Source organism: Spermophilus citellus, assembly GCF_964194105.1.
Source record: "Spermophilus citellus genome assembly, chromosome: 1".
NCBI classification, from domain to species: Eukaryota; Metazoa; Chordata; class Mammalia; order Rodentia; family Sciuridae; genus Spermophilus; species Spermophilus citellus.
This window is the reverse complement of record NC_138182.1, coordinates 122110630-122249865: the sequence shown is the minus strand read 5'-3', so window position 1 is coordinate 122249865 and position 139236 is coordinate 122110630. Positions and strand designations below refer to the sequence as shown.

The following is a 139236-nucleotide window of genomic DNA, read 5'->3' as shown; positions in this document are numbered from 1 at the left end:
GCCAGGGCCAAGGTGCTGTCGCGCTTGGCGCCGTCCAGGGCGACGCTGCGTTCGTCCAGCAGAACCACGGCGTGGTAGGAGCCAGCCAGCAAGCGGCCGCGAAGCTCGGCGTTGGGCACGATGTGTTCCAGGCCCATGGCGCCCTTGGCACGGCGCCGCACGATGGTGCTAAAGCGCACGTTGACGGAGCCGGCGATGTGGCCGGCATTGAACGCGAAGAAGGAGCGGCAGTCCAGCAGCAGGCACTGCGCCGCGCGCTCCCGCAGCAGCGCCCGCAGGCCTCCGGCGTCCAGCGTGCCCACCTCCATGACCATGGCCGGCCCCAGCGCCCCCAGCGTGCCCGGTCCTCGCTGCTCTTTGTCTTCGGAAGTCAAGGGCAGGGCGGCGGCTTTCGAAGAAAAGCCCGACCCTGAGTCTCTGCGCCGAAACAGAACCTGCTCTCGGACCTAGCAAGGGGTGCTAGCGGGACTCCGGGCCTCGCTCGCTCGCTGCTATCCCGTCTGCCCTGCGATCGGTCCGCGGCGCCGGTCTGTCGTCTCTTCCTTCGCACTGCGCTCGGCCGGGGGCGGCGCGTTTATAAGCGGCCTGTGGCGGGGCGGAGCGGGCGGGCCGGCGGGGGGGAGGGTTTGTTTGTTTGAATGGTGATCACGTGGTGATCGGTGACGTCACCCGCCCGCTCGGGCCGGGCGCCGCGCAGCCAGAGGCAAAGACGTCATCGGCCTCTAAACCGGTCCGCTGCGGCGCGCTGGCTCGCGCCCCGGCCCCCGCCCTGCTGTCCGGCTGCGCCCTCCCAGCCGCCCGCGTCCCCCAGGCCCGGCCAGCCGCGCTCTCCCGAGCCCGCGGGAGAAGGCGGCGTGCTGCCAGGCTAGGGCTGAACGGGTCGCCAGCGGCTAGGAGGGCGCGCCCCGTGCCACCTGCGGGCGCCCGCTGCCCTCCCTGGCCTCGGAGACCTCCTTCTCGACCCCCGCGATTTTGCATACAGACGGGCCCCTTGCTCTCATTGCCTTCCCGCCAAGGGGTGGGGAAACTGGGGTTCCCAAGGAGAAGTGACCAACTTGCCCAGCATCACGCTTCCGGGTGGGTGGGGTGGGGGTGGGGGCAGCAGAAAGGACCCCGAGATGAGGGTTAGAGAAAACTGATGACTTTGTCCCCACTTACATGTGTACTTAGGACGGCCAGGGTGAGTCGGGCCGGAGAGGTTCGGGAAACGTCTTTGTCGCGAGCAGCTCCCGAGGCTGGAGGGGCCTTGGTTTCGGAGGTCAACCGCAGGCGGATCCCCGGCCGTGTCCTACCCGAACCAGAATCCCGGCGACACGAACACACCGACTCTCGGAGATGTCTTTCAATGCCTCGTTTATTCAGGATCCTCACACAGCAGGCGGCGGAGCAGAGACTGGACGGACCATCAGGCGGATGGTAGCATCGATGGCCTGAATGGTACTGCCTGTCCTCCGTGCCCAATATTTATATCTAATTTACAGCATTACCTTACTTGTTTATAATCTTTTACTTGTTTACACCTACTGGGGTTTTCCCCTTACATCATTTGTTATTCGCTACCTTATCCATACCTAACACACTTCGCACTTGTCACTACCTTATCTATACCTAACACACTTCACACTTGTCACATCAACATGTTTACTTAGCACAGCAGCAAAATATGTTTACTTAAAGTTCTAACATCAAAATATGTTTACCTAAAGCATGTTTGTTATAGCACCTTAATACCTAATATTTATTAACTAATATTCACTCCATACAGTCTTCCTGTTTCCCAGTTTATACTGTAGCTTTAATTTCTTTCTTTATTTTTTTAAACTACGGGCGAGGAAAATGCCCCCACTGAAAAACTGTCCTGCCTGCTCAGGTGGTCCCCAGAAGAGGTGAGCCAAGGACAAATCGGGGGCCGGGAATCGGGCGGCCCTCGAGGCTGACTGCGGATTCCGGGGGTTCAACATGTGGGGGAACCCGGGCGACCCACTGCGCAGCCCGACAGCGCCCCCGAGGGGCCGCCAGACACGCTTTGTCTCCTTGGCTCAAGACCGCGCTTCCCTATGCCTTTCCTCACTCCACAAATATGCGCTGATAGAGCGCCTACTGTGCGCCGGGTTCGGCCGGCCCGCCTGCCACTCCCTGACCCCTGCTATCTGCACAGGCCGAACTCGGAACCCCATCCCGCGGCGCTCTGGGCGGGTCGCCAGGACCTGCACCCAAACGCCAGGCAAGACCCCCTGCGGGACCTGCCCCCCAACCCCAGGCCCCTGGGCAGCCGAGCCCGCGGCGGTGACATGGACGTAGTAGATACACAAACATAAACATTGCGCCACCCGCGCTGGGGTGCCGAGTCAGGAACATTCTGCGGTTTCCTCCCCTGCCCTGGGGGAGGGGCTTTGCTGGCCACTCTGTGTCGTTGCTCCGGGGATCAGAACAACTTCTGCATTTGCCTCCCTTAACTTAAGTGCCCTCGCAGGCGCAAACTTTCCGCCTGGGTTCTTCTAGAAGTTCAGGACACTGAACTTTTTGTTAAAGGGCATTTTCTACCTTCCTTTGACCATAGGTCGAGGAAAACACCAAAGCAGTCTTCAGATAAGAGCTGCGCCCTCCCGTATCTCAAAAGAGAGAAAGAAGGCGAAGACATTCTTTATTTGTTTATCCTACTTATTCAGCTGAGGACCTCAACATACTTTTTGCATTGACTCATTCAGTGTCAGCTGCTGGTCTTTTCACAGCATACCGACTTGATTTGTCCCCATTTTTTTTTTAACCAACAACATTCATTATGCCTTCCCCTGCCCAAATTTTTTCAGAAAGACAGCTTTTTATACAAATATCATGGTGGTAGCATGGCCCTGCCCTGGAGCCTGGTGTCTGTGCCCTCTGGGCTTGCCTTTTACCCCTTGTGGGAAAGGGCAGAGAGGGGAGGCTGGAGCCCCTGCTGCTGGTTCACTGCTCCTTTCTGAGCCTCCAGGGCCACGTCCATAGGCTGGGCCTACAGCAGCCAAACTTGTGGCTGGCGAGAGGCCCCGGAGGTGGGTATAGGCAAGCAGGGTCCAGCTGCCTTCTCCTTATGATTCCCCAGCACTGGCATCCGAAGGTCACTGCCAGGCCCAGCTCACGGGAGACTCTCAGAGATTGTGGGTGGGACAGCTCAGCTCAGGGAAGTTTCGTCCTTGACCCCTACAACACAGGTCATTGGGCCACCTGCACAGAGACATGGTAAAAGTGTAGCTGCCTAGGTCCCATATGACTCAGGAGCAGGGGACAGAGCCAGAGAGAGGCTGGCACAGTCAGGTGAACAGAGACCATAGTCCACAAGGGCAGGGCAGAAAGACAGCTGTGGGCCTGGCTGTCGTGGGAAGAAGCAGGACGTAGACCCAGGCGAGAGCTGGGCCTTTCTCACCTGGTTCCCTGTTCTTAGTGGGCTTGGGGATAAGCCTGGTGGCTGCAGGGGTGAGGAGGAGGAGCCTGGACTCCCCACCTTCAGTGTGTGGCCTTGAAGCCACACCTGGTGAGCCCCCTCCCGTAAAGGAGGGAGGGAGCAGCGTGCTCCTGGCCCTACTTGGAGCAGCTTTGGATCTGTCTTGGGATCACAGGAAAGGGGGAGGCACTCCCACGAATGGCGATTAGAAAATGGACCTGGCCACCGTCTGCCTGGTGCCTGTGGGCAGGCAGCTCATCAGTTCTGAGCCTCAGCTTCCCCCTCTGTAAACTGGGAATGATGCCCACATAGGACAAAGACAAACTGGGAGGACAGGGCCAGGGTGGACCACACCTGGGTCTGCTCACAGGAGAGGGGACAGCGCCCCAGCTACGCGTGCTCTCTCAGAGTCCGCAGCCCCTTCACCGTGTGGTGGTCATCAAGCTCAGGGACCTCTTGGGGCTCCCTGTGTCCCACCCCATCCACAGCCCCACAGGGTCCTCCCTTGGCTGGCTGTCCCCCTCAGCTCCCACTCCTGGCTGACGCTGGTGGGTTGGTTTCCTCGAATGTTCTCCTTTTTTCCCACCAGGGCCCTTGCTCACTCTGCCCTCCTTGTCCAGCCAGAATGCCATCAGGTCTTCCATCACACAAGGCCAGAATTGCTGTCAGGGAGACTCCCCTGTCTCTTCCACATCTTCCTCTCGGGCCTGGAGGACCTCCTCCTGATGTCTTGATTGGATTCAAGGGTGAAAGTCACTCACTTGACAGCGGGACTGTCTTCTCCCCTCCAAGTCCCCCACCTGTTGCCTTTGGTGGCACACAGTTGTTCCATAATATGTGAAAAGGTAGAATTTTTCGAGAAAAAGGCAAAGGAAGGTTTATTACTTTGCTAGCAAAAGAGAAACACAGGGGACTCCTGTCCCAGAGGCTATGATTCTGCCCATCAGCAGCAACAGGGGGCTTTTAAAGAGGTGATTTAAAGGCTGCATTTCCCTTGTTCTCTGTTTGGAGTTGAATTCACTTGTTAATTGGGGAGATGGTCATTTCTGAGGCCCTCCGGTACCATCCCCCAGTCTGGACTCCTTCCTTCCTATGGTGGGTGTGTCCTCAGGACAGATAACTCTGCCTGGGATGGGGAGAGAGGTAATCCTATTTCCCCTGAGATTAGGAAGGGAAGAAACATGTCCATTTTAAAAATCAATTGCAGTGGCCGAGCAGCAAGGGCTACATCTCAAGCATAAAGTGGACACTGCTGCATTGCCCCACGGTCCAGTCTACCTTCCACGTCTGTGGAAAAACGGGCGACGACATCTCCAAGCTGCTTCCTGCCGAAAGGGAGCAAAGTTGGGGGAAGTGACCCAAAGTTCTTGTGGGGCAGGGACAGGGAAGAGCATTCAGCATCAGAGCAGTCCAGGGGTCCAGTATAAAATGGCGGGTAACTGGACAAGGCGTGCACAGGGCAGGCACCATGCACATGGCCAAGGGTGGCGCGACTTTACTGGGTTGAGCTTCCTTTATCTTGATGGACCACAATGGAGCAACCCGCTCTGTTCAGGGAGAGGGTCGGATTTTTTAAATGTTGAAAAATAGCAGAAAAAAAAAAGGGCTAGAACTCACGCCTATTGAGCCTTTCCTCATGCCGGGGGCCCTAGAAGGTGGCCTTTCCTGAGCTTGTGGGAGACCCTGGGGGGTGCTGATGGACCTCAAAGTTTAGAAAGGAAATAGGCCCGAGGGGTGACCTGCCCAAGGTCACACAGCTGGTAACCATTAGACACAGATCCAAACTCTGTCTGGCTCAAGAGATGGGCCCAGGCATCCAGCCAGGTCACCCTGCTGTGTTGAGGCCTCAGTCCTTCCAGCTGAGGCCAGGCAGCCACTAGCCAGAGCCTTAGCCTCCCAGCTGGCTCTGCACTCTCCTCCCTGAGTAGGGAGGGCAGTGCCTGGAACCAGCCTGGGGCCTCCTAGGACCCCAGCTGGAGCCTTAGGGTCCCTGCACCTTTCCACAGCCATTCAGTGTGTAGCCCCAGGCAGGCAGACTGAGCGCCACCCAGGCCTACACTGAGTGGCTGGCAAGGGCTGACCTCACCCTCCACACCCAAGCATTAGGACAGAGCCAACTGCTATTGCGCAATCCTTGCAAACCATCCCCACAGTCAGGGCTGGGAGCCTGCCGAGCTGACACAGCTCATCCAGCTCCCTTATTTGAAAGACAAGGACTCAGAGAGGTTAGGCAACTCTTCCCAAGTCACACAGTGTTCAGAACATTGGAACTAGTCAGTGTGGGTGCGTCTGTGTTTTCAAAATCTTCAACACTGTTTATCTCTGGAGGGTGGAGTTACTTTCCTTTTCTTCCTTGTAAATCTCAAACGTGTAATTTTGGTAAGCAAGAGGAAAAGGAAAAAAATGTTAAAAGGCAAATATATTTAGGGCAGCAGCATTCTTCAAACCGAGCTTGTTGGACTGCGGGGTTGGAACACAGCTCTCCCACTTCCCAGCTGTGTGTGGCTGGGCATGTGGCTTCTATGACACTGCCTGGTTGATAAAATGAGAATAAGGAACGTGTGTCTCTTGCTGGGCCCGATATGAAGAGCCCGGAGACAGGATCAGCAGCCCCCAGCCCATGTGCCAAGACAGCCCCCCGCCTCTGCACAGCTCACAAGGGTAGTTTTCATAGTTTAAATGACGGCGGCAAAAACAATTGAAAGAAGCCTTGTATTTTGTGACAGGTGAAAGTCACAGGAAATTCAACTGTGGGTGCTTATAAATAAAGTTTTATCGGCACATAGGCCCATGCATTGGGACGGAGACTGTGGTTTACAAAGCATTAGGTACTCAACTCTGTCGCTTTAAGGCAGAGTTTGCTGCCCCCTGATCTGTGCTGAGACCCACAGCTGGCTGGAAAGGGGTTTGGTGGCATCAGGAAGGGCCAGCCTTGTGCCTGTAGCCACTCGGGTCTTGTGAGGCCCTGTTTAAGGCAGTCACTGCTTCTGCTGTGTTTCTTTGTATGGAAGGCACGCTGTTCCCAGGCGGGAATGTGACTTAGGAGTGGGGACACGTCACCCCTCAGTGACACGGCAGGCCATGGCACTTTTCTTTCTTGGTGGTGTGTGGGCTGGTGAAGAGCCCTAGAGCCCACGACACCCCGGGTCCCACAAACCCAGCAAATGACAGTCCCGCGGGGATCAGGCCCCTTTGCTCACAGCACCCAGGTAGAACGTGGGGGGCCAGAGAAGGGCCTGGGACAGGCTGACGCAGAACAGGGGCTCTGGGCAGCTGGCCTCTGTCACCTCCCACCTCCCTCCTGTGTCCTGGGGCCTCGGTCCCCCTCCTTCCCCTAAACTGGGAGCAGCGACAGCCCTGAAGTCCCTGCTGAGGGTCCATGTCTGTGGAAATAGCCACCCTAGGGTTCCCCGCGGGGACCAGGCCCCGTGATGACTGTGTCCCTCCCGCTGGCAGGGAGCGGGGACATGTGTTCTGCCTCTTGGTCCCCAGCACAGAACTCAGAGCAAGGTTGGCTGGACACACACAGGGGGACAGCACAGGAGCCGGAGGCCCGACCGGCAGCAGGGCCTGGTGACTCAGGCTGCTGCCCTGGACAGAGGACGCGCCTGCCCACCATGGCCGGCCACACCCCTGCTGCTGGCTGGGGGCCGACGCCTGGCCCAGAAGTGACAGCCCTCTGAGGGCTCTTTCTTTTCCTTTTTTTTTTTTTTTTAACAGAGTATGAATTGAGATATAATTTCCTTTTCATAATTAGAAAGCGCTCAGTAATTAACGCTGGCGGGGGCAGATGAGGTCATACTTCATTCCCCCTCTTCCCTGGGGAAGCAGGAGGCGGTGCTCTGGGCAGTGTGCTCGGGATCATGGGTGAGGACTCCAAACTGGGAAGGCCAACCTTGCCTTTTTGGGTAAGTTATTTGGGGGACATTCCTGGGAATAGTGGTGACTGCTGCTATGAACCTGGCTCTTGACCAAATGCTCCTCCTGTGATGGTGACACACACTCTGTGAGGTAGGGGCCTTCCCCACCCCCTGGAGAAGACATGGGGGCACCGAGGCCCAGAGAGGTTCAGTAGCTTGTCCAAAGGCACACAGTGAGTGCTCTGTCCCTGTCCCCTAAGTCCTTGTCCTTATCTCGCCATGGCACAGGCAGGCGTGGCACGAGGGAGGGGCGTCTGCCATCTCACTATTTCTTGTGGTGATAACTTGTAGGAGACTGTTTCTAGGTTCTAAAGGAAAGGGGGAAGGAAATATCCCCCGAACTCGGGCCTTCTGCCTGGCCCCCCTGACCCACTGAGCCACAGTGAACAAGTGACTCATGCGCTGGCCTTGGCCTCAGTGGGTTTGGCCACCCATGGAGAGTGAGGTCACACCCCCAGTGCCCTGATGTGTTCACAGACTCCTTCTTCCAACTGCAAGGCAGGAGAGCAACAGGCCTGGTGACCTGAGGTCAGGGACAGGAGAGCACAGTGTGCTGGGGTGTCCTTGAGCTGAGGCGAGGCTCACTTCTGGCCTAAGAGGCCTCCAGGGGCCTGCGTTAGTCGGCCAGGGCTGCCGTAGCAGAGCACCGCGTTCAGGGTGGTCCAGCTCCGGAGACTCGGGGACCTGGGGGCTGAAGCCTGAGATCAGGAGGACGGCGGGCTTGGCTCCTTCCTCGGGATCCAGGGACAATCTGATGCCTGCTTGTCACAAGGCTTCTGGTGGCTTGCTAGCCGTCTCTGTCCTTCCTTGGCAGCTTGCAGGCATGCCACCCCACCTCTGCCTTCATCTTTTTTTATTTTGTGGGGGGATACCAGGGATTGAACCCAGAGATGTTTACCCACTGAGCCATCTCTCCAGCCCTATTCTGTATTTTGTTCAGAGACAGGGTCTCACTGAGTTGCTTAATGCCTCGGTTTTGCTGAGGCTAGATTTGAACTCGCAATCCTCCTGCCTCAGCCTCCCAAGCTCTGGGATTTATTTTGAGACAGGGTCTTGTTTAGTTGCTGAGGACAGCCTTGAATTTTCAATCCTCCTGCTTCAGCCTCCTGACTCACTGGGATGACAGGCATGCACCACCACACCCAGCTTCAGCCTTCATCTTCACGCATGTCTGTCTGTCTGAACTACCTCTCCCCCAAAGGACACCAGTTACTGGGATTAGGACCACCCTAATGCGCTCGTTGTGACTTGATTACCTCTGTAAAGACCATATTTCCAAATGAGGTCAGGTTCTGAGGTAGGACTGAGGTATAACTTGGGTTAGGACTTGAGTGTATCTTTTGGGGGACCCAATCCAACCCATTGTAGGACCCATTCCTCAGAGACCCCGTATATACACACAGTGGAGCTGTGTGCCTCCCCTGTCCTGGAAGACTCCGTGCCCTGAGGCCTGCCCTCAGATGTCCCTTTAGCCCAGGTTAGTAGACTGTCTGGCACAGTCCTTGAGAAAAGAATGAAGGTGGGCTGTTTTGTTTGGTTTTGTTTTTTCCCCTGGAATTTAACAAGTTGATCATGAAGTTGATATTAAATAACAGACAATCAAAAATAGCCAGGAATGTTAAAGAAGGGCTGTCACGGCCTCCTGTCGGCCACCAGGCAGGAATGCACACCTCGAGCCTGTTGGGAAAGTGGACGTGGAAGGCAGAACAGGGGGCCCAGGGGAGGTCCAGAGGAGCACCCAAGGACACAGGGGGAATGTCCACGTCTGGAGTGGCCGGAGCAGGGTCATCGCTAAGCCACGAGGGGACCAGTGGATGGATGACCATCTGGGAAAGCAGTAAAAGTGCATCCAGACCTCCCGCCAAAACCCAGAGAGACCCCAAGCGCACCAGAGATCAGGTTTTCAAATGGAATCTTACAACTTCTACAAGAAAATGTGAGGGGATTCCTCTATAAACCAGGAGCAAGAGAGTTTTGAGTCTATCTAGGACTCCAAGTCCAGAAACGATCCAGTAAAAGCTTTATAAGTTCAGCTGCATAATAATAAAGCCCATTTTTTAAGCCAGTTTTTCATGCCTACAAGCTCCGTAAGACAAATGGGAGAAGACGTTTGTAACTTGTGATTTGTACAAAAATATTCACAGTTTGTAACTAACTCCTTAATCTCATCAGGAATTAAGGCGTTCTTAAAAGCAGAGGTGAAGAAACCAAAAATATGATTTCAAAATGGATCAAAGCCATGAGCAGATACTCATGGAAAAATGAGCACAATCCCTTGACCATGTAAAAAGCTGTTCCATCTCAGTGGTAATAAGAGGGACTTATACAACCACATCAGAGACACCTTGCCCTCATTGGATTGGCAAAACATCCAAAGCCAGACAGTGTCCTCTGTGGGACCAGACAGCCTGAGTAGGGACAGGTGGTCTTTCAGCATCACCGGCCCTGGTGGCTGCTGGGGACAGTACCTTGTTCTCAAGAGCTGCACGCTGGGGTGTCCAGCAATGAGGGCATGTTGATGGCTATTTGCTGTTGAATGGTTTTGGGGGGAAAATATAGCCATCAGGAAATAAATGAAATACAGCAAGATATCACGTGTGGCCATATGGGTGAAGTTGGAGGATGGAGCCATGTGAAGTAAGCCAGGCACAGAAAGGAAATCACACACTTGTGTGTGGAATCTTGTAGGATCAGGAAGTGGAATGGGGTGGTCAGGGCCAGGAGAGGGGAGAACAGGGAGACCTGGGTCAAAGGGCACCAAGTTCCTGGTGTGCAGGATGAGGGGGTCTAATGACATCATGGTGACCACACACACTTCAAGTTTCCTAAGAAAGTCGGTCTTCAGTGTTCTCATCACACACACACACACACACACACACACACACACACACACAAAAGATGACTGTGTGAGGCCATGGATCTGCCAGCTCGACTATGGAGACCACTCCTCCTGGGTCAGAACACCCCCTTGCACAATGTGGATAGGTACCATTTCTATTCAGTATATCTCAGTAAAGCTGCAGGGAAGCAGGGTGTGCATGGACAGGATTCTTTCAGTCTTTCCTGTGACTGAAATTTTTCATAGTGAAATGGGGAGTCCAGCTGCATGGCCTCACGGGGTCCCAGGGTGACGTGGAAGCTGTTGGGGAGACAGTGGTCATGGTTAACGTGACCCAGTGCTTACTGGAGGTGCCGGCTCTCTTTCCACTGCCAAGTCTTTAGTCTTCAGATGGCCCCCACGATTGACTGACCCATGGTCCCCATTTACAGATGAGGAAACCGAGGTCCCAGCAGTCCAGTAACTAACTGTACCAAGCCCAATGCTCTGGAGAGCCGTCCTGCTCTCCTGGGCTGTTTTAATCTGAAGTGTGAAAACAGCCCTGGGCGTCACTAAGAGAGTCTAGACCTGGGAATCTGCTGTCCTATCTTTTGGTTAAGAAAGTAATGGAGCAAGCAGAGCAGGCGTGCCCAGTGGTGAAGCAGACCCACTGAGCAATGCAAGGCCCAGCGTTCAATCCCCAACACCTCCTCCGACCCCGAGAAAGTAATGAACTGCACTAAGTTTTCTTGATAAACCACCCAGAGGGGTGATGGAGGTCTTCCTGCTGCGTCTTGTTAGCACCAGCCATTACGAGCCTGAATGCTTGGTTCCTCTGACGTGGACTCCGTGACTTCAGATGCTACTTGAGGACAGAGACTGAGAAGGAGACTGTGTAAAGCAAGCATGTCCTGGAGGGAAGCTGTCCTGCAGCCGCAGCACCAGCCCACACCCAAAGGCAAGGCAGGCCCCAGGCGTGCAGAGAAAGCGGAGCTCAGCCTCTGCTGTGTCTCTGCCCCACCCTTGTGGCACAGAAGGCTTGGATGCCACATGGGGGGCAGGCTCCCCACACACCAAGCAAGCAGTTCTGCAGTGGATGCCTGCCTGGAGGCGGTGTCAGGTCCCCAGCCTGCCCCCACCAGCCCCATCCACACACTTCAGACACCAGTTGTAAACCTAGGTGTGCTTTTTGACTGACCTGTACACATCCGGCTTCTTCTCTAGGCTCCCAGAACCCTGGGAACCCCATATAGCTGCCAGTTGATTGTAAAGGATGTTGCAAAGGATTCAGGAGAAGGGACGCACAGGGCTGGGCGTGGGAGGGTCACAGGGCCTCCGCGCCCTCTCCAGGAGCTCCACCCTCCAGAAATCTCCAGCTCTCAAATGCTATTGTGCGTTGGCACAATTGACCCATGGCCAAGTCCAAATGTGACTGCAGAAAAAGGCTTGATCCAGTGCCAGTCATCGGCTGGGGGCACAGCAGGGATGTCTGTGCAGTGTTCCTGACCTCCCTGGGCAGCATTCCTTCCCCCTGGGCATGGGGCAGGACCCCTTCCAAAATGGGGGTCTTAGCGATGCCACCAAACAAGATCATGCCTTGAATAGCCAGCTCCAAGACAGCAAGGTGTGGAAAGATGAGTTTCCATGGCCCACCTTGGCCACCTTGGGAAGAGAAGCCGGAGTTTCTGTGGGCTGCCTGGAGGAGGAAGATGAGAGCCAGGAACTGTGGACAAAACCTAAAACACAAATATCATCATAATATCACCTGCGGCTTTCTGTAAGTTGAGGCATTTTAATAAAAGAGAACAGGACATAACAACTGAAGGTGAAATTTTTTTTTAATATTTATTTCTTAGTTCTCGGCGGACACAACATCTTTGTTGGTATGTGGAGCTGAGGATCGAACCCGGGTCGCACGCACGCCAGGCGAGCGCGCTACCGCTTGAGCCACATCCCCAGCCCCTGAAGGTGAAATTCAACCACTCCCAAGGCAAATTTAACAGTGTAGAGTGTTACTTAAGTTAAATTAAAAAGTTAAAATGCAAAATGGTTCACAGCTTAAAGGAAACTAGTGTGGCCCTGCCCTTGAGCCCAGTTCAAATCCCAGCTCCACCAGTGACCTTGAAGGAAGACCTCAGGAGCCTCACAGAGCTTCTCATCTCCACAGGGAGACGGAATGCACTGTCCTTCCACAGCTCTCTGGAAGGCAAAGCAATTGACTTGCTTGAGCTCACAGAACCGTCCGGGCGCCAGGACTCACTCCACCAGAGCCTGGGCAACAGCGCTGTGTGTGACAGCCAGGAACTGGTAAGGACCTAACTGTCCGTCAACCATGCCAGGCAAAGGGTGGCCCATCAGATACCAGAACACCATCCAGCAGGGAAAGTGAGCGAGCCCCCTCGCACTCGCCACCATGCAGAGGAACCTCAGAGGCCTCATGAGAGACAGAGCCAGACCCGAGGGCTCTCCCTGCCGGAGAGGCCCAGAAAAGGCCGACTTGGACGGTAAGAGACCGGTGGTCGCCCTGAACTGGGGTGGGAAAGCCTGATTATATACTGGTTACTGTGAATCTGACAGCATCAGAAGTGGACCTCAATGAAGCCAGTTTTGAAAAAAAGATTCAAGATTCCATTTTTTATGGCACAGAGTCTCTATCCTGTCCATGAATGACGAATATCTGAGAACATTCATGGTATTAATGGCACTCAATCTAGGAGGCTGATTTTTTTTATATCTCAATCATGGCTATTCATTTTTAAAGAGAGTCAAATAATCATGGTCAAAATTATTTAGGATCTCCTCCTGCTGGAGTGGCCTCTTCTGGGCCTCCCTTCGTTGTTGGTCTTGGCATAGTTTCCTGTGATGGTGTTTGTGGAGCTGAATGGACAGGTGCTTCTGTCAATTCTAGACGGGGGCCCAGGACTCAGGCCAAGCACCCATCTAATGTTTTTGAGGCTGACAGGTTCATCCTAAGGAGGTAGCCGGATTCAGGGACGAGGATCCATAGCTGGGAGGTGACGTGGGTGGAAGAGCAAACCAGAGATCAGTCAAGAACAAAGCCACCAGGCTCTTTCTGGCAAAGGCTCCTGAGACTGTCCTTCCCTTTCCCCAGGGGGTCGTAGGGTGGGGCACAATTCAAGGTTCTGTTTGGGATTCAGGTGACACCTGAGCCAGGAGGCTGTGACCAGAGTTGGGGGCCCTTGACGCCATGGCACACCATGCAGGCCAGCTGGGTGACTAGGGGCTCCCCGCTGTCTCGCGTCACCTTCAGAATCCCAGAGTAAAGTCCAGCCCGGGAGGCTTGGCCAAGGCTGGCCCAGCTAAGGAAAGCCAGGGGCCCCCAGGACGCAGGGCACTGCATCCTCTCGCCTCTGTGGGTCCTAAGATCACACGAGAGTAAGCCAGAAATATCACCGCCACAGCACAGGACGTTTAATATAATGAGGTAGCATCCTGTGCATAGAGTGGGGGACCAAAGGAATGAAGGGAGCTGATGAGCTCCTCCTGAAAAAGCCCCGCAGGGTGGGAACTAGGAGGCCAGGATGTAGGAACCAGAACCTTTACTGGAGAATCTGATGACAAAAACATGCTCTGGGGGAAAGGGGAAGGGGGAGGGGGAGGGGAGGGGCGTGGGGAGGAAGGAGGAGGGAGGAAGAGGAAGAGGGAAGGAATGAGGAGGGAGGAGGGAGGAGGGAGGAGGAGAGAGGAGGGAGGAGGAAGGAGGAGGGAGGAGGGAGGAGGAAGGAGGAGGGAGGAGGGAGGAGGAAGGAGGAGGGAGGAGGGAGGAGGAAGGAGGAGGGAGGAGGAGGGAGGAGGAGAGAGGAGGAGAGAGGAGGGAGGAGGGGGGAGGAGGAGGAGCCAGTATGGCCAGGCAGAGGGCAGAGCAGCCAAGGGAGGACTCAGGTAGGACTGGGCTTCCCTGAGGGCAGCAGGGCAGCCTGGGAGGCCTGGCCAGGGCAGTGGCCTGTGCTGACTTCATCTGGGTGTGAGAAGATGACCTCCCGGAGCACAGTCCTCTGCAGTGACACACAGTCAGCCCTGAGCCCACTGATCAGTGTCATGGTTGCTCTTTGATCCCTGAGCACCTGCAAGTCCACAGGGGAACAGCCAGCCCAAAGTCACAGCCCGTGGGGAGCCAGGCCAGCAAGCCCAGGCCCTGGGTGGGCTCCCGCATGCAGGTGGGCTGAGGACAGGGGGCAGATGGTGCAGGTGAGGGCCCCATCCTGGGCTCTGAGTCCTTCCTCCTGGAGGATGGACTCACCCAGTCACGCAGGGACAGGACCTGCAGAGGCGGCCTCCCCAACAGATCCTTTGCTGGGCAGGTACTTGTTGACACAGGCCATGTCATCCTGATAAAAGGGACACGAGGAGAAAAAGACAGTGCTCCTCAGACCCCCCACAGAGACACACAGGGACACACATCAACACAGACCAGACACAGGGACACGCAGGGACACACACACCAACACAGGCCAGACCCAGAGACACACGGGGACACACGCACCAACACAGGCCAGACATGGGGACACATGGGGACACATGCACCAACACAGACCAGCACAGGGACACACAGGGACACATGCACCAACCAACACGGGCCAGACACACCAGCACTCACACAGACACAAAGACACACACAAACGCACATGCGGGCAGCATTACTCGTAGCCACTCCGCTGTCCCTAGGACCCAGATCTGGTGCAAGCTCACGGAGCTCCTTGGGTGGAAATGGACACCAGAGCTGCCCCTGGTGGCTTGCTCAAGGAAGCCCCAGGTGGCTCTTCACAGGCAGGACACTGCAGGGTCCCTGGTGTACACCTCCCTGATTAACAGGTGTCTTTGACTAACAGGGAGACCTCAAGCCCTCTCCTAGCTGGCATAGTACCCACCCCAGGAGGAAGAGCCAGGCTGTGACATGATGATTCAACTGTCCCTGACCTGTCCCTGACTTTCCCTCACCTCCACCGGGTGAGGTGGACCCTGCAACAGGCCGCATGGAGGGCCCCACTCCTGTTCCCAGTGCCAGGAGAAGCCAAAGCGGGGCTCAGCCGCGGCTGCGCCCTGGGACACGTGCACCCCTGCACCTGCGTCCCCCCCCCCCAGAGCTTCTGCTGCAACTCGCCCTGTTGAGGCCTGGGCTGGGGGACAACCCAGTCCTCCCTGCACAGTGAGGGATGGAGTCCTGATCCGAGTGTCAGCCTGCGCTTGAGGGACGGCAGCCAGTCCGGGCATCTGCAGAGGGCTGGGCACATAGTGGGCTTTCAGTGCATGCTCACTGAGCGGGTGGGACGTGTGTGGACCTGGCAAGGGCCCAGCAACCTCACTCGGGCTTCCAGAGGTGCCTGGGGAGGAGCTGGCGCTCACCCAGGAGCAGATCATTTCAAGTCAGAAATAACGGAAACGGTCTCCAGCTGTTCAAGACCCCTGCACCGACACCGACCCTCCCTTCTCTACCTGTGCAGGAAACAGTGGCCTCAACAATGAAAAGCCAAGGTGGGGCCCTGGGAGCTGAAACCCCTTCAGGCGTCCCTGGACCCCAGAGTGACCACAGTGACCGAGAAGCTGGGAGTTACTGTAGAGGCCCTGGAATGGGTTGGGGCCAGCAGATGGGGGTGGCTGGCTGGTGCTCTGGGTCACAGGACATCCTTACAGGTCATCCTGGTGACCTCACTGAGGCCTGGCCACCAGGCCCCCCTCTGGGTATTTCAGACCCCTCCCAAGGAATGCTACTTCGTGAGGACAGACGCCACGCGGGGCCACGGGTGCTCATGAGCGTTATGTGGGGATCTCACACTGCCAGTGGCAACACGGAGGCCAGGCTCAGAGGCCCGGGTTCTGGTCCCAGGTGCAGAGGCCCCTGAATTTCAGGAGCCCACAGCGTGCAGGGGCTCCACCCACCAAGGTTGACGCAGCAAGGCCAGGCAACGCCTGTGGTCTGAAGGTGACTCTGGGAAGTAAAGGTGACGCCAAGGAAGGCTCCCAGTGACCCCATGCCATCCCCAGCAGCATCAAGCAGGCCCTGCCATGCTCCCCACGAAGGATGGAGCTGGGTGGCGGGTTCCTGCACCAGGCCAGGCGCAAAGGAAGGTAAACCTCAGCAGACGGTGTTCCCTGGTTCACAGGTAAGAATACCAGGGCTCAAGACCATTAGGTCAAATGACCAGGGTCCCCAAGAAAGGGGCAGCACCACATCCCCTGACCCTGACATGGAGGCCGACGGTATCCTCAGAGCACAGGACAGTCCCCCAGGAAGCCCAGGGCCTTCCTCCCAGCACAGCTGCCCCACCGTAGGCCTCAGCTCGGGCATCGCCTGGGTGGACCAAGAGAGACAGGCCAGAGAAGGATCTGGAAGGAGAGCCACGTAGCCCTCAAAGGCTTCATACGTGATCTGAGCCAGCTGGGCTGGGAGCCAGGCTGACCTCCGGCCCCCAGTCCCTGAAGCCAGGACAAATATGTCCCTTCCTGCCTCCCCTTTCTTAGAAGGCCCCTCAGTACTTCCTGAGGCTTCTGCCAGGGTGCCAGCACCTGTTAACCCCGCGTGTCCCACTCCTCAGGACCCAGAGGGGCAGGGTCACAGAAGTGCAGGGCCCTGGGGTCCCAGGGTCCAACGGCTGGGTCTGGTCTCCATTTCTGCTTTGCCTCTTCCCTATCCCTGAGACAAGCCACTGGCCCCTGGAAGGCTCCAGTCACAGCCGTCAAGTGGAAGTCACATGGCAGTTGTTTGGAGGCTACTGACCCCCCCCCCCGCCTTCTGGTGAGGAAAACTGAGGCCCAGTAAGGGACAGTGCTGGCCAAGGTGCCCTGGGGGCACAGAGGGACCAGGATCCCTGACTTTAACCCAACCACGTCCCTCACCTGGCCACCCTGCCCACCTCCAGGACTTGAAAGATTGAAGGCAGGGTAACTCCTGCCTGGACTAGGCCATCTCCCTCTGCAGTGTCCAGTGGGCTCAGGCCCTGACAGAGAGGACTTGAGAATGAGGTGAGAAAACGATGTCCTACTAAGTGCTGGCCCCAGGACATGGACCCCTTGAGCCTCACGGGGCTGTGCACCAGACCAGGAGGTCCCGGAAGTAAGACCATGTGATTCAGCAGGAGGTGACACGGCAGGAGGAAAAGGGACAGCAGGCCGCTGTGCATGGTCACAGGCTCCGGGCCACCTGGTCCGGGTTCAAGTCCCAGCCCCACCAGGGATTTTGCTGTGGGGCCTGGTGAAGGTTCCTCAGCCCCTCTGTGCCTCCGTGTGCTGCGGTCGCAGGGCAGCGGCCACGCAGGGCTGCGGAGGGCTGCGGAGCGCGGGGAGGCGGCCCCAGCAGGACACCATGGGGAGGCTTCCTGGGGCAGACCTGTCACCTCAACTCACAGCGGAGCTTTCTGGAAGGCACTGGCATTTCCCTGATGCTGTGAACTCCCTCCGGACCTTCTCAGATGACTTGAAACAGTCTGAAGCCCCTCCTGTTTTGTGACATGTGAGCATCCTCGCTCTAAAGGGACCCATCTGCAGGAGGGCAGGTGCCAAGCTCTGTGGCTGGAGAAACAGAGGCTTCAGTCTTGGCCCTGCCTGCCCCTGGCCGTGGCCTCCCCGAGGCTGGGCCTCTCTGCCTTTGGGCCCCCACCCCCCCTTGGTAATATAAGGAAATGACCTAAAAGAAGCCTCTGATCTCCACTGTCCCTTTGGTGGCTAGCGCTCTGTGGGTCTATTTTTGCATTAATGGTGTCAGGGTCCCCACACAGCCAGCTCGCGCTTATTGAACATCTGCTGCATGCCAGAGACCAACCTCAGGGAACTCTGTCACAGTTCCTATGGGTCCTTGAATGCCACCATGCCCCAGCCGAGAGCCGGTGTGATCTCCTCAGCCACCTTCTGGGTCGGACTGCGATTGCCTTGCCAGAGGATGACCAGGTGCCACTGTGAGGCGACCACATTCTGCTGGACAGCAGCTGATGGGGAGGGACCCAGAGCCAGGCCCCTAACCGATAAGCTTTGCCCAGGCCCTATAGGCCCAGAAGGCAGGAATTATAGTCTCTGTCTTACTGATAAACAGAGGGGAAGTGACTCAGCCTCAGTCACCCAGTAGGAGATGAGAACCCTGGGGACATCCTGCTTCTGCTCTCTACCTGTGTCTCTGCCAGGCCTCAGGGACATGAGCTCAGGGTTGTGACACTCAGCCACTACTCAGAATTCCTGTGTGGTCAGTCTGGACTTCTGAATTCTGAGGCCTGACTTCCAAATAAACAGAGGCTCCTACAGGAACAAAGTCCCAGAGGTCCCTGTGCCATCTGATGTGGGTCCCTCATGGAGACAGTGGGGACCGTGTAGGGACTTGTCCCAATAGCAGTCCACTCCCTGGCCTCGCCCTCCGCAGCTGCAGAGATAATTTCTCCAGCTCCTGAGAAGATTTTCATTTTGCGGATAAAGAAACGAGGTCGTGTGGGGAGCGTGGTGTGGGTCACAGGCAAGTTACATCACCAAGGAGACTTTGTAAAATTCTGCCGATTGTGGAATTGTGGGCTGTTTTTCCACTTTGAGGTAAGGAATTTGGACTGCAGGCTGCAGGCCCTGCCCCCAGCCAGGCCGAAAAAGAGCTGGTGAGGAGGCCTGGGGCTGCCTGGCGGGCCCTCTCCTCCCGGTGGCCACCTGGGGATGCCACCTCGTCCTGACCCTCCCTCTGACGCTCACCTGTTCCTCCAGGAGCAGAGGAAAGGGAGCTGCTGGGGCTTGGCCAGGCCCGGGCAGAGCGAGAGTCGGCTTCTGGAAGGCATTGACTCACACCCGACCCAGGGACGGGGCCGTGCGCAGAGGGTGCCGCAGGGAGACCTGGGCCTCACTCCTCTGGGGATGGATGTGAATCACCCATCTCATTTAGTCACACTGGCCAGCCCCCAACTTTCCCGGGTAGAGCCACAAGCCCCAAGTGAGGTGGGGACCCGTCATAGGAGGAGAGGCAGAGGGGCCGAGCTGCCCTTGCTCTGCAGGCTCCGCGTGGCCCTGGGAAGGGGCCAGAAAGGACCCTGTCCCCTTGGAGGGCAGTGGAGGCTGGAGATGGACCCCACCCTTGCAGGTCAGAGCTGCTGGGGACACCATAACGCACGCCCACTGGTTCCTTCGTGGATCAGCAAGCATCCACCCGACCCCCCCCTCCCGGGAGCCGGCACTGGCCACACTCTCCCTTCTTGGGCCCTGCCGGGGTGACCAGGTCCTCACTCCAAGATGAGGAAACTGCCAGTGCCTGGGCCGCCCAGCCGTCTGCGCTGGCGCCTGGTGTCCCTTGCTGCTTTATCTCCAGAGGCCTGGTGGGTGGACTCCCACCAGGCGGTCCCGGATAGCCAAGCGCCAGGCAGGCCTGCGTTGGAGGAGCCGCCTGCTACAAGGAGCTGCCGTCCTCTGGGGCATTCCAGAGGCCAGATGTGTGAGCCGCAGCAGGTCCAGGCTGTGCTCTGCTGGTGGACTGTCCTCCTGGCCTTCTCCTCCTCCCTTTCCTCGGCATGAAAGAAACTCTGGAGCTGGTGGCTGCTCCTCGGCATCTGGCGGAACATTCTGCCCCTCTGGCTCCCTGGGGACGGCTGCTGACTCATATTTCCATTTTCAACGCAGGGTCAGGCACTAGATCTTTCCATGACCAACAGGACCAGCCATATGGCATCAGGATCAAGGGCACAAGCTGGGATGGCAGGCCCGGGTTCAAATCCTCCCTCTGCTGCTTGTTGGCTGTGAGATTTCAGGCAACCAACTCGCCCTTTCTGAGCTCCGTTTGTAAATGGAGGCCACAGACTCTGACGTCTCTCTTGGAAAAGCCCCTTCTGGCCTGCAGCTCTGGAAACTGCACGCTCCCTCCCGGGGGTTTCTCTCTGTGTATCCCCCCCTTCGTAATCCAAGGAAAGAGGAAGTTGACATCAGGCTTTCTGAGATCGATACAGACTGTGCCCGACTCACCAGGGTTCTACTCACCACGGGCGCAGAAGGTGCCCAGGCCGCTGTTGGGTTGCTCACCAGGAGTGTGGTGTGTGGAGTTCCGTCACTCCCATGAGACGTGCAGCGTCTACTGGGCAGCAGGCTTTGTGTTAAAATGATCGGCAGGCCATGTGGATGAGCCCGTGCAGGACAGGCTGGACCACTCTGTGATACCTGGAGGGGCAGTGTCCCTAGAGCATTGCAGCTTAATGGTGTCTTCAACTCATGATGGCTTTATTGAAACATGAACCCTTTGTAAGTCAAGGAGCATCCATACGCCATTTCTCATGTGCTGGGGATTAATAATTATTTGCTATTAACAGAATTATTTGATAGGTGAGGAAACTGAGGTCCAGAGAGGTAAAGTAACTTGCCAAGGCCACACAGCCCGCAAGAGAGGCTCACCTTGGTGGTCTGACTTTGGGTCCATGCTCTTAATCATTAAGCTGAGAAGGGAGGAGGACAAAGAGGGTGAGGGGGAGGGCCTGGTTCTGGGCCTAGAGGACTCTGCTGCCATTGGTCCAGCACCACCATGACCGAGTCTCATCCTCGCCCGTGACAAGAGGCAGGACAGGGCTCCCTGCCCTCTGGACCAATCCAGCAGTCAAGAAGCTCCCAAGCCCCAGACCTGCGGGTCTCTGCGGTTCAACGTACCCTGTGGCCGCGAGCACCTGACTCAGTATCCTGGGCCTCCGTTTCCCCACCTGCCAAGTGGGGGTGCTCTTGCTCATGTTCAGGGAAGGCACCAGATGGGCAGTGCTGGGTGTGGACTGGGCCCGTAAATGCCAGTTGACCCGGGTCTACCGTGCAGCCCAGGCAGCCTGGTCTGGGGGCCGGACCTGACCACTGAACTCACTGCCTCCCTGGCCAGGGGTCTTTCTGAACACTTGCATTGCGGCACCAAACCCCCAAACCAATCAGATGCTGGTGACAAAGGACCCTCTGAGACTATGCCTCCCCAACTCAGGATTATCAGGAAAAAGGAAACAAAGCAGGGTTGGCCTTTCCAGAAGTGAGGGAAGACACTCCAGAGAGAGCGGCGGGGACGTCACTGTCACCTGCACCAACTCTACTGTGTGCTCATCCTCCCAGGCCTTTCCCACCTCAGCTGCTCTTCTGGTCACTCAAGGTCCACAGGCCCATCTGCTGCTGTTCCTGAGGGACGAGCCAGCCCTGTCCTGGCCTCCCCTCGGCTCCCATGCCCTTGTCCGAGAGCTGACACTGACACGTGGATGTCTTCCCTCCTGGTCACCCGTCTCTGGCCTGCTTCCCCAGTCTCCAGCCTTGCCCGCCCTTGGGGCACCAGGGAGCTCGCCCCCAACAGGCCTGGGAGGGAGAGTGGACCCCAGAGGACTGTGCTGGCGGAGCCCTGGCCCCTGAAGCGGGCCTGGCCTGCGGCACAGGTCTTTAAATATGTGCCCAGTGATTCATGCAGCCCTTCCCTTGAGGATTTGGTCAGTTCAACCCCGAGAAAAGCAACGAGGAGGCCATGTCTGCGGGAGTTCATCCTGAGATCCAGAAAAAACCTTCGGAAGAGAAGCTTCAGCGAGAGAGTGAGCACCTGGGCTCTTCAGGCTGCGCCTTGCCCTGCGTCATTCCTTGAGCATGGGTCACTACCAAGCGCTGGACGCTGCAGAGACACCAAACTGTGTGAAGGTCCCCACCGCAGAAGGAACCGGGAGTCCTCAGCCATCGCTCAGTGTCCTCCCACAGGACACCCGCTTTGTCTCCAGATAAGCACACGGCAAACAGGGAACTGGACGTTCCCTGGGGCCGCAGGTCCCTGGGAGCCACAGATATCTAACCTCAGTCCCTGGGAGGGCTAAGGGCACTTCAGGGACCCCACACTCCCCTCAGGGAGTGGCCCTGGAGGCTGGCCAGCGGGCTCAGCACCTTGGCCACCTCGCCCACCTCCTGTACCCCGAGGACGGACTGAACTCTCCTGGGCTCCGATCCCCGGTCTGGGAAATGGGAATGACAATTAGTTCCCTGGAGGTCCAGTGGGGATGGCAGGAAGCGGCGTGACATCACCATGATGACCCTGTGGGCGATGACATGGTAGACTCTCAATGGGCGGCAGGGAGAGTGGGAGGGGGTCACTTCTCCCCTGAGCAAGGTGGCAACCGTGAGAAGGTGGTGGCTGGAGCTGGAGCTGCCCCCCCCCCCCAGAGGAGGGCTGGATCCCACACCAGGAGGTGGCAGTTCAGAGTAGAAAAACGAATGATTCAGGTGGTTAAAACAAATACAGGATCTAAACCAAATGACTGGGCTCCTTAAAAGTAAGAGGTCGCCTTAAATATAGGACGTCGCCTTGCCGCGCAGGAGCCTTAGTCAGGCGGCAGAGGCGGCTACTGGGAGAGCTCCCTGCTTCAGAGGCACTGGGAAGCTGGGGTTCCTGGAGCCACCCCTGGCTGGTGTGAAACCCTGAGGCTCAGTCATTCAAACCCTGGGCCCGGAGTGAAAGGCAAGTGTTGGGGGCAGGACCCACGTTAGAAAGAGCAAAGCTCCCAAGGAAGCCGAGCAAGCCAGGGGCACGTGGTCAAGCGGGCTGGCGGCTCCGGGGGCAGATTCACAGGCCAGCAGACATGGGTCCCAGGAACCCCAGCCACAGGATGCCTGGAAGGCGAACACCATGCTCCCAGGCCCTCGTCCCCTCCTCCTGCCTGGTGTCCTGCAGTCACACTCCTCTGCCTCTTGCCACATGCTTGCTGTGTGGTCTGGGGCAAGTCACTCCACCTCTCTGAGCCTTTACATTTCATCTATAAAAGGGATCACAGTGCCCACTTCATTTATGTGAGGAACACATGAGCCATGCCTCGCCCACAGAGGGGCTCAGAACACGTTGGTTCCTGCGCCTTCTCTGCCTTCTGGCCTCGTCCTCTCATGCACTGATGATTTCTTGCTGGGGTGCCCATGATTCTACAGGCCATCGGTCACTGGTGACGTCCCTTGAAGAACGTGACATGCAATCAATTCATCTAGTGCAGCCTGGGCTCTTGAGCGAGGCCCGGGTGGTCATTAGGCAACTCTGTGGCCCGTTACTGTTAGATTGTCCATGAACTTGGCGCCAGCTGTTCACTGATCTTCTAGCCTCCCGGCAGAGCCCTGCGACCTCCCAGGACGAGGGTAGCTGCGAGGTCAGAGGAAGGAGAGATGTGAGCTTCAAACAAGAGGCTGCGTGGGGGACAGGCCAGGGCCCACTTCCTGTTTCACAGGGGCTGAGCCGTGTCCCTTTTCCCTGGGCAGCACGTTCTGTTCCCTTCCCCAAAGGAGCCTCGGGGTCCAGCCGGCCTGCTGACCAGGGCTCTGCTAACGGGAAAGTCAACCACGCAGCACCCCAGGTCATCAGCTCTCCCTGATGAGCCAGCCCCGTGGATTCCGCCAGCCAGGGACTGTTTGAGAAGCAGGAACCCAGCGTCAGTCACAGGCTGTGTGGTCACCTCCTGCCAGGGCTGCGCAGGGTGCATGGGGAAAGGGCAGATTGCGGCAACAATCAGGGAACCGGGCACTCAGGCTTCAGTGCCGTCTTCCCAGGACTGTTACAGAAGCTGATTATGTAACTGGTTCACTCAGGACTTCAGCAAGCAAGCAAGCATTGAGTGCCGACTGTGTACCAGCTACTGTCTACTGGCTCTGGGGATCCAGGGGGCACAGATCCATCCCTCCTTCCTCTAGGAGCAGACACTCTGGTGCAGGTGAGGACACCCAGAGTGTCCTCATGCATGGATGAGTGCTTACTGTATGCCGAGTCCCATGCCAGACACAGAGCTGGCCTTCACCCCAGTTTGTCCTCCTGATCCCTGGTCACTGTGAGGCACACATTTTATGCCATCCCATGAAGACCTCCTGTGAAGACAACACTGCCCTCTTTAGGAACCGGAGGCTTGACCCCCACTCACCTTCAGGTCAGGGCCTCTCAGGGGGCAGTGAGTCAAGGGGGCTGCAGGGTGGCACCTGGCCTGGCATGGTGACCTCAGGTGTCAGATAACAGCGCCTGCCCACCAAGCACTGTCTCAGCCCCGCCTGTGCCAGGCTGCAGACCCTGGGGCCCTGTCCCTCCTGCCCTTCCCTCATCATTATTACCTGGCCTCCTTATTACCTGGCCTCATTACTCACGGTCTCTCCTGTCACAGACGGAGAGTTTCTCTCCTTCTTTCTGGGCAAGAACAGCCTTTGAAGGAACAGGACTGTAGGTGAGGGTCCCTTCCCTTGGCCTCTCCACAGGAACTGTTATCCTGATGCTGGGGCTCTGCCTTGGGAGCCCCTGGGAGGCAGAGGAAGAGGCAGCTAGACACCGGGCAGGGGCAGAGGGGAAGGTGGGGAGCCCAGGGCCCGGTGACCTCTGGTGGGCAGTGGGGGGGGGAAGCTGCCCCAGGAGTCAGCGCCTTAGGCCGAGCCCCGGTGGCCACAGGAAGTCACTGGGTCAGGGCTGCCCAGGCAGAGACCTGAGGGGGTATGGCCTTCGAAGACCTGGACCTCAGCTGGAACACACCACCAGTTTGAGACAGAGAGGGGACCAGGCAGCAAGAAGGCCAGGAGAGAGATGAGGGTCCTGAAAGGGCAACTGGGAAAGGTCCCCACAGCTGGACTAAAGTGTGATCCACCCAAGAAGTCATTGCTGGCCACTCTTCCATCCTCCGATGTTCTTGGGTGGGCAAGGGCCTGTCCTGGAGGGCGTCCACCTGTGGGCGGGAGCAGAGAACCTGAGCCTGAGGGCTGTGGAGGCTGGTCTTCCCTGGGGTGGGTGGGCTGGACTGCGGGAGGGATGTAGGGAGGTCCTCAGGAGCCGGGAGGACGGAGCCTGAGAGGCCTGGAGAGGGAGGAGCCAGGCTGGGGGAGGGGCAGCGTCTGCTAGACTCCCGGAGGGCAGGAGGTGCCAGGCCTTTAAGACTGTCAGGGCAGGAGGATGCGGGCATGTTAGCAGGCCCTGATCCCAGGTGACTGGCTCCCTGACAAGAAGAGGGGGTCATGCACCAATTAATTAATAACAAATAGTAAATAAATTAAAGGAAAGATCAGGACACACAAGGAGACCCATGAGGCACAAGCCCAAAGCAGCCCACAGGGACACCATGGAGGGATGCATGTTGAGGGTAGAGGCCCCAGGAGACCAGAAAGCTGTGCCTCCACCCTGGACCTGCAGCCTCTAGAACCACGTTTCCGTTGTCCAGGTCTCCGTGTCTGTGGTGTCCACTGCTAGGGCCTCCGCAGACCGAGGTGTGAGGCCCTAAGACCGTGCAGCGGAGGGGAGGGGCCGGAGGAGGGGCGCGCCAGGGAGGGGCAGGCGCAGCCCCCCGGCCGGGCGCCGAGACAGCAGGACCCTGATGGCACCTGTGTGGGTTCTGAGTGGCGAGGCTGCGGCAGGGACGGAAGCAGGGATCGAGGATGTGCCGCTCCGCAGTCAGCGTGGTTTTTAGCGAGCTGTTTGGGACTCTGGTGGCGTGGTGGACATTCCACTGACAATGTCACCAAATGCAAGGGAAGCCTGGGGAGTGGTGCTGGGGGAGAGAGGTTCCACTCAGACAAGAGAAGCCCAAGGTGGAGAGCTCAGGGTCCAACTGCCCTCGACAGACACCCAGACACTGCAGAGATGCGCTGTCCAGGTGCAGCTCGGGGCAGGTACTTAGTGAGCCACCCCCAAGTGCAGCTGGATCCGGCTTCTGGGGGGGGGGGGGAACAGAGGTTTAATAGCCGCAGGCAAAAATCCCTGGAATGTCCTGGATCCTGTAGCCCTGGAGGGAGGGAGGGAGGGGGGAGGGAAGGAGGAGGGAAGGGGAGGGAATGGAGGGAGTGAAGGAGGAGGAAGGGAGGAGACAAGGGGGTGGGGAAGGAGGAAAGGAAGGAGTGAAAAGAGGAAGGGGAGGAGGAAAGGGAAGAAAGGAGGGAGGGGGAAGGGAGGGAGGGAAGGAGGAGGGAGGGATGGGAGAAGGGGAGAGGGAGGGGGGAAGGAGGGAAGAGAGGAGGGAGGGAAGGAGGGAGGGAGGGGAAGGAGGAAGGGAGGAAGGGAGAGAGAGGAAAAGAAGGGCAGAGAAAGGAGGAGGGAGGTGGCGGTCACTGTACCCAACAGGTACTCTCTGCCTCCTCCTGAACCGGGGTCAGTCTTAGCCTAGCCTGACTATCTCCCCCAAACCACAAATCCAACACTAAAATCTTGCCAGATATGTGGATCTTAATTTTAAGTGTCTTTATTATGCAATATAAAGAGTATGCATGTAGCCAGGCATGGTGGTGCACGCCTGTCATCCCAGCTACACTGGAGGCTGAGGCAGGAGGATCACAGGTTCAAGGCCAGCCTGAGCAACTTAGTGAGACCATTTAGAAATAAAAAATAAAAAGGTCTGGGGTTTAGCTCAGTGGGAGAGTGTGCCTGGACTCAATCTTCAGTCCTGGGGAAGAAAAAAAAATATGATTAGACAAAGGGGAATGAAGGGAAGGAAGGGGGCGACAGTGGGACGCATTGGACATCACTTTCCTGTTCACATATGAATACACAACCAGTGAAAGCACATCACGCACAACCACAAGAACGGGAGCTCCTGTGTGTGTGTGTGTGTGTGTGTGTGTGTGTGTGTGTGTAAACCCATTCTACTGTCCTGTGTACCTAAAGGACAGAATTTTTTTTTTAAATATTTTTTTTTAGTTGTAGTTGACACAATACCTTTATTTTATTCATTTGTTTTTATGTGGTACTGAGGATTGAACTCAGGGACTCGCATGTGCTAGGCAAGTGCTCTACCACTGAGCCACATCCCCAGCCCTAAAAGGACAGAATTTTTAAAAGGTAAAAGAACAAAGAGGCTGCAGGATCCGCCCAGAGTCCCTGACAGATTCCACAGGAGCCTCTGGTGGAGTGGAGGAGGCTGGTGGCTGCAGTAAGCAGCTCACACACCCTGATACTGTAAGAAGTGGGGCCTGGTGGGAGGTCTCCCAGTCACTGGGACCTGAGCCCTGAGGGGACACTGGGACCCCAGCCCCTACCTCTTTTCTGCTTCCTCGCCACCACAAAGCGAGCACTTTTGCTTTTCCACGTGCTGCAGTCAGGACACGCTGCCCCACCACTGGCCCCAAAGGGACAGGCCCAACCAGTAATGGTCTGGAACCTCCCTAACTAGGAGCCTAAATAAACCCTTTCCCTCTGTAAGCTGATTCTCTGAGTGCCTGTTGGAGTCATGGAGAACTGGTAGCAGAAGCGGCCCCCCAGGGAAGGCCAGGGAGACTCAGCTAACCGTTTCTCCTCCCTTTTGAGCGGTTTCTTCCTTGGATCTTTGTACATTAATTTTAAAAATATAGAATTATCCCCTGGCACAGTCCTGTCCCTGACATTGCAGGGTCCAGAGAAAGACAGCAAAGGGGGCTCCTGACTACTGTGGCCCTGACCCAGCTTCTGGGCGGCTGAGCGGGGATCCTGCGCTAGTGTGCTCTGCCTGCTACCTCCCGCCCAGCCCTGGCGGCCCCAGGTCCTCCCGCCCCAGGTCTGTCTTGTAAGGTCACACAGGGAGACGCTGATGAGGGCCTGGAGGAGGATGGGCATTCAGGTCTGAGGAAGCAGCGTATGGGTGGCCAGCACTGTGGTCAATACTGGGTCCACCCATGGTAGGTCACCAGTGCTTTCTGTTTCATGGCCTCCCATTTTATTGATATTTTTATTGATATTTTATATCAAGCAGAACATTCATTATGTTTATGGGGCCCCCCCGAATCATCCTCTGGAGGGCCCATGGTGGCTGCTGAGGGGCCCCTGGGCGAGGAGCAGGAGGGAGAGGAGGCTGGGCATGGGCCGCCCAGAGCAAGGTTTTTTTTTGGGTGGTTCCATTTTGAGGGCCAGGGGCTCTGGAGCAAATCCCTGTGGCTCTCCGAGCCTCAGCCTCCACTCTGCAAAATAGCGGGAGGGAGACCCACGGTTCAGGTTTTTGGAATCATCGAGTGGCCGGGCGAATGAGTGACAGGAAGTGGAACAGGAAACCGAAATCTTCATTCCAATTTTTCAATGTGATTTTTCAATGTGATTGTCACTATTTTTTAACCTGCGCTGATGCCAGGAAGGTTCTGACGGTCCTCCGAGGTGGTTTCAGCTTGCTTACTTCCTGGTCACAATCACTTCCTCCACCCGGGAGGCTGCGTCATCCCTCCCCCTCCTCTTACCTCAGCACTGTCCCCACCCTGCCCCTCCCATCAGCGTGTCACCATCCCCCTCTCGGTCCGCCCAGCTCAGCCCCAGCTCAGCCTGGGGTTGGAAGCTCCAGCCAGCCCCACTTTCTCTTTCTTCCCTGCTGCTCTCTTGACCTTTACCCGTCTGTATGGAGTGAGTATTAGTTAATAAATATTAGGTATTAAGGTGCTATAACAAACATGCTTTAGGTAAACATATTTTGATGTTAGAACTTTAAGTAAACATATTTTGCTGCTGTGCTAAACATGTTGATGTGACAAGTGTGAAGTGTGTTAGGTATAGATAAGGTAGTGACGAGTGCGAAGTGTGTTAGGTATGGATAAGGTAGCGAATAACAAATGATGTAAGGGGAAAACCCCAGTAGGTGTAAACAAGTAAAAGATTATAAACAAGTGAGGTAATGCTGTAAATTAGATATAAATATTGGGCACGGAGGACAGGCAGTACCATTCAGGCCATCGATGCTACCATCCGCCTGATGGTCCGTCCAGTCTCTGCTCCGCCGCCTGCTGTGTGAGGATCCTGAATAAACGAGGCATTGAAAGACATCTCCGAGAGTCGGTGTGTTCGTGTCGCCGGGATTCTGGTTCGGGTAGGACACGGCCGGGGATCCGCCTGCGGTTGACCTCCGAAACCAAGGCCCCTCCAGCCTCGGGAGCTGCTCGCGACACCGTCCCCTGCCCTTTCAGACCCTCCTGCTCACCTCTGCAGCAGTGTGAGAGCTAGATCAGCATGGGAACCTTCCCCGGGGTTCACCAGTGTGTCAAAACTGGATCAAACTGAGGTTTTTTAATCCCTAGATCAGAGGCCAGGTGGAGGACCAACACAAACCGACCTGGGAGGGGACACTTGGGTCTGTGTTTCTGAACTTGGAGAGGGGGGGGGGCTCTGATGAGTGACTTCACCTCTCTGAGCCTCAGGGTTCTCCTCTGTCAAGTGGAAGATGATTCTTGCTAAGCAACCTTGTAATGCGAATCACCTAGAGCACTCTAACACAGAGCAGCAGTTGGGTCAGTGTGGCAATTAGATGGAAGGACTTAGAAAAGCATATTATGAGCTTAGACCCCATCCAAGGGAACTAGGGAGCCAGGGAAGGCTTCAAGCAGGGGCAGCACTATCCAATGGTGGGACCCAGGTGGAGGGAGTCTTGCTCAAGTGGCAAAGTGAAGAGAGGCAGGGCACAGGGAGCTGCCATGAGATCTGAGCTCAGGAAGGACTGGGGAGGAGGAGGCAGCCTGGAGGTAGCATCCTCAGGAATGGAAGAGAGAAAGTGGAACAGGAAACAGAAATCTTCATTCCAATTTTTCAAACACTGATTTCAGTTAGAACAACAAATATGTAGCAAAATAGAAGGACAGGGCTCCACACTAGGCATTTCAGTCCATTATCTCTGTGATCACGATCACCTCCTGGGAGAGTTAGAGATATCTACACAGGCACAGAGAGGTTAAGGATGTGGTCCATGGTGATGAGAGCAAGGATGGCCATTCAAGGTTGTCAGAACTCAAAACTCAAGTTCTTAGGGGAAAAGTAAACAACCAGTGGGATTAGAGCAAAATCTAGACTGTTTGGTAACATGAGGACGTTCCCTCCGGCCTACAAACCTCCAAGGATCCTTAGTAAAAGCCCGTGTGGTATGATCCAAGAAGGAGAAGCACATTATGTACATTGTGACTACACATACATTTTTAGCAGACGTATACACATAGACATAAGACACTATTCATGAAAGGAGCCACAACATAAGGAACCTGAGATAACGTGTCACAGCCTTTTCTAAGAAAATTAGAAAATTGAAAAAAAAAAAAAAAGAAAATTAGAAAATTGTATTCTGTGCTGCTGTTAAAGAAAACCTGAATACCTGCAGATGCATACCACGTCCATGGACAAGAAGACACCTCTCCTCCAAGTGCCCTCACACTATGTCAGCCAAAAGTCCAACACAGCTTTCCCATAATTCAATTCACTGAATCTTCAATTCACATGGAAGAACAAAGAACCAAGAAAGAAGAATTCTGGGCAGAAAACTGATTTATCAAATATCAATATTTATGACAAATAATCATGACTGAGATAGTATGAAGCTGGTATAGGAATTGACAAATAGGTGAATGGGACGAAAAAAAGGGTCTCAAAGTGGAGGCACACATATAAGAAAATCTGGCTTCTAATAAAGGAGACCTCAAGTAAGGAGAGAACTGATGACCCCATAAATAAAGTTAAGGTGACCAGCTGTCCCCACAGGAGAACCAACACCCCTTAGCACACATGCCATCAGTTCCAGGTGGATCAAGCCCTTAAATACGAAAGAAAAACCTTAGAAGTCTTAGAAGAAAATCTAGACTCTACTTATGGGGATCGTTATGACACATCTTAATCAGAATACAGAAAGTACAACCAACAGAAAAAGACTGATGCGTTTAACTAAATAAAAGTAATTTCTATTCATAAAAGACATCATAAGAGTTGAAATGACAAGTCACAAGTTTGAAGATATCTGTAGAATATAATTAATAAAGAATCTGAGAGTCTAGAATAGATGAGAAACATCTTACAGATTCATAAGACTAAGACAATCAACCCAACAGATAAAAAGGGACAAAGGGCAGAGGTTTTACATAAGAGGAAGCAATGTGACCAAAGTGTGTGTAACAAGAAGCTCAGTTTCATTCTTACTCATGTGAATGCAAAATAAGATCATGATGAGGTGTCACTTCGTACCCAACAGTTAGCACTGGGACAAGGAGCAGCTAGAAAGACTGTCTCCTCCTGGTGACAGCATTCGGTGCACTGCCACACTGGACAACGACACACAGCTCTTAGCTCCCAGAAATCTCATTCCCAATCTTCTAGAAACATCTTCCACACATGCATCAGGATATCTGTACAAGAACGGCTGTAGCTGCTGATTAAAAATCCAGAACCACCTCACATATACCAGGAAGTAACAAGTGCTGGCGAGCCCAGGGAGAAGTCGGCTCCTTCGCACTGCTGGTGGGAACAGGAGGTGCGCAGCTGCTTTGGAAAACAGTGTGTAGGTTTCTCAAAAAATTAAAAATGGAATTACAGCGTGTCCCGAAATTCACTTCTGGGGTGTATCTAGAAGAATTAAAAGCAGAGGCAGAGATTTGAATAGATGTTTGCTCACCTGCATTCCTAGCAGCATTATCCACAGGAGGCCAAAGGTAGAAGTGGCCTAAGCACCCACCACAGGTGAGTGAATACACAGAGTGTGCCCAGTGCAGGTGTCCCTCACGTGCCCTGGCTGGACCTAGCACTTTTCAACCTTCTGATGGCACAGAAGCAATGCACAGTTAGAACCTGCACTTTGAATTTTGAATATTGACCTTTTCCTAGGCTAGCTATCTGCCAGATGATGTTCTCTCCTGATGCTGGGAACCCTACAAGGCACACAGGGTCCTCCAGTGTGCTGTGACTGACCTGGGCGTTTTCTAGCTCAGGCGGATTCAGCACATTTGACTTGTGATATTTCCAAGTTATGAGGGGTTTATCAGGCTGCAACTCCAGTGTAGTATCTTTATATCTAATGGAATATATGTTATAAATATGTAAGTAAATATTCTTAAATATTTTGGAAAAGAAGTAAAAAGATCTTCATTCATGTTATTTCTACATCAAAAATCCTGAGTGCCAACACAAATCTACCAGAATAAATGAATTCAGCAGAGTTTCAAGACATAAGTCTAACATAAGAATGTCCTTTCTCTCTAACTTAGCAATGAAGACTTTGAAGTACTTGAAAGTAAATTTGACAAAACACATACAATGGAATGGCACTCAGTCTCAAAAGGAAGGAAATTTTTACACCTTCCACATCATAGATGAACCTTGAGAAATGGCACTAAATGTAATAAGCCAGTCCCAAAACAACAAACAGCGGATTTTTCCATTTACATAAGGTCCCAAGAGTGGCCAAATCCATAGAGAGAGAAAGTAGAATGGTGGTGTGGAGCTGGGGTGGAGTCATGGTTTAACTGGTACAGAGCCTTAATTTGGGAGTATGGAAAATGTTCTGGAGGCAGATGGTGGTACCAGTTACACAGCAATGTGAATGCACCTAATGTCACCAAACTGTACACCCCGGAATGATGAAAAAGGAAAAAACTATGTTACACTTCTTTTCACACTAAGAAATATGCTAGAATATTTGGAAGAGGAAAAAAATCCTGGAAACCACCCATGTGTATGTCATCAGGAGCATGAATCAGGTAGACTTTGGTACATTCATATGTAGGGTACTACTATACAGTGGAGAAGAGGAAGAATCACACCTGCTCACCTCAGCATGAGTAGGTTTCACAGAGTGAAAGGCCAGGTGGTGAACCATACCTTCCAATTTGATCAAGGGCAAAAACCTGATAGCATTTTGGGGTATTTTATCCCCCTCCAAAAAAAAGAAAAGCAAAGGAATGAATGAGTAGTTCCCACAAAATTCAAGATGGCAGCTACCTCTAGGTGGGTTGGGAGAGATGTGGGACCAGAGAGGGCCTCGGGGGCTTTCTGAGCTGTTGATGATGGTTTGTTCCTTAACCCGGGTGATGTATTCATGGGTATCCATTCCATATTTGGTCTTTAAATGGTCCATGTGTGTCGTCTACGCCTTTTGGTCCATACACAGTATTATGTAATTTTTAAAAAATCCTCTGTGTGGAAAACAGATGGAAAGTGCTCTGAATACGAAGGTGGGTCTTGAAAATCTCTTGTACTTTTATAGGAAAAGACCATTAAATTATGTTAAGAAAAAAAGAAATGAAGAGAGCTTTTCCCTCAAGTTTGTTTGGAGAAAAGGGAAGTGAGAGGGGTGAGGTGAAAGCCTTGGGATTCCCCCAATTCTACCAGTAACAAGGCAATGGGGATCTGGGAACAGAGTGCTTCTCAGAGATAATGGGCCTTAGCCGTTATCTGGAGGGGGCCACTGTTCCTCCAAAGGGCGAGCCTGGCGGTCCCTCTTCTCAAAAGTCCCTGCTGGCGTCTGGAGTGGGCAGAGGGTTTGGAGACTGTCTTGAAACCAGAGGGTGTGATAAGGAGATGAAGCCACTGGGCTCAGCCAGCTCTTGCCAGGACTGATTTTAGGTTAAAAAAAAAAAAAAAAAAAAACCCGCACAAATCCCCTTTTCACTGCTGAAGATGAAACAGAGGAATGTGACAGACCTGAGTGAGGAAATGATTCAGGAAAACACAGGAACCTGTAGTCATGGCACAGCTGGGAACAAGACTGCCTTGGAGCTGGGCGTGGTGACCTATGCCTGTCATCCCAGAGGCTCGGGAGGCTGAAGCAGGAGGATCGTGAGTTCAAAGCCAGCCTCAGCAATGGCGAGGCACTAAGCAACTCAGTGAGACCCTGTCTCTCAATAAAATATGAACTGGGGCTGGGGATGAGGCTCAGTGGTGGAGTGCCCCTGAGTTAAAAAAAAAAAAAAAAGAAGAAGAAGACCTCCTTTGGGTAAGTCTATTCCTGAGGTTTGGGTTTTTCTTCCCACCCTCTATCTGTGTACCTGGTCTCTCCCAGCAGCTCCAAGGCCCCCATTCCCTCACTACACAGACACACCCACCAGCTGGGCCTGGAGACTAAGAGGAGGGTCGCAGCCACACTCCCTTCCACGAGGGAGGCAGCAGGAGTGGCCCTTAGAGTAGAAATGCTGTGATAAGGATAGGTCCCCTGTGGCTGGGGTGGACCTCGCAGGCCCAAGGCCCCGGTCCATCCCCAGCACCCACAGAACCATAGCAACACAACAGGACATGCACAGGACACCGTAGACCAGTGGAGGGCCACAGAACCAGCCTGGGCAGCAGGGAGGCGATCCCCAGGAGAGGGCCCTGTCACTGTGACAGGTGAGCTATGGTGAGCTAGGTAGAGGCGGGGAGGCAAAGATGGGGAGCAGGAAACACATGGTGTGAAGGGCCACAAGTCGTTTGGGGGTTTTATTGTTGTTGTTTGATTTTTGTTTTTTCCCTGAAACTATGATGTGAGGTAGACCTGGCCAGGGGAGGTGGAGAAATGACCAGGAACCATACTTTGAAGGTCCTTTCTCACCAGATAGAAGACCTTAGACTATATCCCCAGGGCACTGGAAGCTGTGCAGGTATTTTACAGGGAAGGGAGGTGCAAATAAGTCTTTTCCATCATGATCAATCTGCCATTTAAATAGCCCATATGATGATATCATAGGCCAGAGGAAACCTAGGGTAACCCCCTCAGCAGATTAGGTTAACAGCATTGTGTTAGTCAGTTTTCTGTCCCTGTGACAAAATACCTGAGGTCAAACAACTTGCAAAGAGGAAAGGTTTATTTTGGCTCTTGGTTGCAGACCACGGTGGCTTGGCTCCATTGTCTTGGGACTGTGGTGACATGGTACATCATGGCAGAAGCACATGGCAGACAGGCCTGTTCACCTCTCGGTGGCCAGGAGCAAAAAAAAAAAAAAAAAAAAAAAAAAAAAGGCAGGACAGGCTGGGGTCCCAATACTAAGGGCTCCCCAGTGACCTAACTCTGTCCCATGAGACTCCATCTCCTGAGAGCGCACACTGCGAGCCTTTGGGGGAACATTCCAGAACCAGACCACAGAAGACACACACGCTCCCAACTCAGGCACAAGTCCTGCCTGGCGCCGCTTCACCCTCATCTGAGTGGGGTCTGCAGATGAAGCCTCTGAACGTCCTCTGACATTCCCCGTGGGAGACCTGGGTGGAGGTTGGCGGGTGCCTGCGCCACCTGAGAGAACTTCAGGTCTACAGAATAGGACACGAGACATTATCAGCTTTAAAGGACAAGCAAACACACACACACACACACACACACACACACACACACACACGTAAACTACAGAGGGAAGGAGTTGGAAGTGCTCACTCCAAAATGAAAACAGAGTCACAACTGAAGCGGAGGAAGGAGGCTTGGAGTTGGAGGGCCAAAGGGGAACCCAGCCTCCTGGGCACTCTTCTAAGGAAAGTGGCTCTTTCTGCAACCTGTGGACCAAATACAGTGAACCTAGGGGGCCCGGAGCCCTGGGCAGCAGGCAGGCCCTCACTGTTACCTCTCTCTGGCTCCATGACTCAGGAGACAGGTCTCTTCAGTTCTATTTCCTAACTCGCCCTAATTCCAACCCCAGGCTGAGGCCGCAGTTATTTCTGGCCCGTTATAACCCCTCCATGAATATCTGTAGAACTTCTCTGCCCAGACCCCTGGCTCTCTTGGAAGCAGGTCAGAGGTCTCTCACGCAGACCTCTGTGCCCAGGTGTTGGCACTCTGAGACTCCTGGGGAGTCAGCAGGGGCCCTGAGGAGCTGCCTCCCTCCACCCTTCAACTCCTCAGAACACTCCCCTGGCTCTAGACTCAGAGCTCCCTGCCGGAGAGCAGAGCCTTCCTCCTTGGCCTTCCCCTTAGAGGCCCAGGCCTCCCAGCACACCAGGGGCCCAGGCTGGTGCCGGGACCCAGCAGCAGCAATCGCCTGGGCCAAGGCAGGGCTGGTGGCGGACGGAATGAGCTCTCCACTACAGCCCCACATCCCTGCTTCATGTCTTTCTACATGTGTGACTTCTGAAATTAAACGATTACTATTCCTTTAATTAAATAATTAGTTGGTACAAACAAAAAATAGATTTCACGAGAGCAAACACTCTCTTCACAACTCAGAGGCCAGAGGAGAGTCCCTGGGGCCATGTGCGCTGGGGACAGAGTGGACGGAGCAGGCAGGTGCTGGGGATTCTGGCTGAACAAGGGGGTTCCTCCCCGGAGGGCAGGGTGCAGTCCTCCTCCACCTAACACTTAAAACGCCCCTGGGACTCGCGTGAGGATTGTTTTGAATTCAATCTGCGTGTCCAGGCCGAGCTGAGAAGGGCAGCCATTTGGAGAGAGAATGGGAGGAAGCTGTGGCCAGCATTCTGACTCCAGAGAGGCCCCGGCACCCAGAGGGGACAGACTCAGGATCCGCTCAGGCCCAGATCCCAAGCAGTGTGTGTGGGAGGTGTCTGGTGACCACAGGTCCACACCCCAGGCCTCCCAGGGCCGTTGGACATGGGCACCAGTTCGATTTTGCAGAAGACGACACTGAGTGGGGAGAGGGACACCTGTGACTGGCCCAGACAGGATCCAGATGCTCTGGAGCCAGGCTTCCACCAGCTGCTTCTTCCTCTGGCTGGAGCTGCTGCAGGCACCCGGACGTCACTGCCGCTTCTGCTGTGAGGACCCTCCTGCGTCACTCCAGGTGTACAGAGAACGGGGCCATGGATCACGGAAGGCACCCCCAGAATTTTGAGCAAGGCAAAGCTTTTCTCTCTATGAGCCCAAGATCTCAGGTGTCTGTCACAGTGACAGATGCTGATGACAATCTCCAATGCCTATTCAGAATCCCATGCTTCTAGGGTTCTGTGTTGTGACTCTGTTCCCACTGTCCCCAACCTCCAGCAGCAATGGACCGCCTGCGTGATGATGGCCCCACAGGACCTCTGCTGCCTGCAGAGGATGCAGCTGTCCTCACACGGTCTCGACACATCACCCACCGCGCAATGCTGACAGTTACGCCCAGTGCATGACACTTGATGATGACAGTGAGCCCCTGGTTCTGGCTTATGTGCTATTCACTGTGGTTTCACCCTTACTTTAGAGTGCACTTCTTCTTACTTAAAACGAATTCATAGAAGCTGTCATGCTGGTGGCGGCTGCCTGGGTCTTGTGTCCCCTGCAGCTCTTGGCCGCATCTTTTACTCCTGTGCTCCATTTAGTCTGTGTGAGTGTCATCGTGGTCCTGGGCTAATCAGGCTCAGAGAACTGAGCAGCATGAGGTGTCAGAAGAGCTCAGATCTGGATTATTCTGAAGACCTGAGAGATGCATCTGAAGAGTCCAGGGTCTGAACGTTTGGTTACCCTGGTAAATCTCCCTGTACCTTGGGCTGTGTCCCTGAAGCGCTGTACCCAGGAGCGGGAGAGGAATCGTAGCAGAGCAGTTCCTGGAGATACTGCAGCTTCAAGTCATCTGTGGCCCTCGTAAATCTCAAGTTCTGAGTGTGAATAAGGTGGTTCTGGAATGCGTGTTTGCCCTGGGTACCCAGCCAAAGCCACGCAAAATCACCTCAGCTCTAAGATTATTTTTATACCTATTTTATTTTTCAAACACAATTTTCAGCACATTGTCAAAGGTAACTGGATCCATGAGAAGACAGGACACCATGAGGGAAGCCAAGCAGGAATGGCGCTCAGGGACGCCAGATATGGAATCATCAGACAGCAACAATGATGCAATTGTGCTTGCCACGTTCAGGAGCCATGACTGAGAACTCTGTAGGAAACTGGAATCCATAAAAAGTAACTGTTGCCGGAAGCAGAGGTGTTGCGGGGGTGGGGCGCAGTGCGAACACCTACAATAGCATTGGCTCAGGAGGCTGAGACAGGAGGATCATGAGTTCCCCTCACCTCAGCAAAGCTGAGGCGCTAATAAACTCAGTGAGACCCTATCTCTAAATAAAATACAAAATAGGGCTGGGGAGGTGACTCACCCCTGAGTTCAATCCCCAGTACTCCCCTCCAAAGTAATTGTTGCTGAGTGTGATGGCACATGCCTATAATCCCAGAGGCTGGAGAAGCTAAGGCAAGAAGATTACAAGTTCAAAGCCAGCCTCCGCAACTTAGCGGGGCCCTAAGCAACGTAGTGAGACCCTGTCTCTAAACAAAATCGAAAAAGGGCTGGGGGTTGGGTTCAGTGGTGGAGTGTTCAATCCCCAGTACCAAGAGGAGGAGGAGGAGGAGGAGGAGGAGGAGGAGGAGGAGGAGGAGGAGGAGGAGGAGGAGGAGGAGAGGAGGAGGGGCGGGGGAGGGGGAGGAGAAAAGATAAGAAAAAGAAGTTGTTAGTGTTCTGACCTCCTGGCCTGAAATTGATGGTGCACTGTAGTGGTTAGAGGAGAACTTACAAAAGGTGCTTTCAATAGATCTGGGACCCTGGAGCTAGTAGCAGAGGCACACTGGAGGCCTGAAAGGGTCAGAAAGGGAATGGTGGCTGGAACTTGGAAGGGTGGAGCCAGGTGGAGAAGGCCACCTGATAGGAACTGGGTGTCTACTGAAGGACAGAGAACAAGTAGAGTCACCAATTGCAGTAAAGTTGAGGGACACATATCAAAACTTGACTATTTTTCTCCTTCCAATCTACTACAGGCTCTCTCCACAGGCTGAAATCAACCAGAGAATAAGAAGCCACGAGTGTTGGTCAATCTCAGCACACAGAGAAGGCAGGAGAAAAGAGTTACTCTGGAGGCCTGCACAGAAGGCATCTGAGACAATGACACAGAATATCTGAAAAAGAAGCAAATTCAAATTTCAGAGTTGAAAAGTACAATAATTAAAATAAATAATTCATGAATAAGTTTAACAATAGACTAAACATAGCCAAAGAGAGACTTAGTGAACTGGAAAATAGGTTCGAAGAAAATATGCAAAAATAAACAGAGTTCAAAAGCAACAAAATAAGAGAAATAGAGCAGAGGTAATGTTTAAAAATATAGTTGGTGATAATTTTCCAGAGCATTGAAAAAAATCAATTCACAAATTCTAGTTAAGAAACCCACAGGTTGGAGCTTGAGGAACCTCAGCTCACACCTAAACGCAATTCCATGACCCTGCAGATACAGAGAGGAGTCATGGGTGATGGAAGAATATGGGCAGTTGGAAGTTGATGGAGTTGCCAACAATTGAGTTGGGAGAGTGAGACACATTTGAGAAAGTGGAGGAATTACCTGCCAGGCCCCTTTAACTTTGAACCTCCTGACTCCTGGAATTCTTCTTGGTAGCTGGACAAGAGGCCACTTCACTGCCTCCAGACCCTCTCCCAGCCCACAGATTTGAGTCCACTCCCCTTCTCTTGCTTGGAGATGGCAGTTGCCTTCTGCCTGGCCTCCCACTGCCCAGCCTTCACATTGGCCACCAATCAGCCTTCTAAAAATTGCAAATTATCCCACGAGGCTGTGCTTCCCCACTCCTCTGGTTTTTATGAAGAAGGATTTCCCCTTAATACTCCAGTGGCCCCCTGACCTCCCCCAGGTGGAGGGTGAATTCTGACTCTGAGTTAGGGACTAGGGGCTGGCCCCTCTTTGCTACTTCCTTCTGGGCAGAGGCAGGGAGCTGTGTGCTGCTCTGCCCTCCCACGCCATGCCCCAGGGGACCTGGCTTCTTCTGCCCCTCCTATGCCTGTTTGAGTCCATCTGCCGAATTCTGTGGTTCACCATTAGGAAACCCCCCTCCCCCAAAGAAGTTGCTGTGTTCAGAACACAGCAGGAAAAAGAATGCTACATAGGGCTCCCTCCCTCCAACTCCAAGAGTGACAGGCTCCCATGCTGCATGACTTCAGATGTGTCAGGGTCCTAACCATCTACAGAAGAAAGTTCAAACAAAGTCTGGACAAGCCAGCACCCCCACTGACCTCACCAGCTGGATGGACATCAGCCCAGGCTACAGCCACCCTGCCCTCCTGCCTCTGGCCTGCACCTGCATCCTCACCCAGCACGCGGACAGCCCCTTGGAGACTGTTTTAGGAGTCTCTCTCCCCCTCTTCACACAAGAGGAGATCCTTGTCACAGCAGCGTCTTGGAGAAGTCCACGAGGGGAGAAATGAAGCCTCCAGCCAGCAGCCCCAGGAGGCAGCCTGGATCCTCCATCGCTGGGTGCCTTCAGAATGCAGCTCTCATTAGCCAGAAGCACTGGCTGAGTTGCTCCCAGATTCCCGACTCTCACACACCATGTCGCTTTTTAAGTGATAAGTGCTGGGTAATTGGTCACACGCTGGAGGGCTAAGGCACCCAGCCTGTGCCCTTCCCTTCCTGCTTGGTCTTGGCTCTGATTCTCCCTCCTCCTGGAAGCCTGCCCTGGACCCCTGTCCAGAACACCTAAGCTCAGCCTCTCAGTATCCTCTTCACCTTTTCCGGCAACAGTGCCCGCAGTCCGCTCTAGGAACCGCTCCTCATCTGTGTGCGTAAGAAGGGGCTGGCTCCTCCCCAGGCTGTGGGGGCTGATGGTCAGCCTAGGCATGGCCAGTCAGTATGCCCATTCCCCTGAGGCCACCATATAGGGCTGTGTGACCTCGGCCAGACCCTTGACAGTCAGAGTAGGAGCCTTTGCAGGAAGAATTGGGAAAAATAAAATCTGTCTGTGGAGGTTTCTGGGTAGAAAAACACGTCAGCCTGGAGCTACATTCTGCCAGCATGGGTAAAAGCCCACCTCCAGATGTAGCTGGAAGAAAAAAGATGAGCCCGGGAGAGAGAGATTCCTGAGTGATGGTTGAAGGACCTGGATTCAGCTATGCCTGAAACCCACATCTACTCCTCTCCTCTGCTTTCCCTGTTATGGAAAGTGTGTATTGATTCAAGGTGATATCTGTTACCTTCAGCTGAGAAAGTTCAAACCAATTCATCCCCATTGCTGGAATCAGGGACCTAATTCTAGGGACCCCAGATTTCTATGCTTCCCATGAGACTGAACTCCCACATGAAACTGCAATAGACATTGGTAACCCTGCTGCTTGTTTTTGCTTCAGAGTTTGCTCACCTCCTCCCCTAGCTCTTGAACTCAGAGCAAGGCCAGTTTCCTTCCACAGCACCTGCCCCCGAGATGTGCTCAGTGAATAATTGTAGTCATTGTGGTGACTGCTTGATCGGAGACTTTAACAGAGTGAGAAGTCACACATTCAGAGACCTGATTGCTACAGACCTAAGTCACCCTCGCGTCCTCTCTGAGACAACAAAGGATTATTATTTTTGATCTCTCTTCATCAGGACCATGGCTGAGCCAGCCCCACCCATGAACCACAAAGCAGTCTCCCACCACAGAAAAACCAATCTGGCCCAGGTATTCCCCTGCCGAAGACAACTTTCAGTGACATTTGGGTGGAAAGGAGTGAGCCTGTGGATTCAGGAAACTCTGCATCATAGGACATTCATTTATTTTTTGATTGGTTCATTCAGCAAGCGTTTAATTGGCACCTACTCTGCGCCAGGCACGACGCATGCACCACATCCTCCTGACCAGCATTCCGGGCACCGTACTGGCTATGTCTGGCTGCACTGCCAACCACTCCAAGCTTAGGGGCTTAAAACAGCAAACAGGAACCCAGGCCCGGCTGAGCTGGACGCCTCCTCTGGGTCAGAACGTCTCAGAGGCTGCAGTCATGCATGCTGTCCACCGGCCACCCCGGGGCCCACTGGGGTTCAGGGATCGTCTCTAGACTCATTTGAAGGTAGCTGTCGGGGCTTGGAAGATCCACTGTGGGCTCACTCGGGTGGCTTCCCCAAGACAGCTGTCTGCTCTTGGGTCACTGATCCTGGAGACAGTGAGGGACAGTGTCCTGGACAGAGGTCACAGCCTTGCAACCTCCTTCTGGAAACAGCCTGCCCATGCCCCTGCCATATTCTGCTCATTAGAAGCCAGTCAGTAAGTCCAGCCTCCAATCCCAGGGAGGAGTCCTGCTAGGGTACAAATGCCAGGAGGTGGAGTCACTGGGCGCCTCAGAGGCCACCTGCTGCAGAGAGCATTATCCTCTTCATTTCTCGCCCAGATGCCCCGTGGTTGGCAACCTATCTGCTCACCAGCTCGAGAGTTTCCTGACTCTAAGTCCCCAAGCCAGTTGGGGGTGAGATAAAGGAAGGTAGGAAGAAAATGCCAGTAGAAAGAAATGTGACCAGTGACCCATGACCTAGTGGCTTGACATGAGCATTTCTCTTGTCATTCCATGGGTCTGGAGCCCAGAGCAGCTGGCTGGGTGGTTCTGACTCAGGGTTCCCCAGAGGCTGTGGCTAAGCTGTGGGCCCTATCACCCACGAGGCCCCTGGCAGGGTCCAGGAGCCTCGCCACGTAGACCCCTGTGACAGCCAAGCTCAGGCATGCTCAGGACAGGGCGTTGGGCTGCCCCAGAACGAAGAAGCCAAAGAGCTCCACAGGAGGCTCAGTGTCTTTTGAGACCTAGAAGTCATACCCTGTCACCTCTGCAGCATCCTGCAGGTTGGTTCACAGGTCAGCCCTCTTCATTGTAGGAAGCGATGACACAAGGGCTTGGGAGTGCCAGGATGAGGACACTGGATGCTCTGAGGACCTCTGGCCACCACAGGGCCCCACGGGATTGATAGTCCTGCAGCTCAGCTCTTATGAAGTTCACCCCCACCAAAAAAGATCCACGTTCCTGCCTGCTTCCGTGCACACACCACACACCGTACCCTCCCAGCTCCACCTCCCGCCATCTCCGGGGAGCGTGGACCATCTGGGATTGACAGCTTGGTCTGCTTCTGGACCTCAAGGGTCCCTGCAGAGACCCTTGTGGGTGGACCCCCTGGTGGCCCCTGTTCTGGGGGAAGACCCGCCCCTTCAACATGCATTGCTGTGTCCCCTCCACAACAGGCTCCGGTTGGACGCTGGGCTACGATGGCCAGCAAACAGACTCTGCCTCCCTCTGCAGCGTCCACTCAAGATGGGGAGGTAGGTACTAACCAGTTAGTGACAATCTAATCACACATTGTGACAAGTTCTCCCAAGGAAACCCTTGGCACACCATGGTTGTGTAACAGGGGACTGGCCTGTTTCACACATAGTAATTGAGCAGTCAGGTAATTAACTGGGCTGGAAGGCTGTGAGCACTGGGTTCAGGCATGAGGGTCCAAACCCCGAAAGCAACAGGAGCTTAAACAGGGAGATTCTCACTTCTCTCTTGTGTAAAAGCCTGGGTAGGTATCTGAGGACAGGGAAGGCACCCAGCTTCTGTTGCCCTGTGACACCCACATACCTCGTCTATGATCCACATTTGGAAAAGGGAGGGCACAAGGTCAAATGTCACCTGCACAGAATGTCCCTCTACACAGGGCCAGCTGTCCTCTGCACCGAGCCACTGCTTAGGCACTTGTCCCATAGGCTGAGCTGCAAAGGCCCTCTCATCCCTCTGAGGACGGATTGAAGACAGTGACCCATCCGCTCCCACTGGTCACCTTAGGAGATAACTGATTAGAATGGTGCCCAGTTTCCTCCACGCTTACTTCAGAAAACCTAAGTACAACACTGTGCACTTTGGTTATTCTGGAGATTTAACCTCTGGCAGGAGTCCTGGGTAGTGAGTCCTGGGTGGTGGGCTCGTGGTAAACAGGGACATGGCAACTCACCTCCCTGTCTCCCTTCTGCAGCACTTTTCTTGTACCCTGCCTCCACCGCCTTGGTGTCCCTGACTGCCACTTAACAGCCCAGCTCTTGGGGCACCAGCCCCCACCTCCCACCTGGATTTTTCTCATGGTACCAACATCTGGAGGAAGGGACAGCGCCAGAACCCCGGGAGAGGTCAGAGGTCAGAAAGAGCTTCCATGGCCGGCCTGTGTCTGTCCCTCTGCCATCCCCTCAGCCCCACAATCACTCTGCCCTTCTGTGACAATGTCTATTGCCACCTTAGGCCAAGCCACAGAGCTGACCGTCTGCCTCTGGCAGCCCTGCAAGTCCTGGATAGCCTGGTACTCTGCAAATACCCGGTGGGGCAATGAGAAGCGGAAGACGACCTGCTAGCTTGGGGAGGAGCCCCGCACCAGGTGCAGGCACCCTGCTGAGCCAGCCTCCCAAATGTTCTCACTCGATCCCCAAGAAACCCCATCTCCCAGTGAACAGGTGTCATCAGCTGCTTTGTGCAGATGTGGAAGGGGAGATCAGAGACAGTGATTTTCCCAGAGAGGCACAGCAGGGTAGGCAGTGGGCCCACTTTACCCATCTCAGACCTCCTGCCTTCCCCTAATACCAGGCCCTCACTTGGAGCTGGGCACTTGCACGGACCAAACGGGGACCTTCCCATTTAATTCACAGCTCAAAGAAGTTGTTTTGCAAATGCAAAGATCAGGGCCCCCCACGGACAAAGCCATTTGCCTCAGGCCACCCGGAGGAACGAGGAGGAAGACCTAGCGGAGGCTCAAAGGGACGGGTACAGGATTCCCGGGGCTCCCCTCCGCTGGGGGCCTCGATTCCCGCCCCGCCTGCAGCCACGGCCACGCTCACCGAGCGGAAGGGGCGGCGGCGGCGGCGGCGGCCAATGGGCTGCGCGGAGCGTCACTTCCCGCGGCGGCAGCGGCGGCGGGGGCGGGGCGCCGGCGGGGGCGGGGCGGCCAGGAGGCGGCGGCACGGGCTGGACCCACGCGGCGCGCGGCCCGCCCGGCCTGCAGCGCTCCCTCCCCGGCGGCGGCGGCACGATGCCCTTTGACTTCAGGAGGTGAGTGGGGCGGCCCGGCCCCTGGGACCCCCTCGGGACCCTCCGCGGCGCTCGGCAGCCGCGCACGTTCCCGCCCTGCGCGCCGAAGCAGCCCCCGCGCGGTGCACGCCTTGGCAGGCCCTGGGACCCCCGCCCTGCAGCGAGCCGGCCGGAGGCGCGGAGGCCCCGCGGGCAGCCTGCCAGCCCACCCTCCCGCCGACCGCAGAGCCCCTTCCCCAGCGCCCGCACCCCTTGCATTCCCTCCCCCAACCCCCAGATGGGAACCCGCGAGCATCCCCTCCTCCCTCTCCCGGCCTCCTTTAGTGGACCCCACCCTAGGTGACAGGTGGGGCCAGGGCACCTCGCGTGGGCCCCTGGGATCCGCAGCGGCTTGCAGCCTCAACCATCCCCGCAGCAGCGGGAGAGGGCTGGATTTCCAGAGCCCGAGGCACCCCCAGGCAAGGCAGATCAGGAGGCCTGTCCAGATGAAGGCCTGTCCCCACCCCCACCCCGTCCCCAGACCAGTCCCTGTGCTCCGGGGCTGGGGGCACTACGGGAAGGGAAGGAGGCCTGGCAGGCTTGGAAAGGGCTCTGCAGAGGGGCCAGCAGGGTCTGGCCTTGGCTTTCTGCAGTCACAACAATGGGCCCTTTGTGGGGTCCAGCTGCCTCGCTGGCCTCTGTCGTGCTGGACCAGGCATTCTGGAAGTCTGCCCGTAACCGGGTCTCCACCACACGTTCCCTTGAGGTGTGGAGCTCCAGGGGATGCCCTTGGCCAAGGCCGGGAAAATAGCAGGGCTTTTTAGGAGGAGCTGTATTAGCATCCTGGCCTGCTGCCCACACTGAGCAGCAAGGGTGTATTCCAAAAATCAGGGGCAAGGGCTCTAGGTTGGGACCTCCCCTCACTGCTCAGCCACCTGACCCCAGCAAGTGTCTGAACCCTCTCAGCTTCTGGTTTCACCACTTGCAAATTGGGTCTAAAAATAAGGTCCCCACCTGTGAGGCCCGGGTTCAGGAGAGGGCTGAACAGCTGCGCGGCTCACTGCTTTGAAGTAGGGCATTAGTGCAGGAGGGGCTTCTCTGTGCCAGCCTGTGCTGCCCACATCAGGAAGAGTCAAGCACAGGGGAAGTAGTACAGTGACAGTCCCCCGGAAGGGAAGGTCCTAGCCTGCTGTCAACCATGGCATGGGAGCATGCTGGGGTATAGATTTGGAGAGGACATCATCTTTGAACCTCTTGACCAGCTGACATGGTTTTCCTGCTCAACATGGGCACCGAGGCCACCTGGCAAACATTTGCCAGCTTCCTGCTCCTTCGGGGCAGCCCTGAGGCTGGTACTGAGGTCCCCGATACAAATGCATGCAGACTCAGGGCACTTTGAACAAAGAACGCCCCACTGATGGAATTCAGGGCAGTCCTCATGCTGACAGATGGGGCCACTAGAGCCGTTTGCACACCCACTCCTAGTTCTAGTCACCTCCCTTGCTTGGACTGACGAGATTCCTGCCCCCTCGTTTGTCAAATGATTTTGAGCTTGTTGGAGAAATCGCTTCCTCTGGTCAGTTAATCCTTTCACTCTGCACACCCATAGTACAGAGGAGGAAGTAGAGGCTGAGGGGCTTACCCTAGGCTTCTGGGTGCTGCAGGGAAGGGTGGGCCTGGATCCTGGTTGGAAGTTTGGGGGGCAGGAAGGGTGAAATAAGGAAACCAAGTGAGCCAGTGCTAGCCTTTGGCCTTGGAGGCGCTTGCTGTCACCAGAATTGGTGTTTAAGGGGGACTGGTGCAGCCCTCTGGCAGCTGCCCAGAGCTCCATGGGCATGCCTCTGGCCCTGAGCGCCCTGGGGCCCACCGCAGCATGGTTGAGGGTGGATTCCACACTTAGTGGCTGCACGTTGGAGGACGAGCCCTGTGCACCCAGGTGACCTGCGCTTTTTAAGAACTCTTAACCAAAGGGTCCAGGATTTGGGTGCTGAGGAAGGTCCCCTGTCCCCACGCACCTTCCTCCTATTCAGTGTTTGCTTATCAAATATTCACTGAGTGCCTGCACCGTGCTCAGCCCTCTGCCACGTGCCCCACTGTGGGGAGGCCAGTGGCAGGTGGCCCAGCCTGCCCAGTGGCCCCAGAGGAGGAGGGAGGAGGGCTAATGGGGCCTGAGGACTGGAGGTGCCAGCCAGCAAGCAAGGACCATCCAGCATTGCACAGGCAGACTTGAGGCCCATCCCCGTGCCACCTGGGAGAGGGGGCTAATCTTCACTTTAGATAAAGGACGGGGAGGCTCCTTGGGTGGGAGGTCTTTGTCCTGGGCAGCGGGAGAGGCAGTGGCTGGGCCTTGACATGGGCTTCAGAGCCTTAGCTTGGGAGAAGAGGAGACCTGGAGGCTCCCACCGCCCAGTTGGAGGAGGGGCAGAGGGGCGTGCTCTGCCATGACTCCCCAGCCCCAGTTCAAGGCCAGGGGCAAACTGGCTTCCTGGTGCTCTTCCTGTAGCAGGAGAAGAAACAGAAACCTCGAGCTTGCCACGCTCCTCTCTCCTGCCCTTAGGACCTTGTGCACCTTACGGAGCTCCAGGAAAAGGACAGGGTCCAGGCCAGGCCCCTGGGAAGTCCGGCACAGGGTGCCGCAGGGTGCGGCGGGAGGTTCCAGCTGCCACCATTGTTCTTCGTGTAGTTTCATTTAAACACCTTTCACCCAGCACCCCGTCATTTGCTTAATTATGAGGCTTATTCTTCTCCTTCCCGTTACTCCGTGGGCACCCGAGGGCAAGGATTTGTATCTGCTTTATGCAGGCCATGTCTAGCACCCAGGACGGTGCTTGGGCCAAGCCACTGTGATTGCCCCGGCTTCTTGCTGGGTACTGGGCCGTTGGCAGCTAGCAATGGGCAGGTCTGTGTCCTTCTTCCTTCCTAGGGATGGAACCCAGTGCCTGCCCCCCCCACCCCAGCCCCTCCCCTTTCAGCATTGTTTTTGGGTGAGGGAGGGGGTGGGCCCAGAGGAGGGACCCTGGACCTGAGGTGGTGCCTTGTGTTTGCTTTGCCTCTGCCCACAGGTCCACTGATAGCTGGGCACGTACTTGTGGAACTGGCCTTGTGACCTAGATCCGTGGGTGTTGTCCCTAGTTCCGGCTGGCCCGGGACCAGAGGCACCTGCCAGCTCTGCTGCTGAGCCTGGGAGGTGGGGGGAGAGAACAGCACGTGGCGTCCCCATGCCCCAAGCCAGTGGAGCCTGAACCCTCTCTCAGGAAGGAGGCGCAGGTGGCTGACGCCCCCACAAAGCCCAAGTTCAAACCCCAAGACCTGGGGGCTGCTGCTTCCCTACCTGACCCGTGCCCTGCCCTGGGACAATGGACTTACCTCTTGGAGCTTCATTTCTCTCCTTCAAGGAGATGAGAGTTGTAGGGACAAGTGGGACACCCCTGCACTGTAGGGACAGCCACATAATTTGTGGGGCCCAGTGCTGCCCCTCTGGAAAAGTATTAGGAATTTCAAGATGGTGGCCGCGGAGCATTGAGCCAAGTGTGCAGCAAGCGTGGGACCCTGTGTGACAACAGGGGCCACAGCCTGTGGTGCTGGCCCTGTGCGGTCCCTTGGGTCACTTCTCACTCTGGCCTTCCAAGTGGTCTCTGCCCTCTGGGAGACCCCAGACCTCTTCAGGACCCAGTGGGAGCTCTCCAAGGTGGAGCAATACTTTCCCATCCTGGTGCTGGCCCTCGGGTCTGGACCCCGTGCACCCCGCAGCCTGTGTGCTAGGCCCTGCAGACCGTGGCTGCCCCTGCGCCTGCGCCCGGCTGAGCCTCAGCCCCTGCGGGGACTGTGAGCACAGTTAATCCTGAGCAGAGTGACAGCAGGGAGACCTGCATGTCCAGTAAGCCTCGTCCCAGCGGAGCTCCCGGGAGCGACCACAGCACAAGCTTCACAGCCATCTGCGTTAATGGAGGCCTGCCTAAAACCCAGAGCCGAGGGAACGCGGGAGCCCGTGTGTTGTGTTTATTGAGCACTTACTAGCTCAGGACGGCTGGAAGAAGCTGGCAGGGGTCCACTCACTTTGACCCCGGCAGCTCTCCAAGGCAGCACTGCACTGTTCCTCGACACACAGGGCCTGCTGAGGTGGCAGAGGGCAGGAGCAGGGCCCATCAGCCAGCAGTGGCCCATTGCCGCCTTATAGGCTTCTTTTCCATTCACTAAATTGAGAGCGATCCGGAGCCCCTTCTAACTGGATTCCTTGGCTTCCTCTTGGCTGACCCCGTCCAGCAGGGCTCCTCACAAAGCTTAGAGCTTTCAGTCTTTTTCTTGTTTTTCTTTCTATTTTTAAAACTGGTTTCATGCAGTCTGACCCCTGATTCTGGAATCAGTGTTTTCAAAAGCCCTCACACCAGCTGATGGTGTCACTCTTGAAGGCCAGGTCTGCGTGCTGTCCACGGGGCTATGTCCACCTGCCCCTCTGGGCTTGGCGTGTAGGGGAGTCGCTCCCCCAGGCCTTTGGATCCCTGGCTCTGATCTCCTGGTGGCTGTGACCGGGCTTTAGCAGGCAGTGGCCTTGCATTCCCCGTCTGAGTTCCTTTCTGACCCCCCCGCAGTTGCTGGGTGGTTTCTATAGACCCAGGAGAGCCAGGCAGGGCATAGGAGGGCCCTGGGGTGAGGCTGAGCTGGTACCTCTAAATGGTGCGCTTGAACCCCACTTCCATCGGGATCGTTTGAGAAGATGTAAAAATCCCCAAACTCAAGCTGTACCCCAGGCCCAGTGGTCCGGACCCTAGGGTGGGGCCTGGGTACTTTTGAAAGCCCCTTTGTGATTCCAGTGCTCTGTGTTGGGAGAACCCATAGCCAGCAGGGCAGAGGCCACCAGTAAAGTGATGGGCAGGGGGTCTTTTCTGTTAACATCCTCTATCTTCCAAGAGGTCCCAGGACAACAGCTCCAGCATCGCCCGGGAGCTCTTGAACCTGCATAATCTCAGCGCCCACCTGCATCAGAAGTGCGTGTTAGCACAAGTCCTGCCTCTGGGAGACGGTGACACGCGGAGTCCTGCCTGTGCACACCACTGTCAGGCTGCCTCACTCAGGGCTCCCAGGCATCCTGCACAGAGGACCCACGGTCTCTTGGTTCAGCCCAGTTTTGCCTGATGAGTCCTCAGAGGCGCCCTGCTGTTGCTAGAATGCCTAGAACCCGGTTTGGGAAACACAGCCCTAATTGTCCTTTAGGAGTGGTAATTAGCCTAATTGTCTGTTGCAGCTTTAATATTTAGGCCTATTAACCTAATTACCTTGGCTGTGCCAGGGCAGAAACCTCCCACGCTCCACATAAAAAATCCTGGCCCAAGGGAGAGGCAGGAGGGACTCCTCCTGCACCCCGTAGGAGCTCCGTAGGATGCTCCTCCGTGCCCTCTGAGCAGGCACGCTGAGTCCTGTTCACACCCAGGGAAATCGGCCCTCAGAAACTCTGGGTGTCAGCTATGTGCTCGCCTGACCCCGGCACCCAGGAGGCTGCGGTAGGAGGATCACCCAAGCCAGGAGGTCGAGACCAGCCCAGGTGACATAGTGAGACCCCAGCTCAGAAAGTAAAAGGAAAAAGAAATGCCGGGTCTCCTGGCTGGTGCAGCAAGGGGCCCCCTGGGGACCTGGCACACCTGACAGTGCCATCTCTGGTCCTTGTCACCAGCCCCCTCCTGGAGCCTGCCCTGCAGTGCAGCTGCTCAGGAAGTGAGATGCATTTGAACTGGACTGAGTCTGCTGTGTTCCAGTGGTGGGCCCCCTGGACGAAGGGCGGCTGCAGTTAGGGTCGCAGCTCATCCATGTGCCCAGACACGTGGCTGCTGGCTTCCCAGCTGCCCCTGCAACACGAGATCCCTTCCTCGTGCTCTGGTCTGGGTGGCAGGGTCCCTGGAGGAGGGGGCAGTGCTACCTTGTTGCTCCTGCCTGTGGTTCTTGAGCTTACGAGCCCTGTGCTGAGCACCTCGCTGGATTGAAGTCACGCTGGCCTTATGCGTGACGTGAGACTGTTAGGACTTTATTTTAATTTTGCTTAATTTTTTAAGTTAGCATATAATAAACTTGGCTCTTTTTTTGGTGCACACTTTGAAATGTTAGACATGTTTATCATGTAATCACCAGATGCAGCCGGTACAAACCAGACCCAGGCCCCCAGACCCCTCAGGCCTCCTCTCCAGTCACACTGTGTTAATTCAGTTTTTGGAAGTGCAGCCAGAACACTTGAGATCTGCCGCCTTAACAGATTCCAGTGCACGATGCAGTGGGGTCGATCACAGGTAGTGCCACCCCTCAGATCTCTAGGGACATGCTTATTCCACAGGCCTGAAACCTCGTATCCGTGGAACATCTCCCACCGTCCCTCTCCCCCATCCCTGTGACCTCATTCCTTTAGTCTGCCTGTTTTGAAAGCCTCACGTCTCAGAATCAGATAGTATTTGGCCTTCTGTGCCTGACACATTTCACTTAGTATGCTCCTGGTTCATCTGTCTCACTGCAAACGACAGGATTCCCTTCTTTTTTCCAGGCTGAGTAGTACTCCAGCACGTGTGTATACCTGCATTCACTTGTTGAGGTTGATTCCTCGTCTTTCTCCATCAGTGGGCTGCAGTGAGCATGGGTTGTGACGTCTCTTTGAGATCCTGATTTCAGTCCTTTGGAGAGGGCCCTGTCATGGGGTTGCTGAATCCTGTGGTAGTCCACTTGTGGGTTTTCCGCGGTGGATGCTCTGTGTTCCCCTCCCACCAGCAGAGCGTCAGGGAGCCCTTTTCCCACATCCCCCCCAACACTGGTCATGCTTCCTGGTACAGCTGACCCAGCCCGCGTGGTCTGAGTCCCAGGGACTGGCATTTATTTCCCTGGCGATGAGCAATGTTGAGCATCTGATAGACCGGTGGCCGCTCGTCTCTGAAGACATGTCTGTCCCTGTCCTCTGGGTTTCTCATGGGCTCCTGTGTTCTCTTGCTGTTGACCTGAAGGACCCCTCGTGTATTTTGGACGTGAGCCCCTGTTGGACGTGCGGCTTGCAGGTGTCTGCCCTCCCCGCGGGCTGCCCGCTCATTCCTGCAGCTTTAGTTTTAAAGTAGGAAGCCGGTCCAGGGCTGGGAACGGCTAGGCCACCACCGGCTGGCAGAGCGGCTGGAGCCCCAGGGGCTGGTGGCTCCCCTCAGTGCCTCCTGCCTGGCTGCTGCCCTGACTGTCCAGTTGCTGGCTGCCACCGGCTCTCACGCCAGAAGGCACAGAATTTAGCCACAGTCTCCCTCGAGAACTTGGGGGCCCGGTGCTGCCCAGCCTGGTTTGGTGTTTCCTGGGTCCAGGTGACACTCAAAGAGTGTGCAGAGAGAGCCTCCAGATCTTCAGGGGGACGTGCTGCATGGTGGTCCACCCTATCCACCTTCCAGAAGGTTCCCCACTGTAAATCCCGCAACTGGGAATACGGCCAGGCCGCCCTGGGAATGGCCCTCGGGTGCTGGCCTGGCGGGTCTCTGAATCTGCGTTCCTGCCTCGCTGTTCTCTGCCCGGGGGCCCTGGATGAGAGACTGTCCACAAGCCTTGGCTTGCCTTACCTGCAAATTGGGGTGTTCGTACTGTCCCCTCAGGGCTTTGGGGAGGATGGGACCAGCTCCTGTGGCCTGTGAGATGCGCTGCCTGGAAGGAGGAGCGCGTCCCCCCTGTCTTTCCTGCAGCACAAGCCCATGGTCCTCGCAGCGCCCCTGACCCCAGCCACCAGTCATCTGGAGACGGCTCTGGGAAGGCCTGGCCCCTGGTTTGCAGAGAGGCTCGCGTGAGCACACCTCGTGGTTAGGCCTGAAGCTGGACTCTGCTTCCTCGGTGGCACCCACAGGGACACAGATGCCAGACCTCAGTGAGCGGTCGGAGCAGGCGCAGGCCCCGGCCAGCGGCGGTAATGCCCCAGCAGGAAGTGGGGCCCTGTGCAGCCCTGATGAAGACCTCATGACATGTGTGGAGGTGCTTGGCACCGACTCTGGTTTTATTTCTGTCCAGCACCATAGTCACCAGCCTTTCCAAGGATCGTTGATGGCTGCAGTGTGCAGGCCCCGTGTGTGTGGTGCGTGAACAGTTGTGCTCGCTGGGCAGATGGACAGACCTCTGGGCTGAGCCCTGGACTCTGGTGGGCGCAGACCTGCAACAGGACAGAGGCAGCCTCGGAGCCCCGTCCCACCCTGGGCCTGGGCCAGGCCTGGCCCAAGGGGCTGACTCCTCCAGGCCTGTCTGCTAGGATGGCACCGCTGCCTTTACCATTGCTCCTGCCTCCCTGGGCAGGCCTAGGGCTGGTGAAAGTCCCTCCTGAGGGACACGCCCTTCTGCAGGACCTGTCATACCTCCTGCTCCCAGTGTGTCCCCATCAGGAACCTCCCGCCGAGGCGCTGGTAACACCGGGGGTACCCACGTAGCCAGCTGTTACCAAGGGCCAGGCTTGGACTCCTCCGCGCACCCTCGAGGCAGGATGCCGGGGTACAGAGGGGACAGGACTCAGCAGAGTCACGCAAACAGGTGACACAGCTTTGACTGGCACGCTGTGACATCAGAGCTGGCCTTCCTGACAACGGCTTCAGCCCCTGGGGGTAGGTTAACACTGGCATTTTCTCGGGGACACCCCACGGACACCAACGTCATCCCGTCCGCCTGGTTGTGTTTGTCATTGTTGCCATGGGAGCCTGGGGCCTCTGGGTAATGGGAGGAGGCTGCTGGTGGCCATTTCCCATTGCGCAGCTGCCAGACAGGAAGTTCCCGGGAGCCCAAGGAGTGTCTGTGGTTAGTGCCACCGCCTCCTGCGGAGGAAGCCCTGGCCAGTCCCCAGAGCCCCAGCTGCAGGCCAGACGCAGGCTGGGTGAGGGTCGGCTGCCCCCTGACCGTGTTCACTGAAGCTCTGCTGCCAGGCTAGCCTGGACACTGGGGTCAGCATCGACCAGGCAGGGCCTGCCCCTGCCTCGCAGGCCTGGTGCATCTCATTTTTCCAAACTAAGGGAACTTTTAATTCAGAAATGATTTTAAGTGTATGAAAAGTTGTGTTGCCACGTACCCAGTGTCCTGTGTCCCCACGGTCCATGCCTCACATTGCCGTGACGTGTTCATCCAGATGAGAAACTGACCTACGGCTCCTGTTCTCCCTCCTCTCCCTGTAAACTGACCCTCCTGGAGGGAAGGAGACCACACAGTCCCCGTGTGACGTCACATGACTTAACATGAGCAGGACCCAGGGCAGGGGCAGCTCGGCTGCCTCTGGGCCTCGCAAGCTTATGGCAGTGTGGGGTTGGGCTTGCGGGGCGCAAGGCAGTCTGTGACCAAGACACAGACCTGCGGAATAGGAGGTGGCATCCGTGCCTGGAGTGGGCGTGGCAGTCGGCACCCACCCTGCGGTCCTTCTGTTGCACCCTGCACCTTTTGTTAGCAGAGCCGATGACAAGGGCCCAGCACCCACATCACAAGGGAAACCTGGAAAGGAATACTTCACCCAGCACTATAGTGTTTTAGAAGTGGAGACTCCAGATTCCAAGTCTTTTTTTTTTTAAATTGTATCGTGTATATTTAAGATGTACAACATGATGTTTTTAAGACACACACATAGTAAAATGGTTATTGTAGTGAAACATCATCTCACACAGTTACTAGATTAGTCTATTTTCCAGTGCTGTTACAAAGCATCTGAGCTGGGGTAACTTATAAATAAAAGAGGTTTATTTAGCTCACAATTTCCAGGCTGAGAGTTCAGATGGCATTGCGCTGGCTCTGTGTGAGTGCCCCTGGCTGCCTCACTTTGTGGCCAATGGCATCTTGTGCAAGAGGCAGAGATCAAACAGGGAAAACAAATAACATGGAGAGATCGGTGGATGGGAGGGGCTTTTATAACAACCCTCCCCCGGGAACTAACTAGTCCCAGGAGAACTACCTTAACCTCTCTCGAGAGTGACACTGGTAGTGACCTCCTTCCTGGCCACACCTGTTAAGGGTTCCAGCACTTCGTGTTGCCAAAGCTGGGACCCAGCTTCCCTCACATGAACCTTGGGGACCAGCCCCCTGCAGGTTCCAATCAGCTCATGCCTCACTCCTCAGGGGCAAGAGCCCCTGTGAGGGACACGTGGCATGGGCCCTGAACATGCACACGTCACCACCCATGGTCCCTCATCTCCAGTGGGTCCACTTGGATATCTGTGTCCTTTGACCTCCTTCTGCCTCTTTCCTGTTTCCGCCTGCACCTGATCCTGGGGACCATTTTTACTCCCTGTGTCTTTGACCTTTTGAGTAGAAAACAGAGTGCCAGGGAGAGGTCACAGTGTGAAGTTGTCCTCTGGGCGTCTAGCCTTCCCCCCAGCACGTGTCCTCTGGGCCCATGGCTTGTGGCACTGTCTCTTTGTGTCTGCACTTACTTCCGTGTCCACTTGGCCCTTGGTGGACACTCACGGAGTTTGCATAACTTGGCACCTTTGCCAGGTGTAGCTTTGTGTCCTCTGAGTGTGTGCCCAGAGAGATGCCTGCAGGGTGCTGGGCACCCCCTGCTGCTTTCCCCACGGTGGGCCCGTCGGAGCCCCATGGTGTGCAGGGTCCCCTCTCCACTTCCTCACCAGCGCTTGCTCTCTGTCGTCTGGACAGCAGGCATGAGGTGGTGGCCGCCTGCATTTCCCTGGTGTCTGATGGCACCTTTCCACAGACCTGCTGGCCATTAAAGTGCCTGTTCAAGCCCTGCCCAGTTTTGACGGGATGACGTTTTCTTGCTCCCGAGTGGTAAATCTGACCCTCCCCAGTGAGCCCTGGGGTCTCCCAGCCATGGCCTTTCCGTTCCTTTGATGCCATCTGCTTGGTGACATCCAAGAAATCATTGCCAAAGCCCGTGTCCAGGCCTTCCTCCATTTCCTCTAGCAGTTTTGTGCTTTGGGGTTTTATGTGTTCTTATTTATTCAAGTTGATTTTTGCATATGGTATAAGATAAGGGGCCAGTTCCACTCTTTTGAACGAGGATGCTCAGCTTTCCCAGCCTGATTGGTTGAGGAGCCTGCTCCCCTGTGTCCTCTTGGTGCCTGGTCGGGTTAGCGGCCCTGTATCTGGAGGCTTGGTCCTGCTGCACGGTCTGCCTGCTGGTTTTCCCTGCCAGGGCCGTGCTCTTTCCTGACTGTGGCTCTGTAATGTGACCCTAAGTCAGGAAGCTGGTGCCTTTGACGTCCCTCTTCTCTACTGTTTTGGCTCTCCGGGTGTCCTGTGGGCCGTACAGGCCTTAGGGGCTAGGGGCGGTGGCATGGGACTCCTGGGCGGGGTCGCACCGAGTCTGCTTGCTGACTGTCGGCTGCTTCCATCGATGGCAGGCCTTCAGTCTCTTTGTGTCCTTTTCAGTCTCTGTCACGTCCCATAGCTCTCAGGCGTCCGCCTCCCCGGACAAACTGTTCAGTTTATCCCTGAGCTGTCCTGGTGTGGCTCTCACGCGCGGGGCTGCTTCTTGGTCTCAGGGAGGCCGTCGTCTGTGGTGGACATGCGGGTCGTGTGTGGCTTCTAGACCGTGTGACATCCGGGACTTGCTGCGTCGGGAATCTTGCTGCTCCTTCCTGGAGTGGGCACCTCCTGTTTCTTTTCCTTGTCTAGTTGCTCTGGCCAGTGCCTCTGGTGCTCCGTGGTGGAGGTAGAGGGACCAGACATACCCTCCTCGCCCGGTGCCAGACCTTAGCAGAGAAGCTTTGACTTCGCCCTCGTCATGTTGGCTGTGGGATTTTCTTTCCTCCTGCTCCTGGTGTGTGGCACGAGACCTGACTGGTGGGCATCTTCACCCGTGCTTCTGGAAGGGGGAATGGGGGTGAGCGGCAGGCATTGGGCACTTGGCGGGCAGGGACGGTAGACGAGAAAGCGCTGTGCATCTCTGGGTCTCCAGAGGAGCGCTAGTTGCCGTCCCCACGTCGGTGCATTCCGTTCTCACAGGTGGGCCACCTGGGGGCTTCTGCCCACTCCACAGGGGCGAGCGCCAAGGTGGAGTGGGCTGTCCTAGCGTTGGCAGGTTAACATCAGGATATATGGAGGGGCCCGCGGTGGGTGAGGCCGCCCTGGGGGGTCAGGGGAACCAGGCTCAGAAGGCTGGAGCACCTGCCTGGGTGTCAGGGGGACTTGCAGCTCGGCTTCTGCCGCAGAGCTGGGGTGTGTGTCAAGCTAAGTGAGCTGAGTCAAGGGCCATGAGAAGGTCCCCTGCTCTGTCCGGCCAGGTCCCTGGGCCATGCAGGCACGTCACCGCAGGTGGCCCTCACTCGCCTCACCCACTGGAGCACATCAAATTGGCAGCTGGGACTCGCCTCGTTCCGTGGCTGCTGCTTGGTGCTGACCTGGGGCAACTGGGCAGGAGTCCCTGGGAAAGAGGATGGAGGCCTCTGTAGTCTGTATCTCTCTGGGATGGGAAGACTGTCTGGCAGTGGTACTGCAAGGATCAGACCTAATAGAGAAGAGGTCAGTAGGAGCCCAGGCTCCCGAGGCCGACTCCCTACCTGAGAGTGCCCCACTTATCCGCTCTGTGACCTTGGGCAAGTGACCACCTGGTCTGCCCCCTGCCCAAGGTCTTTTTCCCCTTTAGCGCTGAGAGCAAGCCATGGACCTGTGGGTGCCGGGCCACCCAGCCGAGGAGGAGCAGGAGCTGCTCCTGTGTCTGCAGACCCCACTGGGCCTGGTGGGATCGGAGCCGGACAGGACGGCTCCAGGCGCTGGGCATGTTGCCACCGCTCCACAGGAGGGTAGGTCACGTCTTGGTGCCTCCACTTTGAGCCCAGTGGTTAAAGCCCAGCCAGGCCACCAGCCTATGGGAAGGGTCTGGAGGTGGCGTCCAGTCTTCCGGAGCAGGCGCAGTCCGCCTGGGGGTCTCCGGCCACTGACCAGTGCCCAGGACTTGGTTTTGCTGGCTGGTGTCCAGGAGGCCTCTTGGCCTCTAAACCAGGCCACTGCTCCTCAGGTCCTCTTCTGGGCTTCTTGTTGGCAGTGGAACTGGGGACCTGGGCAGGGAGGTCTCCCTTTGGAAGGAGCTGGTCTTTGGGAAATAGTAGGGACCAGCCACCAAGAGCTGGGTCTCCAGAGGCCCCCACCAGAGCAGAGACTGGCTCTGCTGTGTTCATCGTGGGGTCCCCAGGGCCTAGGACAGCACCAGGCACACTGAAGGCACCACACAGCAAGTGACTGGAGCTCCCTCCCTGGGTAGGATGAGCTTTGCTCCTGCAGGCTCCCAATGCGGTGGCACCTTAGCAGGAATGGGAACCTTCCCTGGGGTCGGTAGGGGGTCACCGAGGTGACACAGGCACCCAGCCCTGGTCAGTTCTCGGCACAGGGCTGGGGTGGCTGGGTATTTCCATGTTGAAACTCGACAGGGTTGTGCACCTGGACCCTGGTCCTCCACTGGAGATGGGAGGAGCAGCAGCCCTCTCCAAGGGCAGCTGGAGAGGCCACGCGGGAGCTGGGACTTTGGGGCAGCATTCAGTGGACACTGACTCACAGCCGCTGGTCCACGCAGTTTAAGAGGCACTGACCCCGCGGGTGCAGCCCGTCTTCTCATCTCTGAAGCAGGGGCTTCGCAGGCTGCGGGGGTCACTCTGCCCCAGTGTGGGGACGAAATACTGACGCCTGGGGACTCGGTGGGCACTCGGCCACCAGGGCTCTGGGCTCCCACGATGGGCCCCTTCAGTGAGCTGCCTGGGCTGTCGGGCAGGACAGGTGTCGCAGGCTCCCTGGTGGGGCAGGTGTGTTGGCACCCTGTGGGTCGTTGCATCGCCGCCTGGTGGCATTTCCCAGAACTCTAGGACACACCATGGGGTGGGGATGGTGACACCAGTTTCCACGAGGGCCGTGGTGGGGGAGGGGAGTGTGCCCACCTGCCTCCAGCCGCTCTGCGCCTGGAGAGCCCTGTGCCCTTTGTGTCTCTGTAGCCCGTGTCTCTCCTGGCAGCTCAGCAGGGCCACCGACCCTGTACCCAGCGCTGCAGCTGAGTGGCCTCCTTGCTGGTGGGCACCCATGAGCGTGTTTGCTCACTGAGACACGTAACATTTACTGCTGGGCCCTGCACCGGGGATGGAGGGGCTGTGATGGATCTGGCGTCCCCTCTGTGGGGCTTACAGGGCAAGGGGAACAAGGACAGGCGTCTGAGGGAGAGTTTTCTGAGCAGAGGGGCCCTGAGAGCTCTGGGGACGGCAGGGGCATCTGGACAGGGGTGAAGATTCCCCTCGACCCTGTCCCATGCTTTCACCTTGAGTGATTGGTTCAGAGCCAGGGCGAGGGGTCAGGGCAGTCCAGAGGCCAAAGCAGGACTGAACCGGTGTGGGTGAGGCGGAAGGACACCTGGGGGGCGTGGCTGGGGCCGCCAGCCTGCACGGGGCCTGCGCTGCCCGCTCTTGCTGCCCAGTCTTCTGGCTGGCGTCTCCGATTCACATTTTCCACATCAAATGACGTCCTGAAAATGTTGACCTTTGATTCATCAAGTGGCCCTTATTAGATTGGAAGTTATAGCCCATCAACTAAAAAACAATGACGGGTGACTCAGTTGGAGGCACTCAAGGCCAGAGGGGAGACGTGTGCCTTAGTCCTGTGTCCTCAGGTGGCCGGGCCACTCCCATGAGGGCTGGGCTAGAGAAGCCGAGGTGGGCTGGACGCCAGGCCCAGGCAGCGGGACCTGGACCTGAGCCCCGAGGCAGAGGGCTCCCAGGAGGGAGGAGAGTGGGGTTGTGGGCGAAGTAGCAGGCCTCCTGGGGGAGGGGCACTCCAGGGGTGAGTTGTGGGGGTCAGTGAGAGTGGGAGGGGGCAAGACGAGGGGTGCTGAGAGCAGGTGAGGGGGTTTCCCTGTGCGGCACTCGGCCACGGAGAGTCAGGCAGGTTCTTGAGCAGATGTGGTGCTTCAGAAAACCAGGGGGATCAAGTGAGGGGACCCCTAGGGCACTGTGAAGGGGAAGTAGGAGCCCACGGTGGGGATTGGTCCGCTCCTCAACATGGCCAGCGTAGCTCCCCACTCGGGATGCCTGCTCATTATGCAGACCCTTGTGGAGCAGGACCTGACTAGGGGCCCATCTCTGGGGACTCCACCTTGCCTGCGTCGCCCCTGCCTCCATGTCCCCTTTATACACTGGAGCAGAGTGACCTCCCAGGGTCCCGTGGTGTACAGTTAAATCCTGCACAGGATGTGCCTGAAGCAAGTTCCAGGCACACTGGGGGGGTGTGGGGGAGTGAGGGGCCAGGTCTCTGAAAACCCCACAATAGGAAAGTCACAGCTAGGACCTTGCAAAGCTTGTGGGAAGAGGTGTTGAGGCCCCAGGGCCTCTCACAGGCCTTAGGAACAAATGTCAAAGGTCACGTTGATGGTGCCCTCGATCCCCAGCATCGTTTGGGGACAACAAGATGGTGTGCGTGGGTTGCCAGTAAGGCTCCACTGCAGCTGTCAAGCCACGCACCTGTCCTCCAGGGCCCCACTGCTCCTGGACCTGAGGCACGTGACTCTGTCCCCCTGTGCTCTTGTCTTCCAGCTTCCCTTGTAGCCCCCAGAGTGGGGACATGGAGTCTGGGTCTCCCTCTGCTTCTGCTTTGCGTCCCTTTCACTTTTGGCCCCTGGGGCCGTCTGGCTGGTCGCCCAATCCTCAGTCACTCACAAGTGTTCCCGCTGGCCACTGCACTGCGCACTGTCCGGTGTTGAAACAGAGACACAGCCCCCGCCCCAGGGGCCCCAAGTTTCAGCCAGGAAGTCAACACCCAGCTACGCTTACTGTCCTCAACCACTTACCGTCCTCAGTTGTTGAGAGGACTCTCAGAAAGTCACAGGGACCAGCAGCTCAGGAGAGCGAGGGAGGTGGGGAAGAGCGTGGGGTGCCGCAGCAGGTGGGGGGTCTCCCTCTTTGCAGCAGGATTGAAGTTCAAAGCCAGCCTCAGAAACTGTGAGGCGCTAAGCAACTCAGTGAGACCCTCTCTCTAAATAAAATAGAAAAGGGGCTGGGATGTGGCTCAGTGTCGAGTACCCCGAGTTCAATTCCCGGTACCAAAAAAAAAAAGTCACAGGGGACCCGGAGCCTGCGTCTGTAGGGCCTCCAAGGGAGCCGGTGCCTTGACACTTGAAAGATATGTAAGGCTCACTGAGTCCCTGGGGGGAGGGAGGCCCAGGTGGAGGGAGAGCAGGGACACAGGTCCCCTGGCACAGTGGGAGCTGGTCGGGGCAGAAGTGACTGGAGGACAGCCGCGGAGCGCCGGGCGGGAGAGGTCTTTTGAGCCACGAGGACCTCAGAGGCCCAGGGAGGAATTTGCCCTCTATCCTGGGCCGCCTTGGGCCCCCGAGGCCTTCTGAGTAGATCCTTGTGGAAAGCTCACCCTGGACAGAAGGAGGTGTGGACGGAGCAGCACCTGCAGCCTGGGGGCAAGGCAGGTGGGCTGCACCACCCACCAGGTCCCTGGAGCCCGGCTCTTGCCTGGCACTTAGTGATGGTGTAGAAGACAGCGGGTGCCAGGACTGTGTGTCCCGAGGCTTGGGGCGGAAATGGGGGGGCTTTGCCGAGTGTCTTGCTGTCACGTGACTGTGACCATTCTAACCCAGCTTGCTTTGGAGGACACAGGTGAAGTCTGTTCAGTGACCCTGCTGAGTGCCAGCCCAAGCTCATCATCTTGGCCAGCCTCTAGGCCCCCTGTGACGTGGGCAGCGGCCCCCTGCTATCCAGAGGAAAAGCAGGCTGAGGAGCTTGCCCAGGGTCCCGAGGTGCCTGTGCCAGGTGTTCCTGAGCCACAGGGCGTGCAGGAGGGCACGGGAACATGGGGGCTGCTGGACACAGGGCCACAGCCTGTGCAGCCACAAGGCCTGGACCCAGGCAGCCACTCAAGGCACAGGAGGCTCCCGTTAGCTCTGCTAGGCCACCACCGAGACGCCCTTCATAGTGGCTTGGGTGCTTGATTTTGGGTGGGCAGTGGGTAGCCTTTGTGGGAGGCTTCCCACACTCCGTGCACCCCATCCTGGGCCGTGGCAGGGCCGTTCCCTGTAAATACCAGTCCACTGACGTGCGCATTCTTCCTGCGTGACTTCCCTGTCCAGATGAGACACTGCTCTGGGCTGTGCAGGTCCCCGGGAGGGGTCGGAGGCCCTGATCGCAGACAGCCAGCCAGTCATTCAGGGCCTCTGCTCCAGGCCGGCCACACTCCAGGAGGCCAGCACCTCCCACCGTCACCACCTCTGTCTGTCGCTGTCCCGGCTGGCTGACAAGGGTGCATTCCAGGCTGGAGTCGGCCTCCCCCCTTCTGTTTCCTGCCAGCTAAGCTGTGAGGTTGTGGGCTCAGGTCAGCCCGTGCCCAGGCAGGACACAATGTGCTCCCTGTGGGGAAGAGGGCAGCTGGTGCCTGCTCAGTGCCTCGGCCCCTTGGTTTGTTTGACAAATGCACTGAGCATCTACTATGTGCTTGGTATGGTTCTAGCACAGGGCATAAAGAGGGGGTGGTTGTACCCTGGTAACTCAGGAAGCCGAGGCAGGAGGATCCCAAGTTCAAGGACAGCCTGGGTGGTTTAGCAAGATCCTTTCTCACAATAAAACTGAAAAGGTCTGGGGTGTGGCTCAGTGATGGGTCAGGTCCCTGGGCTCCATCCCCAGCCCCTCAGAAAACCTCTGGGAGGAAGCAGTCTGCCCACCCGCCAGGAAGCACAGCTGCTCTCACCTGCTCCAAGTGCAGGTTGAAGGTCAAGGTCAGAGGCTGGTGCAGGTCACCCTCGGCCAGCTCTGGGGATCACTGTAACAGCCTGCCTTCTGTGGGCTCCTGAGGCCCCTGCACCCTTTATGCCTCCTGGAGTGGGCCTGGGCCTCGATCAGGTGCCCATGAACATGGAAGAGCCCACCTGCTGCCCCCGGTGGCCTTGCCCAGCCGACAGTGGTAAGAGGTGGTGGCTTCAGGATTGGAAGCCAGGTTTCTCCAACGCTAAAACCCAGCTCTGGGGCTGGGCTGCAGCGGGTGCCTGCTGCTGTCTTCCTATTGTGCATGAGGTTTGTGCGGTGCCCAGCCAGCTGCAGGCCTCTCCCGAATGCTATAGCCTGGCCAGAGGCTGTTGTTGAAAGCATTTGTCCCGGTTTATCCCAGGCCCTGGATCTTGCCTTTGACCCACACTTGTCCCTTCCACCTCCGCCTACAAGTCGGTTTATTACTTATTCAACAGCCTCAATTCTGTGCCAGGGACAGAGGTGAACAGGATGTGTCCCTGACCTCAGGCAGCTCAGGCATGTGAGGCAGTGGGCTCAGGACCCTCCCGGGGAGCAGCAGAGGGTGGGAGAGGCCTAGCAACCCTTGAAGGACTGATGGTGATGGTGGTGATGATGGTGATGTTGGTTACGGTGATGGTGGTGATCATGGTGATGGTAGTGGTGGTGATGGTAGTAGTGACAGTGGTAAGGTGATGATGGTGATGATGGTGATGTTGGTGGTGGTGATGGTGATGGTGGTGACGGTGGTGGTGGTGAGGGTGGTGATGATGGAGGTGGTGACAGTGGTGGTGGTGGTGGTGGTGATGATGGTGGTGGGGTGGTAGTGATGGAGGTGGTGGTCATGGTGGTGGTCGTGGTGGTGATGATGGTGGTGGTTGGTGATGATGGTGGTGGTGGTGATGGTGATGGTGGTGATGATGATGGGGGTGGTGGTGATGATGATGGTGGTGGTGGGGTGGTGGTGATGGTGATGGTGGTGGTGGGGTGGTGGTGATGGTGATGATGGTGGTGGTGGGGTGGTGGTGATGGTGATGATGGTGGTGGTGGTTGGTGGTGATAATGGTGGTGGTGGTTGGTGATGATGGTGATGGTGGTGGTGGTGGTTGGTGGTGATAATGGTGGTGGTGGTGATGGTGATGGTGGTGATGATGGTGGTGGTGGTGGTGGTGGTGATGATGGTGGTGGTGGTGTGGTGGTGATAGTAATGATGGTGGTGGTGGGGTGGTGGTGATGGTGATGATGGTGGTGGTTGGTGGTGGTGATAGTAATGATGGTGGTGGCCAACAGCGGAGCTGGGAGTGTGGCTCAGTGGTACAGCACAAACTTAGCATGCGTGAGGCCCTGGCTTCTGGCCCCAGCACACACATACACAAACCCCAAAACACAGAAGCCAAACAGTGGCCAGCACCCCAGTCTGCCTGCGTGTCCTGCACACACCTGTCAACTCAGTTACGCCCGAAGCCTGATGTCGGGAACTGCTGATTCAGGGAAGCGGGGCACAAAGAGGCCTACCACCCAGCCAGGTTGAACCTGTGGGTGGGACTCGTCGCTGTACCTGGGCACTCAATGTTCTGCTTCAGACCCACCACGGAAGCAAGTCAGAGTCCCTGCCGCAGCCTGCAGGTCCTGGGCGCTCTGTGCTGTGCCCGCTGGCTGACCTCGTCCTGTGTGGCCCCCTGCACTCTGGCCACAATGGCCAGGCTGCTCTCACCCAGGTCCCTTCACGCCCACCGTGGGGCCTCTACTGAGCACTGGCGTGCCCTCCACTTAGGAGGCTTGTGCAGAATGCTCTCCGTGGTGGCCTCGTCCCCCCCTTCAGGTCTGCTGCTCAGAGGCCCACCTGACCTCCCGGCCTCCAGCAGATTGTGGCTCTGTCACCAGCGTCTGCCTGACAGGGTCCAGTCCTCAAAGGCCTGGCTCTGCCATCTCGTCTACTCCTTTGGCCTGGTGCCACCCCTGGCCCTGGCCCTGTGGACTCCACACTGCCATTGGCTGAATGAAGGGCCTGTGTCCTCATCCCTGAGCTGGGAATCATCGGTGTTTGTGTCCTGAACACCGTCTGTCCCCTCTGAGCTCACGCGGAGGCCCCATTCCTCACTGTGGTGGTGTTGGGGGCGGGCGTCAGGGGCTGCCTGGGTAGTGAGAGGGGCTCATGTCCATCTTGGGCAGTTCTTGCTCTCACAGGACTGGACCAGGGACTGCAAGCTGGCTGCCCCTTGTGCCTTGTCCCCTTCACCATGCCCACCTGCCCTTCTGCTTCCTTCCACAAGTTGCAGAAGCAGCACGTGGCCTTGGCCAGAGCTGAGCAGGTGCTGGCACTTGGGACTTCCAGCCCCCAGAACCTGTGCCAACGTAAACCTCTTTTCTTCCTAAGTTAGCCAGGCTCAGGTAATCTGTTAGGACCCCTGAAGATGGACCAGGACAAACTCCAGACACACCCATTTCCGTGGACATACTGGAAAATGATGAACAAGTGTTCTTTGGGAGCGTCCCCATCTTGAAAGACCAGGAAAGATTGAGGAACCATTACAGATTGGAGCAGACACAACTAAATGCAGTGTGAGGTTCCAGACCAGAAAACCTGAGGGGAAAACCCCCACAAATGTGCGTTCAGCTGATAGAGTCCCGCCAAGGCGCACCTCTGAGTTCCAAGGAGGTTTCTCTGGTCACGTTATGTGACAGAAAGCCAGGTGGAGGGTGCAGGGAGCCTTCTGTGCTGTTAGTACAGATTTTTCAGGAGACCAGCTTCTCTGAGCTCGCACTGGCCCAGGGGAAGGACTACAGCAGAGAAAACGGTAGCGGGGACTTCGCCATCGTGTCAGGGCCACACGGATAAGTGGCCTCAGCCCCCAGACCCGCACCTGCACCTGTGGGTGCCACCTGCACACCCTGGGCCAACCCAGATTGGAAGTCTTCAGGGAGGAAGTGCCCTGGGCACACGGCTACAGCCTTTAGTCCTCGTCTTCATCTGCTGATTAGTTTGCGTCACAACTGGGCGTGTGTATAGTGACGGGGACACCTTTCAGCCCTAAGACCCCCACTTCAACAGTCATCTCCCTGGCAACTTGGTGTCAGAGGACCTTCCCTGGCTTCAGGGTGCTACCCAAATGGCAGCCACCACCGGCCACCACCATCGAGGCCACATGGACTTCCACCACCAGTCAGGCCCATGTGGCTAATTAAATGGCTTCACTTTTAAAAATTCGGACGGATGCATTTCAAAAGGTGGTCACTGTCCTCATCCCTGAGGGACAGACACCAACCCACCGTCATCCTGGGTGCCTGTCCACCCTCTTTCCTCTGGGAGCCCCTCCCAGAGCCGTGGGGCCGGTTCTGGCACCCCCTGCAGGCAGCCCCTCTGCTCTGCCCTCAACTCCACAGCCTGTCCGTCCTCAGGGAAGTGCCACCCGTGACCTTCCTGGAGCTTTTCTCACCGTGTGTTATTTTTCCTAGGTGCCCCTAGGCTGTGGTACGGTGGTGTAGCAGAATGGGGCTGTGCACCTCTCGTCTTTTTTTTTTTTTCAATACTGGTTGCAGTCCACTAGACAGATTTTTCAACCCACCCAAACCTGCAATTGGCAAGACGTTCTGGGGGGTTTCAGTGAGAATCCTATGAACAAGTCGCCTTTTTTAAGCAGCCGCTATCTGCTAAGCACAGTGCTGGACACTCCTGATTCATTCTGAGCACACTTTGTACACCAGGCTCAGAGAGGGACATCACTTAGCCCAACTCACACAGCAGGGGAGGGCAGGTTTCAGGAGTTCTCGAATGCTTGTCTGGGTCCTGCCACTTGCTTGGGGTTGTACCCAGGGAAGGTGGCAGTAGGAATCCAAGGGAAGAAGCCCTGAAACCGTCTCTGTCACATGATCCTCCGGCGGTGCAGAGGAGTCCCACACCTGGCTGACGACTTGATTCTCTTTAGTTTTTTAATTTTAATTTCTAAATTGAACTGTGGCTCATGACAGAGCACTCTTGAAACGCACAGCGCAGTGGCCGCGCGTGGATGGGGGTACAGCCCGTTTTCAGCACCCTGGGAGGCCACGAGGTGAGCGGGCTCCTGACTCCTGCGGGCGTTAGTTCTGCGTGTCCTTCCTTGCCACGTGAATGGCCCGTGCGTGGGACTTCTTCCATAGCACGTCTGTGGTGTCACCCACGTGGCTGTCCACTGGGCCCCAGAAAAGGCCAGGGACCCCTCCAGACCTTGCAGCCAGGACCTGGCCTTCTGAGAGTGCCCGTCGGATGCCCGTGGCTCTTGTAAGCCGGTCAGTCATCTGCTCTGTCTCCGACCCCCCAGAGGAGAGATGCAGCCCCCCTGCCCCCATTTTGCATGTGAACAGGCTGAGCCTGGAGAGGGTTGGCCGCCTGGGTCAGCAGAGGCTGGTGTGAACCCACAGGGAGGTTGTCCCCTCCCTGTGCTGTTCTGGTGGAGAACTGTGTGGCGAGCCCACCAGTGGTGACGGCCACGGTTCCGGTGTGGTCAGTCACGGCCGACCACTGCTTGCTTTGTGCAGCGAGTTGGCCATTCCCGAGGTGGGGCCCAGCTTTCGGCCGCACTCACATGGTGGGCAGGATTTTCACCCCCACTTTACAGAAGTCACAAGTCTGCGCAGCTACCTGCAGACACGGAGGTCACCGGTGCCAACTAGGAGGAGCCCCGAACCCGTGAAGCAAGGGGCACCTGGTGTGCACAACACTGACCAAGATGCCCCCAGCAGCCGTGGAGCTGTGTGTCCCCACTGTAGGAAAGGCCACTTGGGGACAGGCAAAGACCAGCTGTACAGGGGGGTTGGGGCTTCAGGGGCGTGGGTTTTAGGAGAGAGGCCGCTCTTGGGCACTGTCCTGGTGGATAGATGCCATCGCACATTCATCCAAGCCCAGGGACGCTCGGCACCGGGACTCAGCCCTGCAGAACCAAGCACTGGGTGTGATGGGCGGCCTGGCTGGTGCCTGTGGATGACAGATGTGCCTTCTGCGTCTGCTCCGTGTTCCTGTGAACCCGAAGCTGCTCCCAAGCACAGTGCTTTGTACCAACGGAAACGTGGTCCACGGGGCGCTTGGTGCTGAGCTGCCAGGACCCCAGGTTGATGGGAAGGCTGTCCTGGCTCCACACTGGAGGGTCCCTGGCCATCCACCGTGGGCCCTTCCTTTCCGTTCCTGTCTGCAGGTGTGCACGGCCACAGGGGCTCCAGGGAGGCCACTGGGGGTCTGGCTGGCTTGGGTGGGTCCTCAGAAGGTGGGCACTCCTGCCATTTGGGCAGGAGGAGGAAGAAGGCGAGGGAGGTAGTAGCTTCCCTCTGTGGTCCCCACTCCAGGACAGTGTGGGCTCAGAGGAGGCTGGACTCAGGGGAGGCCGGCCTCACCGCTGCAGGGCATTGCAAACTCCGGGCTCAGCTGAATCAGTGTCCTTTGGAAAAGTACATCTTGCTCAGGAGCCAAGGAAAGTGGAGGCTCTGCAGCCGGCACACTGAGGTCTCCAGGCGTGACTCACACCTAGCGGGAGGGAGGGTGGCTGGGAGGCAGGCACTGGGCTCAGATGGCAGCAGGGCCCTCGGCCAGCTCAGGGCAGCTCAGGGCTCTCACTGAACAGCATGTGCCATAGGCACATCGTCAGAGGGCTTCATCAGGCCAAATCCCCACGTTCGCCTCTCAGCCATGGATAAAGTGAGTCACTGCAAAATCCGATTTTCTTATTCTGTGTTATTGGTTAGAGATGGGTCAGTGCAGGAGGAGTCTGGTGGAGATGGGCTCCCAAAGCCTGCAGATTCGGGAGCATCTGGACGTCCTGGGGAGAGCCCCAGGACGACTCTGGTCCTTGTTTGTGACATGGGTGATTCAGTGTAGCTCGCTGGACACCAGGTTCTCGTCTTCAAAATGGGTCTAGATGACAGCAGCCCCATGACCCCAGAAAGGGTGTGACTCTTGTCCCCACGCCTGTGACCTGGGCAGACATCTCAGCTGGCGCACACCCAGTCAGGCTCCGTGGCAGCAGCAGGTGCCCCTCCAGGGATCCCTGGTACAAACACTGTTGGCCACGGTGTGTGGGGGGCGTCTGGTCCCAGCACCCCTCCAGCTCTGCAGCTCTCCAGTGTCTTTGCCCTTTGGCTCCTTTCAGTTCCACTCTGTGTGTTCAAGATTCAAGGCCAAGTGCAGATCTGATCACCTCCAGGCCAAATCTGACCCTGGGGCGTTTGCTTTGCATAGTATTTTTTTTTAAGTGGTCAGTACTATTTTTAATTGGGTGACTTCATGTAAGACCTCAGGGCCTCTGCTCCCTGCCCCTGCTGACCCTCCTGCCTGGTGCTCCCTGCCCCAGGGCCATTATGGATGCTATCTCCCTAATTCAGATCTTCATTTATATGCCTCCTTGCCAAATTAGCCTTCTCTAGCACCCCCACAGCCCCCCTAAAACTGGCAACTCGTGATCATGAAAATCATTACCAATTGCCCCCTCGGCCAGGCCAGCCAGAGGACGCTCAAGTCCCCTTCTCCTGCCCTCTGCTAGGGGTTGTAAGAAAAGCCTCGCGGGCCCTGGGCCTGCTCTCCGTTGCTTCCTAACTCCTTCCCATCCCCGGCCCCTTTAGGGAGGAGGCGTGTCCGCTGCCCTTGGGCTCTGGACGTGAACCTCTGTGGGAGCCTCTGGAAGCTGCTCCTCCTTCCTCTGCGTTTCCCACTTGCCTTTCCAGGTCTTTCTGAACCTGTTTTCTTTTTCTGTGAAAAATGGGGCTAGACTAGTTCTTGCACCTGGATGGTGCTGACCATCTGAGACCAGTGGAGTGGTGAAGCTCCTTCCCCTCCTAAAACCTTCCTCCCGCCCTCTGCTTGTGGGCAGGACTCGGCTGTGACTGCCCCCAAGGCCACTGGGAACATTGTCAAAGGTGCCCTCAGCTGGGAGCAGATGGAACCCCAAGGGCAGGTGGGGCGAAGGGCAGGGAAGGGGGCGTCCCTCGGGATGCCCTCCATAGGGACTGGCTGCTTCCCCTGATTTGCTCCTAAACTTAAATACCCCCATGGCCACCAGCGCATTCCTTTCCTACCTCCGTGCAGGGCCAGCCTGGCAGGGAGTCCAGGCCCTGAATAGCTCCCAGCCCGGGCTGCTGGCTGGCGTTTGGGGCCTGCTATATTTTTATCCTATGACGATGACAATGACAGGTCACTGTGACAAGCGCCGCTCCTGCCCCGCCCCTCTGAGATGCATTTCCATGTATAGCATCTGCACAAGGGATGTTGTCCTGCTCTGGAGGTGTGTTGCCAGCTGTTTCCAGTTTCCAGTGAGTTGGAAACGCTTTGGGGACCAGTCACCCCACGGGGCTGCCTGTGTCCTTGGCAGGTGGGAAGCCTGACTCAGCCAAGGCCGGCTTCCTCCTACCCACAGCTCCGGGCTGTAGAGGGAGACCGATGCGGGCGGGGTGGGCCCCTCCAGCTGTGCTTGCCTTGTGCACCCCCTTCCCCCTCCGCTCCCTCAGCGAGGGCTCTTGGCTTGCTGTTGGTATCTGGAGGCAGCTCTGACCCTGGACAGCCAAGGCCTGGGGGGGCGTGTGAGTGTCAGGAGGCCAGGGAGCATCTCTGTGTAGCCCCTTGGTCCCTGACCAGGCCTCCAACCCCGATGGCCTCTTCCTCGCTGTGTGTACCTGGGCATGTTGCTCTCCCTCTCTGAGCCTCCGCGTTTGAGGCGTCCTGGGTAGGGGAGGCCTCTGTGGGATCCAGTGGTCAGCTGCCTAAGTGGGGCTTAGCCATGGAGCAGGAGCCTGGGAAATGCCGGTGCCTTTGCTCCTCCCTCTGCTGACCTGTGGGCACAGGCAGAAGGCTGAGGAGGTGAGTGGAGGCTGGGATTGAGTCGCACATGTGGCCAGTGGGGGATGCCACGTGGCCAGTACTGCGCTCCTGGCCCCTCAGCGGGTCTGCGTCTCCCTCCCTTCTCCCTCTGCCTCCTGGACAGTGTTTTCTGCACTTCTGTCACATTCACCCCTGAGTAGTTGACATTTTTGTGACCCTCGTGTGACTTTCTGTATGAAACCTTCAGTTTCTCCTTCTTTTTTCCTGAAAATTTAAACCACAGTGTGAATTCAGTTTTATGACCACCCCCTCCCCCACCCCCAAACACACACGTAGGTCAGTGGTCAGGCCTGCCCCCTCCCTGGTGCTGTCCTCGCAGAGCCCGGGTCAGAGTGTGCAGGCTTCCTGGCTCGCTGGCTGTGCCCTTCACGTATGGCTTTGTGTCCAGGGGGCCGTGCCTGCACTTGCCCCTGCACCTCCACAGGTGGCCACTCTCTAGCCTATACTGTTAGGGCTGGTGCTGTGGACAGGGCCTTGTGTGGACGTCACCTTGCACTTTCACCTGGCATTTGCTGGGTGTCCGCCCTGCAGGTGACGCAGGACAAATCTACCTTGGCCCTGCCCAGTCAGAACGGAAGACCTGCAGCTCTCTGAGGCCTGGGCCAAGAACCTGTGTGCAGAGCCCGGGGTCAGGGAGGCCTCTCGGGGTCAGGGAGGCCCCTCGGGCTGCAGAGCGGTGGCTGGCCCTGGGAGAGAGCAGCAGCAGCTCCGCCCTCCTCCTCTCCGGCGGACTCTTGTGGGGGCAGCAGGAGGGATCAGCCAGGACTCGTGGTCTGTGGTCACTTGTGGGGTGACAGGGCAGAAGCACGGCTGCAGGGTGGGGGACCACCGTGGGGGTGCTAGGTGTGCACTGGTGACATGGGCGTCGGGCAGCTGTGTGCCCGGGCTTCTCCCAGACCTCCCGTGAGCCCAGCCCCTGCTCCCCCACCTCCCAGCCCCACGCCCCTGGGGTGGCACGATATCAGGGGTCAGGCTCAGCCCTGCCCCTGGGCAGGTAAATGGGGCCAGCGATGCTGTCTGCCACACAGGGCTTCGCAAGGCTGTGGGGTAATGGACCTGAAGGCTGAGTTTAGGCCAGGTGCAGGGTAGCCTCACGTGGGGTCCCCTGCTATCCTTCCTTCTCTGTCAAGGCTCCTGCACCTGGGGGACAGACAGAGGGTTCCAGCGACAGAGCCCAGCTGACAGAGCGCTGGGTGGTGTGAGCGCATATCAGCAGCTTGAATGTCAAGGTTGAGATTCGAGGGGAGGGGAGAATCCCAGGGCTCTCTCTGGGCCTGCCCCTCCCGGCAGAGGCCTTACCCCCACACCCCGTGCCCAGCTCACAGGCGAGTGCACACGCTTAGCACTGTCCTGTGCTGGTGGTGGTCAGCAGGGTGCCGGGACAGAGCACGCGTGCCTCCTGCCCACACCCTGGGCTGGGCAGCGGGCTGCCCTGGGCTGGTGGGCAGGGCTGACTAGGGCGAGTGCCCACTGGGAGCCTCTGGCTATTTTAGGATGAGTGACCCCCATTTCCAGTGACTTGCTGCCAAGAGGCATCCGTTCCATTAAAGCCTTGGTGACCTCACAGCCTCCTGCCACCCACAGGGGGCCACAGAGCCGGCCAAGACGTGTCTGCAGGTCGTCTGCAGGTCCCTCAGGGTTGGTGTCAGAATTAAAGCCGTAGAGCTGGGGACCTAGGAGAGGGAATGGGGGAGCCGGATGTTCCCAGCTTCTCACTGGGAAAGACGTGTTTGCTTTGGGCAATTAGGGAGCTGACCTCACCCCGCTCGCCAGGGGCGCCTGGCCTCCATCTTCTCTCTGACTGCGCCATCCAGGCTGCCGTGAGTGCCCGTGGCCAAGGCGTGAAGCCAGAGATGGACACCGGCTGCTCTGCATGGCCTTGACCTTGTGCTCACCACAACACCCCAATTCTGAGCCACGGGCACGTCCAGGTGGACTCCTCAGGTTCTCGTGTTCCTTTGCCCAGTGTTCTCTCTGGGCGCAGAGCAGAAGGGACAGGGAAGGCCGTCTGACACCAAGGTCCTGTCTGGGGGCCATGCAGGCCGGGGCCTTGACTCCCCCAGCAGGAACAGAGCAGCGGGGCCCCTGAGGTTGAACGGGGACGGCTGGGGACAGGGGCTCCGTGGGCAGGTGTCCCTGCACATGGCAGGCTACCTCCATGCCAGCACTGTGGACCCTGGAGCTGGTGGCCCTCCTTGTGGCATCCTGTCCTGTGTGGCAGACCCCTGGCCTCCACCCACTCGTGCCGATGGCACCCCAGCCCCAGCCGTGACGGCGCGTGTCTCTGGACGTCACCACATGCCAGGAGGCACAGTGACTCCTGATTGAGACTCTGGCACAGGACTTTTCAAGGACACGAGAGGCCCAGGGGTTCATAGCTTTTCATTGGCTTGTTTTGTTTTAAATCCTTTTTTAAAAAAAAACAAAAACAAAAAAAACGAGGTGGGTCTCGCTGTGTTGCCCGGGCTGCCCAGCTCTGCTCAAGACCCCCCGACTGTCAAGTCGGTCTTCCTGAGGCTTTTATTGTTGTTCTACAGGGTGAACTGGTGGGACCGTGACCTCAGCTGGTCTCAACCTAGAGCTGATGGTGGCAGGCACCAAGGCCAGGGCCTCTCAGCCTCATCTGCACAGTGGGACATCGGTCTCTAACTTGCAAATCCCTCAAGAGAACTGTATGAGAACGTGACACTCAAGGGCATAGCATGACCCTAGCACACAGTAGGTCCACACCAAGCATCCCTCTTCCCTCCCCATTCTTTTTCCCCTCTCTGCCCCATTCTCTTGACGGTGGGGTGGCCACAGCTGATCACATCACCGCAGTGAGGGGCTGACTAATGTGAGCCAGGAGGATGGACGGCTCACTTCCTGATCCGTCACATGCCTGGGTTCTCACCAGCCTCCTGGTGGCCCAATTTCAGTGACCTTCACCGCTGACTCACTTGGCTTGTGGTCAGCTCTGAAATCAGGATCCTTTTCAGCTCTTCCTTCTCTGTCCCACCAGCCTCCAGCTTGGCTCTAGCGTGGGAAAGGAGTCATTGTCCACGTTCGTTGTGTCCAGGTGGTCCCTCCCAGGAGCCAAAAGCTTTGTCAGATGCAGCTACATGAGGGAGGGGCTGTGTCTGCCTGCACCAGGGGCCTTCCCATGATGGGGTAGAGGTCTGTAAACACCTGTTGAGTCCATGAAAGCCTGTGTGTCACCCCTGGCCTGTCCTCCAGAGGTTCCCGCCGCTCCGGGGCTCAGGCTTGGAGAAACAAACCCTGCCACCTGGAGACTTGGGTGCTGTTGACCAGCAGGCGAGCTATAAACTCCTTCCCCTGAGCGGCGGAAGGAGGGGCTGGGACGGAGATTTGGGTGTGAATTCCAGCTCACTGTTCCCTGGATCAGTGACCCGAGCATGTTGCCTCCACCTGAGCCTCAGTTTTTTCCCTCTGGAAAAAGTGGGATGCCGGGATCTGCCAGGGTCATTGTGGGAATTAGATGCAAATATGTCTGTCCAGGCGCCCGTGTCTGACTCAGCGCCTCCTCCTCTCTGGAGCACTTCCCGCCCCAGGTCACCTGCTGTCTGTGTCCTCGTCTTCCCCCCTGTGGCTCTGTTCACCCATTCTCCTGCCCTTTGCTGCCCCCAGCAGACACAAGGCCCTGACGCCCAGCCCTCGGGGCAGACACCTGCGGGAGGGGGGGGGGAACCTGGACACACCCCCTTCAACTTCCAAAATAATTCCCCTGGATTTTGAAAGCTGTCTAAGTTTTCCTCTTGAAACGATTTCAGACTCACCTCCAAATTACAGAACGAGCTCAGAGTCCCCTCCTGTGCCGTCCAGGCATCCCCAAGACTCCTCTTACCTAACGACCCACCGTCCCACCCAGGAAGGCGGTGGTGGCCGGTGGCTGACCTGTTGGCCAATCGGCAGAGCTCGCGCAGAGGTTGTCCGTTTGCCGAGCCAGGGTCCCCTTCAGGGTGAGCTGACCCGTCTGCTCGGCTCAGTTTGGACTTTCCTCATCATCAGAGTGAAGCCGTTCGTTCAAGACCAGGGGGGACAGAGCGAAAGGACCCTCCCGCTGCTGTCCCCCATGTCACTCTGCTGCTGGCTCTCTGGTCTCCTTTGGAGAAGGCACGTGCCTCTCACCTGGCCCCGAGTGGCCTCTCCAGGCCTCTGGCCATCTGTGTCCCCCCCAGCTCTGCAGGGCTTCTCACCCAGAGGGCCACCGGTGGGCCCTGGGCCTCCTCTGACCATGGCCCCTTCGTGACTGCCCCACGAGAACTGGGAAACTCCACATAAAATTCCAAATGTTTGGCTTCTCTTAAAAAAATCTGAAATCCTGGCCACCCTGATCCCGGCCACCCAAGCCGACTGCTCTCAGGGTGCCGCTGACTGAGGGTGGGTGTTGTCCAGTAAACCCATCCCCAGTTGAAGACAGAGTCAGTGTCTGCACCTGGGATGTCCCTGTCCCAGCGCCACCGGCCAACCTTGCGCATGCTTGGAGCCTCAGGCCGGCCCACTCTAGGCCCAGCAGACACACGGAGCCCGCTCTGTGACAGGGCCTTGAGGGTCTTGTGGAGTTTACTGAGTTGATGTCTTTTAGCATGAGATCCCAGGCTGAGCGGGTTCTGCACACACATGGCCAGCTTGGGGAAGGTCAGGTTCAAGGGCACTTCCTCCAGGGCTTGGCATCCCAGCTGAACCAGCTGCAACCCCTTCAGACACCAGCCCCTGCGGGAAGTTTCACAAGGGCCTCAGGGGCTGACCCCAGGAGCGAGGGACCCCCACCCCCGCTTCTGGGTGCTTTTTATGCACTCAGGCATTTGACCCTCAATCCCGCTCTATGGGGTAGTTGCTGTCGTTGCCCCCACTACACAAAGCAACCAAGGCACAGAGAGGTCAAGCAATGGTCCCAAGGTCACGCAGGGATGCAGTCACAGTTGAGCAGTCTAACTTCACAGTCAGACTCTGGACCTCTGATGTGGCTTCCAAGCTCAGGGCCCACCTTTTCAGAGAGGGGCAGTCACAGGGACCCTGTCCCCCAGCCCTCGTCTCCATTGCCAAGCAGGCAGCAGAGAAAGCACTGCCTTTTGAACCCGGCCCCCTACAGGAGTCCTTCTCCCCTGAGGTCTTAGTGTAGCTGGCAGAGCCAGGGACCGGCCCTTAGGCAAGACGTCCAACCAGCCCAAGCCTTGGGTTTAGCAAAATGCTTTTGTTTCCCAGTCACCAAAGAGCAGCCAAGCCGCCTGGTCCTCAGCCTCTCCACCAGTCAGGCCCTACCCCCAGAGCCTGGCACAGGTGGGCAGGCCATGACCTGTGTGGGGCAGAACTACCTCTGTGCCTCAGGGAAGGGAAGGAGGCCTGGTGTGGAGCCTCCCCACGCTCAGTCCTCGCAGGAGTAGGAGGCCCATCTCAAAGAGGAGGAATGCTGAGATCAGAGAGGGAAAGCCTTTTGCCTACAGTCACACAGTAAGGAAGAGGACTGGTGAGATTGGAGCCATATGATTCCCAGGCTTCAGCTCTCATAGCCGGGGTGGGGCGTGGGGTGAAACAGCCGGCATTAAATCCATGTCACCTGATTCCAAACCCTGGGTTTTCCTACCACCCCGTGACTTCCCTGAGCTCTGGTGGGACCCTGGTGTTGAAGGGCAGTGGTGCTTCTGGGAGGAACCAGAGGAGACAGCCACCACCAGCTGGTGCCAGGCCCTGGGCTGCAGGCACTTCACTTCATACACGTGGAGCAGATGCTGGCCAGGGCTCCAGGGGAGAGTGGAGACCAGGAGGGGAGGGCAGTTCCGTGGCACCCTGCAGGCCGCCCTGTTTCCTCCAGGGTCACCTGAGTCACTCCACAGTTACCTCTGCAGGGCTGCTATGTGCCAAGGCTTGGGGATATGGCAGGGACACACCAACAAGGTCCCTGTCCCTAGGGAGGTTACACTCTGATGCAGGGAGACCCACCTGGAAGGGCCGACCAACCCAATGAGCCCACAAGGTCACTCGAGTGACCTTGGACAACAAGTGTCAGGACGGAGGTGCCAGGTACCGTGAGGGGCACCCTCACGGATGACACAGAGTGAGGCTGCTTGGAGGAGGTGGCCCTGGCGTGGGAGGCCGCGGCTCACTGCCCACCGGGCCTGGTACCTGCCCGCCCTCGCCCCCACTCTGCCCTCATGCTGCTGTTCCTCCCGTAGGTTTGACATCTACAGGAAGGTGCCCAAGGACCTCACACAGCCTACCTACACCGGGGCCATCAGTGAGTAGCCCCTCCGACCCCTGTCCCCACTCTGCATGCCCCCCACCCCCTGCGCCTGCCCCCTCTGTGCAGAACTGAGAGGAGAGGGGTGCCCTCTCCGCCCTGCCCTGCGGGGCCAGGCGGGGTCTGTTCTAGAGGGTGCCCGGGGACTCTCCCACGTCATTGAGGAGCCCTAATCTGAAACACCAAATGCTCCAAGATGTTTTCTGTGGTGTGAGGCAGCCCCCGGGTGTGCCAGCCAAACGGTGCAGTGAAGGCCTTGTGCCTGGGCCCCGTGTGGAGGTGCCCAAGACACACGGTGGATTTTTATCCATTTAATAAAAGCCTCAAATGCACCTGGAGTGGGGTCTCTGAAGGCCACGCTAATAAAAGGGACAGGACTCCTGAGAGAAGCCCGATTCCAGCGAGAATGGGCAGTACGCCGTGGCCTGGGGTTTGTGCTCCGAACCAGGACCACCCGAGGCCAAAGCTGGAGCGGAAGTGACAACAGCATCAGTCTAGGACCCAGAGAGTTTAGAATTGGCCTGCAAGTGACACTGATGAGTGGACTAGAGAAGACAGGGCTTCCTGACAGAGGGATTCCAGAGGGAGGGACCCACCTCGCCATCCCAAGGTGGAGCAGAAGGCCCCTCTCATGGAGACAGGCTGGGTGTCACCTCCCTCTGCCTCAGCCTTGGGGTCGAGGAGGCGGAGGGAATGTGGGGGTCCAGGGTAAACCCCTGTCAGATCCTCGTGGGACAGGGCTGGATATTCTGCAGAAGGCAGAAGTTTCAATTTCAACATGAAATCTCCCCCATGCGGACTCCACCTTGTCCAGCGCGTGTCACTGAAGCCCAACAGAAGAACGTCTGTGTGGGCCGCCCGTGTGCAACCTGTGTTGGAGGCTGGCCTTGACATTAGAGGCCACCCTGACCCCAGAGTTGGCTCAGTCTGCACCACAGGCTTCCGTTCTTGGGGTGGGGCTGCTTCATTGAGGCCGTGGGGAGAAGGGTCTTGGAGGGAGTGAGGGAACCTCCCCCACGGTGTCCGCGGCCTCCGAGGAGGGCTGAGGGGCAGCCTCCTCTCTGGAGCCTCCACCCTGACCGTCCTGCTCTGTTCTTGCAGTTTCCATCTGCTGCTGCCTCTTCATCCTCTTCCTCTTCCTCTCGGAACTCACCGGCTTCATCACGACAGAAGTGTAAGTCACTCTGAGCTCCCGCGGGACAGAAACCTCCCTGCTCTCTCACGTCAGTTTCCGGGCCCCTGCCCGCCGGCCGTCTGTCCATCCGCCCACCGCTCTGTTTCATAAAGTGCCTTTGAACTAAGAGCACAAATGAGCAGGGCTTGGTCCACGTGAAAGGATGGCTTTCCGTGCGTCCTGCGGGGCTCCTGGGTCCATGGATGAAGGGACCTGCTCAGCTCTGCACTCCTGGTTGGCCGGAGCCTCTGTCCCTCTGAGTCACCTCGGGGTCATTTGCTGCTGTAGCTGGAATTGTTGGGAGGATGGGGCAGCTTCCTGAGGGGGTCGCTGACTTCAGACTCCCCCACTGCTCCCCAGGCCCACACAGGCGGGATCTGCGTGGGCTTCCTGGCAGCCATGACCCAGCCGTCCATCTGATTCCTAGAATGACCCGCTGTCCCCTCGCCCCCAGCCTGCAGGGTGTGTGGAGCCGGCCACCCCCTCACAGTGCCCCCAGGGACGAGACCAGCACTTTCCTGCTGTGGCACTGACTTCAGACTTCAAAGTGCTGCTCCTGTGTTTACACCAGAGAGCTGCCCCCTCCCCCCCCAGTCAGCCTGGAATGTTCTTGTTCCCGTGGTGGAATTTCTTGGGGGCCTTCCTCTCAAGAACAATGGAGGGTAGAAACCCAGCTGCCTAGCCTAGGTGGCCCTGGATGGCAGATAGCGTCACTACCTGGGACCCTCAGCCCCAGGAGGCAGACACGCTCTCGCTACAGAGGAAGCCGAGGGTCAGAGAAGTGGAGGGACTTATCACAGCCACGCGGTTGGCTAGGCCACTGAGGCACCTGTAGGGCCTCCCCCTAGCCTCCCACCTTCTCCTGGGGTGGAGCAGCTTGCCTTGCTGTCACTCTGATTCTGTTCTTAAACCTTTTGGCACCAAAGCCCAGGGGTCTCATAGACTGGTGGGGGGACCCAGGATTGGGTCTGTGCAGTCGCTGCATTACTGTGTGACCCTGAACAAGCTGCTGAACCTCTCTGAGTCTCGGTATTGCTGACTGAGTGAGGGCAAGCTCCCCCCTGATTCTGGGAGAGGCCTTGCTTTCTAAGCCGTGACCGGGCGTCAACGGCCTTCTCTGAGGCAAGCAGGCTCCCCTCTTTAGCATTTGGGCTGCTGGGATATCAGGGGCTGCTTTTAGGAATTAGAGGTGGAAGCAAGAGGTGGAGACCAGCTGCACTGTGAAGCACCTGCTGTATACCAGCTGGCAGTGCCAGGCTCTGGGCTCACCTGCTCCCTGGGGTGGGGGCTTCTCTGCAGACCTGCGGTATCTGAGGGAGGCAGGAGCTGTCCTGCAGGGCGGCGGCCAGGCCCAGGCCCAGGTCCTCAGGCAGGGTGGCTTCCATGCTGCAGGGCTCATGGCTAACCATAGGCCCCCTCATCGTTGGGCCAGCCTCTCCGCCCCTGTGTCCATTCTCAGAGGAGCCCAAGTGGGCCTTGGACCCAGGCCGTCAGCAGACAGACAACACTGTCCCTGGGGGTTGACCAGGATCCCCAAACATAACAGCATCTGAGATGCTGGCGCTCCTACCGTCACAGGGCGTCACCTATGCTTGGAACCCACTGCCTCCTGCTGCTCATACAGTGTCCCCGCTGTGAGTGGTTGTCACGCCGTATGGTACAGGGAGACCCAGGAACAAGTCAGCCCCCCTGACGACCTGGAGCTGGAGTGAACCCAGGGCCTTTGGTGCTGGGCAGGTGGCGTCCCCAGCCTCCCATGTTCCCAGTCCAGGGTGGGCTGAATCTGTGGGCATGGGACCCGCGATTGGGGGTCGGCTGCATATCAGTGACCACTGAGTGGAAGAGAAGCCCCGAGCAGGGTCTGCGTGGTGGACAGGGGCTGCAGGGAGGTGGTGCTCTGAGGCTAGACCCGGGCTCTCCGCCTGGCCTGGCGGCTGGGCCGACCTGCACCTCCTCTCGTGGCCCCAGCACCGCTTGCGCCTATCTAGCACTGGTGGGCTTCAGGGCTGCTGTGCCCGGGGCGTGTAACCCGGGCCCTGGGTGTCCCTTTCCTCAACCTCCTCCCTCTCTGGCCTCTGACGGACGACTTGATGGTGGCGTTACTCAGCCCAGCCGTGGTGAGGCAGTGGGCCGCAGACCAGGAGCTTGACGTCAGAGCCTGGGCTGGCGCGGGCGGGCCGCCTGTGTGCGCCTGCCCCTGCCACTCGCTGCCCCGTCAGGCCCGCAGGCAAGCCCAGGCAGCCCGTGCCGTTTACCAAGGGCGGGGCGGCCTGCTTCTGCGGAGCACAGTGTGTCCCCACCGTCCTCCCTGCTCCACGACTTCCTCTTGGTGGCCCTGGAGAGGAAGAAAGGGTCAAGGGGGCAGGAGAACACCAGGGTCCACCTAGAGGGGGTTGGCCTCGTGTCCAGCCCTGGGATAGACACGCGTCCGTCTTCAGCATCGCAGCCGGGCGAGGAAGGAGCTGGGGGAGGGGACAGGGCTGTGCAGAGGTGCCACCATGAACATGCCAGTTGCCTTCCTGCTGCCTCTGCCACACTGCAGGAGTTGCCTCCATTGATCGAGGGCTTGGGTACAGCCGGGGGGTAACCACCAGCCCTTTGGGGCCTCAGGTTCATGAGGCTTCTCTGAGCCCCAGGGAGGCCTACAGGTTTGGGAAGAGCTGGGGGTGACCATTTACCCCCTTTCTGGGTGGCTGGCCCTCTCGGGTGGTTTGGTGACCACAGAGGGTCAGCACCCCCCTCCTCACCATGAGCCTGTAGCTGAAGGAAATGAGGTCACCTCCACTTGGAGCAGCACCGCTCCAGCCCGGCCTGTGGTTCCCAGTGACATAAGGCACTTGTTGTGGCCCAGCCCCGTGGGGAGGAGGCATGTTTGTCTGGGTGGTTGGGTTTCAACCTGGGCTTTGGACAGGCCAGTGACTATCCTTGGGAAAGTGGCCCCACAGGATGTCCTGAGATTCTGTTTCCAGGGGGCAGTGCCCTCCCTGGAGAAGGCGGCCCAGACTGTTCAGGCTCTGTCTACCACGCGGCCTGCGCAGTGGTTTCATTAATGAGGTTCTGGCATTAAGTTAGTTAGAAGAGATCAAAATAAAACACACAGACAGTACCTTATTTTATATTGCTAGGTCCGAGACGGCTCGCCTCCCTGTTTCCCTGCCTCCAGCCGCCCAGCAGGGCAGCGAGGATTACTCTGGGCTAGCAGGAGAGAGAGAGAGCGAACACGCCGGGGAGTAGCCTTTTATTTGGGGGGACAAGAGATTCAGGGGAGAATTCCATCCAATGAAGGCCGAGGGGGGGCCGCACTCCAAGGTCAGGGTCAGTGATTGGGTCTTCAGGGTCAGTGGTTACGCACACCCCCACACGGATGGGCTCTCTCATCAGGAAAGGGTCGGGATAACTCCGACACAGCCAGAGCGCCTCAGGCCCTTAACGGGAGTCACCCAATCACGTGTCAGAATGGCTCCCCACACTCTGGGTGACCAGGCTCTGACGACTCAGTGACAATCGACCCGACGAGGACTTAGTGATAAAACGCAGCAACTGGAGCCTCTGCCAGTAGCTCATGGCGCCCTGGCACTCTGTCCAGTAGGATTTGTCTGAACGACCACCACTCGGTCAGCATGCCCAGGTTAGGCTGGGCTGGCTCGGGACAAGGACGTGCTGACGCCCAGTACACATGTCCAGGTTGTATGATAATCGTCTCGTTTAACCTTCACAAAACCCCGTGGCTGCGTGTTTTTAGCTCCAATTTAAAGCCAGGGACTCTGAGGCACCAGGCACTGAGACCCCACCAGGCTGGTGGGTGGCAGAGCCAGAGTCAAGCCCAGGTCTGTGGGACACCGAGGCCCGGCCTGCGCACCCCACCCTGCCATGCCCCCGTCTCTGCCCGGAGCCCTCTGGAGCCCCGGTTGACTGGAGGATGTAGGTGCTGGGGGGGCGGGGCGACGCACAGGCAGCTGCAGCCCCAGGGAGGGGAGCTTGGGGGCCACCTTCAGGTGTTCCCCCACCCTCCCCAGGTAGACTCAGACTTGGGGAGACAGTCGCTAGCCGAGGGAGGGGAGAGAAGGCTCTGTGAGCCTGGAGTGTGGTCAGGGCTGGCAGGCAACCAGCAGGTCACATTCAGGAGCACTGAGGGCCGGGTGACAGGTTCATGTATTAGAAAGGTCACCTCTTGTAAAGGTGAGTCCAGGACAGGTGACCCTGAAGCCTGGGCCCTGGTGAGGAGCCAGGTGGTGGCCCAGGACCAGCAGGAGGCTGGCTGTCAAGGGACATGTTTTGGTGGCCATCCATCTAGGTGATAGATGCCTTGCTTGCTGGAAGAGTCCGGACTTAAAAGTCAAGGTCAGGGGCGCCTGTTGACATAAGCTGCGGCCACTGCCCCAGCCCCCACCACTGCCGCCTGTAAGTTTCCATTGGATCAAAGGAAGGAGGTCTGCGACTTTGGCCAGGAATTCCAACTATTCAAGTGTTCTAAAAGCAAATAAAATTGTTTTCCATAGATGTCACTTGGCTCAGCCTCAGCCCAGAATCTCAAGGCCCTTAGCTCCTCCGCCTACATCCCCATCCCCCACGCACCTCGGCCTGCTCTTGCTCTCCCCTACAAGGTCAGTTCCACAGCTTCCTCCCTGCACACTCAGGCTACGCTGGCTGGCCGCCCACCGTCCCCCACCTGGAATGTGGGCACACCCTTCCCACTTCCCAAGTGGAGGTCTCCCTCCTGCCTCACGGTCATTCCACAGGAGTCTGCGAGCGCACCACACCGTGCTGAGGCTCCCAGAGGCCTTGACCCACATGGACTGGCTATGAGCAAGATAGGAAATGCCCCTGTGAAGGCCCTGGTATCATCTTGGCCCAAACAGGAGGCCAGCTCAGAGGGACTAGCTCTGCTGTCCCACGGGGCCGAGCCCAGCCCCACCTGCAGCAGTACATTCACGCCTCGCGGTGCGGTGAGGGGGTCCTGGTGCCATCCCCATTATTCACAATGATGGTAAAAGTCCTGGAGCTAGATTGAGCACCTATTGTTTATTAAGACCATGTTTAGAGTTGCTCTTATTCTCTCTCTCTTTTTTTAATATTTGTTCTTAAGTTTTAGGTGGACACAATATCTTTATTTTACATTTACGTGGTGCTGAGGATCGAACCCAGTGCCTCGTGCGTGCCAGGCCAGCGCTACCACTGAGCGCCCCCCAGCCCCTGCTCTCATTCTCACTTTACCCTCCCCGTAGCTCTGTTATAGATACTGTCGTCCTTTGGTGTCCTTGGGGGGTCCAGACTGAGACCCCAACCCAGGATGCCAAAACCTGAGGCTGCTCAAGTCCCTTCTGTGGAATGGCGCAGCATCTGCAGGGAACCTGCCCACCCTCCTGGGAACTTCAACATCTCTAGATGTCTTGTGTGTGACGTGACCCCTCACACAGTCTGACCCTGGTGTAAGTGTTATGCTGTGTTGTTAGGGAACAGTGACAAGAAAAAAAAATACATATGTCTGATAAGAGCAGAGTCAGCTTCTGTTTTTGAATATTTGTTGGTTGAACCTAGTTTGTAAGACCTGGGATTCGGAGGACCAACTGTACTGGGATGGCCCCGTTTTGTATCTGGAGAAACTGGGGCTGATGGAGGCAAGGCCCCTTGTCCAGGGTCAGCCAGGAGGGGGTGCAGCCAGGACTGATCCCTGGCTGGAGGCTTCCCTGTGATGCTGAACTGTCTTTCCCAAGAGAGCTGTGCACGACAGACAGACAGACACAGACTCATGCGTCTGCTGTGGGGCAGCCTCGGCTTAGTAGCCGGAGCTCTCCTCCCCCTTTCTCTTTGTCCCTTCCTCCCTCCCTTCCCTTCCCTCCTGACTTTCTTTCCTTCTTTGTAGCCGAAGTCTGTGGGACTTGTGTGCAGCAAAGTGTGCAGATTCGCAGGTGAGGCTTGGTGCACTGTCACCTACAATTGCACTATGTGCCCACCATCTGACCAGGACAGTGCGTTTCCCTAACACCCCCCGCGGTCAGTGTCCCCTACCACCACTGTTCTGACCCCTATGGCCAGAGATTGATTTTGCCTGTTATCAGACCTCCTCAGAAGCTTCCCCAGTTGTTCAGAGGAGGAAACGGAGGCTCTGAGAGGCGGAGCAGCGTGCCCTGGTGCCCCAGCTGCTAAGTGGCAGAGCCTAGAGATGAGCCCACCCTGTCTGCCCCGCCCCCATGGGTCTTCTCATTGCCTGTGCTAAAAACCACGAGGTGCCAGTCCTGCGGAAGTCCCCAAACTGCAGTGGGTCCACAGAGCATTCGCTTTTCTTCCAGGTGGGCTGGTTTCTGGCAGCCTGTGGGCCTTTTACCAATCCCCAAAGCCAGTTTGTCCTGCGGGCCCTGCCGGGGGGCTGCTGTGGCCTGGTGGGGTGGCAGGAAGCCAGCAGGCCTGGGACTTGCCTTGGATGCAGAGGCCGCTGTGCTGATCATACGCATTGGAGGAGCAGGAGACTGGACCGCAGCTGTCCTGCAGCCTGGGGCCCTCCAGGCAGGAGCCCCAGAGCAGCCAGTTCTGGCCCAAATGCCACAGGCCTGGGTTTGTCCTCCCCGCCCAGCGCCCTTGCCCCTTTCTTCTGGGTGGCCCTGAGCCCTGGGCAGCTGGCTGCTCTGGTTGTTCTGGTTGGGAGGCGGGAGGCCAGGCCCGGGAGAGGCCCTCTGGGGCCTGGCAGGTGAACTCACCTGGGCCACACCTGGGATTCACCCTGCTCTTTGCTGAGGTCACCTCCCCACGATTGCCAGAAATGACATCATTCCATAATCCCTCAGTGGATCAGTGGCTCAAGGAGGCCCAGCCTCACCAGGTGGGAAAGGTGAGCAGTTTCAGGGAAGAGTCTGGGGCAGGGAGGAAGCTGGGCTCTGTCTCTGCGCTCACCCTCAGCTCATGACTCAGCAGCCCTCTGGAGTAATGAATCAAGGAGCAGAAAGTGGGTGCCTAGGGCGAAGGAGGTGTCCGTCTGGCCAGAGGGCTCGGTCCTCCTACCCTGTGCACAACGCCCCCCCCACCATGTGCCTTTGTTCCTCCTACTTGTGTGACGTGGCCCAACAATGTGAGCACCACTGCCCAGCAGACACCCTTGCCTCCCCATGGCCTCCAGAGGCCAAGGCTTCCCTCATTCTTACCCTTGACCCTGGATCCTGAGGAGTGGGAGGGCGGGTGGGCAGTGTGAGCTGTGGAAATCCTGGGCTCTGGCGGAAGGCCGAGCTGTTTAAGAGTCTAGCTGGGGCCAGGTGTGGGACGTACACCTGGAGCCAACCAGTGGCTCAGGAGGCTGAGGCAGGAGGATGGCGAGTTCAAAACCAGCCTAAGCAACTTAGCGAGGCCCTAAACAACTCAGTGAAACCCTTCCTCTAAAATACAGAAAAGGGCTGGGGGTGTGGCTCAATGATTGAGCGCTCCTGGGTTTAATTCCCAGTACCCCCCCCCCAAAAAAAAAGTCTAGCCTGGCCATTTCCTGGTGTGTGACACTGGGGATGGGACACACCCTCTCTGAACCTTGGTTTCCTGGTGTTAAAATCAGGACATTTCACAGGAGCAGATAGGATCATGTGAATGCACATAGTAGGCCTCCCTAATTAGCTTCCCACCTTCCCTTTAACCCATTAAGCTGGGGGTCCATCAGGCTGCAATCTGAGCTACCTCTATGGCTGGCCTGTCCCCAGGAATACCCCTGTGGCCTCCACAGAGAAGCAGGCTGCCTTTCTGCACCCACAGTTCCGTGTTAATTGAGCACCAGCTATGCCACAGCAGGTACCAAGAGCAACAGATGGAGTTCTGGTGGAAAGGAGATCCATGACTCTGCCTGACTCGTCTTCCCCAGACAGGACGTCTGCAATCTCGTGTCTGATGGTTGAGCCCAAGAGTCCTTATTATTAACTCCAGTTCTGTGCAGTGGAGACCGGGAATGTCCATCTAAATGGGCGGCTCTGTGCCCACTGACGACGTCTCCCTGTCCCCATCCTGCTGATGTTTGAAGTAACCACTGCCCAGCCCCGTGGCCCTTCCCCTTGGGCTGCCTGCTGGCCACACCCATGGAGTCTGTTCCCTCTCCCTATGGGGAGTTAACTGAGCTCAGACTGAGCCTCTGATCCCTCTTAGCAGCTCCTCAGTCTCCTCCCGATCAGAACAGCCCCTGAAACTCAGTACCTGTCCCTCCCCTGCCCCGAGTTGCCCAGGGGCTCCCGGCCCGGAGAGAAATATGGCCTTCTACCCACATGCCTGCCTCTGCCCACCCCACCGCCACCCTTCCGCAAGTCCAGCCTGCTCTGCACGGTGCCTGGCCTCCTGTCCATCCCCCCACGTCCTGGCTGCCTCCCATCTGGTGTCCCTGTCACAGGATGGTCCCTCTGGAGGGAGCCCATTCAAGTGTGAGCCTGACCATCTGGCTGTGCTCTGCACCAACTCTGAAGACGGTGGCCTGGCCGGGCCTGGCACTCTCCAACTGCGTCACAGCCCCGCCTCCCCTTGCTCCACGATGCAGCCTCGGTGACCTTCACTCGGGTCCCACACACGCTGCGTCCTCCCCACTGCCAGGCCTTGGCGCAAGCTGCGGGGTCCTCCTCCCGTCTCTGCCAGGACCTGCCTCATCTCCCTGCAGACCTTACCCACATCTCAGAGGAGCCCTTTACCAGCTCCCTGGAGGCCTGTCGCCCTGCGTCCCTCCCGTGGTGCCCTGCAGCCCTCCGTCCCAGCACTGATCTTAGCTGGTGGCAGTGTTTGTTTAGGAGGCACGAGGTCTGAAAGTGCCACAAAAGTGGAGACCACGCCCGTCTGCTTCGTCACTCTTATGGTGCCTGACAGGTAGCAGGTGCCCAAAAATGTTTGTGAATAAATGTGTTACTACCAGATCCCGACCTGGTGCCACTGTCCCTGTCAGCAAGGTGATGTGGCTGTCTGGAGCCACATGTCCCCTAGCTGTGGCCATTAAAAGCAGCAGAGCAGCTGGGCATGGTAGTGCACACCTGTAATTCCAGAGACTCTGGAGGCTGAGGCAGGAGGATTGCAAGTTCAAAGCCAGCCTCCAATTAGCGAAGTCCTGAGCAACTTGGCGAGACTCTGTTTCTAAAATATAAAAAGGGCTGGGGGTGTGGCTCAATGGTGAAGCGCCCCTGGGTTCAATCCCCAGTACCAATAAAATAAAATAAAAGCAGCAGAATAATGATCCCCTGCCCCCAGCGATATCCATATCCCTGTCCCTACAATCCATGCTGTGTCCTTATGTGGCACAAGGAGTTTCACAGGTACCATTACATGAGGATCTTGGGGTGGTGCCGTGACCCTGGCTTATCTAGTGGGCGGGATGAGGTGACTGGAGTCATGGGGAGCAGGAGTCGGAGCCAGGAAAGAGCTCTCTGTATGCGCAGGGTGACACATTCTGTCTGTTCGAAGCCATGTTCTCTGCTGCTGGTTCCAGCAGCCACATCTCCTGTTGTCCACAACCCGGGGTCCACCCCCAGGGCTTTATAAGCATGAGCTCCCTGGGATTGCAGGTTCCCAGCTGGATGGGAAGGGATCTCACGAGAGGAGGCAGATGGCACTGGATGCTCGTTGGTGCCCGGCCCTGAGCCCTAGGAAGACCCGTGGTTCTCATTTCAGAGTTCAAACCACCCCGTTAGAAATGAGCAGCGTATCTGCATTTAACAGATGGGCTCACAGAGGTGTGCGTGGAAAGTGCCACCACCAGGATTTGAACTTGGACCCGTCTGATGTGAAAGATGTGCCCTTGTCTCCCCGCACCCCTCCTCCCTCCACGTGGTGGGGAGCCTTGGGAGGGGCTGGAGCCCAAAGCCCTGCTGCCCCGCGCCTGAGCACACAAAGGCTGGACTCAGGTGGGCCCGGGTCATCTGAGCACTGGCCGTCCCCCATGGATCACTGCCTCCCTCTCAGTTAAGGCTCTGCTTGTCTCGCCCTCAGTGTGAACGAGCTCTACGTCGATGACCCGGACAAGGACAGCGGGGGCAAAATTGACGTCAGCCTGAACATCAGTTTGCCCAACCTGCACTGCGAACGTGAGTGTTCCTGAGGCCACTGCAGCGCACACTCCTGTGGGCAGATCTGTGTGCACAGGTGGCCAGGGTGAGCCAGGGGGACAGGGCCTCTGAGGCCCCGCTCTCTGTTTTAGGAGAAGGTATTTTGGAGGTTTGTGGGGATAAGAAACTCCTCGCGGGGTCACCGCTGCAGAGCAGCCTGGTGGGCCGGGTGGAGTCCCTCGGTCTCTTGGTCTTTAGAGGCAGGGCCTGAGGGTCCATGCACGTGGTCTGTTGAGGAGGAAGAGGCTGGGGCAAGACAGGAGGTAGCCAAGACAGTCTTTAGTGTCAGTCCAGCCACAGCCCAGCATCACGGCAGCTGTGCCATGTGGTGACACCGTCCAGTTTTTCCCGCAGTAAAGATGGGACCAGGTGCCATCTGTCTCTGGCTGGTGGCTGCAGGCTGCTGTGGGTGGAAGCATCGGGGTCACCGGCCTCCAAGCATCTCGGGAAGGTATCCCAGAGCAGTGGCCCAGAGAAGGGTGGCCAGAGCCACCAACACCTGCAGAAGAGGGTGGGCACCATCAGCAAGAGGTCCCCAAAGATGTCCCTATGGGGGAGGTCAGGAAGCTTCCTTTTTTACTTCAAACCTACTTTGGGTATTTTAATCAAAACAGTGAATTACTCCTGTAAAACAAAATGCAGTCAAGGTCAGATTCAGGGTCAGATCCTGGCTCCTTCATTCACAAAAACCGTGACCATTGTTAAAATGGTCTGGGCTTCCTCAGCCACTGGCCCTTTACTGCCTGCCGCGTCACCTGATGCCCCCTCCTCCCCCTGCCCGCCCCCATTAAAGGGCACAGCAGAGGGCAGGATGCCCAGGGCCCAGCCAGAAGCAAGGAGGTGTCAGCCCTGTCCCTGCTTCTGGTGAAACTGACGTTAGACTTTTGAATCCACAGTGGCCCCGAGCCAGAGAACTTATTGAAATAGGTCAGTTTTATTTATTTTCATTTAAAAAATTTTTTTTTCCTTCCTCTTGGAAAACAATTCATTTGGCAGCTTCTCCTTCAGGAGCTGATCATGAAGGAAAATCTTAGGCCAGAGGACGGGGGCCAGTGGAGCAGGGAGGGGACGTGGTTCTGGGCTCTGTCCCAGCTCCAAGCAGTGGCCTAGAATGCACCTTCAGGCTGCTGGCCACATTGGCCCCTGATCCTGAATGGGAGCAGCAAGCCTGGAGGCCTGCCCCCTGCCCCCTAGTTTTTAGAAGAACTTAAGGGCTGGGGTGCAGCTCGGAGTAACCTGCCCAGCACGAAGGCCCAGGCTGTCTCCAGCACTGCAGAGTAAAAAGGGAAGGGAGGGAGGGAGGGAGGTAAGGAGGGAGAGAGGGAGGAAGGAAGGAAGGGAGGTGAGTGGGGAGGGAGGGAAGTAAGGAGGGAGGGAGGGAGGAAGGAAGGAGGTAAGAAGGGAGGGAGGTAAAGAGGGAGGGAGGGAGATAGGGATGAAGGAGGTAAGGAGGGAGGGTGGTAAAGAGGGAAGGAGATAGGGTCAAGGGAGGTAAGGAAGGAGGGAGGGAGATAGGGGAGAGGGAGGGAGGGACAGAGGGAGGTAAGGAGGGAGAGAGAGGAAGGAAGGGAGGGAGGGAGGGAGGAATGGGGGGAGGGAGGAAGGGAAGTAAGGAGGAAGGAAGGGAGGGAGAGAGGGAAGGAGGGAGGTAAGGAGGGAGGGGAGAGGGAGGGGGGGACTTCACATTTTATATGTATTTTAGTTGTCAGTGGATCTTTATTTATTTATCTGTGGTGCTGAGACTCGAGCCCTGTGCCTCGGACGTGCCAGGCAGACGCCCCACCACTGGCCCACGACCCCAGCTGCCTATCATAGCCAAGACTGCATGCTTGTGGGCTGGGGCTGGGCTCAGTGGTAGAGCACTCATCTCCCACTTGTGAAGACCTGGGTTTGATCCTCAATACCACATTAAAAAATTAAACTAATTAAATAAAAGTATCATGTCCGTCTACAACTAAAAAAATATTTTAAAAAAATGCATGTTTGTCATTGTCCGTTGGCAAACCCAGAGGAGCAGAGACGGTGTCTGTGGACACACTGACATCATTCTGTCCAGTTGGCCGCCCCTCTTCTGCCTTTCTAAATGCTGCTGAGATCATGCTGCATGTCTGACCTCACACCCTGATTTTAAAAATAATATTCTCTTTTTTTAGACCTTTATTTTATGTATTTATTTTTTATGGTGCTGAGGATCGAACCCAGGGCCTCACACATACTAGGTGAGCGCTCTACCACTGAGCCACACCCCCCAGCCCCAAAATGATTTTTATTTTTTTTGCACAGTTGATTCAGGAATTTTTTAAAAAATTTTTTAGTTGTAGATGGACACAATATCTTTATTTTTATTTGTTTATTTTTATGTGGTACTGGGGATCGAACCCAGGGTCTCACGCATGCAAGGCAAGCACTCTGAGCTACAACCCCACCCAGGAATTTTTTTTTAAAGATACACATTCAAATTACAAAAATATGTAAAGAAGAAAGTTAAAACATTGGAATGCCCTTCTCTTATTCCCTTTCATTATTCCCCATTGTGCCATCGTCCCTAAGGAAGCCCACTGGCAGTAGGTCTCCTTCCCTACCACCACTCAGTACATGCATGTGCAAACACACACAGTCAGCCCTCCACATCTGCCGGTTCCACATTCAGGGAATTGACTAACTGCAGATCAAAAACATTAGGGAAAAAAAAGATTTCCCTCATCATTATTCCCTAAAGGACACAACATAAAAACTGTATTCGCCAGTTGTCTGTTACTGTAACAAATCCTTGAGAAAATCGACTTACAAAGAGGAAAGGTTTATTGGGGCTTGGTTTGGGAGGCTTCAGTCATTCCCTGGTTGGCTCTGTTGCTTTGGGGCCGTGCAGCACATCATAGTAGTGTGTGTGTTGGAGCAAAGCTGCTCTTGGAAGGAAGTGAAAGAGAGGAAGGGGCTGTAGTCCTCCTTCCCTTCAAGGGCACACCCTAGTGACAGTGGCCTCCCACTAAGCCCCACCCCTTGAGGGTTCCACCACCTCCCAACAGTGCTAAGCCAGGGACCAAGGCTCTCTCACATGGGTCTCAGGGGCACCTGAGGTCCAAACTGTAGCAGCTGTTTGCAGAGCCTGTTGTAAGTCCTGGGGAGGAGATTTGTTTTTTTTTTTTTTTTAAGAGAGAGAGAGAGAATTTTTAATATTTATTTTTTAGTTCTCGGCGGACACAACATCTTTGTTGGTATGTGGTGCTGAGGATGGAACCGGGCCTCACGCATGAGGCCCTACCGCTTGAGCCACATCCCCAGCCCCTGGGGAGGAGATTTGAATGCCATGGGTCATATGCAAATGCTGCCCCATTTTATAGGTGGCGCTTGAGCAGCCTCAGCTTTTGGTGTCCCCAGGGCTCTCAGAGCCAGCGCCCCACAAGGGATTTTTTTTTTCAACTGCTCTGACATTACTCAGAATATTAATAAAAAATGACTTCCCTTCCTCCGGGCCAGGCCCATCCTGAACCCTTGACCGTGTTGACATATTTGGGTATCATTGTCCCCGTAGGGCTGCTGAGGGTTGGCTCTGGAGCAAGACTTCCTGGCTCCGGTCCAAGCCTTGTTGTTTCTCAGCTGGGAGACCCCGTGCCTCGGTTTCCCTGGGTGGGTTGGGGCTGACAACAGCCAGTCCCCACAGGCGTCTTCCAGTTGCATGTCCTGACAAGAGCGTCTAGCACACAGTAGGTGCTGTTTCAATTTTCTTGACTCCTCACAGCCGGCCTGTGACGGAGGAAGAAACAGGCACCGAGGTGTTAGGTGACTTGCTCGAGGTCGCAGGGCTGCTGGACGGATGGCCAAGGGAGCGCTCGCGCTGGCCACTGATTTCAAGGAAGGCTGCCCCAAGAGGCCTCACACCTGTGTGGGGACCTGAGCTGGGGGTGATCTGCTGAGTCCGACAGGGACCTGCTTGGTGCTGTCAGCCTCACCGTCACAACATCCATGTCCCCACGTCCTACAGACCTGAGGTCCTCTTTGACAGGCAGTCACGTGCCCCTCCACGCCCACTAGGGAGCAGGGCTGGCCCTGGTTCTCTTATGGAGTCTAAGATCTCCCGCTGGCCTGCCTGCACCACGCTCCTCGCGGCCTGCCTGCAGGGGTCTGTGCTGCCGTAGTTCATAGCCACCTCTCCTGCCTGCCCTTTGGACCATCTTGGGGAATGCAGGAGACACTGGCCTGTCCATTTTACACATGGGGAAGCCATGTCACACTGAGGTGACAGAGTCCTATTGAAGTCAAGCAAAGACTCCAAGTCACAGGTGTCCTCTGTGGGGTTCGGAGGAGCCTAGAGAAAGCAGCCGAACCCCGGGAGGAAGCCCCGTCCTGGTGGACCTCCCCGATGCAGAGGCCGGTACCGGGCCAGGCAGGAGCAGGCCTGGGGAGGAGGCCAGACTGCGGGGGCTGTGAGCGAGCTCCGGCCTGTTCACACAGTGACCCGAGTCGGAGCTTCTGGACGGACGTCCTGCTGGCCGCCCAGCAGCCCCAGCTCCAAGCACCATTGGTCCTCCTGATCTTCAGAGATGTCCCATCCTCACCGCCCCCATTTCCCAGGGAGGTGACAGAGGCAAGGAGGGGTTCCTGAGTGCCTGAGCCAAGCCCGCCCAGCTGGGAAAGTACAGGGCTGGGGTTCACGCTCCAGCACGCCAGATCCCAGGGTCCATCCCTCCCCACCACCCACTGCCCACATGGGCCTCGCTTTAGCAGCCACCTGCCCACCCCTGCTTCCCCAGGCTCCTCCCCCTCAGGAGGTGGCTTGGTGGGTTTCAGGCCTGGGAAGGTTCAGGTGTTGCTTCCTCCCAGCCCTGGGGCCACTCTCTCCCTGCTGGCCAACGACCTCCCTCTGTCCTCTGCTGACCCAGCAAGGGGAGGCCTGGGCCTAGGCCTGGGCATGGAATGGAGGCCTAGGCTCCTGTGAGGGGCTGCTCCCCACCTGCCGCCTGGTGGGGTGACTGTCTCCTCGGCTCCACAGTGGTCGGGCTGGACATCCAGGACGAGATGGGCCGGCACGAGGTGGGCCACATCGACAACTCCATGAAGATCCCGCTCAACAACGGGGTGGGCTGCCGCTTCGAGGGGCAGTTCAGCATCAACAAGGTAGGAGACGCCGGCCCCTGCCTGCTCCCTGCCCTCGCACCCTCCCCCTGGAAACCATCTGGGAGCTGTGTGCCTCCAAAGCTGGACCCCGACAGAGCCCCAGGTGAGCTGGGAGTCGGGGCCCAGCTCCGGGTGGTTCCTGAGAATCTGGGGGCAGTTCCAGGCTCCCGCGGCCCTGAGCCCTGCAGCCCTCTCAGGAGGGACTGCTCCTTCCCCAGAACCGGCAGCCCGGAGTCCTGGGTTCTGGTCCCAGCTCTGGTTCTCCTCCTCATGCCCCGCAATGCCCCAGAGGCCACTTGGCCCAGCTCCTTCAGGTTGAGGACATAGGGTAACAATGACACAGGGTTGTGTCGTGTGTGTGTGTGTGTGTGTGTGTGTGTGTGTCCCCGCTTCCAAAATTCTGTGGCAGTTAGCTGAGCCCACACAGGCTCCTCATTCCACACATGTATCCGGCACCTTCTGTGCTCCCGCTGGTCACGGGCCAGGCAGTGAGTGGCGCCTGTGTCCCTGGGCTGGGAGTGTCAGCTGGGCCCAGGGAGGAGTGGATGGGGTGAGTTTGAAAGTCCCTGTTGTTTTGTCCTTAGAAGCAGGGACCCAGCCCACGTCGGGTGCACCTGGGAGGATGGGGGGCGGGGGCGCTCGGAGCCAGCAGGGGGCGGTAGGCACGGGCCTTCTCTGCTCAGCTTGGCATTTCACCCTGAGCCTTGCAGCTGTTTACAGGATGCCTAGACCCAGGTCCCACAGCTGCCCCATGTCCGACAGCCACCTTCCTAGTGCCACCCAGCCAGCCACTGATGGCTCCTGGCTTCTGCTTGCGTCTCTCGGTCTCTGCTTAGAATGCCCTTCCTGTGACCCCTGATCACCTGAGAGTAGGTTGCTAACTCACTGGCCACATCTAGCCGGAAAAACAAGCTGTGTTTTTCCTGTTCCACATTTAAATGCATCAGAGCTAATACCAACAGATCCAAAGTGTCCATATTTCCGACTCTTAAAAGTTAGACACTCTAGGGCTGGGTTGCGGCTCAGTGGTTGAGTGCCCCTGCGTTCAAACCCCAGTACCAAAAAAAAGTTAGACCCTCTAGCCAGGACAGTGGCCACCTGTAATCCCAGTGACTCAGGAGGCTGAGGAAGGAGGATCAAAAGTTTGAGGCCCATCTCAGCAACTTAGCAAGACCCTGTCTCAAAATAAAAACTAGAAAGCTGTGGAGGTGTAGCTCCGGGGTAGAGTGCCCTTCCACCTTCTGCCTCCTCTGGGCCTTCTTGAAGCTTGCTGTGGGGACATTGTCACTTCTGATGGGTTTTACAGTGTTGCAGCCCAGGAGCAGGGTGGGAGAGGACAACAGGGGTGGGATCCTAGGAGGCCTGGTGCACTGGGGCTTCTGTGCAGATCAGCTGCTTCCCGGGATCCGCCTGTGCACATGATCTGGGCTGTCTGGTGGTCCTCGTGTTCAGGCAGAGGAGGCATGTAATCTCTCCACAGTGGCCCCGAAGGCTACTGAAACCATAATTAGGTAAAATTCAATAAAGTATAAAATTCAGTCCCTCAGTCTCACTAGCCACAGGGGGCTGGTGGCCACTGTGTCAGCACAGGTGCAGGACGTTTCCACCCTTACAGGAAGGGTCAACCTGGTGGCTGTGTGGGGCTGGCCTAGGGACCTGGAGCGGGGCTCGGGGACAGTGGCTGTGTCAGTGGATTGGGGTAGCGCGGCCGGTTAGGGGTGTGGAGTGGACAGGACGTGACCGTGCATCGGGTGGCAGGTGCCGTGAGAACGAAGAAGCCTCTTAGGCATTTTCTTGCCGCCGCTGGGTGGTTCAATTCCCTGATGTGGGGCCCGTGATGCTGGGGGTCCACAGTTCAGTTATGGTGTGCTCTGGGGTGTCCATCCAGTGTCCCCTGGAGATGTTACATTGAGGTCAGAGTTGACCTGGGGATAGCGTGGAGCCTCAATCCACACCTGGCGTCCTCTGACACAGGAGGACAGGGGACTCACTTGCAGGTACCCCAGGGACAGCAGGGTGACCTCAAGGGCCCATGATCTTGGACAGGGGTGGAGTACATGTTGTTTTTGCCAAGCTCTGACTCAGATTCAGCCCTTCTGTCTGCAGTGAGTGCAGGCAGGACACTAGCTGTCAGCAGGCCCGTGGCTGTCACTGATGTGAACTGACAGTGGTGCCACATCGGGGCGTCCCTACTTTGAAATGACAGCTGTCACATGCCCCTCCCCCCTCTTGTTATTTGATGCATTACTAAAGAAGTAATGTTTAGATGTTTTTAATATTTTAATTCTTGTTTAAATATATTGTTTTTCCTTTGTAATCCTGGAATTTTGTGCATTAAAAACATTTTAACTTTTAAAACAGGGTAGTCAGACTGGCAGAAGGGTTACCAAAACCGTTGAGAACACAAGGTCTTGAAAGAAATGTACTTGAGGACCGATTTCTGGTGTACCCCATCATGGAGAATTGGGGAGACGGGCAGTGTAACAAAAGATATGAGATGGGTGCTCAGACAGGAGGCAGCAAGGGCTGGACAGTGTCTGGAATCTAGAAAACACATGGGCTAAGTCGGTTTTACCGTAATGAAATACCTGAGGCCGGGCACTTCAGAAAGATAAGAGATCATCAATAGAGGAGCAGAAGATTTTTTTTAATGTGGCATGTATGCATCATGGAGTTTTATTCAGCCATAAACAAGAATGAAATTATGTTATTTGCAGGAAAATAAATGAAACTGGAGAATATCATGTTAAAAAAAAATAAGCCAGACTCTGACAGTGTCCCGTGTTTTCTCTCATGTGGAAACTAGAGGGGACAAAAAAGGGACGCAGGAAAGTCCAAGGAGGCCCTGAGGTTAAAGGAAGGGGTGGGGGAGGGGGAGGGAAAGGGGAGATGCGGGGAGTGAAGCTGAGCAAGTGGCCCCGTGTACTATGAGCATGTCACTAGGAGCAACATGCACCAGAGGAGAGCGAGTTTTCTTCCAAAAACAGAAAAAAAAGAGATGAGCTCTCAGGGGCTGAGGCAGGAGTGTCACTGGAGCCCCGGAGTTCAAGGCCAGCGTGGTGACACAGTGAGATCCCCTGCTCAGAACAAGGAAAGAAGAAAGGTCTCTTCAGTTCTCAGATCTGAGCCTGGTGGGCATCTACTTGACTCTGGGGAGGCCTCGCGACGCATGGCGTCACCATGGTGGAGTCAAGGGACGGGGAGCCAGGAGCAATGGGGAGGGGCAGAAGCACGTTAATCCCCTCTGAGGGCAGTGCCTGTGACCTGGCCGCTTCCCGCTGTGCCCACCTCTCAAGCCCCACCAGCCTCAGCACCACCACACGGGGGACCACACCAGGAACGCATCAACCTCCCAGACACCCAGCAGGTCACGTGGCCCACGTGTGTCAGAGAGAGGGTGTGCCGCAGGGTGCAGGGGTACAGGTCAGGGGCCACTCACCTGTGCGCTGTGGATGGCCCAGGGAAGGCCACAAGGGCAGAGAATGGCCACTGCAGGAGCCTCATTCTTGGGAGGCGAGGGGTAGTGGGGTCCAGGCCAAAGCTGGGGTGGCCTGGAGAGGGGGCGGCCAGGGGAGGCCACAGCAGGCTGGCAGTTCAGGAGGTGGGCCCGGGCTCCCTGCTCCACCGCTGTACCATCTGGGGATCTGCTGCAGCCACATCCCATAAGGTGGGCCCCTGTGGACGCCGTCACTCCCCTCCCTGCCTGCCCCAGGGGCTCTTGTCGCTGCCCTGGGCACTAGCTCTCCCGTGCATCCAGGCTGCTGAGCCCTCTACCCCCTGCTCGGCCCTGGCTGCGGGCAGAGAGGAGCGGCCACGGTCCCTCCTTGGCCACAGTCTACTGTGCAGATGGCCCGCGCTCAGGTGAGCACTCAGACAAGCAGACACGTACTTTAGGTGACAGACGTGCTGAGCGGAGGGTACAGGATGAGGCTCCAAGTGGCTGGGGGGGCCTGTGTCAGCCCTGGAAGTTGAAGATGCTCACAGCCCCCCAGTCACGGGGCCGCCCTAGGGAGCTGTGACCACCAGGGCTGGAACCTGTGCACTCCCCAGAGGGGACAGGAAGGGCCTGGGCTGATTCGGGTCTATGCGCCCAGTGCCCGGGAGACCACCAAGCGCCAAACCTTTCCATCTCCTGGCTCCCGTGCCCCAGCTGCCATCTGCTCCCTTGGACAAACTCCGTTGGGGCCCCAGCTGCTCTGGCTGAACCAGAACTTGCCCTTTTGGGGTCAGGCAGACCCTTGTTCAGAAACCCGGGCTGGGGTGCCCACTGGTTGGAGACTTGGCGTTCTGGTTTCTCTGAGCCTCTGCTTCCTCCGCTGGGGGTCAGCACCCGCTTCCCGGCTGTGAGAAAGGACCACACCCTGCAGGCCCTGGACGGTGAGCCACCCCACACTGGTCACCACCTGGCACGAGCAAGTTACTGTGAGCATAGATGGACACAGAGGGTGTCCAGCAGGCTGGGCCCAGTCTGAAAGGTCCCACCAGCCCTCATGCTGTGGCCACCCTCACTGGGCTCTTTCCAGCCCTTTCCATAGGAGTCTGGAGCAGATGAGCCCGGGGGGTTTAGTAGCCAGCTCAAGGACAATCGGCCAGGACCTGGACGCAGGCAGCCTGGCACCAGGACCCTGAGCCCACTGCCCATAGCTGCCGCCTCACAGCTGTGTCCTGTGGCCAGCGCGTCTCCATGCTCTGGGCCACCCTCCGCCCAGACCCTTGGAGAGCAGAGACCCCGCAGCCACTTCCTGCGCCCTCATCCCCCAGCCTCTGGCCAGACTGTGTCACAGCCCCTTTGTCCGTCCATTAGGAAGCGTAGCTGTGCATGGGGACCACAGCCTCGTGTGGGGTTCACATTCCCAGCCGCCCGCTGCCCCGCCGAGGCTGACGCAGGTGGCCCCCCCCAGCAGCCCCAGGAGGGGAGGGGAGGGGAGAGGAGGGGAGGGGGAGGCGCTGGCTCAGCCTGAGCTCTGGAAGCATCAGAGATGCTGACGCAGGTGCCACAGTCACCAACGTCCTCTCCTCTGTAGCCCGGCGGGCGCTGGCATGAGTCAGCACCTGTGATGGCTGTGTGCAGCAGGGGCCCATCCCTGAGTCAGCCTCCGAGGCCACCGCGGGCGGCAGATGCCTGGAGCCAGCCTCCCCCACCTGCTTAGCCTTGGGAGCCTTGAGTCTGAGCTGTGCCCGTGGCCCGTCCACAGGAGGCCTGTGCTGGTGGGGGACTAGCTCCAGGAATGGCTGGGGGCTTCCTTACCTCCAGGAGGGCTGGCCACAGGGCTGGGAGCTCTGGGCCTGTGGGTGGAGGTTCTCGTCCTGGTCAGCTGGGTTTTGTGGCCCTCGTGCATGCTGGGCAGGTGCTCTGTCCCCCTCTGGCTCTCCCCAGCCCCGTGCAGGTTCTGAGAATGTTCCCTACGTCAGCGAAGCCAAGTCAGCAGAACCTCAAGTCTAATGTGCCCCCCTCGAGCCTGGTGCCTTCACCCACCCTCTTCCAGGGCCCTTCTCCCCGGTCCCCATGACAGGTGTCTTCATCCCCAAAGCTAAGCCACTGACTGCCACCTGCTCTGTACCACCTCCCTCACTCCCTGTTTTCTGGTGGGGACGGGGTGGCCACCACCTTGCCTGAGGCCCTAGGAAGCAGGGCTGGTCTCGAGCCCAGGTGTGGAGCTCAGCTGCTGCTGCCCTTGGCTTTCTGGGCCCCGAGCAGGGCCAAGCTGTTCCTCATGCCCCAGGTGGGCCCCATGGGCTGCCCCGTCCACTGCATTCCACAGCCCGCCTGGCCCGGCCTTGAAGCTCAGGCTCCGCAGGGTGCGCCTGGAGCAGACTTGCTCTAGGTCAGCACCGAGATGACCCCGGCCTTCTCACTGTGACACCTGAGGTCCTTGACATGTGACCGCCTACCTCTCGGGCCTGCTGCTGTCACCCCTGCTTTTCGGGGCTCAGCTACTCCAGCTCCCCTAGTTCCCTACGCTGTGCTGTCACCGAGGGCCACTGAGAGGGGTGTACCCCATGTGAGCCAGAGGAAGGGGCACGTCCAGGGACATGAGTCAGACCACAGCTCTCGACGTGGGGACTTAGCGGGTGTCTTCACTGCTGTGAGCCTCAGTTCCCTTTTCTATATAAAGAGAGTGACCAGGTGCCAGGCCAAGGATCAGAGGTCATTCCTTCATTCAGTAAGGGAAGCACCTGTCCAGGTCGGGTCTGAGAGAGCAGGGGATGAAGCAGACAGGTCCCTGCTGGTGTGGACTTACCGTCCAGCAGGAGGAGGTGGGGACAAGATAAGACAGAAGACAAGTTAAGGGTTGTGGTGCTCTTGTGGACAGGGGAACAAGGAAGGCCTAAGAGGTGACACCTGAGCATAGACCCAAAGGAGGTGGGACGGCCATGGTGAAGAGGATTCCAGGAAGAAGTGGTGGCCACAAAGGCCCTGAGGTGGGACATGCTGGGCAATGTCCCAGGCAGAGCAGGGAGGCTAGTGTGGCAGACGTGTGAGCACAGGTGACAGTGGCAGAAAGGACAGGGCAGAATGCTTGCCAGTAGCCATAACCAGCACGTGAGGATATGAACTCAACTATTTACTAGTTTCTCAATGCTATAATGAAATACCTGAGGCTAGGATGGATATAAAGAAAAGAGGTTTATTTGGTTCAGTTCTGGAAGCTGAAAGCCCAGGGTTGGGCAGCCCCATCCATTTGGCCAGTGGCATCACAGTGCGTGCAAGAGGGACCACATGGTGACACAGGAAGCCAAAGTGAGCTGAGGGTCTGGCTCTGCTATTTTTATAGCCCACTTTCAAGAACTAACCAGGGTCCCAGGAGAACTACACCAGTCCCTTTGGAGGGTAGTGTCCCCTCTGACCTGTGGCCCTCCACTCAGGCCCTGCTCTCAAAGGTCCCACCTCCCTCGTCATCTAGTGAGGACCAAGCCTCCAACGCGAGCCCTGGGAGATGAGCCACATCCACACCACAGACAGAGAGCCAGCTGGGGAGGGGCTGGGGAGACCAACTTGGTCAGTGAAGGGCCTAGACCAGGTGGGGACAAGGCAGGCGCTGGGTGCCCAAGGTGAGGCTGCCGTTGCTGTCTGTCCAGAGCCTGGCCCAGGGCCTCCACGATGGCTGGAGAGGGGCAGGCACTGGTGTGCGGGAAGGTGGTGGACAGGGCTCCTGATGGCTGGGATGTTGGGTGTGACCCCAGGGCCTTGGTCTGCATAGCTGGGAGGGGAAGGTGAGCCTTGTGCACGAGCAAGGAGGTCTTGGGGAGCCATCATGGGCCGTAGCTTGACTGTGGCTGTCAGCGCTGGGCCCACAGGTTCTTGTCTCGAGCCTCAAGACCCAGGGAAGGAATGAGGCTACCACAGTCTGTCCTCAGGGCTCCCCTGTCCAGGGCGGTGGGCATCCTTGGGTAGGAGGTCTTAGTTGGAGTTAAAGGAAGACCCTTTTCCTGCAGCCCAGAGGCCGTGGAGGGTGCTGGGGACCAGCCACTGTCTCGGGTCCTGCTTCGTGCCAGTTGCCCCCAGGGTGGGGGGACACACACATCTTCCCTCAGGGTTACCCCAGCTCCCTCCTCAGGTAGGTACTGTAAGCCCCCCCTTCTACAAGAGGGGAGTCCGAGGCTCAGAGAGGTGAAGTGGCTCCTTCAAAGTCATACAGCTGGAAATGATATGAGCCAGGATCCAAACCCAGGTCTGACTCCAGGTCTGACTGCCTGTGCTGCACCTGGATCCCACAGCCCCTGAATCCCACCCTCAACAGCCACACTCCTGAAACTTGCCTTTCTTTCCCAGGTACCTGGCAACTTCCACGTGTCCACACACAGTGCCACGGCCCAACCACAGAACCCAGACATGACGCACATCATCCACAAGCTCTCCTTTGGGGATACACTACAGGTGAGCAGGGCACACTCGGGGTGGCATGGCCAGGAGTGAGGGTACAGTAGCTGTGTCACCTGGTCCCCTCTGTCCTCCTTGGGCACAGGTAAATGCCTTCTGGGGGGACCACCCATCTGAGACTCTGCCTCTCCGCCCTGCTCCTCCTCCTCGTTTCCGGGGGGCCTGCCTGCAGTGTCGAGAGCAGCACCCCGACACATGCTCGTGCCAGGACTGAGGGACAGCGGCCCACACTGTGTCCTTAGTGGGGACAGTGGCGGCCCACACTGTGTCCTTAGTGGGGACAACGGCGGCCCATGCTCTGTCCTTAGTGGGGAATTCTGACTTAATGAGAAATTCTTTAACATGCCCCCAGCTTAGGGCCGTCCACCCATCGTTGCCATCTGTCTGTCCAAGAACCGCCCACTGAGCACCTACTAGCTGCTGGCGTGGCTCATACCAGGAGGCCAAGCCTGGCCCCTGCCCGGGTGGAGCCTTTGGGATGACACACGTTCACCAGGTCACTGTGCATGTGAGCGTGAGATGAGCCACAGACGCCGTGTGGAGGGAACGTCCGGCACCCACCTCCACCCACACCCACCTGGGTCAGAAACCAGGCTTGGACCCCAGCCCCAGAGCAGCGCAGGGACAGGCTTTCTCCTCCCTCGCAGACTCCCCTTCCTGCCTGATGAAAGCCTGTGGGTCTGAAGGGCTGCTCAGTGACCACGGCCAGAGGGCCTGGGAGGATCGGGACGATCTTGGGTCACCCACCCACTGCCCGCCCAGCTGCAGCCTGCCCTGTGGGGGCCTTGCTCCTGTGGCCGCCCCCCTGCCCTCCTTCCCCTGGGGCCACCAGGGTTCTGGAGGCTCCTCAGGCTCCGGCTCCGTCCGCTGGCCTGACTCATCTCCAGTCTTGGTGTCCCTTCCTCCACGAAGCCTTCCAGGGTGTCTGGCTGTGTGTCCCCTCTTAGGGGCCCCTGGTGGCTTAGCTATTCCCCACTGAGCCCTAACAAGAGGTGGCCGTGGCCGTAGTCCACTCTACAACTGCCCCTGCCTGGTGGGTGCCTGCCCAGGTGCCCAGGAAGAGTCTCTCCACAAGTCTGTCTGTCCCTGCAGTGGACAGTGGGAGGCCCCAGCTCTGGGCACCCCATCTAGCCTCCTCTCTGGCCTTCTAGAGGGTGGCAGGGGCCTCAGGAGGAGTGCAGGGTCCAGAGTCACCCGAGCTGGTGTGTCCCTGTTGGAATAGCTCAGCTGGACGCCGGCAGCCTTGGTCCAGCCTGCTCAGCAGTGGCCTGATGCCGGACAAGCCTGGGTGCCTCTCGGGCCTTGGGGTGCTCTTCTGTGAAACAGGCCAGTGATACATTGTGAGGGCTGTAAATGAGCGACACGGGGGGGGGGGGGGGGGGGCAACAGCGCCTACTAGGTGCTCGCAGGGGAAGGCCGCTGCCTCCGCACACCCAGCCCTTGCTGTCTCCTGCTCCCCACAACCCTACTGGACTCCTCAAACACGAGTGAGTACCCCAGACCAGGCTCTCGTGGCCAGTGCCCCACGGCCAGGGCCTGTCCCCATGGCTCTCTGCTTCTCCACAGGTCCAGAATGTCCACGGAGCTTTCAATGCCCTTGGGGGAGCCGACAGACTCAACTCCAACCGTGAGTGTCCCATGGCCCTCGGCCCCGGGAGCCCCCCACTGCAGGTAGAAGGGGACAGGGGGTGGACAGAGGGGACCGAAGGAGGACAGAGGGGTTAGGGGAGGTCAGAGGGGACCAAAGGAGGTCAGAGGGGATGGGGAGGACAGAGGAGGCAGAAGGGGGCAGAGGAGGCAGAAGGGGGCAGAGGGGACAGAAGGAGGGCAGAGGGGACAGAAGGAGGGCAGAGGGGATAGAAGGAGGGTGGAGGGACGGGGAGGCAGGGAGGATTGTCACTGTTGCTGCATGCTGTTCTGAGTGGAGACAGTGGCCTGAGGGTGATGGCCAGGCCGAAACCCACTCTTGCTCCAGGAGGCCACTGCGAGAACATCTCTGGAGGTGGCTCAGGTGGCCACCCCTGACTGCCTGCCCCTCCCCACCCACAGTGGCTCCTCCCATCTTCTCCCTTGAAAGAGGACAGCCATCTGCACACACTAGACCACACACGGGTGCTGCACACCCCACGCTCACGCACGCTCACACACAGGGGCCCGGCAGGCCTGTCTGCTCAAGCCACCCCCCATGCTGGACGGGTCACCTGCCTCATCCCCTCACCCGAGCTCTCTGATTCCCCCCCCAGCCAAGGATGCAGTGAAAGGAGACACCCTCCGCTCTCTGCCCACCAGTCAGTCAAACCCCCATCTCCCTGTGACCCTGTGAAGTCTACCTCCTTGAGCAGAAGTCGTTTTTAGTTTTTTGGGGCGCACAGAGCATGAGCTGCTGACTCTTTGGCGTTATTACGCCCAGATGGGAAGGGAGGTGGCCACCCAGGCTCTCCCTGGGCACTGCCTAGCCCTCAGCGGGTTGCCTGCCTGTCGTGGTTCTGCCGATGGTCTGGCCTTGCTATTGGCAGGTGCTGTCCCTCTGGGGTGGCCGTTCCTGCTGCCTGCAGGAGGGACAAACAGTACTTCTTCACAGGCAGGTGCAACCTTCTGGCTGGAGTGCAGGGTCTGGACAGAGGCCTGATCTGTGTGGAGGGGTCATTGTCGTCCTGCATGAGGGCAGCGTGCACTTCAGGGGCATGTGGGGCAGCGAGGATGCGCTGGCTGTCTGTGCTGGGAAGGCCCGAGTGGCAGAGCAGATAGCGCTGTGGCCAGATTCCAGCTCCATGCTGAGATAAGTCTTCTCGGGCCTCAGCCAGCCAGCGGGAGGACTGGCCTCCGTTTCCCAGGTCAGGCCACCTGCTGGGCCTCTGTCCTCTGTCCCCTACGCCCAGGCCTCTGCAGAGCTGTTCTCTATGCAGCTTGGAGCCAGAATGGCATCTGGCCCCCGCCTGTCAATCAGGTCTCAGCGCAGACACTACCAGTTCAGAGAGTCCCTCCCAGCCAGCAGTCCCCACTCATAGGAACGAGCCCATTTCCCCCCTGCACGTGCCAGCCTGGGAAATGACCTGTCCCTTCAGTCATTTGTTGCTCTTGGCTGTGGCTCCAGCAAGAACATAACCCCATGAACTAGGGACCCTGCCTTGCCCACTGTCTGTCCCCAGGACTCAGCCTGTGCCAGTAACCACCAGGTGTGCAAGCCGTGCTAAGGAGTGATGAGCTGTCACACCTGGACATCACTTGTAGGAGCAGTTGTCAGGTGGCAGTGTGGTGACGGGGGACCTTGGACTCCAGAGTCAGGCTCCACCACTTCACAGCACTGGGAACTTGGAAGTTGCTAACCCCTGAGCCTCGGTTTCTTCATCTGTAAGATGGGAGCATCCCTTCCACCTCTCGCAGGGCCTTGCCATGAGGATCAGCAAGGGGTTGTCAAGGGCTCAGTCTGTGAGTCGCGCTGCAGGTGCGCAAGTGCCAGCCCTTCTCTTCTTTCCCCTTTGTGGTGCCAGTGGCCCACTTTGGGAACAGTTCCCATGGCCACACCTAGGCTGTTCTTAGGCAGAATTGTGTCCTGTGTCATGGCACTGAATGGTGTGCGACTCACACTCGCAGGCTGCTGGTTTAACTGTGCGGGTTGGAGGTGCAGCGAGAGGAGAGCCCCTGCCTCGTGTGTGCAAGGCCTGGGCTCCAGCCCAAAAAAAAGGACAAAGAAAGCGCAGCTTTGAAGCCCATCCCACTGGTGAGGTGCAGAGGAAACCAGGGGGCCTTGTGTTGATGGTGTTGTAGGGGCGCAAGGGGACGCCTGTGGTCTCCAGGAACCCTCTGCCAAGCCCCACGCGTGCCTGCCTCTAGTGGGCATCTGGGGAACTGCATCAAAGCTTGTGAGCCTCAGGTTCTGCTAGAGAAGAGCCCAGGAAAGAACCAGGACAGCTGGGAGAGACCTAGGGAGACGCTGCTGCTGCGGGGTCGCTGTTCGAAGAGTGAAGACAGGAGCCAGTCAGCCCTGGCCGTGGGGCGGGGCGAGGGCGTCCTGTGTGCCCATGTCCTGGGAGGCCCCATCAAGGCCTGGGCAGTCAGGCATGTTGAGCACCTATTGTGGCGAGGTGCTGGGGACATGCGGGTGAGGACACAGGCTCCCTGGGGCTTGGGTTCCTTGCCTTGGCCTTGAAAAGATGTCCCTGAAACTCACTCCTTGGAGAGTTAGAAGAAGACGGGCGGCCACACACAAACCCCCGTCTGCAGTCACTACACGGGCACGTGAGCCAGTCCTGTGTGGAAGGTGGATGTGATGGTGACCGTGAGGTTTCCCTGTGACGGCCGAATTTCGCATAAGTTCTAACAAAGATAGTACAGGTCTGATCTGGGTAAGGCATTCATTCCTTCCGAGTTTAATGCTGTGTCCAGGGTGGTCTTGGGCTCCTGGATTAAATGCTGAGACCCACCTGTGGCCCACCGACCTGGCTCTTCACAGGTGAGGTCTTTCGATCCCAGGGCATCCTCACACTCTGGGCTGAGAGCCATTGGACACAGGTGGGGCTTCCTGGGTCCAGTTCCAAGGCTGCAGGGCTTTCCCCAGGTTTTTCTGAGGGGTTGGCCTGATTCTGTTCCTTCTGGAGACTCCACAGGGGCCGGGAGGAAGTGTGCCAGGCTGGACCACCAGTGAGTCCAGGACTAGGCCTGTACTGGCCTGGTGAGTCAGGGCTGGAACCCCAGGCCTAGGTCTCCGTGTTGTCTTAGCCCCATGGTCCCAGACCTGGATGCCTCTCCTAGCATCCCAGAAGGCTGGGGAGGATTCTTTCTGCCCTGGTAAGACTGGTGCCTCAGGGCTACGGCTGGGTGCTGGACCCTGGTGACCTCATGCTTCTCAGTAGCTGATTCACCCGCTCTTCCATTCACGCTGGGCCAGTAGCTTCCATCCGTTCATTCATGCAGCAAGCATCTGCTGCCATCTGACCGTACCAGGCCCTGCGCAGGGCTCTGGGGACTAGCAGATGAGTGAGGCCAGGTCCAGGCACCTCCCCGTCCGGCCTGTGGGGGAGGGGCCGGAGTTGTGTCAGCAGGGCAGGGCAGGGCTGAGGTGGCAGGATCCAGGGCCAGTCACTGACAAAGGGGAAAGGAATCGGCAGCTCGCGTCACTGGGCTTTTCTGGTTGGCAAGCTTTTTCTTTTGAAAACTAAAACTCTGTTTGTTTGCAAGTAAAGCTATGTGAGCAGCGCCCGCGGTGGAGTGGGGTCTCTCTCAAACCCTGCCTTCCTCCCCAGGGTCAGGCTGCTCAGGGCTTCCTGGGATCTTTCTAGATAATTCTTACAGGTGCCCACACACGTTAGAGAGAATGTCTCCTCCTGTCCCAGCTCACGGAACGTGCTGTGTACCCTCTTCTGTCCCTTGGTTCTTCTCACTGCATGGACACCTCTGGGAGTCTACCCTCCCGGCACCCACTCTAGAGGCTGCCCTGTTGATAGACATTATGCAGTTCCCAGAATTTTAATATCATGTACAGTTCAAGAGAACATCCTGATGGTGGACTCTCGGGTCCCTGGCATCCAGGGCGGTGCTTGGTGGTGACACTGGAGAAAGAGCCCCCTGTAGTGCCAGGGTGTCAGGACTAAAGGGATAGAAAGAGCTGTCAGCCAGGCAGTGCCCATCCCCTGCTTCATCCTGCCCGTGCTTCCCGCAGCCCTGGCCTCCCACGACTACATCCTGAAGATCGTGCCCACGGTTTACGAGGACAAGAACGGCAAGCAGCGGTACTCCTACCAGTACACAGTGGCCAACAAGGTGCGTGGGCGGCGGCGGCCAGCCGTGGTCGAGTGCGCCCTCTGCCGGCAGAAGGCGGAGGTGGCGGGCGGCTGTGCCCTGTGATTTCTGCCGATTTTCTTCCAGGCTCCTGGGGCCAGGGGACCCTCCCTCCAGGCTTGACTCTGGGTAAAGATGAAAAGACCCAGTCCTTGCCATCGTGGGGTGTCTCAGAGTCCAGGGAAGAAAATATAACCAGGAGAAAGGGTGTGAACTGTTTGAGGTCCCAGGATTGCTGATGCCTCAGGGTCCTGCCTCTGGTCCTGGTCCTGGTCCGTTGGGCTCAGAACCTGATTGATGAGCCCGTGATCCGTACTCCAGCCCTTGAGTGATAAGTGCTTTATCCAAACTTGGGAGGCTGGTTAATCAGGCCAGGTTGGCTGTTGATTAATTGGCTGTGGAATAACGGGGATGGCCCAAGACCCCAGATCTCAGAGTCATGGAGAAGGAGCAGATCTCGGCAGGAAGCAGAGTGTGGTTAGCGTGAGTGGAATGTGACAGCCCAACAGTTAGTGGCTTTGATCCCAGATGCCTCAGGCCCCTCCAGAGATGACCTGCCAACGGGCTGTACGTGCTGGAAGCTGGTTGGTTGAGATACCAGCCGGACAGGTGGGGGCTTCCCATTTACCACCAGGACTTGCCTTTTTCTGATCCAGGGCCACCAAACCCTTCAGGAGCCATGTATCATTTAGCTCAGCTGAAAACAACCAGAGCAGGGGTGCTGTCGTTTGCTGGGTGCTCACCACGGGCCAGGCCTGCAAAGCTCTCAGCCTGTGTCCTTCCTCAAGCATTCGGCAGCTCTGATACTGGGAGTGTGGACACCCCCTGTTTTACATACCTGGCCACCAAGGAACTGAGCGGTGGTCATAGAACTAGGTAGTGGCCGAGGAAGGATTAGAACCTGGTTCCCCTGGGCTCCAGGCTTGGCCTCTTGATTATGTCACCCACTGGGTCTGAAAAGGAGCGGTGGAGTCGGCCCACCAGAGAGCTGCTGTTTGTTGGTGACTGAGGGCCCCTCTGCCCTGACCCACTGTAGACGGGCATTCTGGTGGAACACAGCAGGACAGTGCTGTTTCTTTGGTTCACTGTGTCAAGGGGGGCATCTTAGTCCATCTGCTGTTGCTATAACAAAGGACTTGAAACTGGCTGGTGAGGAGGAGACGTTGAGTTGGCTCACGGTTCTGCGGGCTGGGGAGTTGAGGAGCACAGCGCTGACATCTGCTTGGCGTCTGGTGAGGGCCTTCTTGCTGCGTCATAGCCTGGCGGAGGGCATCACCTGGAGAGACAGAGCAAGCAGACTCCCTTGGTCTCTCTTCTCATAAAGCCACTGATGCCATTTGGGGCCCCACTCTCATGACCTCCTCTAAACCTCCCAGTGATCCCACCTCCAAACACCAACAACATATGACCTAGAGGGACACATTCAATAGTAGCATCTTCTGTGACCCTCAAGTTCTGACAGCAACTTAGCGACGCTGGACCACACCCAGTTCACGTCCCAGCTCAGTCATCACCAGCTGTGTGACCTGGGACCTGCATGGTCAGCTTTCCGTGCCTCGGTTTACTCATTTGTCAGATGGTGACGTCACAGGACTGCTGTTCAATGAGGCGGTGTGCAAAAGTGCTCAGCTACGGAGAAGGCCTTGGGTCAGTGACGCCTACCGTGGCTATTTTTTGCTCCTTTTCTCTGTCCACAGCTCTGGCTGTGACCCAGGCAGACACAACCCCATCAGCTCTCCCCAGAGGAAGCTGCTGTGTCTTGCTCCAGGCTCCTGTCTCCAGGCCTGGCCAGTGCCCAGGGCCAGAACAGCTTGCTCAGCGTGCCGTGCGGCTTTGGCCCCAGCCTGCCCTCAGCAGGAAGTCCGGCCCTCTCCCTGTTATCCCTGTGAGCAGTGTGAGATGGGGGTTGGAGGTCCCCCAGTTTAGGTCTCCGTTTGCAGTAGATAGTGGGAATAGCCCAGAGGTGTCCAGCACCCCAAGTGCCCAAACTGGAGATTCTACAGGTCATCATCCCAGGCCCTTGAGAGTTGAGATGGGGAAACCAAGGTCCCAAGGGAGGGAGGAGCTGGCCCAAAGCCACTCTGTAGGTTCAGCCCCTTAGCACCTCTCTGGTCGCAACGTGCACATCTCAGGAACCCTGAGGCAGACAGGGCCTCTAGCTGTCCAGGTCTACAGTATCGGGGACGGCCGGGGTCTGCCTCCTCCCGCAGGCTGCAGACTGAGACCCTCTCTGGGAAAGGGGCTTCCTCCCCTCAGGGACCCAGCACCTACGTGTCTGGGCTGCCTAGCCCACCATTGTTGAATTAATGCAAGGTTCTGCCTGGCTCAGAAGTTCTAGGGGGAAATAGCTTCTACTCAGCCTGAGCACCCGCTCCCCCCAATCTCTTCCTTTTCCATCTCTGCTTTCAAATTCATATTTCAGTTCCTGTGCTGCTTCCCGGTCATGTGGTCCATTTCCCACAGCTTAAGAGTCAAAAATGTCCCCCAAGGCTGCCATCTGGGTGCAATGCCAGTGGCAGGGTCCAGGGCCTGGAGAGGGGGCCGGGGAGTCTGCTCCACAGGGAACAGGAGAGGCCCTTCCCCAGGGCTCAGGGACCCTCTGCAGTGGATGCCCACCCACTAGCAGGCAGCCCACCAGGCGGGTTTGTGCTTCTGATTCTCACAGCGGTCCCCTCCCCACTGCAGGAGTATGTCGCCTACAGCCACACAGGCCGCATCATCCCCGCCATCTGGTTCCGCTATGACCTCAGCCCCATCACGGTCAAGTACACCGAGAGGCGGCAGCCGCTGTACAGGTTCATCACCACGGTGAGTAGCTGGGCGCCGGGCTGCCCTGCTGGGGGCGCCTACCTAGGAGCAGGGCTCGGCCCCCAGAACAGGGAGGACGTTGAGCGCATCCACAGCAATGGCCCTCCACCCGAGCGCACTCTCCAGGAGGACGCCTCCCAAAGACCTCCATCCAGCTCCAAGAGGGGCTGCTGGTTCCAAGGGGTTTGTTGGTTTATTTTTTATTTCTACATTTATTTTTGTGGAAATTATTCTTAGCAGGGTTCATCCTTTTCTGTAGGCTTTGTTTGTTTGTTTGGTTCCAGGGACTGAACCCAGGGACACTCGACCTATTCTGCATTTTATTTAGAGTCAGGGTGTCCCTGAGGTGCTAGGTTGCTGAGGCTGGCTGTGAACTGGCGATCCTCCTGCCTCTGCCTCCCTGGCTGTTAGGATCACAGGCATGGCCACCGTACCTGGCTTCTGTGTAGATTTCACAGTGAAAACCTGGACTCATTTTTTCCGTGCCTTATTTCTGGGTATAGCTGCTCGCGGGTCCAGGTTTCCCTACCTCCTCCCTCCTCCCCCTGCCATCGTCTCTGCCTTGCCTAGTCCCCCTGGGGCAGCTTGGAGCTGACTTCTGTTTTCTTATGTGCTTAGTACTTCTAGAAGGTACACAGTTTCTGGTCTCCCATTCAAAAAGTCCTTGAGGATAGAACATGAGGTCACAGTGTCCCACTTCAGCCAGAGGCTCAGGTGTTGGGGAAGCTGGAGTCACAGAGGTGGAAGAGGTGGGCTGATTATCCCTACCTCACAGAGGCCTATAGGTAAATACAGCATTGGAAGGCCCTATCAGTACCTCTTCACGCGTATTTGTGTGTGTGTGTGTGTGAAAAATATTTTTTTTCAAGAGTCAGACTCACTGTGTTCCCTAGGCTGGTCCTAAACTCTTGGGCTCCAATGATCCTCCTGTCTCAGCTTCCTGAGTAGCTGGGACTGTAGGTACATAGGACTGTATCTGGCTTTAGACTTTTAATAATGGTTCAAGATCAGAGTCTAGTCCCTGTGCTTTGGTTCCTGTTGTGACTAGGTTTATATTAGTCAGGACTTTGACAGAACCTGTGGAGCTGGCTTCAGGGGTACTAGGCTGGATCCAGCTACAAACAAAGTCAGGAATAGGTCTCTCTCCATCTTATGATCTGCTTTTCTCCATATTGGCTTCAATCTCAAATAGAATAGGCCGGCAAAAAAATAAAATGCCTCTTCCCTGGTAATTCCACCCAACTCTCAGAAGAAGAGTGCTTTGGTTGACTCAGCTCGGAACCCCAGTGTCCTTAGAGCTTGGAAAATGGAGTCCCCTAGTTGGCCATTCCTAGGCCTTGTCCCACCCTAGAGCCAATGCCATTCAAACCACAAGGACAAAGGTGGTTCCTTTTTCTTTATACATGTACTTTTTTTTTTTTTGCATTACAATTCTTATTACACATATATACCACAGTTTTTCACATCTCTGATTGTATATAAAGTATGTTGACACCCAATTCGATTCTTCTTACATGTACTTTGTATAATGATGACCATCACATTCCACCATCCTTGCTAATCTCCTGCCCCCTCCCTTTCCCTCCCACCCATCTGCCCTATCTAGAATTCATCCAATCCTCCCGTGCTCCCCCTCCCTACCCCACTATGAGTCAGCCTCCTTATATCACAGAAAACATTCAGCATTTGTTTTTTGGGATTGGCTAACTTCACTTAGCATTATCTTCTCCAGCGCCATCCATTTACCTGCAAATGCCATGATTTTATTCTCTTTTATTGCTGAGTAGTATTCCATTGTGTATAAATGCCACATTTTTTTTATCCATTCATCCACTGAATGGCATCTAGGTTGGCTCCACAGTTTAACTATTGTGAATTGTGCTGCTATAAACATTGATGTGGCTGTGTCCCTGTAGTATGCTGTTTTTAAGTCCTTTGGGTATAGACGGAGGAGAGGGATAACTGGGTCAAATGGTGGCTCCATTCCAAGTTTTCCAAGGAATCTCCATACTGCTTTCCATATTGGCTGCACCAACTTGCAGTCCCACCAGCAATGTATGAGTGTGCCTTTTCCCCACATCCTTGCCAACACTTATTGTTGTTTGTCTTCATAATAGCTGCCATTCTGACTGGAGTGAAATGAATGAAATCTTAGAGTAGTTTTGATTTGCATTTCTCTAATTGCTATAGATGATGAGCATTTTTTCATATATTTGTTGATTGATTGATTATCCTCTCCTGAGAAGTGTCTGTTCAGGTCCTTGGCCCATTTGTTGACTGGGTTATTTGGTTTTTTTGGTGCTTAGCTTTCTACACAGAAATGACTACACAGAAATGACAGACTTCCCTTCAACAAATGGCACCAGCCGTAAAGCTGGGACTCCACGTGCAGATGGGGGAAAGACCATTGCCACACGTGCAAGGAAGGAGTCATCTTTAGAATCTCTATACAGAGAACTACGAATTAGTAGAAAAAGTTACACAACCAGAGAGAAAAACGGGGGCGTAACTAGGCTGTGGAGTTCTCTAGAACTTGGAGAAATGAGATTCAAACCAACAGACCCAGGTGGCCCCTGCACACAGGGGACATGAGAAACCTGCCTCTCATTAGAGATGGGAGTATGAAGTGGGGGCTCCTTATGCCACTCGTACCCAGGTAACTTGTCACAGCCACCCTGGAGGGACACACACAAGCCCTCTGACCCCCATCAGGGGATCTGATAGCAAATGATTTCGCCCAAGGTCCCACAGGCTAGCCTACCCCAAGTGGGTCTGGGTGCTAATAGGTATTCTTATTCTGCTCCAACTGTATGCCCAGAGTAGGCCAGATGCCAGGGTACACATGGGTGTCCTGGCAAGTCCATGCTGGAGTGACTTGTGGGGTTTGCAGCACTGACTGGCTGAGAAGCCTCCCATGCCCACCTCTCACCGTAGAGCTGAGGAGGCTTTTCCGTGTCCCCAGCACGTTCCTCACACACCGAGAGCAGCTGAGGTGCTGGGCCCTCAGATCACTCTGCAAGTGGCTGAGAAGCGAAGCCACTTCACTTGTACATTCAACATGGCTGGATTTGCCACATGCAGGGCCCGTGCTGGGCAGGGAGAGCTGAGTGGCCATGAGCCCTGCTGAGCCCCAGGTGCAGGAGGCAGCTTTGCCCAGTGACACAAGGCCCAGGGGAGGCGCCGATCCCACTGGAAGCCCCTGGCACTGGGCCTCAAGGGCAGGTGAGAGGGCCCTGGGAAGGGCCCTTGAGGGGACCATTCAGTCTCCTCCATGTGGACAAACCCCCTCCTGGGTCAGGCAAGCCAGTGTCCTTCCCAGAGCTGGCATTTCCCCACAGCCACCTGGGAAGATCTCCTACCCCACCCAGAGACCAGACCTCTCCAGGACTCCTTGTCCCTCCTCCTCCCTGGGCCACCCCACACCTGCACCGTCCACTGGGCCAATAAAGCCTGGGCCTAGGGCCATGCTGCCCCAGGCACCCCCGTCAGTGTTCGTGGGCCTGGGAGTTTCTGGAGGCCCCAGGCTGCCATCTTGGTTGCCAGAGCAACCATGGGGTCAGCCCTGATGAGCCAGCCAGCCAGTGTCCCTGGCAGATGGCGTCATTGTGGAGCTTCAAAGGCCCTTGTCACAGAGCAGCAGATGCTGGGATGACAGGAGGGCACACGTGCTCCCGGGAGCCCTCAAGGGTGGGTGGGGCAGGGAGGAAGGGGACACCTGCTCTCCTCCCCTTTCTCCCTTTTCAAAGCAAACACTTGCGTGAGAAGCCTTCGAGTCCAGGTGGGGGGCCTCTGCAAATAGCCCCTTGGAGGGGCTGCTGATGGAGGGGGCTTAGGCCAGGGTGTCGTCATGTGGCGGCTGCAGGCCTGCGGGAGCAGCTGTGGGTGGCTGGAATGAGGGGCAGGGCCCTGTGCATGCTCCCTGCCACCAAGGGCCTGCTGAGCCAGGCTGCCCCCAGGGCTCCTGCCTGCAGAGGACTTGCAGACCACCCCCCACCTGAACCCCCTGCTGAGCCCTCAGCCAGGCTGTCCCCAGCTCCCCGCCTGCGCCTTGCTCAGGCCTACACTGTGTTCTACCAGAAAATCCTGCCACCAAAGGAATAAAGAGATAGTACTTGACGACACGCAAGGGGCTCCCTCCCACACACACACACTTGTCCCCTGCCACCTGCTTTAGCCCCTTTTCTGAGATGGCTACAAGTGGCCCATGCTGACAGATTGGATGGCTTTGGACGTGTCAGATCTCTTTGCTTGTGTGGTTTGTTTTATTTTAGGGGGAACACCCAGAAGTCATAGCTGTAACAGTTGTGGCCCACCAAAAAGTGCCAGATGCCACTCACGTGCTCCTGTTGAATGGCCCGTGGCACCTGGTATCCTGCAGAGCCAGGGGACCAGGGGGTTTTGCTGGAGTACGCTCTGCCCACTAGCGTGCTCCCTGACACTTTCCTCACTGGGAAAAGAGCCCCCCAAGATTTAGATTGCACTCCTTAGTCGCCAGGTCCGATAATGGCCTGCAGACCTGATTTCCCTCTGTCCCCAGCGTCCAGCATGGGGCTGGCCTGGACACAGGTGCTCACAAATACACAAGAGACAACTGCTTACAGAAGTAACCATCGAGTATCCTTATTAAATACCTACTGTATGTAGGTGGTTTCACAAGGATTCCCTTTGACCCCCCACCCCCAGATGATGCTGGCCATGTGTTGCACGATTTCAGCTGAAGCTCGGAGGATGCAGAGGCGCATCCAAGGTCGCCCTGAAAAGAAGCCGCTGTCCACCGGAGGCTGGGTGGCTTCAGTCTTCCAGGTCCCATTCCCTGTCTTTGCTTCTTTGGGTTTTTGTGTGCATTTGCCTGAAACAAGAGATAGCAGCTAAGGAGAGCCAGCAAGGAGGGGCGGCCTTAAGAACTAACCAGAGACTGACTTAGAACTGAGAAGGAGGCCTAGGGAGCAGGCAGGGGAGGACAGGTGCCCTAGCCATCGCCAGGCCCTGGGTCCATTCCCAGCCCATGCACATGCACGCGCGCGCACACACGCACACACACGAAAAACAAGGTTTTAGTCACCAAGGTTGTGTGAGTTGACACTGGAGTAGGAGCACACTGTCCACTCTGTCCTCTGCCTGAGTCTCTCTGCTCTCCAGGCCTGGCACATCGCAGGCAGGTTGTACATAGGTAATTAACAAAGATCAGACAGATGGCGGGTGGGCCTGGCTCTTCTTCTCCCAGGTGTCCTCTGTTGTCTGAGTAGTAGAATAAAACCCGCAGCAGGACTCACTGATTAAGGCCTACGATGAGCAGAAGCTTTGGTTCAGATCCTGCTGGGGCGTCTGAGCTTAGCCAGATCTCACTGCAGGTGTAAACTGGGACAGGTTGACCCACCTGGGCCCGGAAACAGAATTGGAGCCCCTGGCTTTCCTGTGCCCAGTTCTGAGGTGGAAAGGGAGCATAAGACAGAGCAAGCTCCTTCGTAAAGAGGAGGCTCATTTTTAAAGTTACGAAGCTTCTTATTTCCTAAGCTGCAGGTGGGGTCCCTTATTTCAGGATATTTGGTGTGCAAACCTCCTTCTTACAGAGAGGAGTCTCCTGTAGAAGCCCCTCCGTCCAGGGGGAGAGGCACTGAGGGTGTCTGCATGGGAGTGAGCCAGGGAGTGTCACAGGAACAGCAGCCCCCTACACACACACTCCCAGACCCGGGTCTGGTCACCTGGATTTGCTTTGGTAGTTCTGTGACCTTGGACGGGCTGGTCCCTCTCTGGTCCTCTTGTCTCATCTGTGAGAAGTGGGCACAGTTGCCAGGACTGAGTAAGGAGGCCAGGAGAAAGGGCATGCAAGGCCCAGCATACAGAAGGTGCTCAACCAAGGAGTTGGGAGGAGGGTGGGGACTGAAGCCGTTCTAAAAGTGGCAGAGAGGGAACCCCACTGTTCCCCCTGGGCCAGGGGTGAAGGCAAGGGGTCTGGCAGGGTGACGTGACTGGGTGGAGTCAGCGTTCCTTCCGTGACAGTCCCCACCCCTGCCCTCGACTTGGGTGTCCTCATGGAGGCTCCAGCCTGTCTGCCGCTGGCAGCCTCTAATGGGACTCAGGTTCGTTATTTACTTCCTCAGACTCTGACTCTTCCGCAGGCTGGGAAAGCCACACTGACTGGGGAGGACAGGGGATGAACAGTTCCTGGCACTCAGGTCACACCCCGGCTGGACGGCTGTCCCAGTGCTGATAGCAGACCCTGTTTCACAGACGGGGGAAATGGAGGCTCAGGACGCCAACCTGGTGTCCTTTAATTTCTGACAGAGGTGGCCCTTCTGGCTCAGCAGCCGCGCCTGTGCCTGCCTGTCCCCTGCCTGTCCCCCACCTTGGGGCCAGGTGGAGAGAGACAGCAGCCAGTTGTGTGAGGGGCCAAGGGAACAGGCATTCGCGTGTGTATCAGGCCGTGGACACTCACTCCAGCCCCACCAGCCCTGAGAGGCACTGGAGCCAGGGGACCATGCAGGCTCGCGGTGACAGGAGCAAGCCCGGCCATCTCCATGATGGCGCGGCACCCGCAGGGCCCAGGCTGGACTTGCCCGGCTCTGGCAGCGCCCAGATTAGGTGGGCGAAGGGTGCCCCCCGCCCCTGTGGCATCAGCCCCAGCTGGCACGAGCCAGTGAGGGGAGGTCGCCGCTGCCCTGCCCCGTGCTCCCCAGGGCTCCCCCGTCGTGCATTCACTCACTCTGCCCCCGTCTTGCCCTCTGCACCCTGAGAAAGGCCTGTTCTCCTGACCCTTCTGTGTGTGGAAGGGCAACAGATTGTGGGTACTAAGGGTCATGGGGCATCTGTTCCATCTGCATTTATGCTCATGGGGGGATCCTGCCCATCCTGCAGGCCAGGGAGATGCCAGGTCACCACCATCTTTCGCCACGGCTGCCCCAGCCTCTCTCAGGCCTCAGCATCACCCCTGCAGGTCCATTCCCTCCCACATCAGCCGAGCAGCATGGGCTGGGCCTTCTGCCCACGTGGCACGACCTGTCGCAAGCATAGCTCCCTGCAGGCCACTCACCGCGTCTGGACTTGAACGTGGTGGCGGAGCAGGGGAGGCGCAAGACGTTTCAGGGGGGGCCCCCCTCCACGGCTTCCTTTGCCGTGGTTTCAGGGCCCACAGACAGCCACAGTCCAAAGATACTAAAAGGAAATACTCAGACGTAAACAAGTTTACGAGTTTTACGTAGCATTTATTACAGTGTATTGTTAGCATTGCTCTGTTTTATTGTTATTTATTGTTGATCTCTTGCCGTGCCTAGTTTATAAATTGAACTCATAGATATGAATATATAGGAAAAAAACAGTATAATTGGGGTTCCATATCATTCGTGGCTTCAGACACCCATAGGGGGTCTTAGAACATGTCCCCTAGGATGAGGGAATATACGGTAATGAAGGGGGACTGGGACTGGGGCAGGCTCCAGATTCTCTCAGCTTTGAGGAACCCCTGGAATGTGCTGGGACCCCCTACACACCTCCTTGGTTGTCCAGAGATCAGCCCCTGCCACAGAAGCAGGGTGCCAGGGACATTGCTCAATTGAGTGACACTGATGGCTATGCAGGGAGCTCACCACAGGGTCCCCCTTAGCCTTAAGGCTGGCAGGGCCAGTGCTTAGCAGCCCCCGTGGTCCCGGGGCCTTGGTTTCCCCAGGCTGTTTTCCAGTGCGCACAATGACGGCATCAGACCCGGTGCCAGGTGTGTGTGAGTCACAGGCACTTGGGTGCCTCACTGAGGCTGAGTGCGGATGGGGGGGCGTGGCTATTTTTTGCTTTGCTCTCCATTGCACTTAAGTCACATTTTCCTATCCTCTGATCCAAGCTCTAAAAGCATTTTGTGGTATAAAATCTCCCATCATCTGATCCACTCCACCAAAATAAAACCAGCTCCCTGCCATCACCTTCCCTTCAGAGAGCTCCTGCGTCATGCTTGGAGGCTGGCAGGGAGTGGCCTTGCCGCTTAAAGACACTCAGCATAATCCCCCAGCGTCCCCAGCCTCTTCACTCCCTGGGGGGCTGCTCCAGTTTCCTGGGGCTGTTATTCCTGGAATGTCAGCTGCCCCACTTACCAGCCATCCGCACAGACCTCCTCTGTCTGTCCTGGGCCCTGTAAGCCTCTGCTTAGCTCATCTCACGGAAATATCACTTAAAAAATAAACACGGCTCAATTTACCCTTCCCTCTCACGTGGCTGGCTCCAGCCTCCGCCACTTGGCACCAGTGCATCTATTAAGTGCTGCCGTCTCTCGGAGCCCTGCAGGATTGCATGTCAGTCACTGGCCACCCCCTCAGCGCCCCCGGAGACTCCAACATAGCCTTCTTCTGAGACCTATGGTCATTTAAATGCCATTTTATATGGCATGGGGAGAAGAGTGGGGGGCTTGGGAGGCAGACAGACATGCTGTGTGACCTTGGACAAGCTGTTTCCCCCTCTGAGCCCCATGGGTATAGCAGTAAAGAGCCCCTCCCTCAGGGGGCTCTAGTGCTCCTGCTGCCCTGTGGATGGGTGGCATTGGTACTTCTGAATGGCATGAAGTGGGTACTGAAGGGAAAAGATGTTTAACATTTTCTTGCAAGGCAGAGGTGGCGGGACACACCTAAGTACTGGGGAGGATGAGGCAGGAGGATCACAAGGTCAAGGCCAGCCTGAGAATGTTAGGGAGCGGTGTCCAAGGTAGGAGGATTGGAGTGGGCCTCAGTGTGGAGAGCCCCAGGTCCACCCCATGCTTCAGCCTGCAGACCTTCTCTTGCCATCTGTCATCTGTGTTTCAGTTCCTCCAAGTCACAAGAAAGCAATTTTTTAGACCGGGAAACCTTCAGCTGGGAGTGTCGATGGTAGAACGAACGTGTGTTTAGCACACACAGATGCTCCTCAACCCATGATGGGGGCATGTCCCAATAAACCCACTGTAGGTTGAAAATACCAAATCAAAGATACACTTAATAGCTGGGCGTGGTGGTGCACACGTGTGGTCCCAGTGACTTGGGAGGCTGAGGCAGGAGGATTGCAAGTTCAAGGGCAGCCTGGGCAACTTAGCGAGACCCTATCTCAAAATAAAAAATATAAAAAAGGTTGGAAGTGTAGTTCAGTGGTAGAGAACCTCTGGGCTCAATCCATAGTGCGAAAAAAGAAAAAAAATTACATTTAATACCCGTAACCCACCCAACACCATAACTTAGCCCAGCCTACTCAGAACGCCCCGTTAGCCTGCCGTGGGCTATGTATCCCACTGGCTATTTTATGCTGAAGTGCTGGACTGTCGTGAAATTGCTGCAGACCCCACTGAAAGGCCAGCAGCACGCTTGCACGGACACACTTTCACAGCGTGAGGAGGTCCGTCCACCCTACATTGAGTATTCAGCAGGTGGGGCTTTGAGTGTCTGCGATGCAGGAGGATGTCACTCTTGGAGCACAGGCTCCCACACTTTGAACCCCAGCCACCTGCAGTGGCATTGCACAGCTGCTCCAGGGTCTCTGTGCCTCTGTACAGTGGGTCCAGCATCCTAGGGGTGACCTGGGGCTTCCCTGAGGTCTGGGCCTGCCTGGTACAGAGAAGGCACCGTCAGCGTCACCTGCTCTGCCATCGTCTTCATGATGTGCCAGCAAGTTAGGGAGTGCACACCTACAGGCTGCGTCCCTCGTCACCCCTTCTACCGCTGCTCTCTACCTGGGGACGTTTGACCTCCAGGGGACATCGGGCAATATTTGGAGACATTTTGATTGTCACAACAAGGGGGAGAATGTAGTCTGGGCGTCACATGTGGAGAGGTCAGGGACGCTGCTGAACACCCTCCAGGGCACGGAGAGCCCCCCATCGTGATGAGCCAACTGCTGGCAAATGCCAGGGGCTGTGAGTGACAGGTCCTAATGTCAGCTCTCCTGGAACCCCATCAGCCTCTCCCTGCCTTGCCATGCCTGCCCTGGGTGGGCTTATTGGGTGGTTGTTTGTCCAGTACCCCCACAACTGAGATGGCCCAGGCTTCCAAGAGTGTGAGGTTTGTTTCCAGCCCCAGCCCCCCCAGGCCAGGCTACCGACAGCCCACCCCACATCGCAGACCCAGGCTCAGGTCCCAGGATTGCCACCTCCTGGCTGTGTCAGACCTTGGGCCAGTGGCACTGCCTTTCAGACCCGCTATCCTTCATCTGAAACTGGGATTATAAATAACCAGTCAATGTGGAGTGGCTGTTGGGAGGACAGGCTCCCGGGTGCAGGCACACCTGTATTCAGGTCACAGCTCTGCTACCTAGTGAACTGGGGGTGACCTCGCTGACCCTCAGTTTCCTCGCCTGTGAAATGGGCCTAATAATTCCTCACAATGGAATTATTAGGGCCTTAATCCCTGTGGGAATTAAGGGAGCTGATGTTGGCGAGCATTGCTTTCGTGATTAACATGAAATTCGTCATCTAACAAGTGGTTTTCTCCCTAAACCCTGAGTACTCTGGACTCTGTTGGTGTCCACGCAGCAAGCACAAGTGTCCCAGGCAATGCATTGCAGAGCTTGTGATGCGGGAGGGTCTGGCTGGCGCTCCCTCCAGCCCTGGCCTCTGACGCACACCCCCTCTTTCAGATCTGTGCCATCATTGGTGGGACCTTCACTGTGGCGGGCATCCTGGACTCCTGCATCTTCACAGCCTCCGAGGCCTGGAAGAAGATCCAGCTGGGCAAGATGCATTGACACCCTCCAAGGACCCAGGGAGGCTGCCCGCCCTGCTCCGTCGCCCTGGCTCCTGCGGCCCTCTCCCGGCCCTGTCTGGCTTCCTCCCAGCCTGCGCGTGGGAGGCGGGGAGGCGAGAGTGGCTCGAGATCCCGCAGCTACCTCTTTCCCCGTGTTTCATTTTAGATAAATTACACTGCCTAGAGTTGTGGTGTTCCTTTCCTGGAGAGCCCCAAGACCAGAGTCAGGCAAGGGGATGCTTTAAGATGTTGGGATCCCCTCCTGGGAGGGCTGTGGCCCCTTGCTTCTGAGGGAACAGTCCAGCATCCCCTGGCCAGCTGCCATCCAGGCTTTGACAATCTTGCAGCCCCGCCATGTGGACACACTGATCGCCTGGTGTCTCTCTGGGCAGCCATCGTGGGCTGTCAGCCTTGGGACCAGCCTGCCCACAGGCCCTCCCACCTGGCGCCGTCTACCCAGAATGGCACTTTCCAGGCCAGCCCCTGAGATTTGGCGCTGTAGCTGGAACTCTCCCTTCTGCCCTGTCCCTCCTGCCCCATCTGGAGCCCAGGCTCAGGTCCTTATCCCCACCCCTGTCCTGTTCTTCCAAGAAGCAGATGCCCGTTTGTTTGGCAGCAGCGGTGGGGTCTCAGATCTGCCCACTGGTCACAAGAGGGTCACAGATTTCCCTTCCTCTCCTGTCCTTGTCCCTCTGAACTTCCCACCATTGTGCCTCGGCCTCTGTGCTGTGTGGCAAGGGCATTTCTTGGTGGAGGGGCTGGTTCCCCCTGCCAGGCGCCCCCACTGTCCTGTTGGAATCTGCAGTGGTGGGGTGGGGTCTCATGTGGGAAGTCGCCCTTGAAGAGCAGATAGTCATGGTTTACATACTGTCCAGACAGAAGCATCCTTCCTGCAACCCTCAGAGGAGGACATCTTGGTCTCTCTCAGACAGCCACCTCTGGCCCCAAGGCCTTAGCTGGGGGAGCAAAGCAAACCAGCCTGTCTCCGCCCTGCAGGCCTCCACCTGGGGCGCCCGAGAGTCCCAGGACTTGGACCTCTTCAGCGTGGTTCTGGCCCACTTGCCATCAGCTGCCCACACCCTGATATGTTCCTAGCCCCTGGGGTTGCCCAGTGTCCCCCAACTCCTTCTGAGGTGGGTCCTCTATCCGTGCTCCCCCTCATCCTTCCCTTTGGGTCCTGAGAGGGAAGGCCAGTGGTCCAGACATGAATTCCACCCAGGGAATTCTAGCTATGCCCTCCAACCCACAGAGCCCCGCCTGTTTCCCATTTGTATGGAGATTGTTTGCATACTTTTGTAATGAATGGGGAGTTTCCAGTAGAAAGATTTTTTAAATTATCTATATGGATAGCTCAAGTCTCTGCCGTTTGTAATTTTTGGCTCCGAATTCCAATGAGCAAAGTTTCCCCTTTTGCATATGAGTTGATGTGTGTGTAAGCTGCCTTTGGTTATTTCTGTTTTCTGTGGCCACTTGGATGGATTTTTTTTTTTAATCATTTCATTCCCAGTTATGGAAAGGAATCCCTTTGGTGTATGAATCCCGGAGCCCCATGGAGGATGGTAGGGTGGGGCGGGTGGGAGATGTGAGCCCACGTTTATGCGTTTTTTAAAAAACTCTGAGGACATGGGGGACATCTGTTTCCTATGGAAGGTCGGTTTCCTCTGACCTGTTATTCTTATAAACAAAATCTCAAGGGAAAAAAAAATGTTTTCTTTCCCCACTCATAGGGTTCAAATAGATTATTAAAAGGCTGATTTTCAGAAGTATTGCTGTGGGATTCTTCTCTTTTTTTTTTTTTAAACATACATTTAGTGGTAGATGGACACGATACCTTTCCTTCACTTATTTATTTTCATGTGGTGCTGAGGATGGAACCTAGGGCCTCACATTCTGCCCCAGACCCAGCCAGACCTGCTGAGGGATTCTTTCTGCCCTGGCTGTGGCTGGGGAGCCCGGAGGCTAAAAGCAGGCAGAATGGAATTTCATTTCAGAGAGCAGAGTCGGAAAGGCTGAAAAGAAGATCTTGGGGGACCAAGAGAAGCACCTAGAAGACAGGGACCACTCGCCTCCTTGTCGTCTCTGCCTGGCCTTATCACATCTGTAGAGGGGCTTGGAAGAGCTGTAGAAAAGGGGCTCATGGTGACCAAGTCTGACCACTGGCACCCCAGTTCTATTAATGGGACAATCATGACATCACAGAGGGTCCACAGGCCAGGCATCCTCTGCTGGGTCAGACACCTACAGACCTGACGCTTGCACACTTGTAGGACTCCAGTTGTGTTAAAGTATTTATCCAAAAAATAATGTCTCCTGCTCAGTCTTAAGCACTAGCGCCTCTTTTTTTTTGGAGGGGGGGCAGTTTGGGGGTTGAGCTCCGGGCCTCTGGCACGCCAGGCAAACACTGTACTCCAAGTTACACCAGTCCCCAGCTCCACTTGTGTACAGCTAAACACTGCAGTTGTGTTCTGTGCTGGACATTCTGCTGCAAGACAATAAAACAGGCGGGGCGTGGTGGCCTGCGTCTATGATCCCAGCTGCTCAGGAGGCTGAGGCAGGAGGGCTGCAAGTTCAAAGCCAGCCTCAGCAACTTAGGAGAGGCCCTAAGCAACTCAACGAGACCCTGTCTCTAAATAAAATATAAAAAAGGGCTGAGAATGTGGCTCAGCACCCCTGGGTTCAATCCCTGGTACCAAAAAAAAAAAAAAAAAAAAACCGGGGCGGGGGAAGATCTGAGAGGGTGATCAGAAGGTAAAGGCCCTGGGGTGGAGCCAGTCCTTCATTCCTGCAGAATGTTCCTGGATCTGCTGTCTTCCAGCAGGTCCTGCTCTCCAGGCCTCTGAAGCTTCCTCAGAACAGCACCAACACCCTGGGGACAACCGGGGCTTCAAGAAGCTCACCTGGGTGACAGGAGGTGCCTCACGAGCCCTCCCTGCTCTCTTACATCCCTCTGACACCCAAAGCCGGTGGGCCAGCCGAGCACACTCACCCAGCCGCCACTTATGTGGGCGCTGCCACATGCTTCATCTGTCCCGCTGTGATTTAATGAAGTCCTAGTTAAGTCAATGACGGACGGCTGAAAAGGAGCCTAGCGAAGTTGCATGCTCTGGCAAGGGTTGATGAAGGCCAGCTTGTCACCCCAGGTCCAAAGGCCCCTAAGTCACATGCAAACAGGTCCGCACGTGAAGACTTGGCCGCAAGGATCATCCAGGTGCCTAAGGTCTCACTCCACCCAGAGAAACCAACCCTAGAGCTCAGGCTGATTATGTCACCAGACAGTTCTGTCAGAAGGAAGAACCTACTGGGATCTCTCAAAGGGCGGAAAGACTGGTGAACGTGCTTTAAGTTGACACCCGGGGAAGGGATAAATGGCACCTTTATGATTTCTCCTTCCAATAAACTTTTCCAATTATCTAACCAAATGTGGATCCCAGTGGCCCCACGTAAGAAGATCTCTGAATGTGGGGTTACAGAGCAGACCCACAGAAGAGTGGGTCACAGGCTGGGAGCTGGGGAGTCTGAATAAAAAAGCTCTGCAGGCAGTGGTGGTGGAGAGGGGGGTCCTAGGCAGACAGCCCCAGGGCCTGGGCTGGGGCCTCCCGGGGCGGAGCTTGGGAAAGAGTCAAGTGCCGAAGCAGGGCTCCTAAAAAGGAACTGGCTTGGGTTTTATGCCTATGTCACAAATGATTTTTTTTTTCTTTGCCTGCAACAATGTGGCAGGCCACGGGAGGTCCTGTTCTCTTCTTAAGAAACGGGTTTTGGGGCTGGGGTGCAGTTCAGTGGTGCCCCGGGTGCTTCGTGCTGGGTTCTAGCCTTGTACCAAAAGCAAAAAAAAAAAAAAAAAATAATAATAATGGAAAGGAACTGGTTCCAGATTCCACAGCAGACACAGTATCCAATAATGTGAAAGGCATCACTGGGGAAGAGATACCACTGTCCCGCCCCGGGCAAGGTGCTGGCCTCTGTCTCCTTCAGGCCTGGTGTGCTGTGGTATTCTCTGTGGGAGGTGACTGCTCTTTGGTCCTGTTTCTTACAGATGGCAGTTAGTGCCTTTTTTTCCTTTTTAAATATATATTTATTTTAGTTGTAAATATACCTGTATTTTATTTATTTATGTGTGGTGCTGAGACTCGAACCCAGGGCCTCACACATGCTAGGCAAGTGCTCTACCACTCAGCCCCAGCCCCAGCTCCAGAGTTAGTGCCTTTTTAGGAAGGAAGAAACAGACTCACCAGCGAGTCCTGGTCACACCGCAGCACATGGTAAAGATGGACTCCTAGCCTGGGTCCGCCTGACTCCAGGGTGGCCAAGAATCGCGTGGTTCTGCCTCAGACCCAAGAACTGCCTTACGTCAAAAAAGAAAACTGGATAGGGGGTAGGTTCGGAGCAGGAGGAGCTTTTGTTTCTTCCTTTAAAACAAGTTGTGAGGAAAATCTGCATTGCCCGTGGGCAGGTATGGCTTTCTAAAACTTTTGAGACCCTTAAGTTATGATTTTGTGTGTGTGAGTATTCTGAGGATGGGAACCAGGACCTCAGGCATGCTAGGTGAGGCCTCTGTCTCTGAGCTACATCCCCAGCCCTTAAAATGTGATGTTGATTATACAGATAATACATGTTCTTAAACCCACTGCAGGAAAGACAAAAAATAGTATAAAATTTAAAAAGGAAAAATTTAAATCATCCATAAGCCCACTAATCAGAGGTGATCGTTAACATTTTAGAGATGCCTTTCTGTAAACCAAAATGAGATCATCCTGTTCATATCATTTTGCAAGTTTCCTTTTTTCTTCATTTAGTAGACATCTAATATACCCAAAGGACTTAAAAACAGCACACTACAGTGATGCAGCCACATTCATGTTTATAGCAGCTCAATTGGCAAAGGCCAAGCTATGGAAACAACCCAGGTGCCCTCCAACACTTGAATGGATAAAGAAAATGTATATATACACAATGGAATATGACTCATCCATAAAGAAGAATGAAATCATGGTATTTGCCAGCAAATCAATGAAACTAGAGAATATCATGCTAAGTGAAATAAGCCAGTCCCCAAAAACCAAAGGCCAAATGTGGATGCTGACCCAAAAAAGGGAGGTTGGGGAGGGGAATAATAGAAATCCATTGGATTAGACGAAGGTAAATGAAGGGGACAGAGAGGGGAGGGGAATAGGAAAGGCATCCATCATAACTGTTCCAGCCTTACATTTGTATACACCACCAGGGTAACTCCATATCCTGTACAACCACAAGAGTGGGATCCTAAATGAAATAAATATCTATGTATGTATAATCTGCCAAAATCCATTCTACTGTCATGTATACTATAAAGAACAAATAAATCTTAAAAATATAGACATTTACCCAGGTCAATAATGGCCGTGTGTGTGTGTGTGTGTATGTGTGTGTGTGTGTGTGTGTGTTTCTGGGAATTGAATGCAGGGCCTAGTACTTTTTAGGTAGTGCTCTACTACTGAGCAACACCCCAGCCCTATATCTTGTTATTTTTTTTATTGTCTACAAGATATCAATAACCAACCAGGCACAGTGGCACATGCCTATAATCCCAGTGGCTCTGGAGGCTGAGGCAGAAGAATTGCAAGTTCAAAGTTAGCATCAGCAACTTAGTGAGGCCCTAAGCAGTTTAGAGAGAATCTCTCTCAAACTAAAAAATAAAAAGGGCTGGAATATATATATAAAATCAATGAAAGATAAAAAAAAAAAGGCTGGGGATGAGGCTCAGTGATCAAGTGCCCTTAGGTTCAATCCCTAGTACTATATATGTGTATATTTTTTAACAATAATCAATAACCATAATGAAAAGATCAATAACTATAATGAGCATCTAATGATAGATCATGTTCATCCTTTTCTCCCATCTCATTCAGAGTCTGTTTTCTCACAGGTAGAGGGATAATTCAGAGGAATTTTTAAAATTAATTTCGGGGATTGAACTCAACCACATCCCCAGACCCATTTTGTATTTTACTTAGAGACAGGGTCTCACTGAGTTGCTTAGCCCCTCGCTCTTGCTGAGGCTGGCTTTGAACCCACAATCCTCCTGCCTCAGCCTACCCAACTACTGGGATGACAGGCGTGTGTCACTGCGGCCAGCTACTTCAGAGGACTTTTTAACAGATGAAATAAGGCATGTTTGTAAACCGTTGGCACTGTGCCCAACAGTGACTCCGAAGGCTGTTAAGGTCAGCTGTCTTCATTCATCTATTCAACAAATAATTTCTACCATTTGTTACATTCAGTGTGCCAAGGGATTATGCTAAGGGTTTATTTAATCCTGACCCCAAACCAATGAGATAAGTGATATCATTATTCCTGTTTTTCACACTAGGAAAGTGAGTGACCAAGGGGCTAATATCTCACATAAAGCCACAGAGTCAGCAAATAGTGGATATCCAACCCCCAGAAATTCAGATGCCAAGGTGCATGTTCTCCCCACCTCTGCCTCTGAGAGAGGAAGCTATTCACGGGGCATCTCCTCTGCGCTGGTGCTGGGCTCTTATACCAGGCCCTGTGTATGTTCCCTACTGTGGGCGGGAAGCAAGGCCGTAGCTGGTCCTTCTGCACCATTATGACGACCCAGCCCCAGCTCTTACCATCTATTGATGTCATTGCACCTGTTTTAATTTTACTGCTACCCAGCTGCTAAGAAATGCCTCTCCTGCTCAGTTGGTCATGGATACTCCCTGGCTCTCCTGGGTTGTCAGAATCTGTCTTCCTCATGTCTCCCTTTGCCAGTAAGTCTCTGTGTTTCTTGGGAGCAGGAACCAGATCTCCGTCCTCTCAGATCTCTGTGATCAAGCTCTATACCTGGCTCCCTGTAGGTATCAAATAAACGAATCAGCAAATGAATGGTCAGGAGCAAGTGAGTAGGTGGATGACAATAAAATAATGGGCCTTTCTGGGCCAGTGAATGGACTGGTGGGGGCTGGCGTGGATCCTAAGGGCTGCTCTGAGAAGAGACCCAGCCCTTGCAGCCAAGTCACTGTGCATAGTCTCCCTCTCTTCTGACTGCCTGGCCCCAACTCCCCAATTCTTGCAACCTGGTGGCGGCACACAACCAATGGCATTTCAGTTACTGTTGTTACAATTTTAGTTTGTTGCTCTTCTGGGCCGGCTTCTGCAGACACTCCAGGTGAGGTCTTCCTCCAAAGATCTCCAAGACTGACTGCAAGGGTCTGAGGTGAGACCCAGGTAGGGCCGGGAAAGCCCAAGGATCACCCCAGATGCCCTAGCCCACGGGGAGTCCTGTTGAACACTGGTGTCTAACATTGACATTACCTGTCTGAGGAACACTGCTAAGTGGAAAGTGCCCAGGACCAGCCTCAGCGTGGCCTTTCAACTTCTTCTGCTCTGAATTTTAGGATCCCCATCATCCCCATCTGTCAACTGAGCACCACTAACTCATCATATCCGGCCTTTGATACAAAGCAGGATTCAGTGGTCATCGGGCAAATAGATAAATGGATTGCCTGGAGATAAGGAACAGAAAGAGCCCCTTGGTCCCTAGCTTGGAGGCCAGAAGAGGCTCGAAGCCCTTTGCTCCCTCCCCGAGCCCAGGCATTAGCCCTGCCAGGCCTGAGGTGGCGCCTGACCAGCGGCCAGCAGGCCACCTGGAGCTGAGCCTAGGAAGGACCCGGAGGGGCGGGGGCGGCGCGGGGCGGGGCCAGGCGGGGCGGGGCAGAGGCCGCGGAGTCCCACCTGCAGAAGCAGGTCCTTCCCCAAGGCTGTCACAGTGAGAACAAGCCGAGGTGGCGCTCCTCACGCGCCAGCCTGCTGGCACGTTACCGGGGTTTACGACAAACACAGACGCCAACAGTGGGCGTCCCGGGATGAACGATGGAAATGCGAGGCCTCCTCCACGGGAGGCCCACACACAGGCCTCTGCTTTTGCTGGGAATCCCGTCTGACTGCAGCGAGCTCTGTACCAGGCTCGGTTCTAAACACTCTAAGTGGGTTAGCTCGTTGAAGCCTCCTAACAACCCTGCGAGGTGCCTACTAGGATCACTCTAGGTGGAAAACTGAGATTCTGGGATGTGCACCGGCAGTCCCCGGGGGTCCACAACAGGAAGAGGCGCGTGGATCCCTGTCTGACTGCAACCCCAGCTCGTGTGGACAAGGATAAACCAGAGGATAAGTTTTGCAAAGCCAGGTGCTTGGTTCACAGTGATCCTCAGACATTGGTGCGCTTTGAAAATCTTTGGGAGGGGAGTATGGTGGGGGGCCGCAGCTGCGCACGCCTGTAATCCCAGAGGCTCAGGAAGCTGAGGCAGAAAGATCTCAACTTCAAAGCCAGCCTCAGCAATTTAGCGAGGCCCTGAGCAATTTAGTTGAGACCCTGTCTAAAAATAAAAAATAAAAGGGCTGAGGATGTGGCTCAGTGGTTAAGCACTCATGGTAGCAATCCCTGCTTAAAAAAAACACCAAAAAACAAAAACTTTCAGGAGGGGAAAGGGTGCTTACTTTAAATTCATATTTCAGGGGCTGGGTAAAGAATATGAATGCTTAATATGCCTGTCTCCCTGAATTCAGTTCCCAGCACTAATAAATGAATTCAGATTTGACCCCAACTTAACACTGTCTAGTTTTGAGGATTGTGGTAAGGGCTGAAATTTTGCATTTTGAACAGGCTTCTTGGGGATTTTGAAGAAACCTTTCTGCAGATGGCATCTGGAGGGAGCATCATGGTGTTTAAAGCACCTGAATAATATATGGTCAGTCCTCTATACAAGAAGTTTCGACATCCACTGACTCAACCAATCACAGATGGAAAATATTTAGAAAAAAAAATTGGATCTGTACTGAACATGTGCAGATTTATTTTTATTGTCACTATTCCCTAAATTATTCAGCATAACAACTATTTACATGACATTTATATTGTATTAGGTGTTATAAGATATCTGGAGATGATTTTTAGTATATAGTAAGATGTGTGTAGGCTATATGTTTTGTCTGTGTGTGGGGTGGGGTTACTGGGGACTTAAATCCCTTTACCATTGGGCTACATCCCCAGCCCTTCTTCTTCTTTTTTTTTCTTTTTCTTTTTTTGATACCGGGAATTGAACCCGAGGGCACTCAACTATTGAGCCACATCCCCAGCTCTATTTTGTATTTTATTTAGAGACAGGGTCTCAAAGAGTTACTTAGTGCCTGACCGTTGTTAAGCCTGGCTTTGAACTCGCGATCCTGCCTCAGCCTCCCCAGCCGCTGGGATTACAGGTGTGTGATGCTGCACCTGGCAACTATTAAGCCATTTTTTAAAATAAAGGACTTGAACATTCATGGATTTTGGTATCTGTAGAGGGCTCTGGAACCAATCCCCCAGGATACCGAGGACAGTTATACAATATGAACTCAGACGAGCTCCTCCGTGACGGGCAACAGGGGTAAAGACAGAGTTCGGGAAGGGTGAGAGATCACTGACAGGTGCCCACTAGGAGAGCATCAATAAAAGGCTGGGTGTAGGGCAGGGGTGGCGAAGGTCTTTACATACATGAGGCCTTGGGCTCAATCGCCAGTACTCAAAAAACAAAGCATCAATAAACCCCTATTGCCGGCCCTACAAAGGCAGGTCTTTCTGCCCAGAGATTCAAATTCTTGGGGTCTCCCCAGGTGAGTGGCGCGAGGCGCTGCGATCCCACCCCAGGACGCAGGGGGCGCCGTTCTGCTTCTCTCCGGCGGAATGGGGCACTGCTATCTTTCTGCGCCTGCGCCAAGAAAAAAACCTCACTTCCGGCTCTGCGCGGTCACAGCCCCAGCTCGCCGTACGGCTAGGTGAGTAAAAGATGGTGTTTTTCTTGGGCTCTGAAGCCCACCGCCCCCTGCGACCCTTCCCCGCAGTGTCGTAGAGATGCGCGGCCCTCCACCTCGCGCTCCCCGAGCCAAGGCTCCCTCCCAGGGCGACCTCGAGTCCAGTGCGGCTCCACGCTCCCGGTCTCTGCGCTGAGGCCTGCGGCGCCGGGGTACCGAGCGACATCGACTGCTCTGTCCCCACTCCGCTCCCTGCTCCCTCCACCCACTCAGCCCTCCCTCCCGCTCTTTGCAGACGGTCACCATGAAGTTCAACCCCTTCGTGACCTCGGACCGCAGCAAAAACCGCAAACGCCACTTCAATGCCCCCTCGCACGTGCGCAGGAAGATCATGTCCTCCCCGCTCTCCAAGGAGCTGCGGCAGAAGTACAACGTCCGCTCCATGCCCATTCGCAAGGACGACGAGGTCCAGGTACGCGCTCGCCCCCCGGAGCCTACGAAGTGCAGGGCGCCGGGCCACTGCCTGTGCCCCAGGGAGGGAGTCGCAGGCACTCAAGCCTCCAGGAGCCTAGTAAGAGCCGGACGCAGTGGCGCAGCCCTATAATCCCAGCTCGGGAGGCTGAGGCAGGAGGATCGCGAGTTCAAAGCCAGCCTCAGCAAAAGCGAGGCGCTAAGCAACTCATTGAGATCCTGTCTCTTAAAAAAAAAAAAAAAAACAGACTAGGATGTGGCTCAGAGGGCCATCAGATTGCTCCAGAGTTTAAAAAAAAAAAAAAGTAGCCTAGCAAGTACCTAGTCTGCAGATGTGCAGATCAGAGATGGGGTGCAGAGCCGCTAGAGTGCCCACCCTGTTTAAAATATTCCAGCCAAAGAAAAGTCTGCTTTTCAGTCTAGCCCAGTGGCTTTTAGTTTGTGAGCTATTGTTCAGGGTGGTTCTTTGAGCCCTTCTTTGAAGGGGAAAATGCTCCTTTTGAGTTTGGTAGAATTGATGTTTGTGGGAGCCAGGCCTGTAATGTACTAGTCTTGCCAGGGAAAATGAAGAAGCCAAAGCAAGTCAGAAGTGAAAAATTATGAAAGGCTGTAGTCCGTGTTGAAAGTGGAAGCGAGCTGTTCTCTGTGAATGGAGCTCAGTTTGTGAGGGTGAATAGGTTGGACTGGATTCACCCTGGAAGGAATATTTATTGAGCACTTCCCAGATACTGTTCTAGACACTAGCAGTGAACAAGACTGAGTAAGCCCTTCTCACAGAGCTCACATTTTGGAGCAGGGCTTCTCAGCCTCATCACTGCGGACATCTGGGACCCAGTAATAGTGGGGAAACTGCTCTGGACATTATAGAGTGCTTAACAGCATCCCTCCCTTCCCACAAGGTGCTAGCAGCATTCCCCATCTTTGTCACTGTGACAAGCAAAAATATTTCCAGATATTGCCAGTTATTCCTTCCTGGCTGACCCCAGTTGTCTCCCCCAGCTGAGAACTATTGTTTAGAAATGAAATGGGATGAAGTGATGAATGAAGGGGTTTGATGTGTCATCTGAGACACTGGGGCTCTCTGAAGGTAGTTCAGAGGGAGAATCTAGGGCTGGATTGTGGCTCAGCATGTGTGAGGCCCTGGGTTCAACCCCCCCGTGCTGCAAAACTTGGAGGCAGGATCAATAGTTTCAACCTCTTCTCTCCTGGATTCTGCCTATCAGTCATGTTCTAAAACTGGGAATTGCAAATGCCTATATGGCAAATTAAATAAGAAAAGTGGACTGATTAGGACATGTCAACCTGAAAAGTTGATTCCTTGTTTGAAGGATGTATGTCTTACCCACTGCAGCCTAGAGGAAACTCAGACTCGGTATTGTCAGACTTTGGCTTTACAAGAGAACTGGAAAATTGGATTTTCTTTGCCAGCCCATTTCCTTCCAGCTTCTACTGTCTGTTGCCCATTTCTTAAATAAGCTCCTCAGAAGAACTGTCTATATTTCATCTCCCATTCATTTTTGGATACTCTCCAGTCTCATTCCTGTTCCTACTACTTCATAAAATCTGCTTTGTCTGCAGTACCTCTTTGTGATTAAATCCAGGGGACACATCTTGCTCTCATCACACTTCTGACTTCTCAGCACTATTTGGTGTAGGTAGCACCACGTTAGTTGAAGAAGTTTTGGCCTCTTTGACACTTCAGGTTCACAGTTTGCTTCCAGCTTCTCAGACTTCCTGCTGGCTGTTTTTCTCTTCATCTCCTCTTGCTCTGCATTCTCTGCCTAGGTATGTACAGTAATCGGTAATATTTTATTCTCAGAATTGTAAATGTCTGCTCTGTAACACCTCCCTCTTACATGCCAGCCTGAATCACTACAGACCTATTTGCTGAATACCTTTTTAGATATCTTATAGACTTTACAAGTTTCTCAACCAAGAAAAGACCTGTTTTTTAAGGTAGTGCTGCTTTACACTGAGCTATATCCTTAGCCCGTAGCCTTTCTTCTTTTCTGAGGTAGAGTCTCACTCAGTTGCCCAGGCTGGCCTAGAACTTGGAGTACTCCTGTCTCAGCCCCCTGAGTCACTGAGGTCACAGGTATGGCCACCACACCCAGCTGCCATAAACCTTTAAGTTATCCTCAACAACTTTATTTAAACCCTGTCTTCTGCACTACTACTAAGTCCTGTTGATTCTATCTACAGAAGTCGATTCTGACTATTTCCAGTTTACTTCAGGAAAGGGCTGAGGACACTCCTGGGTTCAATCCCCAGTACCTCTGCCCATAAAAAGTCTAAAATTTTGCCTACAAGGCCTGAGGTGCTCCATGGCTGTCCTCTCCTGCGGCTCATCTCCTAACCCCACCAGGCCCTGCATTTCAGCCACGCTTGTCTTATCAGATCCTTAAATACCCCCCTTTTTTTTCTTCCGCTCCCTGGAGTGCTCTCCTCCACTTTACCTGGCTGACTCCTCATTTCTGTTCTTAAATGTCAGTTCCTCAGAGAATCCTTCCCAGATCCTCGAAATCATTTTATAGCATTGCATCCTTTACTTTGCTTTCATGAAAGTGCACTTCAAATTGCGTCTCTGTGGGTGACTCCCAAGTCCCTGTTGGTTGCTCATGTGAGGCATGGCTGTCCTCTTTCCAACCTGAAAATCACTCTGAAATGTATGCTGAACACTCCAGATGGACAGCTTAGGAGTGCTGAGGCTCATTCTCTGCTGACTGCCCTAGTCCAAGGAGTCTTGATGTTTCTTCAGACAAGTGGAGGAAAAAAATTAAGCGAAGAATTTCTAGCTAAGCTAACATAACACAAAGCAAATTTATGCCATAAACTAGCTGATGTTTCACTGCCAAGACTTTTTCACAAAAGATTGTGTTCAGCCTACATGTTCCTGAAAATTAGCTTTCTCATTATGATGTTATCCATCACAGGGGGTTCTCGTTTATACTTTCTCTTAGGTGGTTCGAGGACATTACAAAGGTCAGCAAATCGGCAAGGTAGTCCAGGTGTACAGAAAGAAGTATGTCATCTACATTGAACGGGTGCAGCGTGAGAAGGCTAATGGCACAACCGTCCACGTGGGCATCCACCCAAGCAAGGTATGTCCCTGACTGAGTGGGGGCGACAGCCATTTAGTGTAGTGTTGCCATTAGTTATTGACATGTTGGTGCTCTCTGTACAGGTGGGTGAGGTAAGGGCTTAGAGGCAGGCTGCTAGGCAGCTTGATTGGTTCATTGGCTTAATACTGTCCAAATCCAGACTCTAGCCAGGCATGGTGGCACACACCTGTGATCCCAATGACTCGGGAGGCTGAGGCAGGAAGATCCAGAGTTGAAGGTCATCCTGGGCAACTTAATGAGACTTTGTCTCAAAATAAAATAAAGTAGCGGCTGGAATTGTGGCTCAGTGGTAGAGCGCTCGCCTAGCAGGGTGGGATCCAGGTTCGATCCGCAGCACCACATAAAAATAAAGGCATTTATTTTGTCCGTCTACACATAAAAAATAAATATTAAAAAAATAAAATAAGGTAGCTAGGGCTGGGGCCATAGCTCAGTTGGTAGAGTGCTTGTCTTGCATGCACAAGGCCCTGGGTTCAATCCCCAGCACCACATACACATGCACAAAAAAGATAAGTCTGGGAACTAGCTCAGTGACAGAGCACCCCTGGGTTCAGCACCCCTGAATATGCCCCCCAAAAAGAGTCTGGACTCTTGTCTGTTTTGCCATCCTAGCTGGTGACAAGAAGGCAATGGTGCTCGAGTGGAACATCTCCCTGGCCTTCATGCCCACTCTGCAGGACACCTGTGCTCTGCTTTTCACTCTCATCCTGTATTGTGTTACAGGATCTGTCTTTCCTTCCTGAAAAAAGGTCCTTGAGGACAGGATGGTTAGGGGCTTGCTTATCCTTATGACCTCTGTATTGCCCAGTAGTGGTGTGGGATGCAGATTTTTTAAAAGCAATGCATCTTGCCAGCTAATGGAAATAGTGAACAAAATTTCCCAACCAAAGGACATGTCACTCAACTATGTAAGTGACCTCCTGAGATCCTCAGAAATTAGGAGGTGGAAGGCTGGCGAGCACAAGGAACCTGAGCTGCTGTTTATTGTCCAGGGAACCTCTACTGTTCAGGGTGGTGGTGGTGAACTCTGGTGTTGTGTGAGGTGGTGCATGCTTATGATCCCAGCTACTCAGGAGGTTGAGGCAGGAGGATCACAGTTTAGCAAGTCGATATCTCAAAATCATATTTAAAAAGATTGGGGGATGTAGTCAGTGGTGGACCACAGAACCACCTTGTGCAAGTGTAAGCAAAAATAACCAAGACGGGAGCAGATCTCAACATGAATCAGCACCTAGTCTTTATTAAGTAGTGGTGGAATGGCGCATTTTCAGGGGAGAACATGGCAACTGGTACAAGAGGGGTCTTTTTTAGAGGTTTTAATGAGAATTAATCATAGCAGAATGTGTAGTGTGACTTAATCATTAGAGACTTGGGTAGTCAGGAAACTAGTTGTGCAGGTTCAAAGTCTAAATCGGGAAAGTAGCTGTGAAAGCTGGAAACCCATTGTTATTGAGATGAAAGTCCAGAGCCCATCTTTTTTTTGGGGTGGGGGTTATTACTCCATATCCTTCAGCAAGGCTCTGGGGTTGGTCCTAGTACTATAAAATAAACTAAAAAAAGATGTTTGTTGTCTTTCCTGACAGGTAGTTATCACCAGGCTAAAATTGGACAAAGATAGAAAAAAAATTCTTGAACGCAAAGCCAAGTCTCGGCAAGTTGGAAAAGAGAAAGGCAAATACAAGGAAGAGCTCATTGAGAAGATGCAGGAGTGAATGTGGCCTATCATACAACCACAGTTGAACTGGAAATGTCTGGATGTGCTTCTCTGGAACTTTTTGGGGTCTTTGGAATGTTCCATTGCCCTCCTGTTTTGTTATGAATCTGTGGCTCTGTAAATCTGATTTGCAATTTTGATTAATAATTTTTTGAATAAAAATTGGAACTGTTCCTAAACTCAAGGATATTTTCTTCGTGTTATAAATGAAATCCATCTTATCATTTCCCTTTCGCCAGCCTTTCATATGTTTGATCTGCAGTGGTGAGTTAAGACAGCCCTCCCTGCCTGTTTTCTCATGCTGCCGAGTGGGAAGGGCCAGGTAGGGCGCTGGTCCCAGAGGCAGGGGTTTGGCCCTCATTAGCAGCTGGGACACCAACAGGCTCTCTTACGGCTTGACCAAGCTCTGGGTACTGCTTTGTAGCCATATCTCAGGCCTGCTGATCCCTATTTCCCTGCTCCCTCCATCATGCACCTGTCAAACCAGACCTCTCACAGCTTTGGTCCCTTCCCAAATACCTTTCCATGGAACTGAAAGGCTCCTTACTCAGAAAACTAGCCACCTGTGAGCAAGACTTGGCTCATTTCATTTGTCCTTATATTTTTATAGTTTTTATATTTTCCAACTTTTAAAATCCAAGAGACTCCACAGAACCACATGACTGACAGCTGCATAGAGCCCTGTTCTGCATTGGTTGAGGCAGTGGGGCTGAGGAGCTGACCCCTCCCTCAATTGTGGTCTTAACTTGCCTGTCCCCCACCTCTATCTGAGATTTAGCCCCAAATCCATCTGAAATTCCCCCCTACACCTCTGAAGAATAATTGTTTAAAGTGCATCAAATTATGTGTATGTGTTGCTGGGATCAAACCCAGGGCCTTGTGCCTGCTCTGCAAACACTGCCCCTGAGCTCCACCTCTAGCCATTTTTGTGGTCCTCTGTTCCCTGTTTATCTCAGAAGTTAGAAATGCTTATCCTTAAAGTTGTCGAAATTGAATATATATATTCAGACTGGCCTGATTTTGAGTCACCTGGGTGCTTGCTAACATCAGTCTTACCCTCTTGCCTAGAGATTCCATATTGCAGTAGGTCTTGAGAGATTTGTGCATATGTGTCTCATATGGACTTTGTGTCATGACCACATTTGGAAAATAAAATTGGGATGCATGGAAATCAAACTCATAAACAGTAGCTGCCCATCATATACAGTGGTACTAATGTTTACACAATAGCTGTGTAATCATTTACATGCTGTTATGGTTTGAATGTGAAAGCTCACATGTGAGACAAAGCAAGAAGGTTTGGAGATGATTGGGTCATATCCTTGGCCTAATCTGAATTAATCTATGATGGGATTAACTGGTACCTGGAGGCAGGTGGGGTGTGGCTGGAGGAAGTAGTTCATTAGGGTCATGGCTTTGGGGTATATATTTTGTATTCATTGGGGGCATGGCTTTTGTATTTGGAGAGTGCAGACTCTCTGCTTTCTGATCACCATGTGAGCTGCTTCCTTCTGCCACACTGTCCCTCCATGATGCTCAGCCTCGCATCAAGCCCTGAGGAATGGATCTGGGCTTCTATGGACTAAGACCTCTGAAACCATGAGCTCCCAAATAAACATTTCCTCCTCTAAAATTGTTCTGGTCATTTCCTTTAGTTACAGCAGTGAAAAAACTAAAGCAGAAAGCAAGGTGTTGCTGTGCCTAACCTGGCTGTTAAACCACGATGCAAAGAAAAGACCACCAACTCCAATTCTAAATCAAATTAAAGCAAGCTTGTAATTCCAACTAGCCGGGACTGTCCCTCTCCCGAAATCTGTGGGATAGAAGACAGTACTCCAGCTCTCTAGGAGTGCAGCTTTATAGCAGAGGGGGTGTCTTGAGAACTTAGAGATAACAGACTTTTGACAAATATAATACAAAGGCAGGTGGTAGATTAATGGTCTAAATGGTTCAGCACTTGGGGAGTAAATTTAGATCCCAGCATCAGAATGTATGAGGCGCCATTAGGGTTTCAGAGAGGGTTGTTATCTGGTCGGGGAAAACCAGGCATGGGTGAGTTCAAGGCATGGGCAGGCATTCCAAGTAAGTTTAAAACATCAAAATAACAGCCAAACCAAATAGAAATCCTAATATTTTACAGAAAACAGAAGTGAATCATGTATAACTTTTGACAAGATAGCTCCTGATCTTAAGAGGGAATTAGGCTGGGTTTATCACTGACCATGTGGTTCAGAAGCTTTTTGAGCTTTTTGGAATTGTTAGGAGGAATTTTGAGAAGTTTAGCAGAGCAAGCTGGAAATGTTTTGTGTTGTCGTAAGCGGAGCTTAATGTCCAGTTCTGAGGGGAGCTCAGAATATCAGAATGCCAATATGACCATGGACAGAGTGAAGACAGGGCTCAAGAGGGTTTAGAGGAAAAAGAGGACTGTTGGTAATTGGACTAGAGGCCATTCATGTACATTCTGGCTGAAAGTTGTCTACATTTTGCCTGTGTCCTAAGACTTTGTGTGAGGCTGATTTTATTTTAAAATATTTTTTAGTTGTCAATGGACCTTTATTTTATTTATTTATATGAGGTGCTAAGAATCGAACCTGTGCCTCACACATGCTAGGCAAGAGCTCTACCTACCTGAGCCACTACCCCACCCGAAGGCTGATTTTAAAAGCGATGGACTTTTTTTTTTTTTGAGAATTTTTTTTAATATTTATTTTTTCAGTGGACACAACATCTTTATTTTATGTGGTGCTGAGGATTGAACCCAGCGACCCGCGCATGCCAGGCGAGCGCATTACCATTTGAACCACATCCCCAGCCCACGATGGACTTCTTAATCTGGCAGAAGAACTTTCTAGGTAGCAAGGATATTGCTGGCAGCTTTTAGCCAAATTTATTGTGATAAACTGGAACAGAAAGATTTGGAAAATGTACTTGAAAGGCCAGAGTTAAACTAGGGCTAAATTGCAATTGTTAAAGACATTGCTGCCACTGAAGACTTTGCCCAGAGACTAAGAAAGATAGTTTGAGGGCATCTAAGAAGCTGGCAAGACCACACCCATCTCAAGCTCTTTGGAGTAAAAGTAAAAATTCTCTTGAGAAGAGATCTATGGGGCACCCTTCATGCACAAGAGGGCTTAGGAAGTTTTCGACATGCTTGATAAACCCAGCCTAATTCCCTCTTAAGATTGGGAGTCATCTCATCACAAAGGCATGAAAAGTTAATTTTGGCTTTACTGTGTGATAGTAAAAGCAAATGTGACTCCATTTTGTTTTATGACTTCAACCTGTAAAATAACCATGCTAAGTAGAAGGGTCATGACTGGGGCAAGATGTTCTTTTCCTTTTGCTATAGAAACCTTTAAGAACACGGAAATACCTAAGGGGCATTGTTTCTGTAACTAGGGTAACGGGGCTCTGTTTCTGTAACTGGGGTGACTGGGCTAACTGTGATTGGTTAGGCTTCCCTCCACTTGACTGCACTGTCCCGCTTCTGTAACCTGGCTTGCTTACATTGGCTACACCCCCTGAACATCCCTTTTGCGGTTTTCAGGCTTATAAGGAGTGCCCTTGCAATTGTTTGGGGCTGATCAGGGGAACAGCTTTATGTTGTGGTCAGTCGCCATCTGTGTGCTTCAATAAAGGCTTGATTCGATTATATGTGAGTGGTCTAGAAGTCAGTATATGAAACCCTGGGACGAAGATTTAACTATAGCTTCTGGGGGCTCATCCGGGATCTATTTCTTCCCTACCCTCACGCCAAATTTGATTATATGTGAGTGGTCTGGAAGTCAATTTATGAAACCCCAGGACGAAGTTTTAACTATAACAACTATAAATTACTGAGATTTCTAAACTTGCTTGGAATGCCTGCCCATGCCTTGAACTCACCCATGCCTGGCTTTCCCTGACCAGATAACAACCCTCTCTGAAACTTTAGTGGCGCCTCATAAATTCTGGCTTTCTCTGGCCAGATAACGACCCTCTCTGAATCTCTAGTGGTGCCTCATACATTCTGATGCTGGGATCTAAATTTACTCCCTAAGTGCTGGACCATTTAGACCATTAACCTACTACCTGCCTTTGTGTTATGCTTGTCAAAATCCTGTTATCTGTAAGTTCTCAAGACACCCCCCTGCTTTTTGCAAACTTTCTGTGCTATAAAGCTGAGCTTCTAGAGAGCTTCGGGGCTGTCTTCTATTCCCACAGGTTTCGGGAGAGACAGCCCCGGCCTGTCGGAGTTACAAGCTTGCTTTAAGTTGATTTAAATTGGAGTCGGTGGTCTTTTCTTTGCGTCCTGGTTTAACAATGCATAGCCACCCAGATACTCAGAGGCTTCTGCAGCCAAGGTCCCTGGAGGCTTGGCTACTGCTCAAGATGGCAGCAGACCTTGGTGTCAACCATGTGGGGTTGGTTCTGCAGGAATGCAGGTTGCTGGAGTTAGGGGGTCATGGAGGCTTCCACCAAGATTTCA

At 55.7% G+C, this 139236-nt stretch overlaps 3 protein-coding genes and 1 long non-coding RNA gene across 7 annotated transcripts in view; 2 read left to right on the top strand and 2 right to left on the bottom strand.

The window, feature by feature from the left end:
* Nucleotides 1–921, bottom strand: part of DUSP1 (dual specificity phosphatase 1) — a 3388-nt gene extending 2467 nt beyond the window's left edge. The window contains exon 1 of the mRNA XM_081291433.1: nucleotides 1–921. This exon is cut by the window's left edge and continues 53 nt beyond it. Within this exon, the coding sequence (XP_081147559.1) occupies nucleotides 1–314 (314 nt within the window). The 5' untranslated portion in view covers nucleotides 315–921.
* A 42850-nt stretch (nucleotides 922–43771) lies between these two features.
* ERGIC1 (endoplasmic reticulum-golgi intermediate compartment 1) lies at nucleotides 43772–121459 on the top strand. Of its 4 annotated transcripts, XM_081309713.1 has the most exons (11): nucleotides 43772–43835; nucleotides 44104–44503; nucleotides 76144–76205; nucleotides 77310–77382; nucleotides 87310–87404; nucleotides 92416–92540; nucleotides 100315–100419; nucleotides 101989–102049; nucleotides 106082–106182; nucleotides 108886–109008; nucleotides 119587–121459. In XM_081309713.1, the coding sequence occupies exons 1-11, from the start codon at nucleotides 43787–43789 to the stop codon at nucleotides 119692–119694; spliced, it is 1302 nt and encodes a 433-aa protein (XP_081165839.1). In that variant the 5' UTR covers nucleotides 43772–43786; the 3' UTR covers nucleotides 119695–121459. The 4 variants fall into 4 exon arrangements, with proteins under 4 accessions (XP_081165839.1, XP_081165841.1, XP_081165840.1 ...); XM_081309715.1 differs by lacking the exons at nucleotides 43772–43835; nucleotides 44104–44503 and adding an exon at nucleotides 69259–69377; XM_081309714.1 differs by lacking the exons at nucleotides 43772–43835; nucleotides 44104–44503 and adding an exon at nucleotides 69259–69464.
* LOC308657751 lies at nucleotides 113604–119569 on the bottom strand. Its single transcript, XR_014024046.1, has 4 exons — nucleotides 117087–119569; nucleotides 116039–116160; nucleotides 114071–114246; nucleotides 113604–113857 (listed from the first exon to the last, which is right to left on the bottom strand). It is a non-coding gene; the product is annotated as an uncharacterized lncRNA (long non-coding RNA).
* A 7944-nt stretch (nucleotides 121460–129403) lies between the features above and the next one.
* On the top strand, nucleotides 129404–134950 carry RPL26L1 (ribosomal protein L26 like 1). Its single transcript, XM_081308500.1, has 4 exons — nucleotides 129404–129485; nucleotides 129757–129933; nucleotides 132893–133033; nucleotides 134638–134950. The coding sequence occupies exons 2-4, from the start codon at nucleotides 129766–129768 to the stop codon at nucleotides 134764–134766; spliced, it is 438 nt and encodes a 145-aa protein (XP_081164626.1). The 5' UTR covers nucleotides 129404–129485; nucleotides 129757–129765; the 3' UTR covers nucleotides 134767–134950.
* Nucleotides 134951–139236: the final 4286 nt, after the last annotated feature.

Excerpts from the sequence above, each read along its gene's own strand:
- ERGIC1 (XM_081309713.1), top strand. The coding sequence starts at position 43,787 with ATGAGAAGCGGAAGACGACCTGCTAGCTTGGGGAGGAGCCCCGCACCA. Across the intron at positions 44,504-76,143 it reads ATGCCCTTTGACTTCAGGAG|GTTTGACATCTACAGGAAGG; the intron begins GTGAGTGGGGCG and ends TTCCTCCCGTAG. Across the intron at positions 109,009-119,586 it reads TGTACAGGTTCATCACCACG|ATCTGTGCCATCATTGGTGG; the intron begins GTGAGTAGCTGG and ends CCCCTCTTTCAG.
- RPL26L1 (XM_081308500.1), top strand. The coding sequence starts at position 129,766 with ATGAAGTTCAACCCCTTCGTGACCTCGGACCGCAGCAAAAACCGCAAA. Across the intron at positions 129,934-132,892 it reads GCAAGGACGACGAGGTCCAG|GTGGTTCGAGGACATTACAA; the intron begins GTACGCGCTCGC and ends ACTTTCTCTTAG. Across the intron at positions 133,034-134,637 it reads TGGGCATCCACCCAAGCAAG|GTAGTTATCACCAGGCTAAA; the intron begins GTATGTCCCTGA and ends CTTTCCTGACAG.